Source organism: Equus asinus, chromosome 21, assembly GCF_041296235.1.
Source record: "Equus asinus isolate D_3611 breed Donkey chromosome 21, EquAss-T2T_v2, whole genome shotgun sequence".
Taxonomy (NCBI): domain Eukaryota; kingdom Metazoa; phylum Chordata; class Mammalia; order Perissodactyla; family Equidae; genus Equus; species Equus asinus.
In genome coordinates this window covers 87144021-87274477 of record NC_091810.1, presented here as the reverse complement: position 1 = coordinate 87274477, position 130457 = coordinate 87144021, and the positions used below count along the sequence as shown (strand labels likewise).

General features: G+C 45.1%; 1 protein-coding gene and 2 long non-coding RNA genes across 5 annotated transcripts in view; 1 reads left to right on the top strand and 2 right to left on the bottom strand.

The window, feature by feature from the left end:
• Positions 1–13129: 13129 nt before the first annotated feature.
• ZBTB38 (zinc finger and BTB domain containing 38) lies at positions 13130–89167 on the bottom strand. 2 transcript variants are annotated; one of them, XM_014852014.3, is made up of 5 exons: positions 88840–89167; positions 87677–87750; positions 71496–71561; positions 56652–56756; positions 13130–19691 (listed from the first exon to the last, which is right to left on the bottom strand). In XM_014852014.3, exon 5 carries the CDS (start codon positions 19689–19691, stop codon positions 16101–16103), a length of 3591 nt encoding a protein of 1196 aa, XP_014707500.3. In that variant the 5' UTR covers positions 56652–56756; positions 71496–71561; positions 87677–87750; positions 88840–89167; the 3' UTR covers positions 13130–16100. The 2 variants fall into 2 exon arrangements, with proteins under 2 accessions (XP_014707500.3, XP_044611322.2); XM_044755387.2 differs by lacking the exons at positions 71496–71561; positions 87677–87750; positions 88840–89167 and adding an exon at positions 58165–58376.
• On the top strand, positions 88230–118918 carry LOC139041446 (uncharacterized). Its single transcript, XR_011496618.1, has 4 exons — positions 88230–88388; positions 91249–91320; positions 118413–118494; positions 118864–118918. It is a non-coding gene; the product is annotated as an uncharacterized lncRNA (long non-coding RNA).
• Positions 118919–127968: 9050 nt separating this feature from the next.
• Positions 127969–130457, bottom strand: part of LOC139041445 (uncharacterized) — a 4938-nt gene continuing 2449 nt past the window's right edge. Inside the window, exons 3-4 of one of the 2 annotated variants that reach the window (XR_011496616.1) lie at positions 129055–129297; positions 127969–128187 (exon numbers count right to left, since the gene is read on the bottom strand). This is a non-coding gene — a long non-coding RNA (uncharacterized lncRNA). Of the gene's footprint in view, positions 128188–129054; positions 129298–129327 lie in introns of those variants that run through there. The other variant, XR_011496617.1, reaches the window with a different exon arrangement.

Here is a 130457-nt window from a genome sequence, read left to right as displayed (position 1 = left end):
AGGTTGGCTTTTCTGCGGATTGAAGTCCAAAGAATCTAACTGATAGACATACTTTTTCCCTAACTCATCTAACATGAGCAGGCACAAAGCAAACCCTTCAGCAAAGAATTGATAAACACTCTGGTTTTGTTATGGCTTAAAGCGAGATTCTGGACCCCGGAGGATTTCTGAGGAGTTTGACTGTGCAGTCACATGACAGAGGAACTGGAAACTAACTTGAACAAAAGGTAGCAGGCTGGACGGCCAAGGAATCTCCTTTTCTGTCAAGACAACAAGCTGCTTACCTCAGAATCAGCTGCTTCTTTGTTTAGTTCTTTTTCTCTTCCTGAAGGATTTGGAACTGAGATCCATCCCTCCATCCAGCAAATATCTATCACACCCCCTGTATGTGAGCATTCACCTATGTGGCGGTGATGGGGACCCTGGGTTCCCCTCAACCGGGTGCTGTGTGCACTGTAACAACTGTGGCAGTGCTGTGGGCCGTGGGCTGTGGGCTCTTTTGTCAACAGCCTCCTGCTCCCAAAGCTGGGCCCTTCTAAAGATGGTGTCAGAGATAGCCCTTGAGGAACTCAGCCTAGCAAAGAGTTATCCAGTGACAACCAAGCAGAGCCACTGCGTCGGGTGTGAAAAGACATGCTGCCAGCGTACTATGGGTGCTATCGCACTGAAACGTGCAGAATGGGTGTCACGGCATGGAAGAAAGTCTCTGAGCAGAGACTTAAGAAATGCAGCCTCACCAACAGTCACTTGACAGATGAGGACACAGACCCAGAGAGGACAAGTCGCTCATCTTACATGTGTTAACCCATCAAGCTGTACACTTAAGACTTACACACTTTACTCTTGGGTATGTTTTATTTCAGTTAAAAAAAGCAAACAGGAACAAAAGAAAAAATGACCCTTGATATTTTTTGCCATCACTGAGAAAAAGGAATAAAGGCAGAACTTTGAATAAAGAGAAAATCAATGATACTTTACATGTTTTAAATTAGTCATTATGAGAATGGTCTAATTAATTTATCATCCCTCTCCTGCTAGAAGCTCTTCTAAATCTTACGTTGAAGTTTCAACTTCGGTTTCAATGAGATGCTTCTAAACTTGTGATGATGTGTAATAGGGGTGCCGGGATCTTCGTGTTGATCTTAGAGTTCAGAGTCATGTCCTGAAGTTGTTGGTTCCCACTCTGGGGTCAGGAGTGGTCACAAAGATTCTGAAGAGTCTAGATGTTTGTAAGATGACAAGCTCTCGGTGACCTTTTGAGCCTCAGCAGTTTGCCTTGGCCAGTTAGGTTTATCTCAGATCAACCTCGATATAAGGAACCCTGAGGGTATCAGATGTCAGCACTTGCTCAGAGAACCAACGCCTACCTCATCTCTCCCACCCCCGGAGGGACAGGAGTGCATTCTAATCTGCACAAGGGGAGTTTGTAGGCTCACTGAAGGCCCGGGGTGGAATGAACTTCCAGTATGTCTGGGTTCAGGGCTCAAACAATGTCATCAGGATTCAATTTCCCTCTACCTTGAGGTTCTTCCACCGTGTTAGTCACAATCTCCAGAGCTCCAATGTTGCTCCGCTCAGCTCCGGGTGTTCCCTCATGCTGACAAGAAGGAGGCAGTGTCTTCAACCTCTGGATCTCCTCAGCTCTAAGTCCAGTTGGGAGAGAAACACACTTTCCCTCTTACAGCATTCTCAGGAATCATTAGGTCTCATTGGCTCTGAGTGGGTCACATGTGCTGTGCTGAGCTAATCACTGTGACTGTGGAAATGCAATGTATTGATTGGCTTAGGCCTAGGTCACATGCTTCTTCCTCAGAGCTCTTCCCAGATAACCGGACAGCTTCTGTCCCTTCTCATGAGGTTTCCTCCTGCCACTGCCTCTCTGCCTTCTTCTGGTTTCATAGGACCATCACACATCTGTTGCCCAGTGGCTGTGAGGTGCAATTACCTGGCTACCTGGGGGGAGAACAGGCCACACATCCTAATGGCTTGTGAAGTTAGTATTCTCACCTGCCTCTGGGGTTGGCAGCACCTCAGCCCTGGCCAGTATATGAGATGGGTGCCGTCATGAGGCAATCCAATGGTTTTCAGGTGCCCTACCACTCCCTCCCCCATCCTACAAACGCACTTTCTTCCCCTCCACCCTTGATGGATAGAGGACCCCTGGTCACATCTCTTTGCTGTGTTGGTGCCCACTTGAGAATGCTGGCAAGTTGGTCCATTGTATGCAGCTTTTCTCCATGGCTAGATCTTGTCCATGGGTCCACTGGGCCACAGGTGGCTCACAACCTGTCACAGGTTGCAGACAGTCAACAGGCACCTTCTCTTTTCACCCCCTCACTGAGTTGTACCACTCCAGGCCTGACCATGGCAGCCATGCTTACTCTGTAGAGGTCTATGCGTGTTACCTCAGGCCTGTGTGTGTGTGTGTGTGTGCACGCACCCACGCACAGCAGGGTCACCTCCCAATAATCCAGGCAAGAAGCAAGTGTAACTAGTTTATGGGATGGAATATACCTGGTCAGGTACAATCCAAGGCTGAAGCAAAACCTGACGTTCCATGTCTCAAATTATTGCCTGTCTTATTCTGAGTGTTAACGTGAAACTAAAAACCTTAGGTTTGGGATCTCAAAGGGTCGGTACTACTGATAAAAATTGCTGATTGCATGCATACACTTGGTTAGTGCAACATTGACATGCATTTCCTTCGATAAGCTACGCTGGGAGCAGGTTAATGGAAAGGGGCTGGCACAACCTTCTTGGGATGGGCTGTCTGGCCGGCTGCCACTAAGTCCCAGCTGGAGCATCAGTGACCTCTGCTGGCGAGATTTTTCTCTCTGGTCTGCACAACAGTTGGCATCTCCTCCAGGTCTATGTGTCCGGTACAGCGTTCTTCAGAGAGAAGCCGCAAGACTGACGCCCAGCGAAGGTAGGGAAGACTGAGATTTTATGCTAAAACATTTACAGGGGTTAGAGGTCACAGCAGGCAGGAGTTTAAGCATTGATCGCATCCCTGCCTTCATCAGCTGTTTCTCAAATGCGGACATTACTCACTCTCCACATATAAACGTGTTTTCTTTCTTTTTTAAAATACTTTTCTCAAGAAGAACATATGCAAAAACAAGTTTCACATAAACAAATTTATGAGATTTCTTAAGAATAACATGTTTGCAAGTTGAGGAAATGAGGTGAAAACACTCTGTCAAAATGAGTTCACTTTTTTACGTGTGTGTCAGGGGATGAGGCATCCTTTACAGATACCTACCCAAATCACACGCTCCACGTTGGCACGTCCTCTCACCCACAGACACATGGGAAATGCTGTTGCAGGACAAGCCCTGAGCGCACCTCTAAGCCAGGCAGACCTTTTGTAACTGGCCGGGTACGTCTATAATGGGAGACTCTGGACAGCAAAGTCGAAGCCATCATGGCAGGTCTTGAGAGTCATGCTGATGCAGAGTTACTGACTTAGCAGCTCTTGTCCCCGTGGGACCATGTGGTGGGCACTTGAGGGCCTCGCCCAGCCTGCCTGCCTTCTCTGATTATTGCGTTTGCCTTCAGGGAGGGGCCTCTGCAGCCATATTCTCACAGGACTCGGTCCCTTTAACCAGAGCTAACAGACCAAGGGGAACCAATCCCTTCAATGGGGCTTGAGGGAGGGTGGGAACCAGATATCCTTTTCCAGAAACTGGCAGTCAGGACACAGGGGCGACAGTCAGGCTCTGGTGGACACTTAGCCTGTGAGGTCCTATCGGGCTGGCCTGCATCTTCCACTGCAGACAGAGAGAGGCAGAGAAGGCCGGTCAGCACAGAGAGAAGTGAGCAAAGGTGACAAGAGGGGGACGCAGAGACGATGAGGTGATGTGGAGAGAGAGAAGGTCTCTGCTCCCTGGTTCCAGTTTCCATCCATCCTCCCCTACGTTCTCTCTTACGCTCCTATTTCCTTCCCTCGTCCCATTTTGTTTCAACAAAAAAGACCTGGAAGACAGATGCCCTTCTGCCTAGTTTGCATTTAATACAGAGCAAAATAATTCCGAACACTTTTGCTTGAGAGCTCAGAATTTGAATTATATTTATCCAAACTGTCAGGAATCTTCAGGATGGAGTGAGATGTCTGTTAACTGGATTTTCTGGAGAAATGAGAGTTAAGCAGAAAACTGTTTTTCTGTTTGTTACCACCTTTGTAATAGAAATCTGTCTAAAATGCATGAATAAAGAAAAGATTGGAACAACTTAAATGTCTACCATAGGACGCTGGTTAGAGATTCATACAATGGAGTACTATGCAGGCATTAAAACAATAAGACAGAGCCATATGCCCCACCATAGAAGGTTCTCCATGACGTATTTTAAAATAAACTAAAGTATTGAATGCTATGTGTAGTGTGCTCTCATTTGTGTAAAAAAAATTAAGAAGGAAATAAAAATATAAAAGTTCATAGATACACATGCATATATGCTTGGATATGCATAGGATATCTGTGGGGTTACCCAAGATCTGCAACAGTGCATGCCACTAAGGAGAAGCCTGGGGGCAGAACGAGATGGAAACTTATTTTTCTCTGTGTACCCTTTTGTACTATTGGAAAAAACTTTTTTTTAATTACCATGTACATGTATTAGTTCTTTACATACATAATATATTAGCACATTCAAATGCATTAGCCTGCATTCCACTTTTATTGAGTACAGAGCATTCATCTCCCTTAACCATGAGAGTTCCTGGAAATTGGAGCAGAAAGATCTTCAGAAATGTCCACATTGCTGGGGTCACCTACTCTCATGTCTTTGCTTTCGTCTATAGAAGTTGTTGAATCGTCAGATAAAGGTGGTGAGAAGCGCAGGCTGCGCATTGCTTGAACAGCCCAAGTGTGAGGAGAAGGGAAGCAGGAAGGGGTGTGGGCTGAGCACCTGCGATCCATATCCTGGGTGGAAGAACTGCCAGCACACTGGGTTCTCGTTTCCTGTGCGGATTCTCACCACTCAGAATGGAGAAGTCCTTGGACTTGGGCCTTTCTGCATCCATTCATCGGTGAAAACAATACCTTCTTTCCAGGTTCTTCTGAGGAATAAATATTAAGGCATCTGGCACGGTGCCTCACTCAGTAAGTTTTAGCTGAATGCTGTGTGTTTGTGGTCATTCTGACTGACTCCCTCAACATGTCCTAGAAGGAGGTACATAACCTATATTAGCAGAGAATTATTCTGTGTTGACAATGATTTTTGGGTTTGAATTCAGACTCTGATGTTTAGAATAAGTTATTACTAGAAGTTTCTCTGCTCTCTTGGAAGACGTTTTTTGAGGGATGGAAACTTTATTCCATTCATCATGGCCATCTTTGCCATCAGGGAGAGAACCAGCCTGAGAGGGAAGCCAACATAGAGGAAACAGAGCAGAGAGAAAAGGGAGGGATAGAAGAGGGGAGAGAGAGAGAGAATATAATTTTGCTAGAGTCCTTGGATCCAGCTTTGCTTAGAGCCAACTATTCTGTCCATGGCCACTGAGAAGATGCTGACTCAGTCTTTGCTCTTGTGTTGAGATGTAGAAATACAGTGCACTAGAATTAGGAATTCCCAGTTTCTTTGGTTTTCCGGGCTGGAGTGAGAAAGCATGAGAAGTGCCGGGCCCAGGTCTTCCTCCCATCCCTTCCTACCCCACTCCTTCTCACACTGCTGGGGACCTTGTGCACACCCATGGGGCCCCTGAAACTGCATCACATGCAAACAGATGCCCCTTGCCTGTCCCTGGGACCAAGGGAAGGGATACTGGCAGAGAAGAGGCCTACGCAGACCCTAGAAGTGGGCAGGGAATTCTCAGGTCCTGGTTACTCAGAGTGTGGCCTAGGGGATGGCAGAGACTCTGGGTTGGCACATCCCTGTTGGCCCTGCAGACTCTTTGCCCAATGGAGTGGGGGATCTCTGGACGAGGGCAGTGCGGGGCCTTCTTGCCTGGGTCTGAGAATGATACTGAGTGGGGAGGAGTTACTAGTGGCCGTCGTCATATTCAGTATAAGCAATAGCAGAGGAGGCTGGTTCTCATCAAGATGAGACATGACAAGAATAGTGGCCTAGAGTTCTTGCCTTTCGTCCTTAGGATGAGAAACCTCAGAAATTATGGGGTCTGACTTGGAAAGACCTGGGGAATGGCCTGCCACTCCTCCCACGCACCACATTACACAGAAGGTGTTACACGTGTGGCACCTGGCCTTTTGGTCCAGTAAAACTGAGAAGCTGGACATGAACAGAACCTAAGCTACACACTATCTCAGGTTGTCAGAGTTCAGGAGAGAAACCGGCCACTTGGAAGTGAGTCAGCTTTTCTCTGGCAGTATCACATTGCTCACGTGAAGTGAATTAACCTTTCTGAAGTAGAGATGTCATTTCCTAGCCCTTCCATTTAGCGGGCCGGATGCATATAAAGCAGGCGATGACCCAGACTTTCCGGGCTATGACATTATACAGCAGGGGGCACTGAAGGAGCTTGAAGATCCCTTCTGAGGCTGGTCTACACCTCACATTCTAAATTCCTAGTCCCAGCCACAGGTCCCCCATATCTGACCCTTTTGAGTAACTGACTAAAAGTTCAGATTTCAATTACTTATAAGGAAAAACAACACACACACACACATACACACATTTCCATTCTTTCCTGATTAGATAGAGACAAGCAAAAGTATGAAGTCTTCCATTTGTCGTGGGCCACACAAGACCATATTTTCACCCCAACATAAAAGGCCCCTTGTTTAGATAGTCTTTGAAATTTCACCCAATTTGTACCCTCCTCATTTCTTTCCATTCATAGCATTTTTAGGATTTCTTCCTCTCTCCCAAATCTCTGATAGATAGCTCCAGGAGCTCTCTGGTTCCACTGTGAATAATGCTGTGGTTTTCACCACCACGGCTTTGCTGTGAGGAGCTGGGCTCCCGTCCCTTTGCCTTTCCCAGCAAGCTCTGGAACTCAGCTGTTTGGGATTAACCATTTCTCCGCATACAGCTGTATGACCTTGGGTAAGTTTTTTAGCTTCTCTGTTCCTTGGTTTTCTCACTGGGAATTATCCCTTGTTCCAGCTTGTCTCTAAAGATGCCTGCCGTCAATCCTCCCCTCCCTGTACGTGCCTGCCACACCCCGACTGAGATGTAGGGCCCATCCCTCCACCTCTTGAATCTGGGCTGGGTTGTGCCTGCTTTCATGCCCAGAGTGGTCAGGCCTTTCGACAACTCTGGCCCCAGTGCTGTCTGACTGCAAATGCATGAGAGGCCTGCTCGGCTGATCCTAGTCAAACCACAGACCCGTGCTAAATAATAATAAATGGTTGTTTTAAGCCACTAACTTCTGTGGCCCTGTGCGGCAAAAGTAACCACATTAAACTTTGATGGAGAAGACAATAATCATGTCTCCCTCACAGAATTGATACGAGGATTAAATGAGTTAGTATTCATTAGATGCTCAGAGCAGTGCCTTGGAATATTAACTGCCATAGAAGAACATGTTGAACAAAAAAATTGAGTGACCTAGGACTCTGAGAGTATTAGAGTCTCAAGCTAATAAACACTCATGTTGGGGAGAGCACAGTAGTTGTCACTGTCCAGGGCCCAGTCCTCCAAAAAATAACTCAGTCAATGTGGAGTCAGTTGGTGATGGTGAAAACAGTGTCCTGCAAACAAAAAGGTGTTGGTCCCATCTCTCTGAGCCTGGGCAAGCCTCCTGACTTCTCCACGCCTCCATGTGCACAGCTTTCAAATGAAGACGATAATCACTGCCACCACAACAGAAGTGTTGTGAGGGACAAATATGAAAACAGCTGTGAAAGAGCTTTGAAGAACAGATTCTTTAGCCTTTGCTGAGACACTTCATTTCCGACCCCTCCACGTGTGTCAGTCTATCAGACACTGAGGTCTGGACTTCCTTAAATTAAACCCAGGCTCCACACTTCTTGGCTACAACCAGTCTCTCGCCAATACCCCCAGCTCCCCTGCCTCCTCATCCTTTGTTCCACTCTGCATGGTGGAATGCTGGTCTCCAAACTTTAGGTTACACTTCTTGCTACCTTTCTCCATCTTTCTTCTCCCCTTTGTACTCAGCTTCTTGAAACAAGAGTCTTCACTCACTGTCTCCACCTCTACTCTTGCATCCGCCCCTCAGCTTCTACCTGCACCGCCACCTAAAACCACTCTGCGAAGCTCACCAGCTGGATCACTAGAGCAGGCTGGTACCAGCTCTCTTGAGTCGACTGGGTGCCTCTCTTCCAAACTCCACATCCAGTGACATCATGTTGGTAGCTGAAAATCATCCATGGGGGGAGTATATGCACCACAGAAATCAGCAAACACTATAAATCAGGCTGGTTGTTAGCCTTTCCCAGCACACCACTGGCAGTGACCTTCTAGTTACTGAGAGCAAAAGGGCACTTTCCAGACTTTCCTTACTTGGCTTTATCTTCGCTTGACAGTATTGACCAGTCTCTCCTTTCTGAGATATTCTCCATCTCTGACTTCCTAGTTGCCACTTCTCCAACTTTCCTCCTGCTTCTCTGGCCCCCTCTCTGTCTCAGCCTCTTATATAGGCTTTTATTTAACTCCTCTTTCAAATACTGATGTTTTCTGGGATTCTGTCTTTCTCTAGCCAAGCTTCATAGGGGACATCTTGAATTCCCATAGTTTTAACAATTCTGAAACCAAAAGTTTATCTTTGACCCCTCCCTAGCCCTCACTTGCCGTGTTAATTCCATACCAAGTCCTGCTCCCAAACCTTCTCTCTTCTCTCCATCTTCACTGCCTCCGTGTAATCCAAGCCACTATCATCTCCAGCCTGGACCACTGCAATAGTTTCCTAAGTGCTCTACTCAGGGCTGCTACTGTCCTCCAAACCATTTTCTACATTTCTGCCACGGTGACTTTTTCACAAAATTGATTAAATCACCTCTCCTTGTCCCAACCTGCTGTAAACAATTCAAGGGCTTTCTGTTGCTCTCAGCATAAGATCCGAATCCTTAGCGCGACCTGGGAGGCCCTGCTCAGCTTGGCTCCTGCCCTCCACCTCACCGCAGATCCATCTCTCTTGCGCTCTGGCCACCATTTGCTTCCAGAGCACTGTGTTCCCTCCAGAAGCAGCCTTCTGTACCTGCCATTCCCTCTACCTGGAAACGCTCTCCCCTTGGACTCCTGTTCATCTTTCAGATCTCACCTCAAAAGTTCCTTCCTCAAGGGTGACTTCCCTTGAATTTCCAGACTAGGTTAGACCCCCCCTTAGATGTCCTCGCAGCCCCTCGTAGCTCTTCCTCACGGCACTCATCGCAGCTGTGATTATTCAGCTTTTTGCCTTCCCCGCTAGATCCCCGCTGAGCTCCAGGGACTATTTGTTTCGCCTGCCCTTGGATTCCCAGTGCCTAGCTCAAACAGGTTTTGAATTAACGAGACATGACTTTCAGATCTGCGGCTGGAGTCAGTGCCTCTTCTGAACTTCTGCTCAACATATCTAGTTGTCTGCTGGCGACTCCATCCTTCCAATTGCTCAGACCCAAACCTCAGAGTCATCCTTGACTCCTCTGTTTTCCCTCCCCCATGGGACCTAAACCACCCGCAAATCCTATCAGACCGATCTTCAAAGGGCATCCAGTATCTCAGCCCAAAAGGATGTGCCTCCTGAGAAAAGAACATAACCCAGCCTAGGAAGCTGTCCTGCTGCTTCCCACATGGTGAGAAACTCTTCAGGACACACCACCTCATTTCTTCACAAATAAATTGCAAAGGGGGGTAAAAGGAGATAGAGGGGGGAACCTATAGATTAAAAGACACCCAGCTACATCAACCAATTGTAGTGTGGGACCTTATGTGGGTTCAGATTCAAATTGTAAACAAAATTATGACAATTGTAAGATAATCAAATTTTAACTGATGGATTTAAGGAACTTTTTTTTTTTTTTAGTGAGGAAGATTGGCCCTGAGCTAACATATGTTGCCTATCTTCCTCTTTTTGCTTGAGGAAGATTGTTGCTGAGCTAACATCTGTGCCAACATTCTTCTATTTTTGTATGTGGGATGCTGCCACAGCATGGTTTGATGAGTGGTGTGTAGGTCCACGCCTGGGATCCAAACCCAGGAACCCTGGACTGCTGAAGTGGAGCAAACAAACTTAACCACTATGCCAATGGGCTGGCCCTAAAGAACTATTAATTTTTCAGGTGTGATAATGATATGGTTATATTAAAAATGCTTATTTTTTTAGAGACACGTTCTGAAATACTTACAGATGGAATGGTATGATGTCCGAGATCTACTTCAAAATAGTACAGTAGAGAAGTAGTGAGGGTATAGATAAAATTGGTGATGAATTGTTGACTGTTGAAGTTGGATGATAGGCACACTGGGGTTCACCATACTATTCTGCCTTTTCATGTGTTTGAAACTTTTCCTATTAAAAATATCTATCCAGGGGCCAGCTCCGTGGCCGAGTGGTTAAGTTCGCAACCTCTGCTGCGGCGGCCCAGAGTTCGGATCCTGGGCGCGGACATGGCACCGCTTGTCAGGCCACGTTGAGGCGGCATCCCACATCCCACAACTAGAAGGACCTGCAACTAAGATATACAACTATGTACGGGGGAGTTTGGGGAGATAAAGCAGAAAAAAAAAAAGGAAGATTGGCAACAGTTGTTAGCCGAGGTGCCAATCTTTAAAAAGAAAAAAAAAAAATCTATCCAGAATGTGATCTAGTCTTTGTATTTTTACTACTCCCACCCTTGTCCTAGCCACTGTCATCTGTCACCTAGGCTGCCACAGCCTCCTATCTATCTCCCCACCCCCACCCTTGCCCCATCCTGCCACCTATTCCCCACACTGCAGTGAGAGTGGTCGTTAACACGTCAGGTCGGGTCCTCTCTGCTGAAGCCCTGCAATGGCTTCTCATCTTGCTTGGACCTTGTGGTACCCCTCTCTGACCTCATCTCCTAGCACTCAGCCCCTCACCTGCTCCCCTAATGCCCTTCTGCTGCCAGGATAGAAATTCAAACCCTCTGGGAAGGCCCAGGAGGCCCTGGTGATGTGTCTTTAGCATGCCCCTCTGGCTCACCATGCCAAACCCCAGGCTTGGGGAATAATCTACACTCACCCGGGCTCCTTTGTTTTAATGACTCCTATCTGCACCTGACCCCACTGGGAAGCCCAGGCCCCATCAGCTCCAGCTCAGTGTTCTCTGTGTTGGTTCTGAGCCCCTAGGAGCACAGCGCTTTGTTTCTTAATCACCTATTGCCTTGTCAGTCTCCTTCCCCGGAGTGAAGTTCCTTGAAGGCATAGACTACTGCTTATATCTCTGTAGCCCTGGCCTTGACATAATGCCCAACACTCAAAGTTAAGCATATTTTGAATAAATGAACTAAATTCCTACATAAGTTAGCATTGTTACATCTTTTAAATCTCTGTGTACCAAAGTTTCTTATAACAGCAATAAAATCCCCCTAGAATTACATATAAGTCATAACTTTTAAAGTTATTGAGAAAAGTGCTCACTTCTCAGCCAGGCCTTCTAAACAAGTAGAATTACCTGATGTCTCAGATGTCAAGAAGGAGGTAATAAAAATGTAGTCACATTTCTGTTGTAACCAGTTCTTCCCTTAGTTGTCTAAATTTGGAGTGTTACGTTTTAAAAATTGCACACTAAGCCAACTGGCCCACTCACTGACCGTTTTCTTTGAAGAATCAGGGTCAGGGGTGCACACTGGGGAGAGACGGAGGGAGGGGCCAAAGGGAGCTGTTCTCTCCAGAAAGGGGACTAATAGATGCCAGGATTTAGGGAGGGGAAAGGGGAAGAGTCCTCAGATATGGAGGAAACTGAAGTGGAAGACCCATTGCCTCTGCCAAGAGGAGCTGATGGAGAGAAAGGGAGCAGAACCTAATCGATCAACAGGTGACGAGAAGAGCGGAAGGTGAGCAACAGGAACGAAAGGACCCGAAGTAATGAAAAGAATATTGCTCTGCAGACAGGATTGCTTTGCATAGTTTGTTTTCATGCTTTTAATCCAGCTACTTTCTCAATTGTTGCAAATTCTTTCAATATTAAATCTGTTGTTTTGCTAGACAATAAAGTTAGTTTTAGCGGAGAGCAGTTACCAAGTTTTTGGGAGAATTTGGTTTGGATTGTCCTTCAGATAAAAAATTACTACTACTGGCCAGTCATTTGGATGGAAATCTGAGTTTTTCCCCTGTGTTGGTGGTGGATTGTGCTGCCCGAGTCCCTGGCACTCCCTTTCCCATTAGCCATTGGGACTAATTGCATGCATCTGAAGATAGTTAGCTAAGGTTAGGAGTACAGTCTGTGATAGTTTTTTTTTTTTTTTTTGCTGAGAAAGATTTGCCATGAGCTAACATCTGTGCTAATCTTCCTCTGTTTTGTATGTGGGTCACTGCCACAGCATGGCTGCTGACAAGTGGTGTAGGTCTATGCCCGGGAACGGAAGCCAGGTTGCCGAAGTGGAGCACACAGAACTTATCCACTGGGTCCTGGGACTGGCCCCGGGAACAGATTTTTTTTTAAATGTCAAAAATTACTAGCTTATAATAGCATTAAATTATAATTTCACTCCATATTCCAAAAAAAAGTGTACAAACTCTTAAAACCTGATTTTTATAGGGCAATATCTGAAGATATGAGAAGCCAAAGGCTGCAGTACTGAAGCCTCAGTCAGTAGATTAGCAGCGAGTCCAGGGAAGCTGAGCCTCACACGGCCTCCCGGAAGCTGTCATCCTAACAACTACCATCCTGAAGCCGTATGACTGTGTTGGTCTCCTTTCCTCACTCTCTGTTCAGTTTACGTCAAGCATTTTTCTGTAAGGTGTTGAGAAGGAACAAAAACACGGGCTTCGGGGTCAGGCAGCCCTGGATGGAAATCCTGGCTCTGTCTGGCCGTGGGATCTTCTCAAAGTCACTATAAAATGTGGATAACGAGGTGTCCTCCCCAGGGTCATCAGGGAAGGACAGAATGAAACGGGCGACGTAAAGAGTGTTGCCAAATGCCTGGTTCTTGATAAGTGTAATTTGCTTCCTGTGGGTGAACAGAGCAGAATGCTTCCCATACTCTGAGATTTTCATGCTAAGATCAGGCCTATCCAAAGCACTAAATTACCAGAAGACTTCAATCTCTCTTATTCTACTTTTTTTTTAATGTCATATTCCATTTGAGTCCCAAGCATGGAAGTAGGTACTATGGAATGTAAACAAGGAAACAGAAATATATTGAATGAATAATACGTGAAACAATGCTCTGACTCACAGAGATGAAACAGCTGCTTGGCTGCACAGAAGAATTAACATTAAAACATTTAAAAAGAGACTTAACATAGGAATAAGCTATTTTAATCAAGCAAAGACAAATTTATATTCATTATTTCTAAAAATAAAATTAGACTTCTCCAACCCTTGACATCTGCATTTAATAATATCTTCTAACCAAAATACAGATGCTAAAACAGCAAATTACAGTATATCTTGTACAGCATACAGTATGCTCACTGTTTATACACTTACTTTAATTCTAGTTGGTCAGTATGTGGTCAATGCATACTTAAACATCACTCATAATAAAGTTTTCACAATTAACAAAAAATGTGACAAGGCTTAGTCTTAAAACGGCTCTGCTATAAATTGTATAGAATATACAGAATTACAAAGTCAAGTATTTTTTATCAAAATATACACCCCTCCCTGAAACTAACACAAGCTATCAACATTTTAAACGAATAATACAATTATAGAAAATATTTGCAAAATTATTTTTTCATGTATAAATATTCTGCCATATTTACTTTGGTCTAGAATTATCAGCATACAAGTCCACTTAAAAAATATCCACATGTAAGGGCTGGGAGACATCACTACATGTAATAATTTTATATTTGGAGTTACCTCAAATCAAAATGACTAAAATGCACAGTAATTCTCCTTGATTCATAATCCTAATCGAGATAAACAAATTAATAGATCACAGGATTGCTTATTCAATATTCTAATTATCAATTTGAAAAAGATTTTCATAAGCCCTTTGTGACCATCTCTTTAACGAAACCCAAATGAATAGTGCAGGTGTACATATATACAATGTATAAAATAAAGTTGAGTCCGCTTGCATTTTCCCATTTGCCTCTGTTACATAATACTGTATGTGAGTGAAAGTAGAACAGAGATAAATGCAGGTACAATATTGGGCTTACTTAACAGCAAAGTACTACAGTATAAAAAGGTCAGCTCTGATCACGTCCTTTTCCGGGTGTGAAATGCTTTCTTGCCCACCCAAATCCATATTAAGTCTTCTTCATGGAGACATCACAACACTTGGAGAGAGAAACTGGAGTCCTTCGAGCTACTTCTTCGTCATGGGAACCTTGGGTATCTTGGGTTTCCGTCTCCCAAATCCCGTGAACATGAATGGCTGCAGGTCACCCTGAAACCAGGCTCTGCATTCTGCCCACACTGGTGATCAAAGCGTAGGAATGTCTTCTCTCTCCCTCCTATTCTGGCAGTTTAAAAAGTAAGAATCACGAGATCACGAGTTCCAGCTTCCCAGGAACCTAGTCCACATGATGGAGTATCCTAGAGGGTAATTAGACTTTGAGGGCAATGCCGATGGTGTGGGCCAGCATAAAAGAACATTAAAAAACTTGAGCGGATTTTTAGGTAAGGGGGCTGGATATCTGCAAACATGAAGACAAGGCATTTGGCTTTGTGGATATATTTATAAGTCATGTAAGTAAGTGATGGAACCTTGTCATTCCACATTCTATCTCCCCATCCTCCCCAAAACAAAGCCACTGTTTGAGGCAAGGAAGATCATCAATTCCTCTTGCCCAATCAAATCATTAATGGTTTGGTGGGGGGGTTCTGTTGTCCTTTTGTTTTATACTAGTATACACTTGTAGGCTGCATAATCTCCAAGAGGGCTAATAATTGTAGGGACTAGGCTTTCTGTCACTTTCAAGTGCCTGGGAATTCATCACTGTATGCGTGCCTTGCGCTAAACTTCCTGGACACTCCTTCTGTGGAACGGGAGGTGTCAGGTTTTACTTGACCCCTGGGACTGGGTACGTCTATCTGGACTAGACCTCCACAGCCATGGCCTTGTGATAGATGGAAGACTGTAGGGCGTTTCAGAAGAATTTGACCCTTCTTCATTTTCTGAAGTGAGGCCACTGCAAAGTAATACACAGCACAGGTAATCACAGGTAAGTTCTGGGAAGGCTCTCCCCCATAGATAAGGCATGACCTATGTTTTCTGCGACTCGAGTAGACCAATTCTAACACAGCTCAGCCATAACTGCAAGAGAACAGCATTCCAGCTAAAAGCACACGCATGCTCTTAAGTCCTATTCAAAATGCTTTCTACTGCTTTTTACAGCAGTCCTCATTATTTGCAGATCTATTGCTCATCATTATAATTCTCTACAGGGGACATGGACAGTTAAAAGTTATAGTGATTTATATATGTATTTTACAAGGTTTGTGTGCAGAAAAGTAGTTCTAGGTAATGTATGAACGTCCTACTTAAGTTACTCATTTCACACGTATTTTCAGCTATATTATTACTTCATATGTATCCATTAATTTAAACAATTTTTAATAGTGCAGAAGCTGGATGGGAATAATGACTGTTGTAGCTTGTTCACCTTTTAACATATTTATGAAGATGACATTTTCATGATATCCGACCCTTATTTTCTCCAGTGACTAAAGACAGTTCAGCAGCCGGTTCCTATTAGCACTTACTAGAAAGTTTTAAGTTAGGCTAAAATTAAACTCTTTGTTTTCACTGGCAGAAATACCACAGCGAAGAACTTCATAAGCTTTCACAAGACACTCGGGATACTGGAGGATCAGCTATTTCGTTTTTGTGCACTTTGCATGAAGTTAATGCTAAAACCCAAAGTAGATATTAGGATCCTTTTTCTGGAATTTTCACAAATGAGATTTTCCTTTTTTACACTTCACTCCTTTATGACTATTATGTGAACAAAACTAAACTGAAAAACGAAAACAAAAAAGGAAACGGCTAACTAAAAAAACCCCAAAAAACACAAAGCCACCAACTTAGGTTTTTGAAGATTTTTCCAAGTATTGCCATTCAAAGGACATTTTCAACAATGGTCTGTACGTTATCCTTTTGGTCATTGTCTTCTGAATCAATGAAATGTGGATTTTCCAGGGGATCTGAGTTTTCGAGGCACACGTCTCCTTCTATTTTCTCCCGCTGACTTGGGCTTTTGAATAAGTGTTTCTTCTGGTGCATCCCAAGGGCAGCAGCTGTTTTGCAAATTTTGGGGCACTGGAAGCAGGCGTAGCCCTTCCCGTCATGCTCCCGAATATGCCTCTGCTCATGATTCCTTTTCGTGGACAGATACAAAAAACTCTGGAAGCAGAACTGACAGTGGTAACGCTTTTCACCAGTGTGGATTCTTTCGTGGATTTTGAGGGTCTCGTTCAACGTGAACGCCTTGTTGCAGTACTGACAGATGAACTCCTTCACGCCCAGGTGGATGCGTTCGTGTTTCTGTAAGTTTCCTTGCATGGAAAAGCGCCGCCCGCAGGTCTTGCACTGGTACGGCTTCTCTCCCGTGTGACACCGCATGTGCATCTTGAGCGTGGAAGGGCTCTGGAACTGCTTGGCGCAGAGCTCGCACGCATAAGGCCTGGCAGTGAGGTGCCGGTGGGGCCTTCCTTGGTTTCCAGCCCCTGAGGCCTTGTCTCCATCACAGAGTTCACACTGCAACTTAGGCATCTCTTTATTTTCTTCTTCCTCAAAGGCCTTCTCCTGAGGAGACTTCCCCACCACGCAGTCCAGTTCTGCTGGGTATTTACACTTATTGCTTGGGCTCCTGTTTCCATGCTCCTTCCTCCAGTTGACTTTCCTCATTTTTCTCAACTGTCTGGATTTCTTTTTGGGTTTGTAGTTGTAGTACGGGCGCCACGGTTTGTCAGTGGAATCCTGGTCACTTGCGTCATCGAACATTTCGCTCATCTCCACGCACTCGGATTGGCAAAGCCCCAGCGGGCTGTCTCTGTTGGTCTCCGGGTCGCTCTCTCGTGGCAGAGTCTCCTCCTGCATTTGATACTTGGGTCTTCTCCCTCTCTTATAGAACAGTTTCGATCCTAGGATATGCCTTTTCACGATGGCTTCATTCCCAATTTTCACTGTTATTTGGCAGAGGGGCGCGACGTTGCTATTTGTGGAGGTTCCAGGTAGAGCAGGCTTCGCAATGTAGGTTTCAATTTTACTGGTTTCTTTAACGATGTTTGTGGTTTTGCTCAACGACCCTCCAGGGTCAGCAGTGTATTTTGACTCCTCTGGTAGTTCTCCCCTGATACATGGTATAGTTTTCTTTTTCTCCTTAATGCTTTTGGGTCTGCTGGCGACTCTACTCCCTTTGTCTGGCTCAGGTTTGCCGTCATCTCTCAGGGACTGGCTGACAGCCGGTTCTGAAGGGGCTCTGTGGTTGCTGCTGGTCATGGCAGCAACAGTGTTGCTGTGCATTATCACCGAGGAAAACTGGCTACTGTGCACAATGACCGACGGTGCTGAGCCACTGTAGCTAATCACAGAGGCGGAGTTCTCACTGCCATTACTCACAGACAACACGGGAGCTTCTCCGGCAGGGACGGCAGAACTGAGAGCATTTTCGGTGGAAGAAACTGACACCTCAGTTGAATAAAAGTTATTGTCAACATCAACTTTCAGTGGCTCCTGTCCCCATTTGGTACCCTCTGCATTTTGCACACTGGCAGAAGTGGGTATGTTCTGACATGCAGGTGTTTCCAATGGGATGGGTGGACTCTTGGTCAAGGTGTTTACACTGTCTTGGAAATTCAGCGAAGGTAATTCAGAGCTGTGTGGATTCTGAATGACATAGGGACCAGGTGCAGACTCACTGATCTGACTGTTCTCTCGAGCATTTTCATAGGAAGAGTTCCGGTAGCTCTTATAAGGAGCCCTCTTGCATTTCATAGGCAGGAGTCTATAAAGTTTATATGGATAGACACTAGGCTTCAGGCCCCCATTGGCCGTCTTTTTACTAATGGACAGTCTATGATCTATGGCATGGAAAGACTTCTGATGGTTTTTGAGTATATAGTAGGTCATGAAGGTTTCAAGGCAGAAAATACACTGATAGCGCCTTTCTCCCGTGTGCCAAATTTCATGTCTTGTCCTGTACTCAGCCAACGCAAACACTTTGTTGCAGTAATGGCAAGGATATGTTCTTCTCCATGAGTGAACATTTGCATGTCTCCGGAGGCTGGATAAAGTCACGTAACTACGTTTGCATACAACACAACTGTAGAACATCTGCCCGTTAACAAATTTAACCATGTGGTCCGTTTCCGGCAAGGTACTTCCGGAACTGGAAAATTCACCAATCCTATTTTCAGATAATAAAGGTTCTGGACTTGTGAACGAACCTCCGTTTTGTCCAATGGTAGGATAGTTTTCTAAAAAGCGTTGATTTCCTCCCGGGACGGGCATGTGGCTTGCCCTCATGCAGATCTGCTCGTGCCGGTCCAACCTGTTCAGGGTGCTGAACTGCTTGTTGCAGTGCTTGCACACTAACGGCTCCTGTGTTGGCTTGTGCAGCTGCATGTGGGCACTGAGCAGAGTGCTGCTGTCAAAGGATTTGGAACAACAGCTACAATTGTAAACGAGGGGTGGAACCTCCGCTGTCGGCGGCCCGGGGACGTCCGAGGATTTATTTTCATCTTCCCTGGAAGGACGGACATCGCCTTCGTTGCGGGGAGATTTTGAATGAGAAAGAACTGCAGCTGGCTGTGGACTTCTTTCCTGGTTAACCTCTGAGTTGGTTACTACTGGAGGAGGCGGTATATTTTCTGCAGCTGGATCAGAATCCTGGGGCAGGGAGAGCGTCTTTGGCTTGCGGCATGTTTTCGGCTTTGCTGTCAGAGCTTCACAATTTTCTTTACCTGTTTTGCCAGGTGAGTTGCTATCACGTTCACGTACAGGCTGACTTCTGTAAGCCTCGGCCACGGAAGAAACAGCATATGAGTGCTCAGCCAGGGTCCGGACGGGCTCCGCCTCGTGGCAGACATCAGTCCTCTCCAGGCAAAGGCTAGAGGTCCTCATGGAGTCAGAGACCTTTTTGAAACTTGCCCTCAAGTCCAGTGGAGAAAACATGTTATTACTATTTTCCGTTTCAATGATGGAAAATGCATTTGTGATCCTCGGCCCATTAGTGATGGCTGGTTCTTCATGCCTTTTTTCATTTTTTTCCTCTTTAACCACTCCTTTCTCAGTAATGCAGAAGACGTAGGGACCTGGGGAATTTGAGAAGTTGCGATCGGTAAGATCTTCCAAGAAGGATATTCCCAGCTTTTTCCCTGCAGCTGCAAGGTCAGTGACTGTTTCCTGTCTCTTGACGACGACTGTGGAGCTGTAGATATAATTAAGGATTTCTGTAAACACTTCAGCTTTGAGATCATCCAGCTCCAGGACGTGGCTGGAAATACAGATTGTGTGGCTCCAAAAGATATTTTTGAAATAAAGGCTGGAAGCAGCCAGGACATTGCTGTGGGCTTTAAATTTGGTGTCTTCCACAATGATAGTGACATCACATAAAATGCCCCGAATGCGCTGCTCATTTAAGATGGAGAGCACTGTGTCACTGTGAAAGTCATCCTTGAGGTCCCTAGAAAGGGACATGACTGTCATCTGAAACGAGAGGAGAGAAATGGTCAGAGACTCTTCCACAAGTAGCTTCTATATTTCTAGACTATTTTCAACATCTTTGAAAAACTTTTGTTTTGTATGAAAATGCAGGTTTTTATTTCATTCTATTTTGCTTCCAAGACTTGGAGTCAACATTAGAAGCTAAATCTTTATCTCGCCCCAGCCTGTTTCTCATACCATTGCCAACAGTTGTTATAGTTGGAAATCCTCCCAGAACTCTTTCTCCTTCTTCCTTCAAAGTTGTAGCTATATATACATGTCCGAATTTGGGCGGAGGAGGTCCCCCCCAATGTTAAGGGTCTCATCATGACTCAAGGCCACCGCACTGAACCCCCCGAGTTGGGCAGAGCCACGGTTCTGCCACAAACCTCCGATCCATTTTCAAAGAAAGCCCTAATGACCTGACCCAAACATAATTCATGAAGCACGAAAGTGATTTTAAAAAAAGTTTTTCCTTAAGGAAGCAATACCTGTGTGTAAAGGTCCTGCCCGCTCAGAGAAGAAGCAAGAACTGGAGGAGCCATTCCTCTTTCGTGGCTCAGAGGCGTCTCTCTGTGGAAAGCCTCAGCCTGCATGACCGAGTCTGACCACCAGGGGCACCCTGCCTCTGTGCTACCAGCCCTTGGGGGCACCCATCCCATTCCTTTTCTGAGTTCTCTTCCACTACAGCCAAAGCAGACTAGGGTTTTCAAAAGAACCCTGTGAGGTACTGAAGGCAAACCAAAAGGAAACAAAACACGACACCAGGAAAGTATGTTTCTGAGTTTACAATACTGAGTCTAGCCACAGGTTCCTAAATTATCACAATTTAAAGGCACAGTGGTCCTTATTCTGGTCTGAGGATCTTATCTCTGTTCTTCCTGGAGCCTCGTTCTTGTTATTCTCTATCTATGTTCTATACCACGAGCCTGGGATGGCCAGAGCCTACCAACCAACATTCTAGTGAGTGACGGTCAAGAGCAGAAGCTTCCATACTTACCCAGAGTAAGAAACACACGGTACACATTGACCTAAGACAGCAGTGAAGTAAAACTTAACCTCACGATGTGTGTGCAATGCATTCTGTTCTGTTCCATTATCTTTCATTTAAAAAATGTTAACAGCAACTTACTAATTTCACTACACACTAATAGATCACTCCTGCAGTTAAAATAAAACAACCCTCTGCAGAAGGACCTACTAACCAGCTATTCATCCAGGCTCTATCCTTATCAGGTGACATCCAGAAAGCCATATAGCTGGATGCTCGCTCTTTAACTCCCGGAGGCAATGCCTTCCTAGCACATTTATTCATTTGGAAAGACCAGACGGCCACAGAAAGAATATCTTTGTACCTTTTCATAAAGCTTTTATAAGCTGTATCCACTATTTTATTTAGTGTTCACACAAGGATCCATTTGCTAAATTCTTTTATTTCATTCAGCCATTGGAAAAAGTGCATTTCCACTGACAAATTCTTCAGATAATGAGAACAATACGCTCACCCTGTTTCTCTTTTAGTTCTTGAGATAAGGAAGCTTAGAACTCACTTTTACCATCACCTGTCGCAGCCATTGTCAGCCTGGGTTTCTGGGGTGACTATTGTCTCACTTTCTTTATTTGACATTAGTTCTTCTACTCTTGTTTACCCTGCCTTTAATTATAATCTTCCATGAATCTTTTCTGGAAGTGTGGGGGATTAAATCTATAAATAAAAATGGAATTAAATGAAATGGGATCTTTACGGCTTCTGTGTGTCCCCGAAGGGAGAAAGGGTCACCCCTGAACACATCACAGCAGTCTGTCCCTCACTGGTTATAGATCAATGACAGACTTTGCTGATGTCCCCTTTGCCTTCCTTGAGGTCTCTCTGGTCTGGGCCCCTGTAGAATCTCCTTTCTCCCCTGACTCATATATGATTCTCTCGTTTGGCTTTGCTGAAGCCCATACATTATTTCAATTCTTTATCTGGCCTGACTGGATAGTCTCAGATTTGGCAAAATACATGCTGTATGATTAAAACAACGGCTTCCATCTTGGTTTAATTCTATGCTGACATCATCTATGTTGTCCTTCCACCTCAAAACCACTGCTTCTTCCAAAACACTCAGTTCACGGCTCACTGAACCTCCCACAGGCTCTGCTTGCGTTTGGGGAATACAGTACCTAACATCAAGCTAACAAGTACTCTAGGGTCTCAGGTTATGAGCCCCACTCTCTTCTGCAGGATTCTCTGAATCTTCTCTTAGATTATTCAGTCAGGACAGTGAGTAAAAGGCCAACTGTTAACATTTAATAATATCTTAGCCATACTTACAGTTAGAATAACATATATAATAGGAACTATCATTATATGTCATTAAAACATCCTCATAACTGTGGAAAATCCAAGTATGATATCTTTCAGGGGAAGAGCTACAATTGTGCGGCAGAAATCCTTTTAAAATGATAGTTACTAACCAGCACCTTGATTTGCCTTTTTGGCACACACAAAGAAACTTCATTCTTGTATCAATTTTATCCAGCAAATATGTTAATGCCTCCCAGGGTCAGAGACAGTGCTCGGAGCTGGAGATAGTGAGGAGACTAAGGCATCTCTGCCCTCAAGGAGCTCCAAGTCTAGGCGAACAGAGAGAACAGCCAACTAGTAACTGGAATCCATGACGGTAGGCCTGATATAAAGGTAGGCACAAAGAGGTAGAAGATGGCGCGAAAACTGCTTGTTTACAGGCGCCCTGCAAAGCTCGGCATCAATGAATAAATGGAACAGCGGTGTGGGAAGGGCATTCTAAGCAGAAGGAACACCATGGGCAAAACAAAAAACGGTCAGAGGGTCTCGTGTACTCAGGGACCAACAAGCCGGTCTGTGTGACGGTAGGAGAGGGCGTGCCCTGCCCTGTCCCCAGTGTCCTCCGCAGTGTGGCATACAGCAGGCCTCAGCACCTAACCATTGAATGACATGGGCTAGGAAAGGAAGGGCCAGACCAAAAGGTAAAGGTTCTAAAGGACTCTCCACAGTACATTTTTCTGCAGGTACGAGGGAACCACTGAAAGGCATGATCTGATTTGAGTTGAAAGAAAAATCGCTCATGCTGCAGTGCGCTGAGAGGATCAGAGGAGGGCTGCGGGCTGCGGGCTGTAGGAGAGCAGCTGGTTAGGCCATCCCTGCGGTCCGGGTGGGAAGTAGCCTACCCACCCAGACAGAGTGAGAGCCTGGAGGGGGCAGATGGCCCCACCCCCAGTTAAGAAAGTGGGAGGGCAGGATGGTATGTGAACTCAAAATTTACTTTAATTCCCTCGACCAATATGAACTGAACAACCGCTAAGGACGAGGCATCAGGCTAAACGTTATAGGAAGACAAGAGTCCACTCCCCCTCTGCACAGTGCTCACCGCACGCCTACTATATGCTTTGGGACAGTAGCTCCCAAACCTGGCTCTGCATCGAAGTCACTGGGGAAACAGTTTCGAGATCCTCCCTCCCCCTGTCCTGCAGAGAGTGCAGTTCAGAACAGCTAGGGCGAGATCCTGGAATCCATATGTATTCTACACTTCTATTTATTTAGTGAATAAAGAATACATTCATACGATACCAAATTCAAAAGATGTAACAAGTAAATATTGAAAAGTCTCCTTCCCACCTTGTTGCCTGCCTGGCAAGAAGGACTGGCGCCTAGTAGCTGTGTCCCCTCATCACAATTTCTTACACACACACACTGCCTGTCCTAGCACTTACCACCAAGTGGCTTCTCTCAGTAACGTGACCAGCCTGGCTCCTTTAACCAGTTTTATCTGTGTGACTGATATGAACACTAAGTAAAACAACATCGGATCCACAGATCTTATCAGACACACTTTAGGGGTATCCCCCAACTAAAATTAAGACATAAACGAGCTCATGTGTGGGGCCAGTCATTGTCACCAAAAATAGCATTTTTTGACTTAAAAAAGTTAAAGTGACCTCCTCGCTATTTTTCTTCATAGAGAGTAACTTGAAACAGAAGCCTTCGGAGCTCCTGCCGACGGAGAGCCCACAGGAGACTTCAGAAAAAGAAATATAAGTTGGAAGGAAGATGAGATTTAATTTACAAGTAACTTTCTAAAATGTTTTCTAAAAAGCATGTTTCATGAAATAAATTCGCTACTCTCAAAAGTATTACTAAGATGGAACAGATAAGCATGGAAAAGGCTAACAGAAATGTGATAGAGGCAAAAATTTTGGTGAGCCAATATTTTTTATAATTTCTAATTAGATAACTGTGGTCATCCGATTTATGTTACCATTTTCCTGAGTTTGTTTTTAGCTGTAATAGTTTTTAACAAATACCTTCTAAATACATAAATACATATATGTATATATCTACATGTATATACAAATAAATGTATGACTATATAAATATGTGAACATATGCTATATGTAAATATTTTTTATAAGCACATAAAAATAGAGTAAACATACAATGCAGCATTCAAAACAGGACCCTTGAGAAAGGGCGTGCAACTAATAACCGTGCTAGGGAGACAGGTATACATTGGGGCTGCACCCTGGGAAATGAGGATGGATGGTCATCCTGTATTTATATACATAAATATGTAAACAAAATATAAGCCTCTATGTAAATTAAATATAAAATTCTGTATTATAGTTACAAGGACATACGTGTATATTTAATAAAGTATACTTTATAAGCATGTAAAATGCTTTTAAGAATTTTATAAATATATGATAAACACACTTTATATTTATACTTTATATAAATGTCATTGGAAAATTCTAGTTAATTAGCATATTTAGAATCTTCCACTGCTTTTGTCTCCTGCCATACTCCAACCTTATATAATACATACACATACATATAATGCAAAGATGGGCATGTAAATAAGATACTTCTGGTGATTAAAATGACTTTTCTTCACTTGTTTTTATTTTTTTATTATTATTTTTTTTGTGTGAGGAAGATTGGCGCTGAGCTAACATCTATCGTCAATCTTCTTTTTGCTTGAGGAAGATTGGCCCTGAGCTAACATCTGTGCCAGTCTTCCTCTACTTTATGTGGGATGCCGCCACAGTGTGGCTTGACCAGTGGTGCTAGGTCCGCACCTGGGATCCGAACCTGTGAACCCCAGGCTGCCAAAGCACAATGTGCAAACTTAACCACTATGCCACCAGGCTGGCCCCAACTTCACTTGCTTTTAGGATTAACTAGCTTTAAAAAAAATAAAATAAATCTATGCTCCTGGTAAAATATTCAAACAGTACAGAAGGGCATTAAGGTACAAAGGAGAAGGCCCCTTTTCCATCTTAGCCTCCTCAACCCCACCATCAACCCACCCAGCACACACACACTTCCTACCCAGGGGTGCCTTTTCTCATAATTCGGAAGATTTCTACATTCTATCTGTATAAAGCTGTAGGAGAAAGACTGTATTTTCCTTCTTGAAGTTCTTCTGTCCCGGCCCCAGCCCCCCTGCCTGGCAGTTCCTTACACTTCCTCATCTCAGGTGACACCCTATGCGGGCAGCCTTCCTCCTCCGGAATTTTGAGTTTGGGGCTCCTGCCTTTATCATAACGTGTCGTGTTATGCATTTGTTCACATCTACCTTGCCTCATTTGCTTCTCGAGTGCAGGACAGTCTAATCTTTGTGCCCTCTGCACCTGCAGGTACAATGTATTGCTGATGATCCTGACAGGTAGCAGAGAGGAACTGGCTCCTTGGACCCCGAGTGGCAAATGGCTTAAATTATATATTGTGCTTAGAGAGGTTCCTGATTTAAAGCTTTAAAAATTAGACCTAGATGAACCCAAATTCTACTCTACGGAGAGCGAAATTACCAGGAAAATAAAATTGATTCCTGGGGCCGGCCCTGTGGCCAAGTGGTTAAGTTTGCATGCTCCACTTTGGCAGCCCAGGGTTTCGCTGGTTCTGATCCTGGGCATGGACATGGTACCACTCATCAGGCCATGCTGAGGTGGCATCCCACATGGCAGAACTAGAAGGACCTGCAACTAGAATATACAGCTATGTACTGGGGGGCTTTGGGAAGAAGAAGAAGAGGAAAAGAAAAAAAGGATTGGCAACATAGGCTCAGGTGCCAATCTTTAAAAAAAAAAATTGATTCCTGTCTACTTTTTTCCTAGTTTCCTTCCAATATGGCAGTTCTCAAAGTGTTTCATGGAACTCCGGGTCTCCCAAGACCCTTTCAGCAGGTTTGTGGGGTCAAAACTTTTTTCAAAATAATGCTAAGATGTCATTTGCCTTTTTGTTTTTGTTTTTTTTTTTACTATGCTGACATGTATTAACGGTGCAAAAAGCAATGACGGGTGAAACGGCTGGCACCTTAGCGGGCATCAAGCCAGTAACACTCAGATCAAGGAGTAAAAATGTTTAATTTTCTTAAATCTTGACTCTTGAATCTCTATCTTTCTATTCTTCTGTGTGATAAAATGGGAGGTAAACATAGAAGGATTCCAGCGCCTACTGAAAACCACGACTGGCTGCCTTGAGGAAGAGCACTTGGGTGGTTCTTTGAATCATGAGCTGAACTCACCAAATTGTTCATGGAACACCATTTTTACTTGAAAGAATGACTGATAGACAAACTATGGTTATTCAGGTGTGGGTATTTGGGTGAATGCTTTCTTACAAATGAACTAAGTGAGTTTGTCATTTCAAGAAAGTAGCCTTTTTGTTGCCAGTAATAATATTCAATTTTCAAGGGAAAATTAGAATTTTGGAAAATTTGTATCCACCACCATAAGCTCAACACTTCTCAATATGTACATAATGATTTTTCTAATGAGGTTGGTGGTGATACTAAGGAGTGTGATTTTTGGATACTGTGTAACAAATCTGAAAGATATACAAAGCTCAGTGAACCAATATTTTCCCAATGACCAATGCATATTATAAAAAAATCATGCATGGGCTAAAAGGTGTAAGAGAGACTAATGGATTTAAATGTAACAGAATACAGGGGCTGGCCCGGTGGAGTAGCAGTTAAGTTTGTGTGCTTCACTTTGGTGGCCCAGAGTTCGCCAGTTCGGATCCCAGGCGCGGACCTAGCACTGCTTATCAAGGCATGCTGTGGCAGGCGTCTCATATATAAAGTAGAGGAAGATGGGCACAGAGTAAGCTCAGGGCTAACGTTCCTCAGCAAAAAAGAGGATTAGTGGCAGATGTTAGCTCAGGGCTAATCTTCCTCAGATAAATAAATAAATAATAAGGAAAGCTCTTCCAGTAATATATATACAAAATGAATGTAACAGAGTATGGAAAGTTCATTGATACAGTTTTAGATTTCATGTTGCAACTAATCTTTAAGAAATAACCACTTGTCAAGTTTTGGTGTAGTATCAAAGAATATTGACAATTAATTGAAAAAGCTATTAAAAATATGTCTCCCTTTTCCAACTGCCTATTTGTGTGAGGCTGGATTTTTCTTTATACACTTCAGTTAAAACAACATATTGCAATTGAATGCAGAAGGAGATATGAAAATCCAGCTGTTAAGCCAGATATTAAAGATATTTGCAAAAACGTAAAACAATACCACTCTTCTCACTATATTTTCTACTTTAGAACATAATTTTTAAATAAAATGTTATTTTATTATACAACTGGGTTTATCAGTCATTTTTCATGAGTTAACAGTTTTTTAAATTCTCATTTTTAATTTTGAATATGGTAAATATCGACAGACATAACTCAGATAAACAAAAGCTCTTTGGGTCCAAAATGATTGACAAGAGATTAAGGGGGTGCTCTTTGGACCAAGAAGTTTGAGAACTGCTGCTCTAACCTATAAGAAAATATTCAAAATTATTTTTAAAGAAATTATTTTAAAATTATTCCACTCAATAAAATAAGTCATATATAGGCCTAAAAGAACTGAAGTCAGAGTGAATGAAAGCGTGGTAAAACGCAAAGCAGAAATCCCCAGGAGACATTAGGAGCGCAGGAGAGAGGGAAATACAGAGACACACCCAGTTAGAGACCTGTACTCTACAGCCGTCTTTAATTTTCCAAGCTAGAAGTGATTGCTGTCTCATGTTTGAGCATGGCTGAAAAACCAGGTGGGCCCACAGACCCTCCACGTTTGACTCAGGTGAAATTTGTTCCTTGATTTGCAGGGCTGCCGTCCACATCCTGTTGTATGTCTATCACTGCTTGCATCCTTGCCTTCCTCATCTCAAAGGTTAGCTTGGTCACGGTATTCTCTTTGCCCAGATAATTCTCTCCATTCATCTACTAAATTAGCCCCCTCCCCATCATATCCTGGAATCTGCTTTTAGGCACTGGTTCACTCATTCTGGGATGGAACTTGAAAAAAGGGAAACGATTCTTGGCAATGATCTGACCAACTAATTCCCAGTATTTCCAGCTTATTTAAATCTCCCCTCCTCTGATTAGTCAAGGCAACTTTACCTGAATACACAGAAGTCCAAAAATTTAAAATGATAGCTGCCATATAAACTTTTAACTCTCACAATGCAAAAAAATACTCTTGAAAAATCTCTTAAAGTTGTTAACCAACACACCTATTACGTAGAACTTTATAGGGCTTGTTAATAAAATTTGACGTACTTTTATTAGTAAATCTTTAAGACATGACAGAGTGAAGTAACCCTGCCCAGCCTACACTCTTACTGCGAACTAGAAGTCACTTACTCAAGACCACGCTCCAGGGCCAGAATGAACCCCACTGTCTAAAGCTTCTGCCCAGAGAAAAGGCCCCGAGCCCTCTACAGCACCTGGGCCACTCAATTCCTAGCATACATAGTGACAAAACTGAGCCGACAGAGCAACTTTCTCCTCCCTCCACCACAAGTCTTCTTCTATAAAAAGAAACTTAGAACCCAACTAAAAAAAGAACGCACTGTATTAGGAGACTGACCTGGAATCCTGCAAAAGTCAAACTCACAGTCCATTTCGGGCCAGTGGGGGGCCCATATCGATGTGGAATTTACTGCACGGGTCCACTCTTCGCTGTGGAAAGTGTTCCGACAAAGGAACTGCTTCAGGGACTCGGCCCCCCCATCCCACACACCTCTGCAGTACGTTTTCTCATAGTCGTGTTGGGTGACTACGTCAGACCGCCTCACGTGACGGGGTGTTAGAAACAGACGCATCAGATCTCGAAAACAGATTACAAAACAGAAGCCCTTTATAGAGTTCAGCTGTGTCTAGGAAAAGGCAAACCCTCTTGATTTGCCTTCTAAATGCAGCCGGAAAGGGGAGAGAGGAGCTGCCTTTATCAGACTTTAATGCATTTAAACGATCAGATTCAAGAAGGCGTAGCGTGGCGAGGGAAGTTTGCTTTTTCAACGGAAATTTGGGCCGTTTGCAAGGCTAACATCAGGACGCTGCCAGTGCCCTCAATACACAGAGGGTGGCTTCAACAACCTTACCTGAATGCATTATTTTGCAAAGGTAAACACTGGGTCTCTGGATTTGTAGCTGCGTGCACACAGATCGTGAGAATGAGTATTATCAGATTCACGGGTGAAGCAATGTGCCCAGTTAAAGACTTCAGGCTGCTTGTTTGGAAAGATGAAAGGAGGAAAAGGTCCGTGGTGTTTTTTTTTTTTTTTTCTTTTTGAAACACAATAGTATTTCAGGGTAGCCCAGGCCTCTTGGGTTCATCTCAAGATCAAGCTTGCCCAGACACCTGCTTGCTCAAGAAACCTGGCAAACAGGCTTAGAGAATTTCTCTCTGAAGCCCTGGAGTGCTGTGTCCATTTCTGTCTCAACCAAATTCCACTGACACTCAGAGCCTCTACTGAGCATCATTTTTAAATTGGAAGGCATTTTTAACTTGAATGCTATGGGGACCAAAATGCAAGTGACCAAAATGACCAGGACAGGATTCCTGTCCCCTGGAACTTCTCATTTGAGGGATGAGCTGATTTCAAAAGCCAACTACCATTTTCTTGTGAACCTAAAGGGCCAGCTGATTTCATGGCCCTGTTCCTCTCCTCTGACTGCTACCTCTCGGGGAAGGCAGAGGGTAGAACCGTTGTACATCCTGACTTCGGAACAAGAATGCAGCTAGCTAGTGGCAAGGCTGGGCTATCCTGCAATGGACAGAGCACCAACTGCTGCTTTGGTGTTAAACTGTCTAAATCCACCTCCCCATTGCACCCTCGCTCTCCACCCTCAGCTCCCTCTGCACCCTGGCTTTCTGGGGACAACTGCAAGACAATGAATCACAGTTTACATGGGTTCTTTCTGGATGGACCAGAAACTGCACAGAGAGGAGTGGACGAGCTAACTCACACGAAAACCACCAAGCACAGTGCCTAGCACACAGTAGGGGTTCAATGACTGTGGGCTGGAATCAGCTTGAGAACTGTGTCCTGCCCCCCTCGCGGCTATGGAGGGACCTGCTTATGCAATCCACTCTTCATGCAGCCCACAGGACGACCTTTTAAAGTCACAAATGAGATCAAGTCAAGGCCTCCTTAAAACCCTTCAGTGTCTTTCTCCTGGTGTTAGGATAAAATCCAGAGCCTTCCTTGTGACCTGCCAGGCCCTGCACTGTCCACGAGTCCTGTCCACTCTCCCCAGACTCACGGCTCCCTTCTGCCCAGCCCTCTGTGCTCACCACATGGGCCTCCTTTGGCTTACTCTGCCTGCCAAGCCTCTTCCAGCCTTGGAAGAGCCTTTAAACTCACTGGTCCTGACACCGCCCAGGGCTGACTTTCATGCTTCGGGCCCAGTCAACATCACTCAGAGGGACCACCGATCTCTCTATTTGCTCCTGCCTCTGCTTGCCCTCATGTAACCTGGTTCATTTCCTTCCCACTCCTTCTCTCAACATGCAACTCCCCCCCACCACCGTGTTTGCCTGCTTGTTCACTATCCACTCTGCCCACCAGAAAGTAAGCTCCGGAGGACAGGAGCTTACGCGTCCTGTTCACTGTGACAGCTCCAGGCCCCAGCATGCAGTGGGCACTCAGGAACTGTTTGTTGAGTGACTAAGTGAAGTGACTAGGCACATAATACACGAACGAGGCTCACCCTGATTAAAAAGCTCCTGGCCCCACAGCCCTGCACCCCGATCCCCTGTGCCCTGCTCTGCTTTTCCTTTTCCACGGCACTCAGAAAGTTCCACTATGCCACACAATTTACTCCTTAATCCTCACTGTCCATCTGCCTGCTGGAAGTTCAGCACTGCAAGGGCAGCAATCTTTGATTTTCTTCACAGATGCATCTTAAACACCTAGAACAGTGCCTGACACGTAGCAGGCCCTCAGTAAACATTCATTTATGAAGCGAACAATCCGTAAATAGATACATGTTCATAAATCACCATTATATACGGACAGGCACCATAAATATTGCCAATTACAATTTTCATCTGTTTGAACTTCCTCAATTTTGAATCAAATTGCTTTTATCTGATCCATTTCAGGTTGTGGAGCACTTCACTTACTAATTTATTTCACCTCCTTCCCAATCCTGCGAGGCGGGCAGGTAGATTGGTGATACCACTACGTACTCACAGGGTTAAACGAATTAACAGAGTCAGTGCTCAGGGTTTGGAAGCTGACATTACCATCCCACCGGAGAGCTGTGGAAACCGAGCCTGGAGAACGGGGCTGCTCATGGCAGAGCGGTGATGTCTGACAGGGCACCGTGCTCAGCCACCTCCCTCCCTGTGCGCACACAGCGCGAGGGGAGGCAGAGCAGCTGACCTGCCCCATCCAGCACAAAATGGCCCCGTACCGAGTCCGCACTGCACGCGTGTTGTACAGGATCACCACTGCAGAAGCCTGCAGCAGGAACAGATCCAGGCCGAGACTCAAGAGCCACGGCCGTCAGGGGCAGCCGGCCTGGGTCACATGCCAAGAAGTCCCCAAGAAACGCTGCCTGTCATGAAGCAGAATGCACCAGAAAGGTCCCCAAGAAGGGAAGCTGGGGATGGGAGCAAAGGCAAGCAGATCCCTGACCAGGGGCAGCAGTTACCAGGGCAACCCGAGCATCGTCAGACGATGGGCCTTGGGCCTGGGCCCTGCCCGTGCTGTACAGCAACACGGTACAGTAGGCATTTTCAAGGTGCCACTGGACCCAGTCAGTCACAGTGTCCGCCCCACAGCCCAGAACTTGCTAAATGCCTGACACCAGAGCCTTTACACACACCCACATGTCCCAAACTTAGAATTTTTAGTACTAAAAAAATTGATTTGTAAAAGGTTGCTGCCAATTCAGTCCAAACACTCAGGAGATAAAGCCAAGGATCTATTTGCACAGCCAGGATGTGCTAACTTGAAGTGAATGCTTGAGGAAGGGAGTTTTCATTTGTTCCCCCGCTCCGAGCACTGAGATTTACCCTCTCACTACAGCGTGGGATGATGCAGTCTCAGGGACCATGAGGCTCATGCTGCGACAGTGGGTATGAAGCCTCAAGGGAGCAGCAGGGGAACAGAATCTCCAGGGTGGGGCCAACTCTGGGTATGAGCCTCTCCATGACAGAGGGAAGGGTCTCCTGCCAACACTGAGCTGAGACGGGGCCAGTGAGGCTCATCCAAACCCCAAGTCCAAATTCCAGTATCTTTACCAAGGCTTATAAAGTCCTCTGTGATTCGTCCTCACTTCCTGCCACTCTAACCCACACCAGCCTTCTTTCTGTTTCTTGACTAGGCCTAGGATCTTCTCACCTCAGGGCCTTTGCACATGCTGCTTCTGCAGCCTAAAGTGCCCTTCTAGCCCAGGCAGCAACCTACCCTGGTCTCCATCCAACAATCCTCCCCCTCAACCAGGTTCATCTGTCATGTACTCTCAGCATACTTTCTTTCATAGTGCTTATTATGATTGTAATTAAGTATTATCTGACAAATGTGTGCCTTTACCACAGAGTATAAATTCTGTGAGGGCCGAGCCTATTTACCACAGTCTCCCTAGCTCCCAGCACTGCATTTGGCACAACATAACAGGTGCTAAAAAAAACCTTTATTAAATAAATGCAAAAACTAAAGCACCCAAACACCAAGTTTCTAGAGCCCACCATACTGGCACTGTTACCAAGCTTTCTGCATCTGGTGTTACGTCGACGCACACTGCCCTGCTAGTTGTCATCCATGCTAAAAGAGGGAAATACATTTGTGGAACACAAAAAAGCCAAGAAAGTTTTCTGACATGGTAAAAGGAAAAAAAAAGCACACAAAAAGCAAATCAACACTGGCCTAAAGCGGAGCTGGGAGGACAAGCCAGGGCCGTGCCCTGCCCAAAGTTGATACCGCTCCGACAAGTTAAAACACAGAAACACAGCTTCGAAACACCGAAAAATCGCTTACTACTACTGCTCTGGCTCTAAGGAAGGAAAAGAACAATATTTCAAGCTCCACTGACTTGCTTTGTTCTGTTAAACACAACAGGCCCAGAATGGAGCTGCTTATGCTAAGCCCCACGTCACAAAACCGAAACTTAACTTACTGACAGCTTTGGGTCTCCCAGAAATGGAATCTTAAACCAGTCACACTCATCCAGGAAGCAACTGATCAGCATCCGACAGGAAGTCTGCCTGACAGACCCCTGCCGTCCCCTGTGAGGAAAGTCACCTTGCAATAACCAACCTGCCTTTCTGCCCCATATAACTTCCTCCTTCTGCTCCCCCTGCCTCTCAAATCTCCTGGCTCCTATAGCTCTTTGGGGCTCCTTTCCGTCCTAAATGGGATGCTGCCCGATTTGGATCGCTGAACAAAGCTGATCAGATCTTTACATTGACCCAGTTGAATCTCCTTTGGCAGTTTAAACCCCAGGGATCCGGCCTTTGTCTCCCAGTGCTTGGACTAAACTGCAACAAACTTTTAAAACTTAACTTTCTTTTTAAATACCAAAAATTTAAGTTGTGGCCATGTGGGTGCAGCACAGGCCTCGGTGCTGGTGCTGGTGCTGGCGAAGGGCTTCGCCTCGGCACGCAGTCTCCCTTCCCCACTCCCAGGGGCTCCACTCTCCATAATCACTTTTCACTTCCTCCTGATGTCTTCTCCCCCGCTCAGCCTCCTCTCAGGAGAAGCCAATCTGGAGAAGGTTCTGGGCTGAGAAGCACGGCTGGGCCTGTGGCCTGCTTCTGAGTCACAGAACAGTGGCAGCTTGTGCTTCCCCGTGCTCCGACAAGTGACCCACGGCAAAGGCATACACAGCCCTTCTCCCCCATGAGTCAACCAAAAGGAAGAAAAAGGCACCGCAGGGCCTGCTCACAATGGTGGCCCTCAGCAGAGCTGCACGTCAGACTCACCTGCAGAGCCAAAAAGACTATGAACAGCGTGACACCAGGGACGCCGACTCGGCTTTGGGACCAGAGTCTGTGCAGGCATGCTTTTTGCACCCTGCTGAGCATCACTGAGTTCTGTTGTGCATGTGAGCTGCCCAGGACTTCTCGTCACCCCATGAACAGATCACTGTGTCTGCTGCTTGTGTCGGAGCCCCCGTGGGCAGTCTTCCTGAGGTTGCCTTAGAGTGACACTGACATCTCATCACAAACGAGTCAATGTCCCCAACGTGACTTATCCATTTGGCAGCAGGAAGTTCACCTAAATATGCCAGGCACGTGCTGTGTCCCTAACACCTAACAAGCCCATCCATGTGCCAAGGACCATTCCACACACTCCATAGACAGTATCCTGATTAAGCCTCACAGCAATCTTATTTTGCAAATGACAAAACAGAGACTCAGAGAGGCTCGCTGAGCCTGGCTAACTTGACCAAGGTCATTTAGCCAGTGAGCGGCAGAGCTGGGATTCAAACTCAGGGAGTACGACTCAAAAACCACACTCTCCATTTTAGGGTCAGGCGCACCAAGAAATAAAGAACTTAGCTTTTCCACATCTTTCTTGGTATCAAAGGCTCATATGCTCATGACTCTAGCCTACTCCCCAGTGTCTGTGGGTGCTTGGCAAACAGTAGCCCAGACCTAATCATGGCTGCCATGTGTGGGGGACAGGTCATTGCCCTGTGGGATGCTGTGGGGGTACAGGGAGGCTGACAGCCAGCCCATGCTCCACTTGGCCAGGTACATACCTAGTGAGCGCTGCATCCCCCTGCCAGAAGGGGGCCATTTCTCTGATATGCACAGCCGCCATATGGACCACCAGGCAGCCCTGGGGTGAACATTTAAGGGAAATTCAAAATTTTCCATAACATTGTACTTTTAAGTACTTTCTTTCTTTTTTTTTTTGAGGAAGATTAGCCCTGAGCTAACTACTGCCAGTCCTCCTCTTTTTTGCTGAGGAAGACTGGCCCTGAGCTAACATCGTGCCCATCTTCCTCTACTTTATATGTGGGACACCTGCCACAGCATGGCGTGCCAAGCGGTGCCATGTCCGCACCCGGGATCCGAACTGGCAAGCCCCAGGCCACTGAGAAGCAGAACGTGCGAACTTAACAGCTGCGCCACTGGGCCGGCCCCTTAAGTATTTTCTTTAAAAAAAAATGTAAACTTCAAAGTAATATATGGCACTCATAAATGTTATCATTTTGATTTTGATCCACTTCCATTTGAAGGTAATATTTATCAAATGCCTACCATCCACCAGTTATTGAGTGTAAAACAGGGGCTACCACAAAAAGGGGGCATAATGGGGAGATTAAAGCTACTGAGCACTGTATTAGTCCATTCCTGAAACAGGGCTCTTAGATAAGCAGACCATGTCCGGGCTGGCACAGTAGCTAAGAGCCCAAACTTTGGTGTGAGGTGGACCTGGCTCTGTCACATTCTGGCTGTGACCTTGGGCAAATTTCTTAAACTCTTTGCACCTCAGCTTCTTCATCTGCAAAATGGAGCTAATACTAGAATCTACCAGGGTTAACATGAAGATTAAATGATAACACCTATAAAGTGCTTGGTGTAGTTGTCTGGCACAAAATCAAGCTTAATAGACATGAGCTATTATCAGTATTACTATTATCGATTAACTATTATTAGTCGCAAATGTCAGTAGGAGCAAGTCTTGTCAAGCCTTGACCCCAGGCCCCAAATCTAGGGAATGTGGATTCGTCAACGGCAGAGACAGGTTTCAATGTTTCACTGTGTGCCCAGGGCTCCCCACGGGAGCTCACAGTGCTCACAGCCTGCAGGGCTCCTAAACTAACCTTCCTTTCCCATGGCAGAGGGCAGCTACTTCTGAGCCTTCGCTCACATGTGGGCATTTAGTTACAAGTATCATCTAAATGATTTTCTTTTCTTTCTTTAGTTGCACCTTCTTTTGTTAGAATTTCTTCTAAGCAAGCAGAAAAAGGCATTAAGAATTTAAATAAAAATCATTCAAGTTGGCTATTTGTTAGCAATTGTGGTAAAAAGCTTGACAGGAAGGAGACCAAAGTAAGCTGTTTAAGACAAATACTTAAATCATTTATACGTTTCCATCATGCATACTTGTCCTCTTAAGTCAGAAGGGCACTCCAATTTGGCTATATAAAACAGAGCAAGGGTATTGTCCGTTTATTGGGTGATGTGCCCGTTTTTGATCGTGACATTCTTAGACCTTCATAAAGAAGCCTCCCCATGTCCTGTTTCGTCACCTCTCCTGTCCGTTACAGCTCCTGGCCGACCACATGTGCTCCTTTTTCTCACACGGAGGGGAAGTTTGGACCTCCTCTCTCTTACTTTAAGCCAGGAACCTAATAACAGTCAATCTGGTTATAATTTATTTTAGAGAATACTTTCATGTTTTGGTTTTTTGATTTTAGAACTTTTTTTAGTTTATGTCTCAGTTTAACGAATTCATTAGGTTGTGCTTTGTTCAGTAAAAAAAAATATATTAAAAATCTGGGTTTAGGGGCGGCCTGGTGGCACAGCGGTTAAGTTCACACATTCTGCTTCGGTGGCCCGGGGTTTGCCAGTTGGGATCCCAGGTGCAGACATGGCACCGTTTGGCAAGCCATGCTGTGGCAGGCATCCCACATATAAAGTAGAGGAAGACAGGCACCCATGTTAGCTCAGGGCCAGTCTTCCTCAGCAAAAAGAGGAGGATTGGCAGTAGATGTTAGCTCAGGGCTAATCTTCCTCAAAAAAAAAAAAAAATTGGGGTTCAGTTTGGGGTTTAGCACATTTATGTGCTGATTTTGGATTTTGGCTCAAGCTTCCATTGAAGTCTTTGATTAACACTTTGACAGCTGTCAGAGGTGGTCAGTAGTTGCCAGCTTTCCTTGTCCAACCCTTCTCCTCCTGCACAGTCACCTTTATCCTCGGAGGGGAGGGCAGGCCTCTGCTCATACACTCCTGGGTCCAAATTCCACTTCTGTTACTTCCTAGCCATACGAACGTGGACAAGTTAATTAACATCTCTAGATCTTTCTTTTTTAATCTATAAAATGGATATAATAGTGCAACTTAGTTCTTAATAGGATTAGATGAGACGATACAGATAAAATGCAGTGTCTCATTCTATTGCTCTTTTTCATCCTAATTTTCCATGAAAATTCCAGAAAACAAAACAGTACCTACAACTCTTTAGCCCATCTCATTATGATAATAGCAACCAATTTAACGCTCACTGGTTGAAGGGGCATTGGAAGCAGGGGTCACGGTGTAAGCGGGGACTCCCCCGACGCTGACGTGGGGAGATGAGCGGCCTAGAGAATCTCTGCTTCGAGGGTTTCCAGGGAGCCCGGGCAAGGTCAGCTCTGACAGCTGGACGGTCAGCAGCCAGGCTGGACCCACAGCAAGGAAAGGAAGCTAAAAAACAGTCATGGAAGGTAAGTGCAAAATCAAATAGCAAAATCAGCGACTGTGGTAATACAGTAAGAGTTCCTATAGCAGGGTCTTGGGAGAATATGCTAATACAGTAATATATATATATATAGTAATATAGGTAGGGTAATGTGATTGAAAGAACATTTACTTTTAAAAAACAGGTACATGCATCACGATGTAATATTCTGATAAATAAAGCCAATAACTGTATATTAACGCACACAAAATTAACAACTCTCTCGTTTTGGGGAGCCCTGCATGCCCATTACAGATATGGTCCCCCCCGCAGCCCTACTGTGACGAGTAAGCAGAGAAGAGAATGGGGCTCTGAGCAACCGGAGAGAGCGTCGAAGCATTGAGTGGCTTCTCTAGGTCCACAGGTTGCTCTTTCCCGCCTGGGTAAACTGAGCACTGAGCAAGACTGCCCTCTGACCATCACCTGAGCCCCCGATGAGATTATTACCCAGTTTCTTCCCACACAGAAACAGCCAAAACATCGAGGCGGCCAGCCTCCCCAGTGTTAGGAGACAGGGGAGGGGAAGGCAGAGCATTTACAACCTGAGTGCTCTATTCCCTTCACACCTTCATTCTGTTCCATCCTCACCTCGCTGGGAAGGGGGCCTTTAAGCACAATAAGGCAAGTTATGCTCTGAGAGGCAATCAATAGCAGCAAGAAGGAGGGGAGGCAGGGCAGGGGGGTGTCCTGGACCAGGAGAGGTGGGGCCGGAGGCAGGATACAGGGGGAGGGCGGCCAGCGGGGAAGGGATTGGGGCTCCCTCCCTAGAAAACAGAACCCAGGGTGCTTTACTGTGACTCCTGGGAAGGGCTGCCTCTTACTGTGTCACTGAGCCTGCCCACTCTGCTCTTCCAGGTGTCACAGGCTTAACAAGAGGGTCGGAGTCGTAAAGGCGAATTCCCCAAGGCAATCCCTAGCTCTGGCAGCAGGCAGCCCCTCTTAAAAACGTGAGCCTGCAGGCAGAGCCTTTGTCTGCAGCAGCTTTTGCAGGGGTGTGTTTTCATTTTACGTTGGGTGACCACAGCCCACTCCCAGTCCATGGTGCCCTGTCCACAAGATGGTGCTGAGTCCACACACACAAGCGCTCTGGAGCAGCCGGGAATCCAGTCTCCCAAACCTTTCTCAAAATGGGCAGATGAGGAAGTGTCACTTCAGAATAAACAGACACTGGGCGTTTTGGATAACAAAAAGCAAAGAGAGCATGCACTCTGATTCATTGTTAACGTGCCACAAATGGATTCTAGAGCTTCTCCAGATCGGGTGGGGACCGCTCACGCCTCGCCGGTGCAGGGAATTTCCTCCTTAGCGGAGCCATGGAGGGCCTGGGCTGCAAGCCCGCCTCACAACGGTCCTCTGCAGGTTTACTCTGCAAATCCTGTCCTGGGCTAAACCTCTCCAGCTCCGCCAGCTATTCCCCTGCAAAAAGAGTTTTATAGACAAAGGGAACTTTATTTACTCTGACCCTCTCATTTTAGATATGGGAAAATTGAGGGGCTGGCCCCGTGGCCGAGTGGTTAAGTTCGCACGTTCCGCTTTGGCGGCCCAGGGTTTCGCCGGTTCAGATCCTGGGAACGGACATGGCACTGCTTGTCAAGCCATGCTGAGGCGGCATCCCACATGCCACAACTAGAAGGACCCACAACTAAAATACACAACTATGTACCGGGGGGCTTTGGGGAGAGAAAGGAAAAATAAAATCTTTAAAAAACAAAAAAAGTTGCGTTTAGATATGAGGAAATTGAGGCTCAGAGAAGTCAAATGACTTGCCTAAGATCTCGTGATGTGATCTAATTTGGTGTCTGGACCTCTGGTTCCACACGCCTTACAATATACCATTCTCTTCAAAAGGCAGATGCTGGGACCCACTTACTAACAGCATGACCTTAGAGGGTACTTACCTCCCTGAGCCTCAGTCTTCTCATCTGCAAAATGAAGCAAATAATACCCAGCCCAGGACACGCTAGGACTAAATGAGGATATGAGCACTTAGCAAGCACACAGCAAACAGTACGTGCTCGAGAACTGACTTTATTTATAATACACAGACTTTTTTGGAAATGGAGTTCTCCTTTCTTCCCTTGTTTTCTTCTTCCTCCTTGGCTTCCAAACTTCCAGGGCTGAATTTTTTAACTGAAACTCAAAATTTCACTTATTTATTCTGGTTAAATTTGATTGTGTTCATTTGGTCCGTGACCTCCAGTCTGTTGGAATATTTTAGACCGTCAATTCTATCTCAAAATATATCTACTGATTCTTTAAACATATTACACTGATTCCTGCTCCAGAAACTTTCAGCCAAGTTTAGGACGGTGATGTCTGTGACAAAAGGGCATGAGTGTTTTCCACGCTCACCTCCAGAGACGGCAGAGTGGGACCATTCTTCTTACCCACTCAGATCATATTTTGAGGTCAGGACTGTTATACTGACGACGACTTGGAAAATATTTTTCAATCTATTAGAATAAAAAAGATAAAGCCTCATCTCCTCTTTGCAGAGGAAGGAAGCTGAATCCACACTAGCAGCAGGCGGCCCTGTGGGGAGCAGCTCTGGCTTGCTAAGACATTAACGTGTTGGAAATCAGGGCACTGAAACCTGAGGGTCAACAAGCCCTTGCACTGAGATCGAGAAAACTCCAGGGCTGCTGGGAATGAAATAGCCTAAGAGTAACAGAAAAAGATGTCAAGCTCCCTGGAGCTGCTCTGTGGTCCCAGGGCTGGTCCTCGGTTATGAGTGACGAGTGCAAAACCCTGACCAGTTACATTTTCTCAGCTTATCGTTTCAATTTGCTGTGCTTATTATTATTATTATTATTACCCATTCTTCTTACTCCCTCCTCCTCCCTAACTAGCTCATGCCATTTGCTTTTCTAACGCTCAGATCCCAGCATCCTCGTGCCCTGCCCCGCCAGGGAATTCAGACAGCCTGCAACTGGCTCAGCGCCCATATCCACTTACCCAGCAGCACCACCTTCCCCATCCGGACTCTTCCCAAAGGCCAACTTTCTGGACCCAAACACACAACAAAGACAAGAACCTCCAGCCTGTTGCTATTTTGCCCTGTACCATTTACAAATCTCTTTCATACACGCCATCTATTTTCTTTCTCCCAACACCCCTGTGGGCTGAGAAATAATATTTCCATTTCAAAGATTAAAACACTGAGGCCCAGATTAATTAAGCCAAACTCCCAATACCACATAGCTTGTAATTGGCAAGGTTAGGTTTTTAACCCTGATCTTGCGACTTTGGGTTTAAAACTCCTTCTACCATACTTAAAAGGGAGACTATGTGTACATGATTCCCAGTGTTAGTAAATATAAATCACCATCTCATCTTTTGATTGATATATTTTATGGTTGTGTTTGTTTTATGCCAAATTCAGTGTCAAATGTGTATATGCCATTCAAAAAACTACATATCATTAGCCATTTTTACCAATAAAACTAATTTTTCTTGGTCAGCCTACACACCATTAGCACACTGCAGAGCAGGTGACCATCGAGGCATTTTACTCAGTATTCTCTGCCATCTTGCATTACCTGATCGCACAGCTTTCTGTTTAATTCACTCTGTAAAATGGGAACGACACCTGAGACAATGACTGCGACAGTTCAATGAGGCAAGGACCAGAGAGATGTTAGCTGGCGAGTGTTCAGTTAAGGGATTACATAGCATTCCTACTAAAACCTCATTACATTCATTAAAACCAAGTTGAGTTTTGTTTTCTTAACAAGTGTCTGATGAGATGTAAGGCAGGACGGGTCTAATAATTCAGAGAAGCAGAAGGCCTATTTCATCCCCTTGGCCTTTCCCTCATTCAGCAACCTCCTGGAGCCCACCGTCCAATGGAGGAGACAGACATGCAGACCAACAGCTCCTCCACGATGACCAAAGGGCCAAGGAATGTGCCCAGGGCTCTTGGGAGGCAGCCTCAAATTGAGTCTGAGGAAGGAGGGTCAGGGGAAGAGAGGTGGAGCTGAAACTGGGGAGCATTTCTTCGGAATCTAAGAGGGGAAAAAGGCATTCTATTCTAGGCAGGGGTCTCAGCAAAGGCAAGGAGGCATGAACTAGAATGACACATTTGAGGACAGGCAAAGAGGTGAGGACGGTGCTGCACACAGCGTGGGCAGGGCTTGCTGGGAGAGGGAGAGACTGGCAGGGACCCAGGTGTGAATAGTTTCAAATGTCACAATGAGTTTGAACTTTATCCTTTAGTCCAGTAATTCTCAACCCTTAACTGCATATTGGAATCATCGGTGGGAATTGAAAAACACCTACACTCAGGCTCCAACTCCAGATTCTGATTTATTTGGTCTTGGATGGACACTGGGTATGGGGATTTTTAAAGCTCTCCAGGTGATTCTAATGGGCAGCCTGGACAATGGTGAGTCACTTAAAATATTTTAAGCACAAACCATTTGACAAATTTGCCGACAGATCACTCTGGGTGCAGTTTAAGTAGGAATCATTCAACAATTTGCAGATAGGTCATTCTGGGAAGTTTGGTGAGGAGGATGTCTGGAAGGGGTCTGGAAAGAAACCAAGGAGACAGGTGGGGATGAAAGGGGGAGAAAGATTCGAAAGCTATTTGGATGGAAGAATCACCTAATAGGAAATTAGAGGAGAGAGGGAAGAAAGAAGGTTGACACACCAGTTCCATTGCCTAGATGTGCCATTAACAGGTAGGGAACCAGATCAAAGAGCTGGTTTGGGAGGAGGATAATGAAGTCTGTGCTCCCTCTGAGGAGCCTGTGGAAAACGCAGGTGGCACTCTGAGTCAACAGGCATCCAAAATGGACTTCGCCGCTGAAAGGAAGCTGGGCTGAAGATTCAGATGTGCAGTGGGCTGACACACAGGAGGTGACTGCAAACATGAGCATGGATATTGCCTGAGGAAAGCAAACTGGATGAAGGCAAAATAAAGCCAAAGAAGGAGCTTGAGGAAATAATGAAGGGGGAAGGAGCCTGAGGAAAACCAATACTGAGGGGGAAGGAACCTGAGGAAAACCAATACTGAGGGGGAAGGAACCTGAGGAAAACCAATACTGAGGGGGAAGGAACCTGAGGAAAACCAATACTGAGGGGGAAGGAACCTGAGGAAAACCAATAGTGAGGGGGGAAGGAACCTGAGGAAAACCAATACTGAGGGGGAAGGAGTCTGAGGAAAACCAATACTGAGGGGGAAAGAGCCTGAGGAAAACCAATATTGAGGGGGAAGGAGTTGGAGGAAAACCAATAGTGAGGGAGTAATGGGATGTGTCAGAATCACCTGGAGGCCCCTCTTAAAAATTTAGTTTCAGGGCAGCGCCAGGGCCAATTGGTTAAGTTTGTGCACTCCACTTCAGCATCCTGAGCTCACAGGTTCAGATCCTGGGCGCGGATCTTGCACTGCTCGCCCAGCCACATTGTGGTGGCATCTCACATAAAATAGAGGCAGACTGGCACAGACGTTAGCTCGGGGCCAATCTTCTTTACAAAAAAAAAAAGAAAGAAAACATTTTACTTTCTTGGTCCTACCCTAGACTGACTGAATCAGAATAGCTAGGGTTAAGGTCGCAGCAATGGATTTTTAACGAGTTCCAGGTGTTTCTCAATAAAGGCTAGGTTTGACACTGTCGGTTTCCTAATGCTGCTGGAACATTTTACAGGTTTTCCCCACTATCTGAAAGTTTGCTTTTATGAAAGACCTACATTAGCATCGGTTTTTACTAACCGAGTGAAGTGTGAAGAGGATTTTCGCTTTTACAAAAAAGGGGGAAAAGTGACAGTAGCGTGCAGCATTTGGGTTGCAGCAAGCCATTTCAGAGGCTAAGCAGCCAGACACGTCCCTGTATTTCAAGTTTTCCACGTCAGCCACAGCAGATGATGAACCTCGACCTTCACCATCGAGGCAGGTAGACAGAGAAGAGGGTTCGACATTAGTGACCGGCCTGCCCTGGTGGATTCAGACGAGGAGGAGAGGTTAATAGACGGTCCTCTTCCTCTCTCTCCTGTACCTCCCACCACCCCAAAATCGCACAACTCAGCCTAACACACCACATCACCCCGCCTTCCGCGGTGCTCGCTGTCTTCCCGACTCAGGAAAGTGAAACCACACTGTACACACGTTATTTCTACGTGATGTAGGCTGTGTATTTAGCATATCATTCCTGCTTTTGCTGTACGTTAGGGTTATTTTAGGTTTTACGTGTTATTTGGTATAATTTGGTAGGTTATTTTTTGGGTCTGGGAATGCTCAAAAATTTTTCCCACATAAATTAACGGTAATTGTTTCTTTGTTTTATGCCATTTCAGCTTATGAAAGTTTTCATAGGAACACTCTACTTTCGGATAGCAGGGGGAACCTGTACGACAAACTTGGTGGTTTAAATCAACAGAAATGTATTCTGTCACAGTTCTGGAGGCCAGAAGTCCAAAATCAAGGCGTCAGCAGGGCCGTGCTCCCTCTGAAGGCTCCAGGGGGAGAATCCTTCCTTGCCTCTTCCAGCTTCTGGGGGTTCCAGGCATTCCTTGGCTTGTGGCTGCGTAACCCCAATCTCTGCCTTAATTTTCACATGGCCTTCCCCTCTTTATATGTCTGTCCTCTGTGTGTCTCTTAAAAGGACACGTCATTGGATTTAGGGGCCACCTGATAATCCAGGATGAACTCAATGCAAGATCCTTAAAAAACTTACATCCGCAAAGACCCTTTTTCCAAATAAGGTCACACTCGCAGCTTCAGGGATGTGGACAGAGCTTTTGGGGAGCCACCGCTCAACCCACTACATACCCTATGGCAATAAGTCACCTGGATGAATGGGAGAAGGGACTGTGGTTCCAGAACGCCAGGCTAAGTTCCCCAACAGAGGCAGGAAGAAGACAAAGAAAAGAGGGAGAGAGAGAGAATGGTTTCAGGGACGACTAAGATCTACAGCTGCACTTCCCAGTCTTGCGCTGCCCAAGGGACGCAGGCCACTACGTCTCCAGGCAACAAGGCCATCTGAAAGTACTACACAGAATGGAAGAAATCACCACAATCATAAATTAACAAAATGCTAGGCCGTGTTACCCTCAAAATATAGGCAAGAGCTTTGAAGGGCTGAAAAGACTTCCAGTTAATTCACTCTCTACACTAAATTAATTTAATATGAAGCTAGGATTTCAGCTCTAAGATACTGTGGCCTTTTCCTCCTCACCAGCCTCGTAGCTTCCAGTTCAGCCAACAGGTCATGAAGGTGGCATGGGACTGGTTATTTCTGTCTTTTGAAATGTTTCCTTAGGAGCAGACCATACTCTCAGTCGCCAACCCTAAAGTAGGTTCAGCTATACCTCCCTTCTCATCGCCAACCAGGGTTCCAAAATCTTCACTGAGAGTGGATTGCCCCTCATTTTTACATTGATACACGTTCCACCATTAAAGTCCTACATTATAATTGTGTCAGTTCCCTGACACCCAGTTTTCTGTCCTCTAACATAGGAATTTCTCTTCTTGGCAACAGAGTTTGCAAGGCCAGAAGGTCAGTGGTGGGTGGGGAGGGTGGAAAGGAACCAGGTGCTGCTTTGAGGTTCAAGTTGCAGCCAGGGAACAACAGTCTTCAGAATCTGATTCTTAGTGTGGTCAAAACTACCTCACTGCACATGCCCACGGTATAATGTAGAAGGCACACCCTCCAGACCCACCCCCTAAGACTGTCCCAAAGCACCTCCTAGCTAGCAAGTTCACAAGGACTAGTCTCTATGCAAATCTATCTCTGTGCTTTGCCTCAGCTTCTGGAACAATGCTCCCCAAACATTAACGTGCACGAGTCAGCTGGGGGGCTTGATCAGCGCATTTTCTGACACAGTGGGTCATGTATGTGTGGTCCATCTTCATTTATGTCAGGGTGGAGATGGCTGGGGTACACAACCAGCTTTAAGGTTTAAACAAACAAAGCTTCCTTACCTGCTGGAGAAATGATAACAGTTATAATGGTGATGGTGAGGTTGCCAATGAGAACAAAAGCTAAGATTTACTGAGCACTTTCTACGTGCCAGGCCCTGTGCTAAGTGCTTTACAGACAGTATGACTCACTCAGCACGAAGAGAGCTGCGGAAAACGGGAGTGGTTAAAAGATGTTTAGAAAACAGGGAAGGTATTATAAATTCCAGGATATGCAGAAGGTCAATCAAGCGTCAACAGAGAGAGAAGACAGTTTTCACATTGTCCCAGTCTAGGACTAGTTAGGAAGTTAGTAACTGCTTGATATTTCAGAAAGCATCCTTGGGCCATGCAGGTCAATAACACAGACCAGGTATATCAAGATATGCCTGCTGTCCTTTGCTGTTGTCCATGGCCTGATGCCATCCAGATTAGCCAAGGAAGGCTGGCTCCATTTGGCTGCCTTGGGAGTGACATGCCTGGATAAGGAGAGGCTTCCTTTGGTGGGTTCTTCCTATTCCGTCCTGAGATGGGCACACTGAGCACTGGGCAGCTTAATCAAGGCTGCCATGTCTGGTGCCTTTCCAGCTGTCCTCAGATATACATGCTGTATGCTGGGGCTAACCTGACAAGTCACTTTGCCTATATGAGATGGACACAGTTTATATCCCAAGTGGCTCTTTTATTTGCTGTGACATGGAGAAGGTTCAACAGCCATGACTTTTCCTTGGGCTGGGTCTCAACGAGCTTCAGGACCAACGTTCTGCAGGAAAAGACTGGGCAGGCTGCCACTGAGGAAATCTAGATTGGGGGATTGAGTCAGATGTTGTAGCCCTATAACTGGCATGCAAAGTAGCAGTCCAGAGGCTGACCTGCAGAGCTGTTTCATTTGGCCTCACAGTATTTAAAAAAATTTTAATGCTCTCCAGTGTGCAACAATCTAACCACTCTATCTTCTTCTTTTTTTTTCCTGAGGAAGATTCGCCCTGAGCTAACATCTGTGCCAGTCTTCCTCTATTTTGTATGTGGGTTGCTGCGAGAGCATGGCTGATGAGTAGGTCTGTGTCTGAGATCTGAACCCACGAACCTGGGCCACTGAAGCAGAGTTGCCAGACTTAACCACTATGCCATGGGGCTGGCCCTGACTCTACCTTCTTGTACCCAGCCCACAGTGAAGACTCACATGACCTTCCTGCCTCTGTGTCTGAATTTTAGACTCTAATCTATAATAACATAAGTATAATCACTTAAAAGTTTTATTCTGCCTGCAACATTTCCATCTCTGTACAGTGGTTCACTGTCCTCCTAAAATTTAAATGGTGAGCTATCACTATTCAGGCTTTCAAAACTACTGAAGTAGTCTATCTCAATGAAGGACAGGTGCTGAGAAGCCTTAACACGGAATATATTTGGGTCACATAATATTTCTTCAGGATCCTTCCAGTTTGTTCATTCCCACATGGAAAATTTCTAAATATATAAATCCTGGGGGGCAGATAGCAAATTCTTCACTTTACCTCAAAAATCACTTTAATCATAGGGTCTGTTCAAGTTTCGAGAAGGAGGTGATAATCAACTCCTAGTCAGCACTCCACAAAACCAGACTCACACTCTCAGAGGCAGCCAGCTCGCCCTTTTAGAAGAGGGTTCCATATTCACCATTAGCAGGTGACGTACTGAGGGAAGCAGTAACTGCTGAGAACGCACAGGCCTTTAATGGTAGCTCCTGACTGGGTCAGAGCATTCTGAATCGATATCATGCTCCATCAACGTGTCACACAAATAATTCCAAAAATCAGATGGCAGAAATGGAGCCTGGACTACCTGGCAGTCAGGGCTTCAAACAACGGGGTCAACACAATAAAGCATATCCACTGAGATCACAAGTGTCCTCTGGGAAACTTCGAGAACTACTCAATGGAATAATGGCAGTCAACCCAAGACTATACTCTAGAGAAAATTCTGCTCTAGAGACATGGGGTGGGGAGGGGTGGGGGGTGCAGAGCTGATCCCTTTGGTCTGGAGAGCAGTCTAGATGTCTCTGGTGCTGGTGGGGACCTCCTGGAGGAACGCTGCTGGTGCTCTTGCCTTGTTCGGCCATGCCTCCTCCCCACCGTCAGCAGACAGCCCCACATTCCCAGGGGTTTCCCACCTGATTTCAGATACAAAACGCCCATGTACAGAGATCACTTTTACGGACCGGGGCTCTCAGAGATTTATGTGAGTCCAAGTACATGCTTTCCTTATGTCTTTCCTTCTCCCCTGTTTTCCATCATTTCTCTTCCACCTCCCATTTTTCCAGTTTGAAGCCTCTGCTGGCAATACTGCAATCTCTGGATGGAGGCCAGGCATGGCAGCACGGACCTCGGCGGCAGCACGGGACCGTGAAACAGTCACCTCTTCCCAGGTTCAGGAGATGCCAGTGACCGGCAGAGCTATCAGGCAAGCCCGTCGGTAGGTCTGACCCACAATTAGAGGCACAAGAGCTCGTCCACTGTGAAAATGCCACAAAAACTCTGGCTGGTCACACAAGTGAATGCACAATGGTTTAGACAAAAGAAATCAACTGGGGAAAATTGTTGGGCGGGAGGAAGGAAGAATGTTAAGGGAACTAAGTTCCGTTAGCTTTTGCCAGTTTCACCCCCCCCCTCAAAAATTTAATGAAAACTGAATGAAGGTTTCTGGCAGGAGTCAGGTATCCAAATAGTTCCCCTGCTCACCTGTTTTCGAGTGAAATTATCTGGGGACACGGCAAACAGGGAGCAATTACATTAATAAATAAGTTGTCTACATTAAAAAAAGTAAAATTCCCAAAACAAACCCAAACCCACTGCAAATAAAAACCCACAATAGGCTGTTTAGAAAAATTATGCTTTAAATATACTGATCTAAAAAAAATCTAAAGAACAGGCTGTTCTGAAGCACAGCTCGAGTTTCTGCTTGTGCTTTCATTTTAGAAAACAAATGCTCAGAGACTCCACAGTGGGAGGGGTTTCACACAGGGATGCAAGCTCGCAGAAAATGGCCACGGGCTTGGAAACCTCAACACAACAAACAGGACCCTCAGGGGCCTGCTGGGAAGACGGCGGCCTACCTTTCACAAGAGGAATTGTCTGGAGACAGACAGAACCTTTTTTTCCGATCAGTAACATAAATCATGGCCTCCAAAGCACTCGTTTGCTGAACTTCACAGTGACTAATCACCCAACGTTTACTATCCTCCCTGAGCAAGGGGACCTCATGGGGGGAAAAATGGGTCATTTTTAATGGAAGGAAGCTGCTAGGCTTAGAGGTAAGACTCCCATTTAAACTTCATAAAGAAAAAAACAAAAGACCTCAAAAAGTATTTGCTAAAAGAGAGAGAAGTGCAAATCGTCTTATCAGAAACTCCTATCATTAAATAGAAAAGAAAGTCTTAAAATAGATCCTTCAGACGTGGCAAAAAGCTCTTGAGTGATTTCCTAAAATGTCAAAAAATAAAAATTAAGAATATTAAATATAGAACAGAACAGGGTAAGAAACTCACTTTGCAACGTATATTCATTTAGGAAAGAATGTTCTCCCAGGTAATTTATGGTTCTGCTGTGCGAAAACTCAACTTACAGCGCACAGTGGCTAAAGAAACTCCAGAATTGCTAGACCTTGACAGGAAAAATTTTAAAGGTCAAGTTTTTTTTTTCACCCTATTTAGCACAGCACTCGGGGTAGGCCCGTTCTCTAACATCTGAGTAAAACCCCACTCGGGGCTTCATTTCACTGCCACGTCATCGCTTTTTCCGTCTATCCTAGTGCCTTCTGCTTCCTCAAAGTGGTCCTCCCACCCCCTCCCGTTGTAGAGCGAAGGTGGAACCCGCATTAGCCCAAGGGAAGGGCAGACACGCAGCAGAAGGCACGGTTCCGCAGGAGGCACCAGGAAGCAGGCGCCACCCTGGCTGCTGTAAGACAGTAAACTGCTTCCCCCAGGAGCCTCAAAGGCAGCACCGCGACCTTGGGAAATCTTGCCCTTTGAGTCCATGTCAGGGACGGAGAATAAATCGGTTTAAGCAGGGGCAGACCAGAATGCTGAGTGGGTTTTTAAAAAAGGAAATCCTCACTTTCGTCTACAATCGAATCAACATTCTATTAAGGCTCATCAAAAATCTCCATTCTCACATGAAAATGCAAAGAAAATGCACAGAATGGGGAGAGCGCGATTCTGAACGCAGGTCTCTCTTGCCTGGCAAGATCATAAATTCGGTTTTGTTTTTACTGCATCGGTTGTCGTATTATCTAATTATAATCTAAAAATAATCAAAAGTTGTTCTAACAAATGAACAGGAAAAATAATACAAACAAAATGGGGCCTAGAAACAACATCCAACTCACAAAGCAGGAAGCAAAAGCTGCTGTCTCCTTCACCTGGCATAAAGTCGGCCTTCACGGGCGCTGAGCTAACCCCAGGATGCCCCTCTAGCACGTCAACAGCCACCGGATCGCTCGTGGAAATGCACCCTGGGCTGAACACACGCGTGGCAGTGGCCAGCAAAATGGGCTGTGCGAGCTGGGTGCTCTTCTTGGTACTCCCTGAGAAAATGTTTAATTCCCCTCAAAATTAAATTGTTGTACATATAGCTCAGTAATTTTTATTTTAAAAAGAGAGAAAAAATACCTTAAAAAATAGGAAACAGCCCTCTGCATCTCCCAGTTTAAAAAGAAATTTTCTTGACTACCTTAATTGACAAGAATCCAAGTGCATCAGCAGGGCCCGGAAGTCTGCATCATGCGGTGGGTCTGCTAGAAGCCCGGCAGGCACCATGGTCCTCTCTCCCCAAGAGAAGAGTTCCAGCCCCTCCTTAGGTTCTGCTTGCTGACTGCCATCTCCTGCTCTCCTGAAAACCCTCCTTAGGACAAGACCACCTGTTTCTGCAGAGAGTGTACTAGATGGGGCATAGCACACTGGGTTCTGTTCCCAGCTTGCCACTAGCTGGGTGACCTTGAGCAAGTCCTAGGATTTCCCTCGACTCCTGTTTCCTTATCTGGAATGTGAAGAGGTTGGGCTACTTTATTTCTAAGGTTCTTTCCAGCCATAGAATTTGAAAAACATAATTCTCTACCTTCCATTTTGATTGATTCCCAGTCAGCAAGAATCCTCACTTCCTCCAAAGCAGACACTCTCTCCTACCTTTTTTTTTTTCGAGGAAGATTAGCCCTGAGCTAACATCTGCCAATCCTCCTCTTTTTGCTGAGGAAGACTGGCCCTGAGCAAACATCCGTGCCCATCTTCCTCTACTTTTTATATGTGGGACGCCTACCACAGCAACGGCTTGCCACACGGTGCCATGTCCACACCCGGGATCTGAACTGGTGAACCCCAGGCCGCCGAAGCGGAACGTGCGCACTTAACTGCTGCGCCACTGGGCTGGCCCTCTCCTACCCTTAAATTCATGCACTTTCCTCAAAAGCATTGTGGGGTAATGGCAGGACCCCAAGTCTGGCTAGTACCAGGGTCTCTATGAGGACAGTCGGAGGGACCCCTGGAAGACCCCAGACATGGAGTTTACCATCTGCTTATCTCAGCACCTCTGCTTTTCTGCTGGAGAGGAGGTGGCATGACCATACATTAGAGCTGGAAGGAACCTTAGCCATCACTGAGCCAAACCTTCTCTGGTCACAGGTGAAGAAACCAAGCCAGCAAAGCTACCCAAGTTGCTTTCCCAAGGTTGCACAGTGGGTCACGGGGAACAAGTCGCAGGCCTCCCGCCTGGCCTCGCACGCCGTGATCTTTTACCTCCCCCCAGCCCCCTCTGCAGGGCTCTGGGCTCTTTCCCTCACCCCCTGTAGACTTCCTCCGGGCTCCACACACTTACAGAGCACCTCTGGACAACCCCCCAAGGAACTGTTTTAAACTTTCAAACTGGCATAGCAACCCTGTGAACATTTAGCCTGGCACAGGGACAGTGACAGCTACAGCAAAACACAGAACGATTGATCTTATCAGAGCAGAAATCCATCAGTGTTTTCACTCTGAAAGCAAAGCCTGCAGCAGCACATGGCTGGTAGATAAGGGCAGGTGAGGGAGAGAGGGAGGCCCCACGAGGGTGGGGTCCTGATCTGATACCTGGCACAAAGCTGGTATTCGTTGAACAAATTCAAGTTTGCACATTACCTCTGCTCCATTTGCTTCTCGACAGAAATTCTGAGGTTACAGTAATATTAGGGACGAAGATCTCTAAGTCTCTAAGCTAAAATCAGGAACAACGATCTATTTCCTACTCTTACTATGTGGCTGGGGAAACAACTGACTTTGGAGTCAGGTAAGACCCAGGGTATGAAAATCTCATCTCATGGGCCACATTACTGAGCCTCTTTGCCTCAATTTCTACCATACCAGGTTATTTTGAGGTTCTGATAAGATGGCTAAGATAATGCACATAAGGTATAGAATGGACTCCATGAAAGTCAGCTCTGTCTTCTCCCCTGAGGGCTATGGGTATAGACAGGAAACCCTGTTTTTAGGCAAGACTCCAGGCCTTTGGCATCCTCCTCCAAAAGAAGCAAACCATCCACGGAATGCCAACAACATTATAAAATGACTCAGTATAGTTTTAATAAATATATTCCCGTTAAGTCATCTGATTTTTAAATTATGTACAAGGAACGTAGAGCGCAATTCAAGCTACACAAGTCAAATATGTTTTATATTCTCCAGACATTGCTTACACCAAACACATATAAATGTCTCAATTCTTTCTTGTGAATAAGGAAAGAAGCTAGGACTAGGAAGAAAAAAAGGATAAAGTATTTTCTCATCTATAAAATGAGGTTAGGATAGATGAACAATGTGAATTAGCCTAAAAATTATATGATTCCAACATGCAGAGAAAGAGGGAAATAAATAATGACACAGATGTTTATCAACCAGAAGACACAGAGTCAGATAGATAAATGCATCAAAATATTTTAACGGCATGACTGCAACGTTGCTGCCATTAAATATATTATTGGTAACAACAATTAAAGTTACATTGGTTTTGCAAATTCTGGGCATAGGGACAGGGTGTCACCACTTACTCCACAGGAAAAGAAGCTGATCTGGGGGCTGCGTGTTGCCCCATACTGCTGTGGATATACTGCACACGGCAATGGTGGGGTGTGACAACAGCACCATTCCTTGACTATCTGGGATCCATTTGTTGTTTTTTTTTTTTAAGATTTTATTTTTTCCTTTTTCTCCCCAAAGCCCCCCGGTACATAGTTGTGTATTCTTCGTTGTGGGTCCTTCTAGTTGTGGCATGTGGGACGCTGCCTCAGCGTGGTCTGACGAGCAGTGCCATGTCCACGCCCAGGATTCGAACCAACGAAACACTGGGCCGCCTGCAGCGGAGCGCGCGAACTTAACCACTCGGCCACGGGGCCAGCCCCTGGGATCCATTTGTTTTTATCTTACTACAAATATAATCTATAAACATTGTTAACGATACAGATATAAAACTTTTGAGCACAGACATGTCTCTCATAGAAACTGGATTTGAATTCAGCATATCGAGTTCCAGGTTTACCCCTTCCTCTGCTTCCTAGAAATTGGCATTTGTCAATCTTCATCGCAGCAGTCATTGCTTGTTTAAAATGAAGATTCTCAGGGGCCCTACCCCAAATTTACTGAATGAAAATCTCTGTGCCAGGGACCTGGCAACCCTCAATTTAATAAATTCCCCAGATGGATTCTTATGTATACTAAATTGCAGGTCACTTGAACTGTCACATAGATTAGCAATAGTGGGAGGTATGCTCTTTCCGTGATAAAATTAACATATTAGAATGAGTCATAAAGATAAGGCTTTGTGTACAGATGCACCTTATGTAGAAATTTACATTTCTATAGAAGGTAGTAAGTTGAAGAGAATCAACATTTATTAATTGCCTACTATGGTATAGATCCTGACCAAATTACATATTACTCAATCTTCAAAATAATCCTATTTGAGTTATGGATGGAAAAAGTTAGGCTGAGGGAGAGAGTAACTTTTCTGAAGTCACAAGCCTGGAAAATGGCCCAGCTAGGTTGTGAAACTAGATTTATCTGACCCCAGTCTTCTCATTCCATTGTACTAAGCTCATATGCCCATGAAAACACACACACACACACACATACACACTCTCTCTTTCTCTCTCTCTCTCTCTCTCTCTCTCCCTCTCACATCATACAACAGCCATATGGTAAAATGCAAAGTAAAATTAAATTACTTTTAGAAAACTTTGCATCAACAGAAATGTAGTTTTTAAAGAGCTTCCTATCAACAGATATACTTTGGTCAGTCTGCTGACAGGAGAATAAAGTGTATGACTATCGAAACCACATTTAATAGTCTGAATTTTAGTAATGAGAAGTGTATTTTGGGGCTTGCTAGGGTCAAACTTAACAGTGACTCTTGATTTGTGCAAGATACAAATTTTTGCAAATAAAACCGCTTAATATTCATCCTGTAAGTCACAGTACCTTAGAAAGGAAAACGCCAACAAACATGTGATCTAGCCCTTGTCAATCCAATGGTCTTCCTGGGCCTCACCCCTCCCCCTCCAGCGTCTCAGACTCTAGGCTCTTTCCACTGGGAAACCTCCTTCTCCTGGCTTCTGGAGTCACGTTCTCTTGTGGTTCTTCCTTGTTTTATTGCCAGACTTCTCTCTAGGTCCTTCTTTCTTTTCTCCTAAGGCTCCATCTTCAACCTTTGCCTCTCTAAATTTCCTCTCTGGAAAATCTCTTCCCCTACCTCTTGATTTTTTCTTATATCCCAATGACTCCCAAGCCAGCCTTGGCCTTCCTCTGGAGTGCAAAGCCCCAGTCTGTCTGGGGGACGTCACACTTTAACACCTCAAACTCAGCACCTCTAAAATGCAGCCTCTCATACCGTTTTCCAAGTTTCCTTCATGGGTACCACTGCTTTGGAAATGTCAGCGTCAGCTTTAGCTGTTCCTTCTCTACTGAGATGTCAGATTGTGTCAATTCTTTCCTTTGCATCTGCTCCTTTCCCATTTCACTGCTACCACCTCAGGCCTTCCCGCCCCACTTCTCCTTGGTGGACCGTGGTAGCCTTCTAACAGTCTCGCTGGCTCTGGTGTCTGCCCTGCCTTTCCTCTCCATCTCCCCTTGAGCTACCCACAAGAGCATGCTCCTAATGCACAGCCATGACACTCCCCTGTTCAAATATCCTCAGTGACTCCTACTGGCTAATACATTCAAATTTCCCAGCTTGACATTCCACACCATTATCATTCGGCACTGAATGTTCTCCAGCTTCATTTCCCACTCGAAGCCTACAGAGAACAGTTCTAACTCAACTGGACTCGGCGTCTTTCCCTGAATATGGTCCATGCCGCCTTGTTCTCCTGCTATTCCTCCTTTCTCAAATGCCTCCTCCCCATCTCTTTGATGGAAACTCCACATCCTTCAAGGACTTGCTTAAATGCTTTTTCTCAAGAGCCCCTTGACTCCTAAAGGTAAAAGGGACTTCTTCCTTCTCAAATTACCAAAATATCTTTTTCTGATGTTTACCACACAGTTATTTCTGCATATTTTATTTCCTCACCTACAAAACAGGGTCTGAGAGGGAAAGGAGCAGATCTTTTCGCTGCAGAGCCCTTCACTGTCCCCAGCACAGTGTCATACTCAGAGGAGGCACACAACATTTGGTGTGTAACATTTACAGAGCAACTACAAGTTTGCAAAGCGCATTCACATTCACCAGCTCATTTGTTCTATTTGGAGCTTAAGTTTACTACAAGTAGCCTTCAAGACTTACAATCTGATTTCTGTTATTTAACACAATTATTGGAGCTGTCTCTAACTTTGCCCCAAGTAAATTAAAGCATCTTTTCAATTGCTTTATTTTTGTACACTCAGAGTCCTGTGGGGCCTACAAAGCTAAAAGAGAAGAGCATTTTGAGTCAAAGAAGGCCCCTTGCCGAACTGCTTTTTTCTCTGCCTAGAGGTAGAGTGTACACATAAAAGGCCTCTGTGAGCAGGTAACAGGAATGGCAAAATCAAAATTTAACAAAGAAGTAAGAAATTCGTTTCTGAAGATTTCAAAAAAGATTTTCCTATATCTCCAATTGGAATCTTATTTATGGGTCAATCTCCAACATCCCTGGAGTTGATATTCTAGCATGTTAACAACAGAAATCTCTAACAGTTGAACAATAATTTCTTGCTAAGAGACTGGGCATGACTACTACGATTGTGAAAACATAGGAATCTGTTTGGTCTTGAATACCCAAGTGCCCAAAGGAGCTCAATCACCATCTACTGAATGAACAAATAAATGAACAAACTCAGAGAAGGTCTTACTATTGTTTATAAAGTGAAAGTATAACTTTTAATGGATGGATGCAAGCATATATTAAATTTGAAAAAAGTGGAAAATTGCATTGAGGGGCCAGAAATGTGAGATGTCAGCCACTCGGGTCTCTTGCTGTGACGGCTCCCAGTCTGACCGCTGGAGAAGCAGGTGAAGGGGGGGGAACGGCAGGCCTCAGCCATCTGACTATGCCTCTTTGGAGTTTAGGCTGTAAGCTCCTTGAACTTCGCAGTCCTGGCATTGTACTTGGCATACAGAGTGTGCACTATAAACGTTGTCCGAGATGCAAAGCCCTCCACAACCTGCCTGCGTTTTCACATTTCAATCCTTCACATCTATTCTTCCTTACCTCATAAAAGTACTGTGAGGAGTAAATAAAAACACAGCACTCAGAGCCTTTAACGTATTGCCTTGCACACACACACACACACACAAGTGCTCGCTAAGTGGCAGCTGTTACTCTCACCATCTGGGGCTTTGCATATGCCTCAAAGGTCGAGTTGGGTGTGCTAGGCTGTCAGTATGTCTGCACAAACTGCAAGTGACCTGGGGCGGCTCTTCACGCCTGCATTCCCAGCGCCCAGCACGGTGCTCACCCTGAGCAGGCCCTGAAGCTGGCTGCATGACTGAGCACCCGAGATCCAGGTTCCAGGCCTGCCTCCACCCCAGCCCACTGGTCACCCGGAAGAGCCGTTGAACCTCTCCGGGCCTCCGTGGTGTCTGTGGGTCCTTTGGGCCTGGAGAAGCTAGAGATCTAGAGGGGACTTAGAGAAGCTTCCATGACAGCCACCGGCAGAAGTGCAATGAGAAGCCAGTTGTCCTGAAGACCGTTCACTTAGCTCCCCCTTCATCACAGGCGCTGACACATCATGTCTCCTTAATAGCAGTTCCCTTAAATGTCATCGTCACTTTGTAATCCCCAAACCTGGTAGATCGCTGGCACAAATCATATGACCCTTTCAGCCCCTCAGGAAAACCATTTCCTATTTCAAGTAGACTAAAGAGAGACGCAAATCCCGTTACCTCAGTTAGAACAGACCAGCCTTAACAGAGTTAGTTTCTCGTGCTTTGGAAGAAATCACTTGGAAATCCTTGGTTCTGAGTCCTCCATCTCCTCCACATCGAGATCTAAAAAAAGGAAAAAGAAAAAGCACAGTGTCCCATGACGAGCTGCCAGGATTTGCCGTTTCAGCAACAATAGCAAGCGCAATTAGCGTGTGCATTGAACACCTACTACCAGTGAAGCACTGAGCAAGGAGATCGACGCACGTGAGCTTGCTCACACAAGAACACCTCCTCGGATGCAGGAGACATTCCCCCATTTTACAGCTACACAAAAAGAGGCTCTGAGAGGTCATGGAATTTGTTCAAGGTCACACAGCTGGTTCATGTCAGACCTGTGACTTAAACCCAGGTTGAACTGATTGCAAAGCCTGGGTTATTAACCTGTAAGCCAGGGTTTTAAAAACTTCTTGACAGTGACCCACCATTCTCAAAAATTACATTATATAAACTGAAACCCCAAAGTCTCAAAACAATGCTTACTCTTACTACATGCAACGCACTCTGATATTTTCTATTCTATTCTTTTCTAAATTGCATCATATAGACTATATCTGTTTAAAAACTTCCAGGAGTGACCCTCTAAACTGATTGTACAATCTTCTAATGGGTCCCTACTCTTGTTGGAAAAACACTACACTTAGATACAGTACCTCATTAGAAGTTTCTCTGAAACCACGGACTAAATCCCCTTATGTTTTTTAACCGTAAGAACTGACCAAGTAGTTGAGCTTCATAATTAGGAGAAAAGTTTTTAACTTTTAAAATATGTATAAGGCACCATAACACAGATCATCTATAATGGATCCTTGGACGGGATATTCAATTAGGGCCAAAGTCCAGACTGGAATTAGTCACTTACCTACAGCAGAACAGGAGCTATAAAGTGGAACGGCGGACAGCCTACAATCTCAGGTGATTTACTAGACACCCCGCAAAGCAGCGGCTACCAGCGGGCGGTGTGTTGGACAACAGAGCAGACCTAACTACTGCACAAGTAGGAGGCTGAGATTGCAAGCCCCTGGGGGCAGGGCTCTGCCTTTGCGTGTCCCATTCAAGTCCAGGGGCTTCGTGCGGAACCAGGGAAATCCTCCGGGTCCCCTAGGCTCAGGACTGGGGTCCGAGTCGCAGTCGGGGAGGGGAGGAACGACTGTCAGCGCAGTTCCGGAGCCCGTTGGACCGGAGCCACCGCGTCCCCGGCCCTCGGCTGCGCATTTCTCCGCGGCCCCCGCCCTCCGGCACAGCCGCGCCGCGGGGCCACCGGACGCGGGGCCACCAGCCGCGCCGCAGCGCCGCCGTCCCCGCGGGCCGGGCCGGGCACCTGCGGGCGCGGGGTCCCCGCGGCGCCCGGCGTCTGCGAGCCGACAGCCTGCGCCAGGGTGTCGCGGCCGGGCTGCGGGGCCCCTCCCGGGCAGGGGGTCAGGCGGCCGCGCCTCGCCCCCGGCCCGCGCGCCGCCCCGCGAAGGGCACTTACAGGCTCGGCTCCTCCGCCGCCGGCGCGCCTCCCCGGGGGTCCATGGCACTTCCGGACCCGCGAGTCCGGCCGCCGCGCCGCACAGCACCGCCCAGAAAATGGACGCCGGCGGCTGGGCTCTGCCGGCCCGCCCCCGGCGCGGGGAGAGGCCGCGGCCCGCCCGGGAAGAGGTCGGCCCGACCCTCAGCCGCGGGACCGGGCCGCGGGAGCGCAGCGGCGGCCCGGGCGGGGGACCCACGACGGCCTCCCGGCCCGCGCCAGACCTCGGTGCGCCCGGGACCCACGACGGCCTGCGGGCCCCAGGCCGGTCCTGGGCGCGCCGGGCACCCACGACGGCCCGCCAGGCCCCAGGCGCCCTCAAAGGGCAGCGGCCTCCGCCGCCTCCTCCTTGGGGGAGAACACGATTCAGAACCCGAGGGAGGACAACCCAGTGAGGGTCTACGGCCACAGAGGCTCGTCACCACCAGAACAAGGCCTGGCTCCGCGCACCGGGCCCTGGGTTCCGGATCCAGGTCCCTGACAGCCTCCAAACCCTGCACGTTTGAGAGGCAGGATTTGGAGAAAGTCAAGTGCAGTTTTAATGCAATCAAATTCTCAGGAATAGGGTGTCACCTGCGCCTTCCCATGGCTGTCAGGAGAAGCCTAGGCTGATTTTCCCAAAGTGTTACAAAAGCTAGTTCCGCCAAAGACCCAGTCCCCTTCCTTAAACAAAGGGCACTGCCTGCTTGCTAAAGCTTTTTCCAAGATTCACTACTGCTCATTGAGAAAGTATTCGCTGAGGCCTGCCACAGACTCGCCTTGTGGAGCTCACAGCCTAGCGCACTGACGCACAGGTTTTGTTTGCTCGTTTCTTAAAAAAATATCCACGTTTCCTGTGTTTTGGTAGTCTGAGTCTTACTTTAAATTTTCTTTAGGAAAGATTCACTCCTAGGTTAGAGCTTAAAAGGACAAAAAAAAAATCTGTTCTTTGCTAGACTTACATCCTGTTTTTAGCTTGGAATACGCTGTTTGCAATTCTGCACCCCAGTGCCTGACCATGTTTTAAGAATGTGGTCGTTTTGATGAGTAAAGTAGATTCCGATATTAAATACAAAGCCAGTAAAACATTTTAAATAATCAAGGAAAACGATATAGACTCAAAGTCCAGTTAAAGACTCCTGTAATTTAAAAATAAAGGCAGTGTTCTGAAGGCTGGCAGGTTGGGCAACGTGCAAACACACGTGCACACAACTAGCAGCTCCCCCGACCTGAAGGCCAAGCACCCTTTCTTCTCTCTCCATGGGCCACATGTTAAGAAAGATCTATTCCACAAAACTGCATTTATTAACTAACGATTCATCTTCCCACTTAAAAAAACACCCAGCCTGCCGTGTTTTTGTATATGTAACCACCAGCCAGAGCGCCTATAAAGCCTGAGCTAACCCGCTGTTAATCACGGATTCCAACCTAAAGAAACCTGTGGTCTGATTGCAACCTTGTGGGTTTCCACTGAGGCTTTTGGAAACTGTGAAAATCATTTGGGGACCTCCAAGAAACCCGAGGCACACGAATTAGGAACCCCAGGCTGGGAAGTGCCCTTGTGAGGCACTGCTCTCTGTGTTTCCCCAGGACTAGAAGGCGAGAAGGGAGAGAGCAAGGCAATTTGCCCTTTGGATTCTGCCTGCCTGGGTTGGAAGCCTAGCTTTGTCCCTTGCAAGGCCACTCACTGTGTAACTTTAGGCAAGCTCCTTAAGCTCCCTGAGCCTCATCTTCCTCCTCTGTAAAATGGGGCTAATTTTAATATTATGCTTACCTCATAGGACTTTTTGATAATTAAATGGAATAATACACGTGAAGCATCTACAGTACTGCCTGGCACATACACAGTAAGCACTCTGTAAGTGTGAGCTTTTGTGGCTGTTAGTGCCGGAAGTCAAGTATGCAGAGCTCTGGGTTCCTACCATCCAAGTGGTGAGAATCGGTGTGTAGAAGCAACGTTTACACCCTAGAAATTTTCCATGGGTAAGCTGCCAGGGTCTCATGGTGAGTGACATAAAGGGATTTAAACACAGGTCTGACTCCACAGTCCACTTTCTGTGCTGCTAACGTGTTCCAGGTGGTACCTTGATCAGACGCTGTCAACAGCTTGTTAAGGGTGAAATCGGCTCTGGCGTTCCTAAGAGGCTTAGCAAGTGAATGGCTCCTTACATCCACTTGGGAATTCACAAACAGTGGCATTTCTTTCTCATTAGAGCCAAATGTTTCTCCAGAAGCGAGTAGATTTCCCCAAATTGTTATTAATAACTAAAATATCATGGCAACAGTTTTAAACTCCACAGCCTAAAACTTACATAATCAGCCCGTCCTTCAAAATTTTCCACCCTTCCTCATAACCAGTGGCAGATTCTCTCTCTTAATCATTTTTCTGAGTATGGGGAACTATCTGGAAATTTCCAGGAACATCCCAACTTGTCATAATTTTATTCTTTTCTATAAAGGTTTACTCTTTTCAAAACAACTAACTGTTATATATTTTTTATATCTTTGTAATACTTTTCACTTCAATACGTTTACAAATAAGAAAAAACAGCCTAAGACTTTCAAGATTCTCTCCTCTCTTAAATTTCTACCGTTCCTTCAACATCTCTGCAGCACGGCCCTGAGCCTTTTTCAGTGGCCTTTTCTAGGAGCCTTTCCTCGTTTTCTACCTCATTTCATTCAGTCCCCACATGATTTCTGCTATGCTCCAACAGCCTGCTTTTGCTTTCTGATTTAGGACTACCGGCAAGTTAACGTTTACTGCCCCCCTTCTCTTTCTTTTTAAAGGTTTCAGTATTATCATAAAGTTTCAATATTATCTTCTTTGACTTATGATGGGGTTACATCCTGATAAGCCCATCGTAAGTTGAAAATATTGTAAACTGAAAATGCATTCCATACACCGAACCTACTGAACACCATAGCTCTGCCCAGTCTACCCTAAACGTGCTCAGAACACTCACAGGAGCCCACAGTTGGGCAAAGTCATCCCATACAGAGCCTGTTTTATCATACAGTGTTGAGTATCTCATGTAATTTACTCAACACTGTACTGAAAGTGACAAACAGCAGGGGTGGACGTGTCTCTGTTGTTCACCCTTCAGATCATGGGGCGCTGCCGCTGCCCAGCATCTCGACAGAGTGTCGTACGGAATATCACTAGCCCAGGAAAAGATCAAAATTCAGAATTCGAAGTTCGGTTGCTACTCAACGGATATTGCTTTCACACCATCGTAAAGTCGAAACATGGTAAGTTGAACCACTGTTAAGTCGGGGACCATGTGTAGATAAAGAGACTAAAGTGTTGTCTCTTTTCAACCCACCAGCTTCCTTTGTTTCCCATCAGGGGTTAGGAATCTAGAACTCACCCTGCCTCCCATATTTGCAGCGCTCTCTTAATTTAATTTATTGTTTGACTTTTCTTCTCTCTTTCCCTCATCCTGGGCACTCTCCAAATTCTATCACTTGGCCTCCCCTCAGATGGCTGCTTGTCTCTTTCCTTTCAAGCATTTTAAGAAAGTCATTGTCCAAATCATTTTCTCTAATCTCTACCACATTCCTGAAAGGGCTTAGATGGTGTTGTGTTGAGAAGTCTGCCAAAGCCCCAGAAAAGGCAGTGTTTAGAACAGGGGTGTTGCCGCCCCATGCCCTGGGAGCCAGGCAGGAAGGAGTGTGAACTGGGGCCTCTGCGATAATTCACGTCCCACGTAAATGGGGAGTGGCAGTGCCAGCCCCACACCACTTCTTGCCAGGTGGGAATTCCAGGTGGGCAGAATTTTCCAATGAAGCCAAAATCAGGATTTTTATATAAAATCTATGAACTGTTGACTACTAAAAAGAGTCTGAAACTGATCAAGTCTCTAGCTGTAACTACCATTTTACAGGAAATCTTTGAGACAGAAGAACACGTAACACAGCACCAAGGAATGCAAACATCAAATTTCAGATTATGGGAAACTCCGCGGGTCAAACAAACTGTTTCTTCAACAAATTTTTTATAGCAATAGGAGAGACAAAAGAAAGAGACAGGAGGGGAAACCTATAGATTAAAGGAAATTTAAGGGAATATTAGTTGCACTGTAAGGACCTTATTTGGAATTGTGCTTTGAACAACTAGTTTTTTTAAGAATGACTTAATTTACCCACCACTAAAATATACAACTATGTACTGGGGGGATTTGGGGAGAAAAAGCAGAAAAAAAAAGATTGGCAACAGTTAGCTCAGGTGCCAATCTTTAAAACAAAAAGAGTGACTTAATTGGACAAATTAGGTCAAATTAAGACAAATGCTATGATATTTGATGTTATTAAAGAATTATTGTTATCTTTTGATATAATAATGATACTGTGGTTATGTTCCTTAGTAATCCACATTTTTAAAATGTATTTTTTTTAGTAATTCACAGTTTTAAAACTTCTTATTTAGAATATTTTAAATTTCTGAAAAGTTACAGAATAGAACCAAGAAAAACTCCTGAATACATTCTGCCCATACTATCTATCTATTATTTTTTTCCTGAACCAATTGTAAGTTGCAGGCATCATTCTCTTTTACCCCTAAATACTTCAGCATTTATTTACTTAGAAAAAGGGCTTTCTCTTAATATCTTTATCTTTTAGAGAATCATAGTAAAATATTTAGAGATAAAATGATATGATGTCTGGGATTTGCTTCAAAATAATACAGGAGTGACGTCCTTGAAACAAGACTGACAAGCTGCTGAGAACTGTTGAAGCCGGGCCATGGCTACATGGGGGTTCATTCATTCAACCAGTCTCTCCGTATTCTACATGTGTCTAAGAGTTTCACAGTAAAATTTTAAAAGATTATGTTACTGAAGGCTTTAAAAGGATATATTAACTGAAGAAGATACAAAATGTCTACAAAGTGTTATCTCAACTATTAAAAAAGTCACCATGCATAGACACAGGCTGAAAGAATACATGTGGAGACGTTAACATTCCAAATTATTTCACAGTAGGTATATATTACTTTTGTAATTAGAAAAAAAGGTAATGCAATTAAAAAATTAGAAAACAAAAGCATTGGGCCACTGATTCAAGTAAAACAGTTGTTAAAAATCAAACAAAACGCATACGTGACCTGGACTGGCCAATGGGCCCCAGTTTGCAGATTTTGACTTAGAAAATGGGTTCGAAGACTCTGGCCTATGGGCCAAATTCCACCTGCCAGCTGTTTTTGTAAAGCCTGCAAGTTGAGAATGGTTCTTACAATTTTAAATGATTGAAAAAAAATCTAATGGAGAATAATACATGATGTGAAAATTACATGAAATTCAAGTTTCAGTGTCCATAAGTGAAGTTTTATCGGGACACAGCCACAGTCACTCATTTCTGTATCTATGGTTGTATATATATTATTATTGTTATACTTAATATTATATATTATTATATTTTGAGTTTCGTCAATAAGAAGTTTGTGGAAAGTTGTTTTCTCCATTGTTATAAAAATACCTACATGAAATCCTCAATTTTGCCTCGATCCACAAAGCCTAAGATATTTACTATCAGACCCTTTACAGAAAAAATTTGTAAACTCCTGGTTTAGAACTGGACTTCTCTTGTGAGCTAAAAGCAGCATGTTTCAGTAGAAAGAGCACTGGACTAGGAGTCAAGCATGGCCACTTAACTCTCCGAGTGGCCCGGAGAAGTCACAACCTCTCTCGACCACGCTTCCCTCCATGATAGAATAAAGTGGTTCTCATGGAGACCTAGGAATTCAAACCATCAGAATATCTGCTGGGGATGACTTAACAGGCACTCAGACCAGGGGCTGGAGATGCTGGTGAAGAGCAAGGAAGGACAGGCTTTGAGGGCTCCAACTCTGGGAAAAAGAGTTTCCAGAATCTGCAGCTTAATACAGGTATTTTGGGTCCATCTTCAGTCTGAGATCTGCAGAAGACCCAGAGGACCCAGTTACAGCATGTGTAAAAAGTCTGCTCATTAAAGTTTAATCCAGATCTAGTAGAACAATGGCAGGATGGGGGGCTCTCCGGCATCCTCAGCAGGTAGAAGAGGAGCCTGAGGATGGAGAGTTCATAAGACTCTGGGATAAATCATTTTAAAGGACATCAATCTGTAGGTTGTTCATAATAGCCAATGTGGGACAATGAAGCAGCCAGGCCAACATTAGGACTGAAGCCGACAGAACATCACAGCACCAGTCCCTACGCAGCAGGCCTGCAGCCTGCATTTTAGGGGCTCTCCCAAGACTTCTTTTTCTAGTTGCAGCCCCTCCCCACACTTTCTCCCTTGTACGCTGAACCCTCAGCCTCAGGGTGCAGCCGCAGCATCTCCTTTTGTTCACCTCCCTGCCTCCTGCCTGCCCCCTTTGTTCCCTCTTTTTTCTGCACCCCCCCCTTACTGTCCTCTCAACCTGCAGTTGTTTCCGTCTCCCCATTCTGCCGCCCAGCTGACCACCTCATTCTCTTCCACATTGTTTCCCCAATAGCTGCATTTTCTAGAGAATTTTTCAGTGACGTAGTCCCTCTCGTTACCTACTAAAGGTTCCCCTCTTCCACAACTCAAGAAACAAGAGAAAAGGGAAAAACATTACAAGGGCACTGCCCTTCTGGGATTTAACCACATTCTCAGCTGGTGGCTTTTGTTTTCTCGACTCACTGGCTTGTAAGGCCCTCGGGGCAGGGACTCCACGTCTGGCTCGGCACTGGGGAAGATGGGCAGGAATGTGAGGCCTTAATTAGAGCAAGGCCTCAGACAGGGGAGAAGATTTCAGCAGGCAAAAGGAAAAGGAATTTCAAAATATCCATTTGGCAGCAATGACCACAGGGTGAGGGAAAGGTTTATTTTATTATATAAAGAAAATCATGAAAGCTGCTTTTCACAAACACAAAAAGAATATTTACACTGGCATTTCCAAAACAAAACAGAACTAGGAAATAAACCCCCTCAGCAGGCCAAATATAGCGAGTGTAGAAAGCAGGTGCTAGTCTCGAACCCTAAGCGGGAATAGCTGCAGAAGCAAGAAAGCCATGAAGGGAAAACATGCAAAATGAGTTACAAGATCAAAAGAGGAATTTTCTGGTCTGTGAGACGTTTAGGCCACAGCAGAGCCATGCTGGGATCACCCGACAAAGACAAGTGTTTTGGCAACTGGTCTTCGATTTACCTGCTGCACACAAAGCCTTCTACAGAACAGCCAGCAGGGAGACCCCCTTTATCAGCCAGGAAAGGTGAAAAAGCAGAAGCATCTCGCCTGCGTCACGAATTCAAATTTTTGCATTCAAGGGCTTCTCAACTTAACATGTGCTCATGAATGCGGAAGAGTGGCAGCCGTTATCGAGGTCATCTGGCAATGCAGGCAGACCAGCTTGGAGCAGGGCAGCCAGACATATGGTGGCCTATTAGGAGCCAACACATCTTGGGAAGGTGATGAGGACAAGATAGCATCTCAGAGAAGAACCATCCTTGCCATTGGCTGAGATGCCCTGAAACTGAAGGCTAGCCTTCAGGGAACAGTATAAAAGGCCATTACGAGACCAGCACACCATTTATTTCTTTCAGGAACAGAGAAGACACACAACTGCCCCTGTCCATACAACATTTTAGCCTTGTATAGGAACCCGGACTGGAGTTCCACATCATATTCCATTCTGCCTGGGTTGTAGTGTGTCTGTCACACAGTAGATGCTCAATAAATGCTCGAAGACGAGAACTGAATTTTTGAAGCTCCCTACCCCACTAATGGGTGACACTATACTACAAAGGACTAGAACATTCTTCATGTAGTGGAATGTTTCATGGCTAGTGAAAACCAAACGAAGCGTGAGGAGTCACTCAGGCCTCCTCTAATTTGTGATAAGCAAACTCCACTAAATTATGAATCAATTTTAGAAGATGCTTCTGAAACATTCAAAGGGCCTTATAGTTTCTAACTTGTATATATAATAAACCTATCCCTTTGTTCTCCGACTTTCATCAGCAGACTAACCTAAGAGGCATAAAATAGTTCTGGTTCTTAAGAAGGATTTTCTTAGTGTTATTTGCTCAGATAGAGAAATATCAGCCCAAGTAGTAAGGTCTTTTGAAAGCCACCAAAAGTCAAAAAGATCTACAGAACTGAAGAGTTTTAGGCATTAGAGGACGATGACAATTTATTGGCAAGATGGGACAGATCCTTCCACTATTTGCCTTCAAAAAAAATGAAAGGAAATGGCTATCTCAATGTTTTGCCATGAGTTTAAATACTGGAGTTCTTATGAAAAATAAGGCAAGAGGCTACCCAGAAATTTCCTTGCTCTGAGAGGTCTTTCTTCTGTGGATTTCGTGGGTTAGCACCAAATCTGTGCCAGAATTTAACCACCACCTGGGATTGCAATATCCAGAGCTTCAACGCACCTTCTTAGGCAGCTTTGGGGTAACTGGGTCAAAGGCAGTGACTTCACTGGCTTCGAGTCCTGGGAATTTAACTAAAACCAGCCATGGGGGCCTGGCCCACCTTCTCACTCTGCGGGAAAATTACCTAACTAAGGCTCGACCCACAAAGTCATCGGACCTGGCTCTAATGTAGCAGCAGTTACACTAAGAAAGGAAAGTCTGCAGTGTGAGCACGAGCACACCTCTGCCTGGTCATGCTCTCCCTCAGATCTCCATCTGGCTGGATCTTTCTTACCATGTAGGTCTCCACTTAAATGCCACCTCCTCAGGAAGACGTTCTCTGCCAACCATTCTAAAGTGACTCTCTTCCTCCCAACGTGTCCCCTTTGCTTTTTTAAATTTAATTTTCTTTTTCATCTTTGCACTTGTCTTCTTTAATTAGTTGTTTACATATTTATTTCCCCTTCCCACCCCACACTCCCCCCGCCCCATACTAGACGCAGGTCCGTGAGAAGCACGCCCTGGTCTCGCTTGTTCATTACTATATTTCCAGCCTCTGAAGTATGCCTGACATACAGTAGGTGGTCACTAAGTGTGTCAAATGGTTAATTACCAAGAAAGCTGTCAAGAACAGCATTTCCCTTGGGAGGGAGCTGTTAGCATGAACCGTATGGTTCCAGGAACTCAAAGGTATAGCATCATCTAGTACTAAAGAGAAAGGTACTAGACCTTTTTCTAGGTTCTTCTCCCCGTATGGACCAGCTCTAAGACATGGTCTGGCTACCAATCCATCTATGAGGGAATCTATGGAAATGTTTGAGGTTCATCAACACCACTGTAGTAGCAAGAGATGTAACCTCTTTTAATTAGAAGATAGTGACGCAACAGACAGCAACTTGCATGAAGACATTCTAGGTGAGTGAATGTAATGCTTCCCATTCTCCCAACTAAACAGATCGCTATTGTGGATAAGTTAAAAAAAGGAAAAAGAAAAAGAAAAGCCTGAATTAAGGCTTGGAAAAATATTTCCTATTTTCCAAAGGAAAAAAGAGTTGAGAATTTTATACTATAAATTATTCAGGCAGAAAACCACAGATTTGCCCATTTCGTTTTGGTGAGAACAAAGCAGTTGTTTGCACGTTCTTCCTGTCGCACCTGCTCTGGCCTGCCCAGTATAAACACCTTAGCCAAAAAGCACAAATGCGTTAAGCAGAGTGTTAAAAAGAGACAACAGGCCCCAAATGGAGTCACTTATGTTAAACCTCGTCTCACCAAACTGAGACTTTATACCTAACTTAATTACGGTTCCAGCTTCTCCCAGGGATAGACTCTTAGACCCGTCAGTCTGGAATCACCTGGTCAGCACTGGCGAAGTCATCTGCCTGACAGAGCCTGGCTGTCCCCTGAAGGAAAGTGACCTTGCCACAGCCAATCTGCTTTCTGCTCGTGTAACTTCCTCGTCCCGCTCCCTGCTGCCTAGAGAAGTCTTCCATTTTGTACAGCTCCTTGAGCTCCTTTCTGTCTGCTGGATGAGATGCTGCCAAATTCATGAAGCACTGAATAAAGCCACTAAGATCTTTAAAATTTACTCAGTTAAATTTTGTTTTTTAACAATAGCCTTTTAAGCAATGAGAAGGGGTGAGTGCCATCCTCTACAATCGGCAGGAAGTGTTTTTGGCTAATCTAGGAAATCCAATAATAATTGTAAATGGGTAAGTTTAGAAAAGCTTTGTGCCTTGTAAACATTTCTGTGAAATATGAAGGCAAAGCATTAAGGCGAAACACAACAAAGTAATAAATAATAATTATTCTTCCATTCACTGGTCTATTTATTAGAATGACAATGGTACAATATACTTCCCAACAGTCTTATTTGATTTTCAAGCCCCTTGAATTGTGTTTAAAATTCTTTTAGGCGAGACCAAGGGCACCATAAATGAACAATGCCCCCAAAAATCATTAGGTATGAAAATCTACAAGATGATGCAATCGTGCTTGAGTTAAAAACAAAAGGATCGACATTTTTAAAGAAAAAATACACTGCTGAATCTATCAGGCACTCATTTTTATGGTAAAACAATTCCATTACATCCATCTAATCTTGTGATTACGATTCAAATGGGTTCAAAATGATTAATTTGTATCAGCCTATCAAAATAGAAGACATTGCAGTTGTAATCTTTCTGAATAGCAATGGTGTTTTAATTACAAATGCCTGGCTCATTATTTGCTCAAGAGCGAATGACAATTAGCATGATCCTACTGCAACTGTTCATGCTACTGGTCCTAAAAGAAATAGGCAGTACTGAATCAGGTTTCTGACATTTCCCTTCAGTTTACGATCTTCTGGCTGATGCCATATTCAAAACGTACTTAGTCATTTTAAGTCACAGGCAAGAAGGAAAATGGCTCCCGAACAGTCAAGAAAAAAAAAAAAAAAAAAAGAGTGTTGCAGAAAGGATATTTCACGGCAAGCCTGAAGAACGAAATCACTATGAGATGAATCATGTTCTAATATAATTGAGCTAGAGAAAGACTGCAAGCAAAATATTTAAGTTGGCCTCAAAGCAACACAACAATAACAACAAACCTTTAGCCCATAAGAGGTTTGATTTTACAGACAGTGATTTGGAAAAGTAGACAAACTGCTAGAATACAGCAACTATTTACACAGACGGTTCTGAATCTCCACGTTCTTCACATCGGGGCAAACCTCAGGGATGTTTGGTTTTGGCAGCATCTTCCTCCTAACACACCTACGAAGCCGTGCCCACAAAGGCTCATTGGGGGGTGCGCCTGGGTTGGGTCCTGCTCTACCCAGAGGTCTGAGGTTACCAACGGAGGGCTCAGGGAAAACAAGAACATCATCATTTTCTGGTTCTTAGAATTTCTGAGATACCTTTTGTTTCAGTGGCGCCAGTGAACTCGTGATAGTGAAACTACACCTTTGTACACAAACCTTGACCAGCATTCTGGAGCACAGTACAAAGAAAACCTTAATTTTGAAAGTACTGAGCACAAAGGAGGAAGAAAAAGCTCTCCCTGTGCAAGCTCTCTCTGGATGTGTAGAAATATGGCTTAATTTTAAGGCTTGAAGACCGCATTTAAAAACGTCTAAAACCAGTTTAGGCTCCATATGAGAGGAAAAAGAGCTGTAAAATTTTCATTAAACATTTGCTTCTTTTTTTTTAAGACAATCTTTTGCATATCTGTTATTGCATTTTTAAATAAGATTTGGTTACCAAGGAAACAGGTTCTGGCCCAGTGTTAATCTGAAACTAAAATATATTTGAGAAGTTAAACTCAAAGGAAAGAGCCCATGAAATTATTTTGAAAAGTGCCGGAATTTGGTGCTTACAGAACCACAGCTGTATGGTCTGCAATGAACCATCCTAGGGGCTCTCTTTCATTCAGTAAAGCTCTTTTTTTTCCTAACAGGGCCATCTATATTTAATATTTCTCCCTTTAAAAACTGTAACTCCTCATCTCCCCAAATAATAGATATACAAATAATGTATTTATTCTTATACATTATCTAAAATTGATTTTGAAGGCATATAAATTTTTATTTTCATCTTTCATATAACACGTTTAAAGACCGCTTCTTAAAATTTAAATATTTTAAATGCTTCTTATTAAGCTTGTTTGCGCTCTTTGAAATTATCTCCAGAAACCCATTTATTTTTAGTTTCAAGCTAAAGTGGAGCTGAATCAACAGACTTTTCAAAAAATTCTTTTGTTGTCTAATGGCGCCACACCTATCATATATATGATTTTTTAAAAAATAAATCATCTCATTTTTATAGCAGAATCATTTTATAAGTTTATAAAAGCTATATATTTATATAGTATCTGAATAGGAAAGGCTATCCAATTTAATACCTCTCCCCCCCAATACAACTGTCTTATTTAATTTTTGTTTTTTTTAAGAAAAGTCATACTTTAATTCATCTAATCTTCTTGCTGCATGGTTCCAAAAAAAAATCTATAAAACATGCAAATTTCAACCTACCTGTGTGTGTCACTTAATGCAGTGCTAGCATGACAAGACACTCAGCCATTTTTATGTAAAGCGATGGAGACCAACTGATTTCTCCGTCTTCTTGCTCACAAGTTTTAGATGCAATTGTCACACACACACAAAATCTTACGCAGAACAGCTTCAATGTACTGTGATCACGAGAACTGAATTTATCAACAGGAAAACAGGACTGAAAAAAGAAGTTTCTCATCCAAGGTTTCTCTGAGGCTGCAACCAAGGAGGTGGTGTGTTGAATTTTTTTCCCTTCCTCCTCTGAGAGTTCAAAGCCCGGAGCTGACCACTGCAAAGGCCACTGTCACATTTGCTGAAAATCAAACCACTGATACCAGCACTGAAAATACCAATTTGAGAACCAAGTTGTTTGCGCACCATGGAGTGCATAAGAGTTAAAAATAGATTCCACCTTGTCTCCTACCTGCATAATAAATATGTAAGTTTCAAGTGTTTAATTTGATATTCACATTAATTAACAATACAACATACATTATTTAAAAGACAGCAAAAGCAAGAAGAAAGGGGAGACACCATCTGGTAGCAGAGTTTTGTTGTTGTTGTTTTTGTTTTTAGGGGTTTTTTTTTTTTGGCTTTGTTAAAAAAAAAAAAAAATCCTATTTTGAATGTGATGAAAAGCAAACACCCAGAAGCAAATGAATCAGAACTGAAAGGTGATGTTGAAATATCTAAGGCTGTAATGAGGCAAAAACAAGTCTTCGCTACCAGATGATATGGCATACCGAGCATTTACATACTCACATCTGAAATACTAGGCAACGTGTAATGAATTCTATACACAGCATGCACACACAGCACAAGCACGGCTAATCCTGCCTGCCATCTTAGGCTCGCAGAAGCAAGATACGCACTGCATGCAGCACACGAGCACTGGGGAAGGAGGAGGCAAGGGACAGCTCACCTTAAATGCAGTATCTGATTAATGTTGTAAGTGACATTGCATATCAGCCTCAGAGTCTTGGTTCAACTGGGTAGGAGGGAACAAAGAAAAATGTCATCAACTGGTGATGCAAGATGAGCCCAATCACTAAACACTGTTTAGCAAACTCCAAATTCTGCAACCAGACAGTAGAAGGCATTTCATACATTTAAGCAGAGCTGCTGCACAATGAAAGTGTCCTTCTGCTTCTGAGAATCACACAGTCCTTTTGCAAAGGAAGAAAATAAGCTGGAATGAACACTGTCATATCTTCTTCTTGAAGAAAGCTTTCAATACAGTATGTATCTGGTTGGGGATGCATTTTAGAGACTGTTAATTTCATAGAATTGCTAACAACAATAAAAAACAAAACTGCTAAGCTCTTGCAAAGTAAAGGATAATATTATAAAGGGTGTAGCATTTCTAGATTATTTTTCAGAATCCTAAATGGTGCCGGCAGGCTTGTGGAAGAATGCATGCTCAGCTGTCTGTATCCGTGCTATAACCTCTAACCACAAGCCGTGTAAATGTATCCTGCTAAGTGTATCTGCAGTACAGAGCGGCAGACACCTCCTCAGTCGGAATTGCAGTAAAATGTGGATGAATTTGCTTAAACTTAGAAGCAGAATAAAATCAGCACAGAAAAGAAATTGCTACTGAGTTCCTTTGGATGTATAGCTGACCATCATGAACGACAAAGGCTATTTGTTTAAAAAGGATAAAAGTATCCTCAGGATACTGACCTAAATACTGTTGACTTGCAGCAGCACCGTACTTGCTCAGAACGTAGGAAATGCAACATGATTTTTCTCCTCCCTCCCCCTCCTGAAGCTACACTGTAAAATAAGAAGCCATGAGCAGGAATACGGAAAGGCTATATATACACACATGGTACATACTGTAGGCGAAGCGATGGCGCTGTGCTGAGATGCAGTGTTTCTTTGTTTTTACTTTGAGGCTAATCTGAGCTACGCTTGCACGATGACATTGACTTCATGGAGGTCAGCGCTGACACTGGGGTGCTATCCGTTTTATGAGTGAAATGTTTTCTGAAAATTAAATCTCATCTACTCAAACACCAAATTTCATGTCTTCTTCAACACCACCTCCCTACCCCCGCTGCTCAAGATTGATGGGGTCTAGTTTGGCTGTATGTAATAAATTGGAATCACCTTCTGTACAGACTCCAATACATAATTGTAGGAATTAATTTTTTTTAAACAAAAAACCTTCAAGGATTCTTACGCATCCCCTTTCAATCTTCCCTATCAAGACACACACACACACACACACACACACACACACACACAATTGAAGCTCAAATTGCAATGAAATGTTTAACATGTGGAACAAAAAATGTGGAAAGAGCTGCTTATTCAGGATTTTGAAGAAATGCCTAATAAGCAAATACTGTTTTGCTACAAAACCAGCGTCACCATGTCCCCAAAGAGAGGAAAACAGCATAGCCTACTAGAAAAATGTCTTCCAGATTCTGCCGGCAGGTAAAAAACAGAAAAGCATTTCATTTAGCACGCTGTATAAAACTAGAAGTCTTTTATTTTTAAGGAAATAGAACAGATTCTTTTCCACTCTTTCTTCAGCTACAAAGAAACCATACCCACCCCCACCCTTGGATTCTGGACAGAAGCCAACATTTTTATAAAATGCTATGAGACTGATTTTGAGTATGTAATATTTACCTTTTTCTTCTTTTTATCACTCCAAAAGTCTTTCATTGCCTATTACATCACCGAATATGCTAATGTTAATTAATTTTAACACGTGAAAAAGTCAATCAATATTTTCTTGGGTTGCTGGTTTTCCAGCACCACTATCTTCTATAAGAAAAGGCTAAAATAGAGGCTAAAAATGCCTAAAAATAACCAGGTTAGCAAAACGTTCAAGTTCCCCAGAATTTTTTTAAAGGAGAAAATGTATTCGAACATCTTAACTTAGGTACTAGGTTTCACAACTGGATCTTTTGTTTCTAGCTCTAATCCTATCTCCTTCCCCAGAACCCAAGTGATTTTTAGCTCAATGTGAGGGAAGTACCCAGCCCACCTCTATCCCATACACTGTCAAGTCTCTGCGTTGGGTCGTCCAGATGGTCAGTCATACCTGAACAACACTGAGTCCTCTTCTCTTTGGAGCACAGCTCTCCCCTACAACTACTCCAGAAATAAACACGGCTCTAACGGAAACACTAGCTCCTAGTTTAACACCAATGGTGGAACCATCTTCCCCACCCCCACGTCATTGCTCTATGAGCTCTGGTTAGCATTGACAGTGACAGAAAATTAGAATGGAGTGTCCTTAGGCCAATTCCTCCTTTACCTTGGGGGTCGAGAATTAGAGAGACTACCAGGCTGAGTTACAAGGCACCAATTTAATACACGGTCGCCTATAAAGCAGGGTCCTCAGAGCGAGGTCAGAGGAAGTTGAAGCGAACACCTAGCGATTTGATGCTATTAGTGTCTGTGCAGATACTTCTCATCAAAAACATCTGAAAGCTAGACATTCATGTTAAAATACTCACAAGTTATTAGCATGTTGGCTAAATAAACACCATATGGAATCAACCCTAACCACATAGAACTAAGGCGCTGCCTCCCCTGCCTGGGATAATAAATGGCAGTGACAATGACAGTCATCCATATCAGGCTCCCACGAGATGAGTGAATGGTGTTACGTCCTCTTTGCAGGGGCAGGGTGGTGAATGTGGTCAGGTCCCCTACTGGTACTCGTAAACCGGATGCCAGGGCAAGCCGTTTCCAAACCTCCCTGTGGGGTTCTCTGTCCACCCTCTGTCAAAACGAGCCTAAAAGCCACATACTGGTTTATTTTGTGATGTTCCAAAACACTCAATGAGCAAACATGGCCCATTTACCAAACTGGCTTGCGTTAAACAAATTTGAACTGTAGTTGAAAGCATTCAGAGGATGAGCTTGTTTAGGCAGACATTCTCGACTAGTAAATCCTGTTTTGCACTCTTAAAAAACTACGCTCATGTCTGAATTGCTTAAGCTTTGTCATGATTACAAGTGGCTAGGGCATGCATTCCCTTATGATTTTTAAAAATCGTGTGATCCTCATCAACCTTCCCAGGGCATATGCACAAACATTAATTTAAAAGATACATCTCTTGGCCACGATGAAAAATTTAACCTGTTTTTGCCACTTTGACGAGTCAAGCATGAGGAACCCAAACAATCTGGCGGAAGCGGGCTGGAGAAGGACAGAGCTGGCAGTGAGGGTCGTCTTTCACTCTGATTAGTGCTCTCACTGCTCACAGCCTCGTTCTGCAGTCTGAGCTCACTTTATTTTCAGTCCTGCGGGTTAAAGTTAAATTGCATGGCTTATGCAAAGTTCGTAATTCAAGCATGAACAAAGCTTGACTCTCTATGTTTAAAAAAATGTAAAGTCAGGGCACTGAGTCCCAGAGGAATCCTTGGTTTATAAACATTGGTACCGGTTTGCACATTTCTCTACTCCATCCACTGCATTAAAAATTACAGCTGGTTTCCATTTACACCTAATATAGACATTCAACACTTGTGGGTAAATTTGCTATCAGGTTAGGCTATTCTAATCTAAATTTTTAAAAATGAAATGTTCAACAAAGATAACATTTTTGTTTAAATTCTTATAACTTAAAAAATTTAAAAATTTTTATGAGGTTGGTTATTACATCTGTCTATAGTGTATTCAGCCCTGGAAACAACGTGGTGACCTAATTTATCAATGACTAAAATGCCTTTGGATGATATTTTAGCCTAAATTTTTGGGAAAGTCCAATGCTACTCTGAACATCTACATCTCACCTAGAGATCTAGGCAGGAACTTCTGCTTTCTATCTTGATCAGAGCTAAGTCTATCACAGCTACCATTTATGGAGAACCTACTACATACTCAATATTTTAGTTATATCATTTGATTCTAGCCCAATAATCCCGCAAGGTGGGTATTGGTTATCATCAACCTTAGGTGAGGAACTAATTGAAATTAGTAGTCACCCAGTAAACAGCAGAGTTAGGATTCAAACCCAAGTCCAACCAATTCCAAAGTCTGGGTCTTTCCACCAGTCCTAAGAGGATAAAGCCTCCTCCATCCACATTCCGCCCTGATGGAGGAATCTTCTTATTGTGCAGACTCCTGGCAGGAGGGGACTCCTGCTCCCTGGGGCCAGGACCACTCCTGTTTATATGAACCAGCCTCAACCCCCAGGCCCTGGGAGTTATGGGTACCTAGGATGCCACCAACTGGAGACAGGCTGGGCCAGCAAGGTAGAAAAGACTAAATGAAAAAGGAGGAATCCACTAGACCACGTTGGAAAGTTAAGGGTAGAAAGCAGCATAACAATTTTCATCAGAGATTTGTCCTAATTTGGAAATGTTTTATGAGGCAAAATAAGTGGAAAAGCTTACACTTCCATCTGAACAAACTACTTCACCTGGTGACGTCCAGTCTTACCATGTTACAGATGAGGAAACTGAGGCTGAGAGAGATCTGGTCATTCGCCCAAGATCACACACTGAATAAGTGAGCTCACCCATTCGCTGCAGTATTTAAAAGCACACCTTGTTTCCTTTTATACCTAATATAGTCGGCATTGGTGAGGAAATTTGTCATCAGGCTGTTAGACTGTTCCACTCTAAATTATCAATTAAAGAAAAATCAGTCTAACAATCAAGACCGACCTGGCTGCTACACACAAACAGTGTTTTCGTCCTGAACAGATAACCTAAATTGGTATTATGAGTTGCTTCCCAATATATTTTACAAAAGGTCTTTTAAAAAGCCTAACTTTTGAGTAAGAGATTTTTCTCAACCAAGTTTAGTGCTTCAAATGTATCATTTTAATGATTGACCCCCCCATGTTAACATTGGTACATCTTGGTCCCCTCTAAGATCCCTTCCAGCTCTGAAAGTTCATGATTCTAAAAAACCCAGCCCAGCTTGCTTTCGAGGTTGGTTAGGCCAAGAGCTGGACTCCAAGACTCCTGCCACCTGGTTATGTGGCCAGCCGACTATCTCGCTCACTGGCAGTAATTTTATATGCCAACCAGATGGCTCTCAAAGGGGGCTTTCTGATCAGCTCTATCAGCCCGCCCCAGGTGGAGGATTATCTTGCTCAGTGCTTAGGAGGCGGTAGGACAAAGGGTTGGGTGAATGGACATGCCTGAGGAGTCTGAACTCCAGGAAGCCTCCTCCAATTCTTAGACATATGCATTCTCACTGCCATCCATTAGCATCTGTGTGAGATGTGGGAAAGGGGACACACTTGATGGCAAGGACTGGGAAGCAAGCCTTGGGGACCAAATTGAGGTTTTCCTCCAGGAAAGAGCTGGAGGGAGAAGGGAAATGTGAACCACATGGTTTTCAACAGAGAAAAGGTAGGAAGTGACTTAGGGCTGCAAGGGAGACTGTGGTGGACAACGTTCCACGCCACTCCAATCTAACTCAGACTCTCCTGTGAGCAATCCTCAACACGTCTCACCATGGTTTCCAATATCACTATCTCAGCTTCAGCAGCAGAATAGTCCCTGCTTTCATGTCTCAGTGCATTTGAAACATGGCATTAATAAAGACCTGTGTCCAAGTGGAGATCAAGAGCATCCATGAATCCTTAATCACACGTTCATTTGTGACCATGACTGCTTGCCACCCCCCAAATGTAGGGCAAGTAGAACAACAGGGTCTTCTAGATCCTGGATTGACAAAACACATATTCAGCAAGTAGGCTGAGTTTCTTCTTTCTAGAAAGATTGGCAACTAGGTTGAAGAGGAAGGATGGGGATGTAACTGAAGATAGAGAAGGAAGAATTCTTACACATTGGTAAAATGTACCCCATGAGAGAGCATAATCCTCTCCTCAGATTTTTCTTCATCCTGGGCAGCAAATATTCCAAGACTCAACCTGGGAACAAACTCATTTGCTTTCTCTTCTCTCAGATAAATGACTTTGTAGCTTGGAAGGGCCACAACCATGCACTTCTCACCAGAGCAGCTTGGCTAACCTCAGTGACTCTTCACTTCCTTTGGACTGAAGATAAAAGCACAATAAGTTTTGGTTGTTGTATTGAACTATCTACCTTTACTCATATCTCTGGCTTGCCTCCTGCAAGATCTGTTTATCTCCCACGGCTCCTAGAACATTGCCTGGTGCAATGGAGGGGCTCATATGGGTGTGCTCTTGACTGACCAACACCACATTGGGGGTCCTTTCTCTACTTCCACTACTACCAGTGGCTTTGTCTCATGAAGCCACTTTCTAAAATTGGAGAACTTGCTCCATGAGTTAAGGAAGGGCCTGGGGACTGAAAATACCTATGCAAGTCTTTCAAGTACTTAATCATTTGTTTACCAAGGGGAGCCACAAGTTGTCTGGCAAGCAGACCACTGGCTTTGTTCAAATCTGCCCCTCCTAGAATGGGGAAAGGGGAGACAGAAATCAGAGTGGCCTGACAACACCACCACTGCTTCCAAAAAGGGCCTCGACATTTCCTCCGGCCCTCAGTGGCAGAGTGGGTTTCACAGAATTACAGAATAGGCAAGTCACTTTAGAGGATGTCATCTAAACCCGTTCTTTGAGGGAGAAGAAAATCAGGCCCAAAGAGCGTGTTATGTCTGAAGACCTCAGCAGCCAGGATAAAAGCCATAGTCCTTAATTTCTAGTATTCTGCTCTTTGTAATTCAACACACTGGCTCAATTTTTTTTTTTTTAATTTAAGCTTTCACTTAAAGAGGTACTTAATAAATGGTTATATAATAAATGAGTTAATGAATAGATTCCAGTATAGAGGGTTTATAATTTGTTCCCCAATTCCTCACGGAAGAAAATGTTATAGTACACTTGTTTACTTTGTTTAAAAGCTCAACTAAAGATAATTTTAAGCAAAATAGTAAATACTGGCCAAAATATCACCTGGGACCAAGCGTCACTTGAGAAGTAGGCTTAATTGTTATATTAAGTCAATCAGATCAAGTTCAGCCAGTTGAAGTAGCCTTTCTCCTATTTAGTTTGCAAAGAAAAAATCTCATGAGTTAGCATGAGCAGCTAAAAATAAGATGCAGGTTTCATTTTCCATTGTTCAGTATGGTTTTGAAACCAAAAGGTGCAAAACTGGGAGATTCACCAACGCCTACTGAAGACCGACAGTTCACATTGTCACCTTTCTAGCACTCTGTCCTGATCGACAACTCACAGCCAGGCCTAAGAAATGTACACCCATGTCCCTCTCACCACGGTCCCTTGAGATGAGTCCTCCTAATAAATAAGGCATGGCAGGAAACTAGGGGCTGCGGCCAGTCCTGGGGGACAGCGGCTTGCATGTGTTTTGTCATATCCGGACAGGATGCCACACAGACATCAGCCCCATATGCTCAGCCTCAATCTTAGCTGATGCTGGGGACCCCTCCGCAAAGCTAGGGAGTAAAGAATGCTAGAAGTTCATGAAGGCGAGGCCCTGAAGGTAGCAGGCACGGTAAATACCCCTTGACCTAGATGCTCATGGCCTTGTGAAATTCCAGACTGCAAACCCAGGTGGCCCATGATCAGTTTTATTTCAAAACCGTCTTTCCAGGGCCAAGTCTGGCAAAAAGGTGTTTGACAGAGATGTCAGTGCTTCAAAAGGAAGACAGCCATCTCACGCTGTAGCATCCGGCGGTGGCACGGGGCCCGGAGAGAGCGGTGTGGTTGAAGAAAGCCCTCCACTGAGCGAGACTGAGAGGGGGCAGAGAAGGGTTAATCTCCCTCCATTAGAAGAGGGGCCATTTGGGGAAGGTGAAGAGAATAATCTGTATGAAGAGCAGAGAAGACAAAGAGCCATTCCAGAAAAGAAATTACTGGGCGGGGGCGAAAGGATGATTCATCCTAGATTTTCACCGTGAGACCATTTCTTAGATCTTTGGGTCTTTACCTGGCTTTGAAGTTACAGTCTCAGGGAGGGGAAAGGGGGCCCATTCACGCTCAGCGCTGGAACACTTGAGCTTTGCTTCCGTCTGAGGTGGGCTGTCTCTGAGAAGCAGAGGGCGAGGCCAAAGCCACCGGTAAGCCTAACCATAAATTAGAAAGCAGCCAAATCAACAATAAGAGTTGCTCATAAAAGAGAAGCCAGCGGCTGAATCCCCCTCTCCTGGGGCGGGGAACACCCTTTTTTTTAAAAAAAAAAAACTTTTTAAAAGTTGCTTTTAATAGCTCTTTTGGAAATAGTTTAAGATTCACAAGGAGTTGCAAAAATAGAACAGTAATTGTATAGCTTCATCCAGCTTCCCATGATGATAATCTCCTCTACCACCGCAGAACACTGTCTAAAGCAAGAAACTGACATTGCACACTACCGTGAACTCAGGTACAGACCTTATTCGTTTTTCACCAGTTTTTACATGCACTGTGTGTGTATGTGTGCATCTAGAGTTCTATGAAATTTTCTCACATGTGTAGACTGGAGTAGCCATCATCCAAATCCAGACACAGAACTAGTCCATCACCACAAAGAAACTCCCTGGGCCGCCCCTCTATAGTCACACCTTCCCCCAACCCTCCCCTCTGGCACTGATCTGTTCTCTGTCCCCGTAATTCTGCCACTTTGAGAACATTATACAAACAGAATCACACAGTATGTGGCCCTTTGAGACTGGCTTTCTTTCAGCCAGCATAATGCCCTTACGATCCATGCAAGTTGTATGTAAAGACTGTGTGCCTTTTACTGCAGAAGAGTGTTCCCGGCATGGATGTGCCACAGTTTGTTGTCCATTCTCCCACTGAAGGATGTTTGGCTGGTTTCCAGTTTTAAGCTATTACAAATAAAACTGCTGTGAATATGTATTCCGGTACAGGTTTTTTGATGAACATAAGTTTTCCTTCCTCTTGTGTAAATACCCAGGAGTGGGATTGTATGCTAAGTGTATGTTTAACTTTATAAGAAACCGTCAAACTGTTTTCCAGAGTGGCTGCACCATTTACACCCCACCAGCAGTGTATGAGCAATCCAGTTTCTCCACATCCTTGTAGCATTTGGTGACATCAGTGTTTTTTATTGTAACCATTCTGATAGGTGTGTAGGGGCTCCTTTTGATGGTCCCAGGATGGCAGTAAAGCGTGGCAGAGCTTGGCTGGAGTGGCTTCAGGTATCTCTCCTGTTCCAGCCTTCCTAATACTTGTCTACACAGCAGTTTGGGCTGTCTGGCATGTCGATGATGGAAAATGAGGCTCTTGACACGGGGTGAGCCTTCAGGCTGTCTGGCTGCTCCTGACAGCAGCAGTGAGACCTCGCCGTCCGGGGCTGCTGGGCTTCTTTGAGGCAGGTGCTCTTGGCCAAGCCGGCTGACCTGATGCCAATAACACCTGCTCCAGGGGGTGACATGCAAGCCATGCTGTGACAGCCACGGGCAGGGGCAGACTTTGCCTGGGCCAGGGCCCTCTTGCAGCTTTGGCCAGAGACTGTGTGAATGCTTCTTGTTCCTAAAGTTATTACCTATTAGCAGGGTGTGAGGGGCTGTGGGCCATGGAGTGAGCACAGACAGGTAAGGATGGGACCACCAGTGGCTCTGGTCAGATCACAGGCCCCGCTGAACACTTTTTGCCCTTGGACTTCCTACCCTGTTGGCCACCCAATACTCTCCAGCAGCATGTGGACACCTTGTCTGGACGTTACAGCACTCCAATTTCTACTTCCCGGGGGTTAGATCTGGAGGCACATGTCACCACCACAGGGACCTTCCTGGCCTAGGGATCCAGGTCCTGTCAGCAATTAGAATTCTACGTAGGTATCAGCAGGTGCCTCAGCCAAGGAAGTAGTTCAGGATGCCGGGACACGGACTTTGCACAGGGCCAACATCATAGTGATGACTTGAACTGCCCCAGCCACATCTGGAAAGTCATCCTCCATCTGCTGGACCCCTGATTGATTCAAGGGAGGTTGTAGATCTTCCCAGAATCTATACTCATCACGACCCTGGCTCCACAACTCTGGACCAGGAGGCCAAGAATCAGGAGAGCAGTGCTCCTGCACAAGGACAGCCAAGAGATAAGGGAGGCCGTGCACAGGAACAGTGAAGCTTGGCGATCACAGGCAAGTTCCCGGAGCCTAAGCGTGTAGGATGGGTGCCGCAGAGGTGTTCCTTTGGATCCTGGCTCTTGAGCCTCACCTGGTGCAGACCCAGGAGATGGATGTGGACTTGGGCGTGGAGGAAACTAGACGATGACTTACAGAACCTGAACGTGAACCGGGGGCTGGAGAGCTGAGCACTCTGCGAGGCTGACTTGAAAGTCAAAGATAGGATGGTGGCTCTGCAGAAGGTGAGGTGGTAGGAAGAGAGGAAGGGCAGCCAGATGCTATCAGGTGACCAGGGGGTGTGGTCCGACGGGTCTGAGCAGAGTTTCGCAGACAGGATGGAGAGTCACACTTCCTCTCAGAAGGTGGTGAGAATTTTTAAATTTGGTGGTTGTTTGCTCGCTATGTTCTCTGCTGTAACAGAGAATGTTCCAAATTTCCATTTTCAGGTGCCTCTTCTCTGACCCATTGCCCCTCCGCCAGCCGGTGCTCCTACTTCCCTGCTGTCAGAAGGCAGCCCAGCACAGAGCAACCTTTCAGATTTAAAGAGGCAGGCACTTACCCTGACCGCGAAGTTCTGTCATGGGACTCCATCCTTGAGGCTGAATCCACCGCAGCTCCTCTCCAGCCCTGGCTTTCTCTTTGCAACTCATGCCTGCCCACAGTGTGACTCTTGTGCTTGCCCTGCCTCTGCTCTGCTCTCTGGGCTTCTGACTCTGGACCCCACCTCCTACTCTGCTCTCCTGGCATGGATCTGCATGGCTGTCCTATGTCCTCCTCGGTCTAGCTTCCATTGTTACTACGTCAGGGCTTGGGGCTCATTAGGTGACCAAGGTGGGCACCTGGGCCACTTGCAAGGCCTGGGCTGCCCACACGTGTCCTATCAGAAGGCAGACAAAAGTTCCCTGGCTGAGGCAGGGGCTCACTTCAGGAGTCAGACTTCTCGCTGGTGCCTTGTCTCTGCTACCCAGAGGGTGGGTGGATCCGGGTCCTTTGTCTACTCAAGTTCGAGTGCTATGTCTGCCACGAAATCTCACAAAGAGTAAAGGAGGCATTCTGGGTCTCAGTTAGCTCATGTTTACAATGAGGTTTCCTGACTCCCTAGCTGATCATCTTTCAACTACACGGTACCACGATTAAGGGAAAATCTAAAATTCAGAAGCCAAGAAAGAGCCTTTAAGTTAAATTCAGGTTTCGATATACTAGCTCAGGCTTCCCTAACTTTTTTCTGTGTAATAAGTGTTTGTTGAAATGAGTGTTTGTTGAACTGAATGCAGCATTTCAATAGTTCTTAGGCTCTAATGTGCATCCGATTGGAAGGGTATATTAACATGCAGCCCCCTAGGCCCCTGCCTCAGACCTTCTGAGGCCACTGGGGGCCAGGAGCGTACAATTTAACCTGAGAAACTGAAGGGGACCTAGGGAGTGAAATAGACACTGTAACTTTGTGGAGGCTAACTTACGATATGCATTAGGAACTTTAAAAATAGGTCATTTGACCTCCTGATTCAATTCTAGGAATTTTCTCTAAGATGTCACCAAGGATTTATCTACAAGAATGTTTACATATTTATCATAGCAGAACACTAAAGGCAATCAAAATGTCCAGAAAAATAGAATGGATAAATTAAGACATATCATTGCAATGGAAGCACAGCCATTAAAAATCAAATTTTCAAAGACTATTTAGTGACTTGGAAAAATGTTTACAACATAATATTAAGTGGGGTAAGAAAAAGCATATAAAATACCATTTCAATAATTTTTAAAAGAACATATATATATGAAAAATTGGAAATAAATACACCAAAATGTTAATATTTAATTGTTGCTTGGTTGTTGGATTACTGGCAACTGTTGTTTGATTCTTGATATTTTTCCGTATTTCCCAGATTTCGTATAGTGCCTAGTTATGGCTCTTGTTATTTGAAAAACAGTGATAAATATTTTAAAAGAAAAGAAGAGGAATTCGCCTCACATAGAGTGAACACGGAAGTAAGAGAGGCTCTTAGGAGTCCAGCCTAGCCCCGGCCAGGCTGCTGCAGGAGGCCTCAGACGACAGACAGACAGACTGCATCCGGTGCCTGGGGTGAATCTTAAGCTACATTCTCTTCTGTGAAGGACCTTAATATATTCAATGCCAAGGAATTTGGGTCAATAAGAAGGTCCTTTTCACTAGATTCTACTTTCCTGCTACATTCAAAGATGAGTGGCTACAGGATCCGGGACTGGGGGGGAGTTCACGGTTAAACGATAGCGTCTTTACGGCTCTAGGGTTGAACTCACGCTCGCCGCCTCTGTGTATGATCCCCCTCCCCCGCCCCCATCGCACCAAGCAGACATGTTGTCCTCCTGCATAGGGGCTTTGGACAGACGATGGGCTCCATTCTGGCTTTAGGGGACAGCACCTTAGGTCAAGGCTTCCGTTAAGTAGTTTTAAAACCTACTTTGGCCGATACACTGGAAGCCCCGTAGAAAACCAGGAAGCCTCTTTTTTGGCAGAAAGATGGCTCAAATCCATCCTCCCTCACAGGTTTCAGTGAATCCTGGATCAAACCTCTCTCTGAATAAGATCAGAAGCCTCACAGTTAGGCCTCTGGCCTAGAATCAAATCTTTCCAAATGTCCTTGAAATTTTTACACCACATGCTTTGGCTAGTTGGGGCATAGTACTAAGGATCTCAGATGAAAGTCAATTTAGAGAGGCAAAAGAAAACTGAAAATAATGATAATTATAACGTTAATAGCAATATCAAAAGCCAAAACACCAATGCTGACCATAATTATGGTAATTGTTTCCATCAACACCTTGACTTGCTGTGCATTTTTCTAAGTTGCCCAAACCATTTCACATGCATTACCTTAGACCGATTCTGACAGAATTTCAGTTTTACGTTTTTTAAAAATACCATTTCGGAGGCGGGAGGAAGCTTTAAAGTTCTGATGAAAACCAGAGGCTTCTTGAGTTAAAAACAAAACCCTGAAGTCTTCAGCGTGGTGTTTTCCAACTTCGTTCTTGACAAGAAGTCAGGGGATTTCAGCATGAGAAATTACAAAGCCCCATTACCATGAATTCTTAGCTTTGGTGAAAATGACGTGTCCTTATTGCAAAATGTTCTGAAGGGAGTGATAGAACATTTGCAACGCTGACCCAGGGCAAGAAGAGGGCTTGGACTTCTGTGCTATGAAAACTAGAAAACCTTTGGGGTTAAAAATAACCAGCTGGTGCAGGCGCTACCTCTGTCGGCCTGCTGCGTGCAGCTCGTGTCTGCTCATCACGGATCAACAGGCCCAGGCTAAGCTGTTTAGCTGGCCTAAGCTCTGAAAAGACCGTGGTGCCCCAAATTTGAATTGTACCCCTCATGTGGAATTAAAAATTTAAAAAATAACAAAATATAAAATTGAAGCTAAGGCAGCTCACCTTTTCCCGTGATGACTACATTTTGATCGTTTTTTGAAAATGTCGAAGATCTAAATAGTCGCAAGCTGTATATTCGTTCCCCTTGCCTTGTTGGCGTGGCTGTGAGGTCACTGAGCACGCTGTATCAACACTGTGGAGGTGGGGTGTTGACAGCAGTGAAATTCTGACTTGGCGCTCCCACACCTCGCCCTGCCATGCTGCGCAGCTAGACATTAGAAGACAGGAGTCTGACCCCACCCCAGCCCCTCCACATACATACTCAGACGTCAACTCCTGCACACCCAGCGCTTTGAGGAGCCGTCATCACATGACAGTTGAGACTAACAAGCTGTGACGACCGAGTCTCCCAAGCGAAAGGACCTCCACACCTTTCCTCCTCAACTGTGGCCTTTGGCCCTGCCCTTCCTGGTGGACTCTGTTAGCCTGGGACTTGCAGCAAGAGATCGGCCTCACTCGGCTCCAGCTTTTGAAACCTGGTACTTGCCCTCAATTTACTCCTTTGGCTGCACTCTTCTAGCAGGCACTGCATACCCTGTTCAACCTGGTCTTATCTTTAGCTTACTCCACCACCCCAGCCAGCTCTCGGCTCAGCAGACACTTTCTGGATGCACTAACCCAAGAAAACGAACTTTCAAAGGTTGAAGCATTTTTGCAACAAATCAACTCGTTATTCTATTCCACTCCTCTTTAGCCCACGCCTGACACGAGGGGACTGGGCAGAGGCAAGGCAGCAGTCATAGGAGACCAGTCCAGGTATCAGGCTCCGTGTGTGAGAGCCCGAGAGGCTGTGTCAGATCGGCCAGTAGCTGGCCTTGCCACACAATGGACAATGTGTATTCTTCAGGGCGTGGGTGTGGGTGCCAGAAATGTCAAGTCCAGGGGCAAAATTTAATCAGAAACCAGAGTGTCTAGCCAGATATTGACAACAAAACCAGAGAACTAGACACCAGGCAGCTCAGGCAAAGACTATAGCCCATTTTTAGTACATGTGCTGCTGAAGCCAGCACATGTAGTCCATTTTTATTAGAGGTCTTTATGATGCCTTGGGGGCATCATAAGGCACCCACCATATGGTTTCTGATATTTCCCAGCGAGGAGAATACTGCACTAAGAACAACAATGGTGAAAAGGCTACATAAAATATAAAATTAGTTCAGAGTTCTCCAAACAGGGCTTATAACCTTACCACTCATTATTTCAGGAAATGTTTTGAAACTTTTCCTGAAAAGGAAAAGTTAGAATTATATATCAATCCTTAAGGTACCACTAATCTCCTTAGCCTGAGCCTTTTAGTCTACTTTTGTTTTTTCACTAATTTTTGCTGAGGAAGATGGGCCCTGAGCTAACATCTGTTGCCAATCTTCCTCCTTTTTCTTGAGGAAGAGTCCCAGTAAGCTAACCTCTGTTCCAATCTTTCTCCACTTTATATGTGGGTCGCTGCCACAGCATGGCCGATGAGTGGGGTAGGTCCATGCATGGTATGCAAACCCATGCACCTGGGCCGTGAAAGCAGAGTGTGCCGAACTTAATCACTAGGTCACAAGGCCAGCCCCTTTAGTCTACTTTAAAATGTTTCTCTCATAACTTGGTTTGAAGATCCTATCTTAGTCAGGGACTCTCTCCCCCTCCTCCCAGGATTAAAAAATGTGCTAAGATCTGGAGCAGATCAGACAGGGGAGTTTCCCAAAGCCCCCAGGAACAGACAGGACCATGAGCTGAAGAAAACATGAGCCTTCCTATACACCACTGGGGCTCAAAGTTCGGGGAACAGAATTCTGTTGGACAATTCCAACTACATGACTAGACCAAGGACCAGGAGACAAAGCCAGAATGGTCCCAGACCAAGAGGATGCCAGAGGGAAAAATGAGGTGAAGAACATCCTTCCTGGTCCACCAGCCACTGGCGGCATGGTGGTGCTCATGGAAAGGCTCTGTGTTGGACTGGACAGAGGCATCTCAAAAAAATCTAATCATGTGTGTTCCTTGCTCACATGGCCAGACAGTACCTAAAAATGTCAGTTAGGGAACTCTAAATAGATGATAATTTTTTACTTCTCCCACTGCTTCATTCTGCTACCTTTTCCTTGAGCATCTCTAAGTTACTTAATATGCTATACCAGAGAGGACTACGTCTTCTCCAGAAACTCTCCAGAGCTGTCACTGGGAAGTCGCTGCCTTCCTCCCCGCCCCAGACTGCCTTTCCCAGATAGCTTTGCAGTTAGATGTGGTCATGTGATTGAGTTTTAGTCAACCAAATACGAGCAGAAGTGTTGTGCACCATTTCTAGGCACGGCCCATGAAAACTTTCCATGTGCACTTGTCCGTGCTCTTTTCCTCTTCTCCCGGCGAGTGGAGGCAATCCCAGGCGACCGTGAAAACCACACACTGCAGAAGGTGGAGCATCTCTGAGTCTGTGTCTCTGCATGAATGTGTGAAAGAGGGTTGCCCACTAACCTGTACTGTTACGTGAGCAAGAAATAAACTATTGTGTTTGAGTCATGATACATTTTTCCGTCTGCTATAGCAATTCACCTGTCCTAACTATTATTTATCCTCTTTGATACAGCAGTTATCATTGCGTGCAGAGGTCCGTGTGCCTTCTCCCCTTTCCTTAAATCTTACTACAAACCAAAAGAACAAAATGGTAAACTTAAATTTAAGCAGCCATTAGGGACGGGTGACACTCACCAAATTACGGGGACAGCATTTAGATCTCGCAGCCAGAAGGACAGCGGTTCAGCAGAGCCTCACTTCAAGACAACCTGATATATAAAAATAAAACAAAAAGTGAAATGTAAGACCTGCCAAACAGATATTTGAGAGTGTAATGGTTAATTTCCAAAGGGTGCTGTCAGTTACGAAGGAATTTGCCACTGTTACCCGGTAAATGTCAAGCCTCCCCATTGCCTTTAAAATAAGATTCATTTTGTAAAATGTGCCCCTCCCCATCAAAAAACAGAATTTATAAAGAACAGTTCTGCTCTAAGTAGGCTGTACAAAGATGAGGAGCTGACTTGGGATGACCGGAAGCCGGGAAAAAGGTATGATTTCTGCATCTACGTGCTCTGCAGTTCTCATGTGCAGGGTCACACTTTTCTCTCCGGGACTTAACTTTCTTGAGGAGGAAGTTTCAGAGCTTGTAAAATTATAGGCTATGCAAAGACTTAAGATTTTTTAGGTGAAGTTAAAACAGACACGAGAGATACGTTATAATCTGTCTTTGTGCTTAATATCATCCCAGATGCGACGGCGCAAATAGGAATGAAAATAAACTGTCTGCAAACAGGGCGAGGAGACAACAGGGGTGCGCGCACAGAACAACCAGAGACACCCAGAGAAGCGCTCCGCAAAGGCGGCAGGCATGCGTGTCCTCTTCCCAGAGCTGCCATCTTTCACTAGGGTAAGCGCGAACACACCGTTTGACGGTAAAGGGCACATATTTGCCTAGAATAGGGTTTATTTTTGTGTCTGATTACCCGGTATACGATTCAGGAAGCAAACAGTTCATAACTCTGAACAAACATTCTGGCAGTCCAAAACAGAGCACGAGGGCGGAAGGAGGAGGAAGAGGAGACAAAACAAGAGGGTTGATGGAGGAAGGCACAGCTTGGGCCATTTTCTTTCTTTCTTTCTTTCTTTTTTTTTTTTTTTTTTTGGAGAGGAAATGCCTTCTTGTCTGCTCCTGTGGCGAAGAGAGAGATCCCTTTGGTAGTGTTTTTGGAGGGTCTCCCCAGCGCAGTCCCCACTCCCTCCCTCTGGCTGGGGCCTGCCCAGCCGCAGGTGTCAGGGAGCAAGATGGCGCCCCACAGTGAAGGGCACTGAGCGAGGGGGCCAGGTGGGCCGTGACTTACTCGGAGGCGCCGGCTCCTCTGAAACCCAGATGCTGCCAGCTCCCTGGGTTCAGGAGTTATAACCGCTTTCTCGCTCTGAGTTCTTCACTTGTTGAGAGCAGCTCCACATATTTTTCTGATGATGTCACCCATTCTGACTTCCTACATTTTGAAAGTTGATCTACGAGTAAAACCTTCCATGAGGCTTAAAAAAAAAAAAAGCAGCAGAGAAGAAAGGTGTGCTGTGGGAGATGGAGAGGAGGAGAGAGGCAGTTGCCTCCTTATTTTGAGATTTGTTGCAGCTGCGAGTGCTCCTCCCCAGCCAGTTTCCTGGCTGCAGAGGGAGGCCAGTGGCCAGGCGTGGGTGACGTCAGGGCCAGGCCTGAGTCATCGCCAGCGGCCGGGCTGCCCTGCCACTCGGAAGGGGACAAAAGGAACCTTTGATGTCCAGAGGCCCTCCTCTCTGCACACTCGCCTGTACTGAGCAGCAGGCCAGGAGAACATTCCAGCCTCCTCCCCACCCCCGGCCGCCCTTCCTCCTTCCGGAACAGTCCCAGGCACATTCAGCAAGGCCTCCCCAAGGGACAACACCCTCCTGCATGGCAGAGGCATGGCCGCTCTCTGTCAAAGAGAGAAAGAGGCAGGGGAGGGGTTTTCTCTGGGGATTTCTCACCTCCCCCTCTGGCCTCTCCCTTCTGCCTTGTGGCGCCGCTTCACCCAGGGAGTCACAGTGGTCTCCAGAGAGATGTGGAAAGGTGGAAGACACTCTTGTCACGCTCCCTGGGCAAACCACTGGTCAGCGTCTGTTCTCCTCTGCCTTTGTGCGATGGCCCTGGGCCTCAGCTCCCTGCTCTCAGTGCCAGTGTGAGCTCGCGCCTCCTGGATTTAAGAGGGCACCAATCTTTAAGAGGGGTATTTATATCCCAGTGCCTGGCAGCAGGCTCAGTAAATACGATGAATGAATAAACAGCAATTTTAAAATAAAATACTAGAGAACACATCTTGAATACTTATAGAGCATGTCTGAGCCTCTGTGCTAAGTGCTTTACCAAGATTATTTCATTTATTGTTATTAGCATGACAAAACTATGAGGCAGGCACTGTTATTATTCCCAGTTCTATAGGTGAGGACATGGATGCTCAGAGAGACCAAGACACTTCTCTAAAGTCTCACAGCTAGTTAGCGGCAGAGCCTGGATCATCAATCTCAAATCTGAGTGGCTGGAGCGATGAATGAACATTGAAGGCAGCCTGCTGAGGTGAAGGGAGATAAGGGTAATGATGGGGCTTGAAACCGAATCCTCCCAGGAAGTAGTGGGACAATGAGGGACGCTCTGTCTAGGGTAGTAGGCCTCATGTCCTCTTGATGGGTCGACACCAGATCTGAGGTTTGGTGGGATACGCAGAGTAGCTAGAAGGGCGTCTGTTGTCAGGTCTAAATCAGGATGAGAAGCTAGAACCGGAAGACAAAGCCCGGGAGGTCTGGCGGCGTGGGGTGGATTCAGGGTCCGAGAGCTCAGTGGACGGCGTCCCAGAGGAGCTGAGGCCCAGACTTGTCTTTATTGCCCCCTGGCCTCACAGGCATAGGTGGGAGGGTCAGTGCAGCAAAAGACACAAGTCTGGGGCAGGCAAGAAGGCCCCAGGAAAGAAAGACGTCTCAGCCTCTCGAAGACGCCAAGACCTAGAGAAGGAGCTGGAACCACAGTGTGGTTTCAAAGTACGAGGAGGGGCTGGAAGAGACAGGGAACAGCGCTGGACCTGACAACGGTAGTCACTGCCCGACCAGGAGTCAGCTGCCTTTCCGGGACTGAGCGAGAGTCCTGTCAGTGGCTGTGTTCAAGCCAAGGCGAGGAGGAGACCATCTGCTTATGGGGGTGCCCGGGCCCAGGATAAGGATGATCTCGGAGGCAACTCCTCCCTCTGTGGTTTATGATTCTGTGGTTTGTACTTTTCCATGATTCCCCTAGGGCAAATATCTCATTCCAAGAGGAAGACAAAAGCCAGGAATTTCCAGCCCCTTGCGGAAGAGGGAAGGGAGGTGTTGGTGGCCTCCTCAATAATGCCACTCCACAGCTTTCCTTCCCACTGTGGGGCAGGGTGTCTTGTCATGGGACCCCTCTCCTTGGCTCAGGACATCGATGCCTCTGATAGCTGGGGACTTTGTGAACTTACCTGTTCTGGGAGCTCTGCCAGTTGCCACTCTGAGGAATTACACTTTTGCTGTGGGGTCTGACTCCCCAGGCAGGTGGAATTAGCAGAGGTGAATTTCAGAAGAGAGAAGCCAGAGGCTTTTAATCAAGGGAGCAGCAACAAGTGATCAGGGTCACTGTCAATGTCCACACAGAGCCTGACCTTGGGCTGAGGAAAGCGCCTTAAGTTCCAGGCATTTTTGGCAGAAGCCTTGTTTATTTTTTTCTTCTCTCCCTGCAGAAAATGCCTCTGGGCACCTCCCCACTCCGTTTCCCCAATGGCTCAGTGACCTTGCTTGCTTCACATACACAGGTATTTATTTCTCTAATAAGATGAACAGAGGCTGATTATTTTTTTCAATCTACCTTGTGGGATCAGGTAGAGGAGAAGAGAAAAAGGAAGGAAAGAAGGAGAAATGATGAGTGAGCTTGAGTGAGATGCAGATCCTCCAGTGTATGCTCTGGGGTTGACTCCAACAGGATAAAATCAGAGAACTGGGCAGAACGTCTATGTGGGGACACAGAGAAGTAACTACAGTGACACCCCCCAACCCCCCAACCCCTACACCATCTGGAGAACCCTCCTCCTTTGTTACAACAAATGCAGTTGTATACTGGTAATTAAAAAAAATAAAACCTTTATGGGATCAAGGAATTCACTGGAACACTTGTGTACACTTGCTGCCTCCAATGGCATCTCATTCACTTTAGAAAAAAACAATTTAAGATACACTTTACATACCGTAAAATTAAGCCACTGAAAGAATAAAATTCAATGGATTTTAGTGTATTCACAGAATTGTGTGACCTGTAATCTAATTTTAGAATATTTAATCACCCCAAAAAGAAAGGTTGTACCCATTGGCAGTCACTCCTCATTTGCCCCCCCCCCAGCCCTAGGCAAATACTAATCTTTCTGTTTCTATGAATTTCCTTCTTCTGGAGATTTCATATAAATGGAATCATACAACGTGTGGTCTTTTGTGTCTGGCTTCTTTCACTCAGCATAATATTTTCAAGGTTCACAGATGATATAGAATATAACAGTACTTCATTCCTTTTTGTGCCCAAATAATATTTCATAGTGTGGACGTACCACATTATGTTTATCCATATGTCAGCTGATGAACATTTGAGTTGTTTTCATTTTTGGCTGTTATAAATAATGTTGCCACGAACAATCGAGTACAAGTTTTTGTGTAGACATATGTTTTCATGTCTCTTGGGTATATACCAAGGAGTGGCATTGCTAGGTCATGAGGTAACTCTATGTTTAACATTTTGAGGAGCTGCCAAGTTGTTTTCCAAAATGCTGTACCATTTTACATTCCCAATGATAATGTGTGAGAGTTCGGATTTCTCCCCATCCTCACCAACACTCCTATTGTCTGTCTTTTTGATTCTAGCCATCCTTGAGGGTGTGCCGTGGTATCACATTTTGATTTTCATTTCTCTAATGACTAATGATGTTGAGCATCTTTTCATGAACTTATCGCCCATTTTTATATCTTCTTTGGAGAATTGTCTATTCAAATCCTTTGTCCATTTTTAAATTGGATTATTTGTCTTTTTATTTTTGAGTTGTAGAGGTTCTTTATTCTGGATACAAATTCCTTATCAGATATATGTTTTACAAAACATATTCATTCTTTTCATGTGGATATCCAGTTGTCCCAGAACAATTTGTTGAAAAGGCTGTTCTCACAAGAATTCTGTACATCTAAAACTGTTCTAAAATGAAAAGTTTATTTAAAAAATAGTCTGTTCTTTCCCGCATTGAATTGTCTTGGCCCCTTTGTCAAACATCAACTGGCCATAAATATTAGTTTATTTCTGGACTCTTAATTCTCTTGATCTAGATGTCTGTCCTTATGTGAGCACCACACCATTTTGATTATTGTAGCTTCAGAATAAGTTTGGAAATTGGGAAGTATGAGTCCACCAACTTTGTTCTTTTTCACAATTGTCTTGGCTATTCTGGACCCCTTGCATTTCCATATGATTTTTAGGATTATCATCTCAATTTCTGGAAAAAAACAATCGAGCTGGGATTTTGATAGAGGTTGTATTCTACCTGTAGATGCGTTTGTGGAGTATTCTATCTTACCAATGTTAAGTCTCCTGATCCGTGAACCCGGGGAGCCTTTCCATTTATTCAGATCTTTAATTTCTCTCAACAATGCTGTGTTATTTTCAGTGTACAAGTCTTCCACGCCTTTTGTTAAATCTCATCCTAAGTATTTTATTCTTAATTGATATTACTTATATTGGGAACAATCTTTGCTCATGGACTTGTGAAGAGCCTGACTTTGGAGGTTGAAAGACCTAAGTTTCAGCCCTGGCGCCACCATTTATTAGCCGTGTGACTTTAAGGTTACTTACTGTGTATCCACCACCTTTTTTTAATCTGAAAAGAGGAACTAATGATACCATCCCGTGGGTCTGTTGCGCAGATTAAATAAGATCATGCTTATGTAACCTTACTGAGACAATGACCCACATGGGCCAGTCACGGGGTGGCGTTGTCGTCTAAGAAACCCAGTCCAGTCACCAAAAAGTAGTTTCAAGTTAATGCATATTCAATACTTGCATTTCTCAAACACCATGTAGAGCCCCTGCGATCCTTCTAAACATCCTTTCTTCCCTCCTATCCAACCCCCTTTTGCCCCACAGCTCTGGCCTCCCCTTCTTTCTCCCAAGCTGCCTACAAGGCTTTTTCCCCAGCCCTAACCAATGTTCTTCTAGTCCTTCTACTTCTGTCCAGTTCTCCTTCTGATGGGGCAGGGGAAGAAACTGGACGGGAAAGCCAGAACTCTCTTCAGTGGGCAGGAAGACAAGAAGGTCAGGGAGCACGCACACCTAATTTATGTCCCATCCCTCAGAGAAGGTGCTTAGTGACATGCCTGACGGATGACAAGGGCTCCGTAAACACTGGGTTTCTCTTTTGCTGTGGTGGTGCTCAGAGCGTGCCCGGCTGTACTTGATGTTAACGGTGTGGGGTTTAGATCATGACTCTGAGAGTCCAGCTTGGGGGCTTCTGCTCAGGGGCCCATCCTCACTTATTCAGGGCGATTTGGAGTTGTTGCTTGCCTTTCTTCCTCCTGAATCATTTCTCAAAGAATGAGCCCCTAGAAATTTATTAAAAGTTCATCTTGGGGCTCCCTGAGTGCTGTTTGGGGCCATCCGTCTCCCCACCCAGCACCAGGACCCTGTGTTCTCTCCTCCCACAAAGCTTCTGGAACAGCGCTTTTAAGACTGCAGGTCAGGACCCACTGTTTATTGGGTCTGAACTAGCACTGGTTTCAAGCGACAGAATAAAAGGAAACAGAACAGAAAATATCAAAGTGCCTTACAAGTGAGACTCTGTTTCAGTTTTATAATATGTGTGTGAGCTGGGTCTCTCTGTGAAACATATTTCTTATTGTGGTTCAGGGTTTAAAAAAAGTTCAGGAAACAGTGTTGGAGTTGATCTTTCACTTTCATTAGGGTGTTTAAACCACTCATAGGAGCGTAAAGTAACACCTGTCCGATTGGTCTGTCCATGTGGATGGGGATGGAAACCAAAAGTCCTTGGGATGAAGCTCCATCAGGAGTAAAGGATTTGGGCATGGAGGCCTTTTCCTTAATTTATAACATCTGGTGGAGGCATACCTTCTGTCACCTGTGTGGCCCTACCCCTGCCCTGTTCCCCCTGCCCCCCGCCATGCTACCGCTCAGCCATCTCCTCCTCTCCCTGCCACAATATCTGCAGATCCACACCCTGAACTCGTGTGGGGTTTTCTATTTATCAAAACTCTTTTGCATACTCCATATCATTTGATTCTCACAACTATCCCATGACGTCCACGGGTCAGATCCAGATCCTTGCTTGACCATTTAACTCAGTGTGTGACGTTAAGCAAGTGACCTAACTTCTCAGCCTGTCTCCTCAGCTCTATTATATATAACCAGAAAGGTTAAGAGACTTGGCCAACATCGCACAGCCTGGAAGTGGCAGGACAGGGACGAGAACTAAATCTTGCACCTCCCAGCCTGGTCACTTCAGGAGCTCTCCTCATGGAGACGCATAACTTCTTAGTGATATAATTCATCTGACTGCCTTATGAAGAATGTTTAAAAAACAAAGAACATTTTGCTCTCTTCCAGTGTGTCTAAAAACACTGACTTTTATGGCACAAAGCACAAGACAAATGGCTCTTCCTGCCTCGTGGTTAAGGGTTATTACCCTTAACATCAAAGGCCATTTATTAAAGGCTGGGGCGTCAGAAGCAGAGACAACAAAGTCTACAAGGAGAGGAAAACAAAGTTCCCCAAGCTCTGTTCTGTCCCTTGTGTTGCAGAGTGTCCCCTCTAGTGGCTCTGGAGGGAAACAGCTTCTGGAAAACACACAGATTCAGTACTGATGCGATCAGAGAAGGTTGGTGCTTCCAGGGAGCAGAGAGAACACTTGGTTCAAGGTCTCCCGTCTTGATGGGGAATTGAGGACAAGAGCTGTGGGTCTCAACTGGAGGGTGGGGGGCAGTCCTGCCCCCAGCAGACATTTGGCAACGTCTGTAGACATTTTTGGCTGTCATTTGTCCAGGGGTGGGGGATGCCACTATCATCAGTAGGTAGAAGCCAGGGATGCTGCTAAAGATCCTACAATACACAGGGCATACCCCACAACAAAGAATTATCAGGCCCCAAAATGTCAATCGTGCTGAAATGAATTAGAGAAACGGTGTGATCTACCCATGGACTGGCAGCTTTTTTTTTTTTTTCCAGTTTATTGAAATATAATTGACATATAACCAAAGACTTGCAGCTTATTCACAGCTTTTGACAGCTCAGGCTAAGTGCTCCCTTTCTTTTTATTTCTTTTAAAATGTTTTTATTAGAATTTGGAAAAATTGAAAAGTAATACATGCTTAGAATTAAAAGCAATATAATAAAAGACTTAAAAGCCCTTCCCTCACTCCTTCCCATGATCACTGTTAACATCCTTCAGGGCTTATTAGGTGGAACTATATTTTTGACTTACAAAAATGACAATTTCTTATGGTTATACTTAAGATGTTCACCCACTTCTCCGTGAGCACACCGAGACAAGCATCAGTCCACATACAAAAGATTCTTTTGACTTTGCTCGTTGCTTTTTGGATTAATAACACACATTACTTTACAACTTGCTTTTTTATTGAATCAATTATGAATATCTCTTCAGATCAAAAATAAGGCTCTCCTGCATGTTTCCAGAAGTTTGGGATGCTCTGTACTATGGGCTCCAAGGAGCTAAGTTGGCCAATGACAGGGCACTAAATGACCCTGAATCCTGTGGTGTGTGCCTTTAATCCCTCTCTGACACTTGAGATTTCACTCTTTTGTAGAAAGCTTGGTTCAGAATTAGAATATTCTGTAGGCCATGCTATCTAACTAGAAATGAATAACACCCTTTTGTTGTCTTTGTATTTATTATTACAGATACCTTCTAGTTATAGCAAGAAATATGAGTTTTCTATTGACTGTGGTGCTCTAAACCTTCGTTTTATAACAAATTTACATGGACTGGTTAATTTTATGTGTCAACTTGACTGGATCGCAGGGTGCCCAAATATTTGGCTAACCATTATTTCTGGGTGTGTCTGTGAGAGTGTTTCTGGATGAGATTCGCACTGAACTGGTAGACTGGGGAAGGCAGATGGGCCTCCCGGTGCGGGTGAGCAGCAGACAGTCTGTTGAGGGCCTGAAGAGAACAACACGGTGGAGGCGGGGAGAATGTGGCCTCTCTCTGCCTGACTGCTGAGCTGGGTCGTCTGTGTTCTCCTGCCCTCAGACTGAGACACCAGTGGCTCTCCTGGTTCCCAGGACTACACCACTGGCTCTCCTGGGTCTACAGCTTGCAGGTGGTAGGACATGGGAATTGGTGTGAGCCAATTCCTCATAATATATTCTCTCCCTCTCTCTCTCTGTATCTGTATTCTATTAGTTCTGTTTCTCCTGGGAACCTTGGAGCTAACGCAAATAAAAATATTTTAATGGTATAAGATTGATTTAAGTTTGGGTAGGAATGACCTAACTCATTCTTGGTATGGCCCATCATATGTTGTTCAGTCATTCCCTTCTGATGGACAAAGAGTTTTTTCCCAGGAATTTTTTGTTTGTTGTTTTGCCATTAGAGAAAAGCTGCAATAAATATCCTTATTCTTATCCTTTCATACTTTTATTTCTATGGGATAGATTGTCCAAAGTGAGATTGTTGACTCAAAATTTTTGGTGTATTTTTAATTTTAATAGATATTTCCAGATCATTTTTTTTAAAAGCTGAAGCAAGTCATACTCCAACCAGCGATATATGGACTGAACATTCTCCCACACCTTTGCCATCGATGGATATTATCACCGTTTTTAAGTTTTACCAGCCTGATGGGTAAAAATTGATATCTCACTTTTGCTTTAATTTGCATTTCCCTGACTCTTAAGTATAGTGGTTGAGAGCCTGGAGGCTAAAGTCAAAATGCTTGGATTTGAATCTGAGGCTGCCACTTAATGGCTGTATTTCCTTGGTCAGGATTCTTAGGATACTTTTCCTGTCTGTAAAATGGAGATAATCAAAGTACCCCCTCACAGGGTTGCTGTGAGGATTAAATGAGTTTATATACGTAAAGCGCAATGAAAAGTGCCTGGATTATAGTGAGCACTATGTAGGTGTTAGTATTATGGGTGGGTTGGAATAACTTTTAGTAAGTTTATCAACCATTTGCATGTCTCTCTTGTGAATCCTTGGCCTATTTTTCTCTTGACTAGTTTGTCTTTTTCTTATCAATTTGTAGGTGTTCTTTGTATATCAGGTATGTTTAGGCAGATATGATATACACGTTGCAAACAGACACTTTTCTCTACTTTGTCATTGGTCTTTTGACTTTATGTACAGTGTATATCTAAATTTCCAAACATTTAAATTTGTATGTATCCACTTTTCTTTATGGCTTCCGGGTTTCCTGTCTTGCTTAAGATCTCTTTTGCTTTTAATGTTAAACAAATGCACTCCCTAATTTTGAAATATATTTTTATTATTTTACTCTACTATTTAAATCTCCATGATTATGACCTATAGTGGTAGAACAAAACCCACAAATTATTGTCTTAGTAAGTTATCTTGTTACCACAAGAGTCCTCCCATTTTGAAAAACACCTTTCATTTGGCCCTGTTACCCAATTTCTCTCCTGCTTTCTGTTTTAAAAGGTCCTGTACTTTTCTGCCAACCATTTCTTCTCTTCTCAAAGCTCTGTAATCTGCTATCTTCTTCCCTGGTACTGGAAGGGAGCAATTGAAGATTACCAGTAACCATACCAGTAACCAGCTAAGAATCAATTCCATCACCTTTGTCTTGGCCTTCATCCTTCTTGTGCTCGCTGTGCCATCTCACCCTACTGGCCACTCCCATTTTCAGGAAAGACTGTCCTTTGTTAGACTAAGGATGCTGTTCTATCCTGACTCTTCTTTGGCCCTTGTAGCAAACACTGTTGTTTGCCAACCCAAGAGCACCTCCCTCTCCCTTCCTTCTTGCTGGCAGAGCCCACCACCCATCACAGAGGCTGAAAATGGCAGACATGCACATTCTCAGCCCATCTTGCAGCTAAGGCATGCATACATGCTGAGGTCCTGACCAACAGCCCATGAGGGGAAGTTGGGTGGGCTACTGGCAAAATTTTACTCTCTTAAAAAACAAAGATAAATGTTACTATGAGCAATTCTATGAAGAGGTGATACTTTGAAGAGCAGCAGCATCTTGCAACAATGAGAAGAAAAGTCAAAGCATAAAAGCCACTACACTAAGAGAGTGGAGAGAAAGATGGAGGAGCATGGTCTTTGGCAACATTGGTAAGCTGTGAACCAACTCTAGAACCACCTATCTCCAGATTTCCTGTAAGATAATGTGTTCCTGTTATTTAAGCCATTTATAGTTCATTGTTTTCTTCCTTGCAGCCACAAGCTTCCTTACTGAGCACTCATATGACCCAATAATAGCAACTTACTGTTATGGCCTCCTAATGGCTCTCCTTGGCCTCCCAGCCCCCTCCCACCATCCTGCTTCCAGAACATTCTTTCTAAACAGCCACTTTGATTAGAGAATCTTGTTGCTCAAGCCATTAGTGGTAACATTATGCCAAACGCAAGAAGCTAGTCACAAAAAACCACATATTATATGATTCCATTCATATGAAATGTCTAGAACAGGGAAATATATAGGGACAGAAAATAGATTAGTGGTTTCTTAGGCCTGGGATGAGGATGGAAGGTTAGGGGGTGACAGATAAAGGGTATAAGATTTCTTTTTGAGGTGATAAAAATGTTCTAAAATTGACTGTGGTGATGGCTGCACATATCGGTGAATATACCATTGAGTTGGATACTTTAAATGGGCAAATTGTATGGTATATGAATTATATCTGAATAAAGCTATTAAAAAAATAAAGCCACTACCCAGAAAATAAAGCACAAATTCATTATCTTGGCATTCAAGGCTTTCTACCCTCCAGCCTCAAAGTACCATCTACCTTACTTCCTCACTACTTCCCCACATGGCAGACAACTGGACAGCTCATGAGTGGTTCCAGAAACACAATTTGTGCTTCTCTGCCTTTGTTCTTGTGTTCCCTTGGGCTGGAATGACTTCTCCCACCATCTTGGTCTCAAAATTTAACTTGCCTTCAAGGTCCTGTTCAAATTTTCTCCCTAATCTTCCCAGGCCAAAATGCCCCTTGCTCCTCTGAATTCATAGAATGCAAGGTTCTTCCTGTGGTGTTTACCCTTCCCTTTTACAGGCTTATGTGCACACAACCTCATTGACTGCATTAGCTCCACAGTTTCCACTTCAAAAGTTGGTGGTAAGTACGTGTAAGAAAGGACATTGCAAAGCAGGCCGATTTTTAGAAAGTTTGTATTATGTGGTTGCCGTTATAGTCTTGCCACTAGAGCGGATGATCTCTGTTGGACACAGGCTGGCGTCACCATCCTTTAATCCCTCATAGAGCCCTCACCACTGCCTCTCAGGTGGATGAAAGAACTCAGCTGCCCTTTTTCTCCAGGATGCATGGAAAATGTGGTTGGGTGGTTTTAACAAATGGTCTTAGCCCTATATTATATGCTAAATAAATAAAAGCTGGATTGATGATACAAACATTTTTAAAGAAGATAAAGTACCAGGAAAAATAAAAGAGACTATTTTTATAATCTTATGATAGAGGACACCTTCCTAAATAAATCACAAAATCTCAGATGCGATGAAGAAAGTCAAGGATGGATTTCTCTCTACAAAAACCCAAGCCTCTGTACAGCAAAAGACACCAGAAATAAAGTTGAAGGACAAATGCCAGACCTTGAGAAGATATTTTCAAGAGCTATAACAGCTAAAAGATGAATATCAATACTAACGGAACAAATAACACATTAAAAAAAAGGGCAAAGAGGATAAACAAGTAATTCATAGAAAAAAGTAGACGTGACAAACAGCACGTGAAGATGTTCAGCACCCTCAGCACCAGGGAAATGAGGAACAACACAGAGAAGGTCTTTGCGTATCCGCTGGGCAAACGGAAAAGACTGAGACTGTCCGTCATTGTCAAGTGTATGGAGAAGAGACCAGAGATAACTAGGAGTGTCGCATATATATTATAATACGTGTAATTTTTAAAAGAGCAATTAGGTAGGACCTAATTATTTTCTGCAATGAACACGTATTACATGCATAATCCCCAAGTGAACTTTCAAAAAGCCATTCTCGATGATTAATGAAGGAAATCTCAAATCCTTTCTTTCCCGTCTCCTCCTTCTAAGAGGCTTATATAGAATGCACTTTGAAAGATAATTTTTGGGTTGCTTAAAATACTGCATAAGGAAGCCTGGCAGTGATAACCATCTTTACGAGCCCTACCCCGTCTCTTTAAGTGAGAATTTATTTTAAAAATTCTCCATATTTGCCTGGACAGATATTAGCCATGTCACTCTGCTATTTCCTAACATGGTATGTGACCGACTGACTGACTCTCAGGGGAGAGGAGATGGTGGGGTTTGAGAGTGAGGAGTGGGGAGGGAAGGATGGGGGAAGCTACTGTGTCCTGATTCCCCCCTCCCTGGCTTCTCTTGATGAACGTTCAGTTGTACAAATGCTTTTCATTTCCCTGCTGTTCGGTTGAGCTTTAATATAAAACCTTGGGTCTTGATAGAGAGTTGTATCAATCTTTACAGTCAACTAAATACCCAGACTTTTCCTGAGCCTGCCATATTCCCGTATCCTACTGTCCTTCCTAAACAGGGCCATATCAGTCCTATAACACCTGTGTATCAGTTAGAAAGAGGTGTCCCCTCGGGCACAGCCAGGCTGCCTGGCTCTGGGAACGGATGCAGGCGGTCTTGAGGCCCTCATGCCCCCCGGGCCATGACGCTAGCAATCCTGCTCCTCCCACCAGCCCTAGGCCAACTCCTGCCCAGGAAATCTTCGCAAACTGCCATTTCCTCATTTCAAATGCTCACAGGACACAGTGGCACCTGCCACAGGTAATGCTGCAGACACACGGCTCAGGTTTCTCTCCATGGCTTCTCCTTCTCAGCTGCCCTTTGAGATTTCATCAGGCGTCCAAATCTCCTTTGTTAATGCTTTTAGCCACCCCACCCCCACCTCCACCACACATGCACAGACACCCCACAGGCTCAGTGTTCACCCGTGAACGGAGGATGACAGAGAAGGTGATTGGTGTCCTCTCCTTTTTACCACTGTGGCCTTATCAGCAAATAAAGAATGATAAGCTAATTTTCTCCTTGGCCTTGAGTTTTGAGCTCTGGACTTCCCTTCCTCAGGGGAAAAGAAATAGCCTTGTGTACTTCAGAGTCTTAAACAGAGACGTTTCTAGGCCCCAGGATAAAGTCCCTCCACTCAGATCTTTGTTTGGAAGCCAGACTTATTGAGAAGAATTATTCAGGATGGCAGAGACAGGGGCTGGGCTCAAAGGAGGGACGCGTAGTGTGGCAGGGGTCTGCGTCCCACCACCCCTGCAGGGACTCAGGTGGCAGCTGCTTGAAGGCCTATGGAGGCTGGACACTACACACTCCTGCTCTAAGGGCCTGTGTGGGGGTCTCTGTGGATGACCTGTGGGCAGTGGAGGGAGGAGCAGAGCACCAAGAAGCCTCTCCATGGGCCTCCCAGGTCCTCCCTGACTGGTAGAAAAAGCTAGCACATGCGGTGCAGAAGGAGCAGTAGGAACGAATCAAGACACCCCCACTTTCCTGGGCCTAGAAAGCCTAGGGGACAGCGACAGGGAGACCCAGGAATCACAGTATTGGACTCTTCACCAATCTTGGAGAGGGAGGAATTTGAAGCCAAGTTTAGTTTGATTTCAGAGAAATCTAGAAAGGTGGCATTCTTTGCACCTGGGTGTTGTGGAACAACATTTACCTGCTAGCCACATTTCTCTCTATAATGTGATCTACAGAACTGCCCCTTGGAACGAGAGGGACGTTTTGAGCAGAGCTTCCTTAACTCCTTCTCTTCCTAATCTTCCCCTCTTAGAAATTCTCTCTCATCTAAACAGCATGTATACTTTAGTATATAATATGCGTATATTAATTTAGCGGAAGCCCGAGTCTTAGGAGATTCGCAAGTGCTCTCCTCCCTTTTAAAAAAAGACAGAAACAGGATCTTCAAGAAGAATCGTGAAAAGAAGCCTGGAGTTGGGGACCACCGGCCTAGACCTAGACCCAAACGACAGCAGTAATTCTCCCAGGCCCAGTCAGAACCTGGGGAACAACCAGTGAACTGCAAGTCCCTGGACAAATGGATTTAGTTCCCCTGACTCAGAGCTTTAAAGTAACACCCACTGTGCAAAAAGGCAAGGTGTCAGGCACTCTGGAGACACAGAGAAGGGAAAGGAAGGCACCAGCTCACTGCAGATGAAGTCTATGGGCCATGAAGTACACAATGGGGCTGATGGTAGGATCCGGGGAGCCCAGAGGGCCACAAAAACTGGACAAGTCAGGGAAGTCTCCCGGGAGGAGGGGTTCTGGAAGGAAACCCTTGCCCCATCCAATTTTCTGTTTTCAGTCAGCTGGCAGAGAGAGATGGAAGGGAAGGAGAAGAAGGTTCCAGGGACCTGGGAAAGGGACAGGGGTGAGAATGCTCACCACCTGGTTGTGAGGTAAATGATATATGTTGGGAATAATGGGGAAACATGGAGTTTGATTTGGAGGGAGGGACCTTGCTTGTGGATGGCTTTCGATGCTGGGCAGAGGAGTTCAGACACAAGGCAGATGAGTTTCCAGCATGAGAATTACATGATGAGAGCAGGGTTTAAGGAGAATTAGCAGGCAGCTCCCATGGGAGCTGCCAAGTATTACAGGTTCTCTGAGTCGGTAATGATTTCTTTGTAATAATACTTATGGTATTAAAAAAATACCATGCTTGAGATGCAAGCATTGTGTGTTTTGTGCATAGAACTTCTAAAGAGGTTTATGCCTTGATACAACTTAATCTGCACTATTAGTAAAAGACAGTGAAGGGATTAGTGACTTATGAAATCAACAAGTCCAATCAGGAGGGTTGAAGAAATTTGGGAGCTAGCATAAGACCAGATGCCCAAGTGTTGACTTCATAAGGTGGTTATGAGAAACTGCAGGAGTTGGCTGACGGCCATGTGGTTCTGTAAGACCTCACCTGCGAGAGGAACAACCGGGGTGTCCCTGGAGACAAGTGCTGGAGTCCAGGACAGCTTCCGAGAAACCATCCCAGACAATGTGACACCTGGGAGAAACCTCACTGCACTCAATATCTGATTTTGTCATGTTAACTTGTTCATTCACTCAAATTCATTCATTCATTTAAGTACTTATATCTGCTGAGGCGCTATGGAAGGCACAGACTTCAACACTGAGTGACAAGGTCTCTATAATCCAGTGGGAGAGACAGACATGCACATGCATGACGGCAGTTCAGAGCTCTTGTTGTTTCTTTCCTTCTCCCCCACCACTTCCCTCCTCACTACCCTCACCCTCTGGAAAACGGAAATATCTGTTATATTTGGTAGGTGATTAGTTCTCGATTTTCATCCATGAGTTCCAATGTCAACTGTTGCCTTTTGTTTAGTAACATGAGTGAAGACATTCAACAATAAGTTTCTAGAAGTCCTTCCTTTTCCTTTCCTTCTAAGGGGTGTGGGTTGGAGGAAGGTTCTTTGGCTTGTGTGAACTGGGGTATAGGATGCAAAATGGAACTGGCTGGAGAAGGAAGATCACCCTTAGGGCAAAGGAGTCAGAGCTCCCTGAAAGAAGAAAGGATTGGGGTTGGGCTAGCGGGTGGAGATTGGCTTGGACATAATGAAGGACGGGGAGACAGGAGGGAGGAGGAGAAAGAGTGAAGGTGATGGAGACAGAGAGCTCAGGGGAGAGGAAGAAGGAGTGGTCTGAGCAGCCCTGGTTTCAGAGGGATTTGCAGGAAAGGGGCCGTTGTCTGTTTGGAGGAAGCTCTGCAGTGCATTGCCCTGGGAACCTCTCACCATGGCCTGCACGAGGCTACTTTTCACAGCTTTGGGTGGGAGTGTGGGGAGGGTTATCGGATTTTTTATTTTTTTGGAGTGAAAATCAGTACTAAGACTGAAGGCAGCTTAGTCTTGGAGGTATTGATGGTGCCTTCAATTTTGCAGTCAAGTTTCCTCCGACTTCTCTGTCTGTGCATGTTGGATATCTGAGCTCACTGGCCTGTGAGCCTGTAATGATTACAGATACGACTTTTATGGCTGCAACATGGAGTAGCCATCTGGGAAAGCACAGACCTTCCTCAGCTTATGTTGGGGCTACATCCTGAGAAACCCATAATAAGTTGAAAATATCATAAGTTGAAAATGCGTTCAATACACCTAACCCACCAAACACCATAGCTTGGCCCAGCCTACCCTACACGTACTCAGAACACTCACATAAGCCCACAGTTGGGCAAAGTCATCTCACACAAAGCTTGTTTTATAATACGGTGTTGAGTATCTCATGTAATTTACTGAATACTGTACTGGAAGAGACAAACAGAAGGGGTGCCTGTGTCTTGGTTGTTTACCCTCGTGATCACGGGCTGACTGGGAGCTGCAGGGGTTCTGCTGCCCAGCATCACGACAGAGTGTCATACGGATTATCACTAACCCCGGAAAAGATCAAAATTCAAAGTACTAAAGGTTTCTACTGAATGTGTATCACTTTGGCCCCATCATAAAGTCAAAAAATCATAAGTTGAATAAGTGAGGTGGGGACCATCTCTACAAGAAGGCTACACCCTCTACTCTGCTTAGAGACCTGGTAGGGGTAAAGATTGTCCCTCTTGTCCACCCTCTGATCTACCCCATTTTTTCATTTCCCCATCACCTTTGTATCATGCCTGGAATTCATTGCGGCTTTGAGTGCTTCCGCAGTCCCCCTCTCCCATGGATACTGTTGCTTCCGCCATTTTCTTAGCCATTCTCTCCGCCCAGTCCAACCACCCCCGCCTTGATGAATGCTTCTCTCACTCTTGCCTTCTTCCACATCTTCCTTTAAACTTGAAGCTCTTCCATTGACCTTCTCTTCATCTATTTATCTTCACTGTAAACATACTCTGAATCCTAGGATTCTACAAAATGTTGATTCTGAGAGTTCAAATTATCACCTGGTTCTTTCATAGTCTGTACGCTCCTTGAGGACAGAGACATATATGTTTGTCTCCCCAGGAGGAGGCAGGGCGCTGGGATTACACTGCCCGAGATAACCACACGGGTCCCGCCCACACTGCGCTCAGCTCTTGCATGGAATAGCAACCACCCTCCCGCCTTAGTTCCTTCTCCTGCTTTATGTTTCTTTACCACCTGATACGTTACATATAGTTATGAAACTACTGAATGTCTGTCCTCCCTGCTCCCCGAGAATGCAAGCTCTATGAGGACAAGGACCTTGTCCATACCTTAGGCCTAGAACTGTGCCTGGCACAAATACTGGGTAAACGGATTCCTGGTAGACGTCAGGTACTCAGTCAATGCGGAACTGAGTTAAAGAATCAGAAGTGCACTTCTAGAAACTTAACCTCACAAAACAAGGATTTAACTTTGTTTGTACTGAAGTCTTGAGCACCCTGAGGTTCAGATAGTATCTTCTCTTTCTCTTCCACTGGGATTTAAAGAAAACAAACCTAAAATATAAGCTTAACTCAGATATAAATAATAAATTGTTAGATGAAGATTACACTTAACACTTAGTATTTTTAATTTGTAATATTGAATCTGAGAGAAGCAAAAAGGGAAAATTGATGATATACAGTTTTCTTTTCCTAATGAGAAGTATTTATAATTTTTTCTTTGTGAGACAGTTTTTGTTTTGCTATACCGGATGGACTTGGACTACATATTTAAACTGGCATTTGGAATGCATGTGTGTCATAGGCCTTTTAAAAAAAATTGTGAGGGGCCGGCCCCAAGGCTTGCTGGCTGAGTTTAGCGTGCTCCGCTTCGGCAGCCTGGGTTTGTGGGTACAGATCCCAGGCACAGACCTACACTGCTGGTCAGCCATGCGATGGCCCATTCCACATACAAAATAGAGAAAGATTGGCACAGATTTTAACTCAGGGTGACTCTTCCTCAGGAAAAGAAAAAATTTTGAATCACATATCTGAAAAATTCATGAAACAAAAAACAGAGATTTTATATTTATAAAGGGTAAGGACAAAGCAAGCAACTGGTTAATCGCCTCCCAAGTCATCACACTGAGGCCAGCTCTCCAGGAGCCTCCAGCATCCCCTCCCTGAGTCCTGAGCACAGCCGCCTCCCCCACCCAGAGGTAGCACAACCCTGGCTCGTGTGATCATCTTTCATCTGCTTTGCTTTACAGTTTCGCAATCCATGTTTTATAATTTTTAAAGCTTTGTCAAAATAATCATACACATTGTTAAGAAAAAAATCAAAGCAATGGTTTCCTGTCTTCCTCGGTCCCACTCTGGAGAGGCAACCATTTCTCACCTGTCAAGACACTTCTGCTGGTGGCTATCTCCATACCTTTAAACAATATGCCTACATTGCCATTGCATGATGTATCCATTTTAAGAGCGTGGGAGTAGAGGAGAGAAACGAGCTTACCAACAGAACAAAAGCTTGAATTGTGTCTGACCTGTCATTAGCAACACTGGATGCCAAAAGGCATTGGAGCAATTTTTCAACATTCCAAGAAAAAGTGATTTTCAATGTAAAAATCTACTCCTAGCCAAGATATCAATTAAATGTGACAGCTGCATACAAAGTTGAAGAAAATTTATCATCCACACACCCTTTCTAAAGAAGTTGCCTGAGGATCTGTTTCAGGAAACCAAGGGAGTAAGACCCTAAAGAACAACATGTGGGATCCAGGAAGCAATCTAGTCCAGTGAAGACACTAGGTGATTCCCGCGCAGGAGCCGAGAGAGAAAGCTGTCCAGACAGGAGCTGGGGAGGCCTCAGGGCAAAGGAGGGGATTTGAGAGAACGCCTGATTAGATGAGAAGATGAAATGGACTCGAGGATAAAATAAAGGCAAAGATTCTCAGAAAGGCAAATACAAACTTCAGGAAAAAAACCAAAAAGCTATACAGGAAAAGAAATGTAATCAGAGTGATTACTAGCCCTACCGCAAACAATATTTTCACAGTCACAATAATGTAAACCCTGGTACTCATTTTCAACTCTTACACTAAACCTATAGAGAGAGCACGAAAGACTTAGTTTTGGTCACAGAACAGATTATAAACGTCATAGAGGACCTTTTCTATGTCCTCGATGTATAAATTTAATGATTATGTATTTAGGAGACTCATGTCCTTCCCTTCTGGGAAAAGTCATATTCCCGTTATCCATCTTTTCTTTCTGTAACTTCTTTTAGCCGGGTGTGGGACATCCTGGATTAGCCCTCGACACGCCTTTCTTTTTTGTTATGATTTCTATCTCTTTGTCATTTCTCTGGGAGATTTCTTTGAATTTATATTGCAATGCTTCTGTTGAGTTTTTTATTTTTTTACGAACGTGTATGTAAGTTCCCAAGGCTATTCACACTTCTCTGACTCTTCTGTTTTCATTGCATCCTGTTCTCACGCTGCAGGTATTTTCTCAGATATCTCTGAGAACACAAATTGGAGATTTCTTTCTGGCCTTCTGTTTGCTATCTTTCCTCTTTCCTCTAGGTCATTCTTTTGTTTATTTTTATGTCTTCCTTCCAATACCTGGTCATCCTCAGCGTTCTTTACTTCAGAATGAGGCCATAAGATGCTATTGGTACTTCTTGGTTTTTGCACCTGGATGGGGGGCCTTTACCTTGTAGTGACCCAGCTCCACCAGTTACTTGCTGTGTGATCTTAGGTAAGATATCTTACCACTCTGTGCTTCAGTTTCTTCCTACAGTTGTTGTGAGCATTAAATGAATTAATAGATGATGTATTCATTACGGTGCTATATAACTATTTGCTGCTTCTATTACTTTGACTATGATTACTTGGCAGAAGCCCAGTTATTCAGCTAGGGAGCTCCTGAATGCCAGCATGACAGGGGTCTTGTTGTTGGGGTCATTCCATTTGTAGAGAGGAGAACAGGGTTGTTGGGTTTTATTGGGAGTGGGAGATGTAGCAGGGAGAACCCATGCCTGCCAAGTGGGTGGGAGGCCAGCTGCTCCGTGGTGCCCTTTTATCAGTCACCAGAGTTTCAGCCCCATCACTCATGCAGCTGATGTTTATGAATCCCCAGTGTCCCCAGTTTTGCTTTGCAAAAGATTTCCTTCTCCGTTCCAGCCTCCGCCAACCTCCCACTCATGTAAAGTAAGTGTAGCTTCCTCTCTTCTTTTCTTCTGCCACCACTCCTCCATCCACTGCTTACCCTCCAGAAATTCTTTGAAATCTCTTACCTCCTGAGAGTCCCTCTGCCATTACTGGGTATTTATCACTTTTTAAATGATCATTTTAGTGGGTCTTGGCGAGGATAAAATCAAGCGTGCCTGATTTGCCATCTCTAATCAGACATTCACATGCTTTCTTGATGGATACAGTGCAAGGTTCTAGGTCAGAAGTCTTGGCTTTTTTATGTGCTTTTCTTACACTTGTAGGTTCCTTTAAGCTTGGGCAAGATGAAGAAGGGAAGGAAGAAAGAAAACGGTAGCCAAAGTGACTTGCTTTAGCTGAGGGCTCTTAAAAGATGGTCTCCTAGGCATTTCCCTTCTGGAAAGCTGCTGCTGAGCTGAACTTGCACGCAGCGGGAGAGGGGGTTTTAGGCAAAGGTTCAGCAAAGATACTGCAAGTAACGCTAAAAATAAATCACTTAAAGAGGGAGATGTAAATTACTTCCACGTTCCAAAGTTATTATGAGCATTTCTTTTACTGCAACTACTACCAGATCGTTCCTCCATGACGCTATTGCTGGAAGTCAGTACAGTATGTACATTAGTTCATACTGGGCTATTTCTGCAAAATACACTAGTCGTTCTATTATGAATAACATACTAATAACTGATGATTCACTCTTTCCATTGCATTTATCTTATGAACACATCGAGTCAAACTAGGCCACGGCTTTGAAGCTCAAGATGGTGGAACTCACAAGCATTTATGAAATTTAAGCATTTTAAAATTTTACTGGCAAGCAAAAATAACTTCAATAGAGTGCAAACTACCCTTCAAACAAATAATTACAGATAATAATAGATTGGTAACCACAACCTAGTTAAGGAATTTGCTAATAGCTAATCCATGTTAAAGGAAAACGTGTTTTAACCGAGATGTACGTTACCAGTCAGAGCCTAACCAGAACAACAGAAATCACGACATATTTATAACAGGAGGAATTTAAGGCAGGGAATTGGTTACACAGCTGATGGATGATCTGAGAGGTTTAGATCAGTGACAGTGGGAAGTCACTCCCAATCCTGGGCAGGAGGGACAAGCGGAGGAGATGTGTTACCAGAGCCCAGAGGCTGGGGCAATGATGGCAGCTGGAACCAGAACAGGCCTTTTTGGAGGGGCTGGAGCCTTGCTACAGCTACTATCGGAGGTATCATCCAAGGGCAGGAGGCTAAGGGAGAACAGCCTGGCCTTTCCCTTCCTCCCACTCCGGTGCTTCTCACGGGCCGAGCTCAGGTGGAACCCAAGTGACCTGTCTGCAGTGGCCAGCCCCCTTGAGACACAGAGCAGAGCAGGTGAAGGGTGAGGAATGGATCTGAGAGCAATGGGCCCACGACCTCTACAACGTACACATCAGATTGCTCACTCTACGGACATTCTTTGGTTAGATACATGACACGTGTCTACATATAATAGAAATGCATGGACGAATAGTCCTGCACTCTGTATGTTATCAGAGCCATAGTCTTGGCCAGTTGAGCCAGGACTATCTCAATGGATTAAGATCAGGCTCAAATGAGCCATAAACTATTGCTAATATAGCTATCCATTAAATGACATTTTAATCTTTTATATCAGGAAACACATCAACGAGCATGTCAGGCACCACCATGGGCACTTGACAGAGGTGTGAGCTCCCACCCTCCCACTTCTCCACCCGACACACCCCCACACATGCTCATCCATGCTCTGTGCCCTTCCAGCTTTTCTGAGCTTAAGGAGAAGAAATGTGCCCGTGCAGGGAAGCCAAGAGATGGAACCGAGGGAAAAGATGGGAGAAGACTCTCCCTGCATAACAAGGCCAGGATAATTAGTTCACATGAAATAGAGTCAAAGTTGAATTAACAGAAGCACTATGAATCTCAAAGCAGACAGATGGCGTTGGGAAAGGGAAAATCTACCCTTGCAGCATGAGGTCTGCTCTGCTTTAGATGCTGGAGGACAGAATGAGCCGCAGCCTGAGCGGAACCCTTCCATTCTTTAATGCTCACATCCCTGCAGCCCCCTGGGGCAGCCTCACCTTTTCCCAGCACTGGTAGTGCGGTATCAGCTGTCCAGTGCCATGCATTCAACCACAAGGGCAGCCCTGTGGTCACTATACCTGTGTCCCTAGGACCAATCCTGACCAACTCTCCCATCCCAGGACACTGCATCTCCCTTTCCCACAGAAACCACCAGAGCTTCTCCCAGGCCAGATATCTATCCAGAGGGGTGCCTCATCTTTTCAATCCATCCTAACACAAAGTCTTATCCAGCTTCTTTCTTTTGCAAGGGTTCTTGATAGCACATCTAGCGGAGGCTGCTAACTCTTGGCGATATACAGTGAAGTCTAGATCCCTTAATGACAAGAACTGCTTAGAAATACGTTAGGCCTGCTTGCCCTCTTGGGAAGATGGGTTTATTTCTTTCCTAGGATTGACACAAGGGCGTCTTGCCGGAGAAGCTGTGGGATAATGGTTCCCCAAACATGTCCATGTCCTGATCCCAAGAACATTTGACTGTGTCACTTTACGTGGCAGAATAGGTCACAAAAGGGTGTGAGGAAGGTCACGAACCTTGAGATGGGGAGATTATCCGGGATTATCTGGGCGAGCGCAATGTAATCACGAGTCCTTAAAAGCCCAGAATCTTTCCCAGCTGTAATCCGTGAGAGGGAAATGTGACTACGGAGAAGGGCCACAGGGACACAACTTGCTGGCTTTGAAGATGAAGGAGGAAAGCCAAGAGCCAAGGAATGGGGACAGCTTCTAGAAGCTGGGTAGGGCAGGGAAACAGATTTTCCCTTACAGCCCCCAGAAAGAAACACAGCCCTGCAGACACGTTGACTTCAGCCCAGGGGAACCCATGTCAGGCTTCTGACCTATAGAACTGTAAGATAATAAATGTGTACTTTACGCCACCAAGTTGATGGTGATTTATTGCAGCAGCAACGGAAAACTAATAAGGAGTTGATTAAAACATAGCCAAAGGTGACGACAGTTTGAGGTCTCTTGTCCTCCTATTACTAGAATACAAAGTACACTTGGGTTCCTAACGTCACCGGGACACAACCTGGGAGCAGATTTTGTGCTTTGTACGCACTATTAGAGCGACGGCCCCCAGGGTTCCCAGGATCCAAGTTTCCCTCCGCTACCATTTAGAGGTCCTTGGGTAGAAAGTTTTGAGAATCGCTGACAAGAGAATGGTGGCCTCATTTGTGGAACTGACATAATGGAACATGTCACAGTGGCATAAAGACAAAGGAGACAACTAACGTGGATCTGAGCCATGAGCCTTCTCAAGATTATACCATGTTTAAGGTAGAGATTTTCTGGATAGTCCTGACTCAGAAGGAGGCTTAGACTTCCATCTCTGCGTGGTCCTGGCTCCATTGTGATTGCTCAAGATGTTGGTCCACTTCTCTGTGCTGGCCCCAGCCTGCCCTGGAAACTTCAACCAACAGAGGGCCGAGGATACAACTGCCTGCCTGTACAGACCAGAAGACAAAGCGTGAACAAGAAGCTGAAGCACGTGGTGGTGGTCTTAGGTGCCATCTTTCAGAAACAGTGGCTAGCAAGGGAGAAACATATTTGGTCCCCTTTGCTCAGAGACCTTCTCTCCCCATCTCCTACCTGCCCCCAGCTCCTACCTTGCCCCCTCCTGGGAGGAGTCCAGCCTGTGGCCTAACCATCTAAAGGGGACTCAGGTTTTGGCCCCATGTCATCATCTCATCTCCTAGGGCCCTGTGTCTGCTCCTTGATGCTGCCCACCACACTGACTTTATGATTTAACACCAAGCCCAGAATTCCCCAAATGATGCTGCTATCCGGTCCCCTGGGGAGGAATGCTCCTGGCATTCTGAGGAAGGTCATGAGATGAAACTGGAGTTTGGCCCCACTCCTGGGGTCTTGGTTGCTGTGAATTGCCCATCTGTTCCCGGAACGGGGAAGCAGTACCACTTTGACCTCCAATGGTTCCGGCCCTAAACTTCCTCCAACGCAGCAAGCTCCATAGCTGGTGTTCTCACAGACCAACCCTGCCAAGATGGTATGCTATTCCCAAAATGCAAGAAGCTGAAGGGAAATACTTGGCAGCTTTGTTTCTGATGTTATAGTCAATATTATAAACATAAATCCTCACGTACGTTTTGTTCTTCATAGAGATGGAAAACAGCTCCATATACTGACATTGCAGGTTGGTTCACTTTCAGTAAATTTTCTTCACACCAGATACTTCCCTCCCACCTTGGCTGAAAGGACTAGCCCTCTCCTCTTCCTGAGCTGAGCACCTGGCCTGAGCTCTCACTCACGTTCTTTCTTCTCTGCCTCCAGGATTACTGTCTCTCTCACCAACACCTTCAGTCTTTAGCTTCTCACTGGCCTTTCCCCACTGCCTGTACACAAACTCAGATGGTTCTATTTAAAAAAAAGAGTTTCATTTGACCTTGTTGCCCTCTCTAGCTTTCCTTCTTTCAAAACTAAACTTGTCGTGTGAGTGTTTATGCCCACTCCCCAGCCTGGCCTTGAACCTCCTGCAATCTGGGTTTCACACCCTCTGCTCAGCCACAGCTGTCTTCTCTGGGGTCATAGGTGCTCTTCTAACTGCCTAATCCAGGGGCTTCTTCTCAGGTTTTGTTTGTTTGTTTGATAACTTTAGATTTTCTGCAGTTTTCAAATGGACAGAAAAGTAGAAAGAATAGTATAACAAACACGTGCACCCATTACTTAGATTTAACCATTATTAACACTTTGCCATAACTGTTTCATCCATTTTCTGGCTGAATTATTATACAATAAATTACAGACATTCAGACATTTCACCCTGAAATAATTCGGCCTGCGTTTCTAAAAAATAAGAACATTTTCTTACACACTCATAGAATCATATCACCCTTAACAAAATTAACAATAATTCTGTAATATCATCTTATACACACGCCACATTCCGATCTCCTCAGTTGTTCTAGCAATGTCTTTACAGGTGGTGTGTTCAGACCAGGCTGCAATCACAGGTGTCTACTGTTCGGCGGTTGTGCCTGGTTTTCACCAATGACCTCACTGTAGCATTGGCCTCTGTTGAGCGGTTCTTCCTTGGAAGGCCTCCCTTGGTTTTCATATCAACTCTCTCTTCATTTTCTACTCTCGACCATGGGTTTTCTTCATAGACTCTTCCTTTGCTTCTTGTTTTTTCGGTATTGGTGCTTCACAGAATTCTGTCCTGGGCTCTCATTCTCACCTTAAACTCACTTGCCAAGCAATTCTACTGAGTAATATTCCACTGTGTGGCTATACCACATCTTGTTTATCCATTTCTCAGTTTATGGACATTTGGGTTGTTTCCTCTATTTGGCTGTTGTGCATAATGCTGCTATAAATAGCATCCGTATATAACATTATATTTGTATACAGTTTTTGCATGGACAAATGTTTTCATTTCTCTTGGGTATGCACCTAGGAGTAGAATTGCTGGGTCATATGATAGTCTTGTGTTTAACATTTTGGGGAACTGCCAAAATGTTTTCCAATGTGGTTTTACTGTTTTACAATCCCACCAGAAATACATGAGGTTCTGATTTCTCCACGTCCTCATCAACACTTGTTATTGTCTGCTTTTTTATTATAGCCATACTAGAGGGGGTGAAGTGGGTTTGATTTGCACTTCCCTGCTGGTTAGTGATTTGGGCATCTTTTCATGTGCTTATTAGCCACTCTTACATTTTCTTTGGAGAAATGTCTATTCTGATCCTTTGCCAATTTTTTTAATTGGGTTATTTGTCTTTTTATTATTGAGTTGTAAGAGCTCTTTATATATTCTAGATACAAGTCCCTTATCAGAAATATGACTTGCAAATATTTTCTCCCATTCTGTGGGCTGTCTAAGGATGCTTCTTAAGCATGTTTATATCCATAGTCTCTAGCACAGTAGGTATTCATTAAATATTTATTGAAGTCAATTTAATTCCTCATTGGTATTTTAGGCAAAGTCTGTAACCATCTTTTTTACTCTCCACTCAACTTCAACTTTCTTTCTTAGAGTATAAGAAAATACAAATAAAAATGAAAAATATGAACAATTTGGACTGGACATATATGTTTTTTTAAAAATGTAAAAGGTAAGTGGATTTTAAACAATAGGTTTTAACAAGCCACTTGACCTCTCCAGGCCTCAGTTGGCTCAGCTGTCCATTGGAGAGAGATTTTGGAGTTTGTACTTATCATTGCTAAGCTTGCTTCTACGCTAACATTTAATAAATTTAATAATTAAAAAAGTTCCAGACTGCTCCTGGTGGCACGCTGGGCACTTCCATCCACAGGTCTAATAGGCATCATGATGGCAGTGTGTCAAAAATAGAACTCTTGATGCTTCACACCTCCTCAGACTCCTCCCCACACCCCACCCTGGACCAGGCTTTCTAATTTCAGTAAATGGTACCACCTCCAATGAGATGCTCAGGCAAAAAGCTAGGAGTCATTCTTAACGCTCTTCTTCCTCCTAAAAGGTTACAATTCTTCAAAAAGTCTTATCAGTTCTAACTTCAAAACAAACCCCAAATCCAACCGCTTCTTACCCTCTCCACAGCTTACCACTGCAGCCTGAGCCACTATCTTCTCTTCCCTGGATTTCTACCAAGGCCTTCTAATCACTGTCCCTGAATCTACTCTGCCCCACCTCCAGTGTTTCCTTCACACAGGAACCAGGATGATTCCCTAAAAACTTAAGACAGATCATACCGCTCCCCTGTTCAAAACTCTCCAAAGACTTCCCATCACGATCAGAATCAATCCGAAGTCCAGCCATGGCCTAGAAAACTCAAGGGATCAGGGCCTGCCTTCCTCTCTGATCTGACCTCCATCTCTCTCTGCCTCACTGACTCCAGTCTGGCCTTGCTGGTCTCCTTATGTTCGTTGAACATGCCCAACATGCTCCACCTCAGGGCCTTTGCACCTACTGATGTCTCCCTGTAATACTGGCTCACCTGAGATTTCAGCACAGCTCATTATCTCGCTTTATTCAGGTCTCTGCTTGAATGTCACCACCCCAGGGAGGTCTTATCCAACTCCCTTTCTAAAGAAGCCCCTTCTGCAGCTCTCCATCCACTTATTCTGTCTTATGTTCATTCTTGGTGCTTAACCTTCCCTAAATTACAGTCTGTATTTGTTTGTTTACTTCTGAATTGTCTCCCCCACTAGAACGTAAGCTCTGTGAGGGCAGAGACGCATCTTTGTTTATTACTTTGTTTACTGCTGTATTCTTAGTGCTGGGTACCATTTCCAGGACATTATAGACATTCAATAAATATTGTTGCATGAATAAATCAACTGAAGGTATCACAATTAACCATCTGAGAGCAGGCCCCAGGTTAGTGCCTGGCTCTCCGCTTACCAACTGCACAGCCTTGGGCAGGTCATCCAATCTCTCTAGGTCTCAGTTTTCTCATCTATAAAAAGGAGCTCGTATCACCTACTGTGAAGAGCTGTTGTGAGGGTTAGAGATAAGGGATGAAAGTGCCTGATACTAGGCGCTCACTTCATAGGCCTATAATCACCCACAGAAGTAAACATTCTTCTTTATGCATTACTTACTTAAGGGACAAAGGCACTCATCAAACCTGCTCTCTTATACTTTACGATGGAAAATGGCACACTGGAGGCTAAGGAAGGAAATGAATCCATTCAGTGCAGGAGACTCAGAGAGCTGGGTTTACACACCAGCCAGAGCAGTCGGGCGTAGAGACACTGCTTCCAAATGCAAGTCAAGGCACCGCTTTGTTCTGTGGGCAGCAGCAGGGTTCGAGGCGATGATTCAGAATGACCTCAGCTTTTGTTTAATCTGGTCCTGTGACCAGACCACAGGCGACACCTCATCCAGGGTAGTAATTTCCTTTGCAGCTCTCTACTCAGAGGCCCAGCGACACGGTAAAACACTGCACAGATGCTATAAAGGACGGGGCTTCTCCGTGTGTCCTGACATGCCCAGATCCTCCACACGCACTGCCGAGTGAACATCCCCGGCTGCAGATGAAAAGCGCAGTACAGCACACAGTGGCAACGCTCCGCTGTACGTGCATACCGGCCTGTGTGTGTGTGTAAACACAGAGAGAAGGGCCTGGAAGGCTAGAAACCGTATCAGCTGTACTCGTTTCCTCAGAGAAATGGGGGAGGTGACTAAAACTGGAAGTGGGCGTCAAAGGAGAAGAGAATGTGTTACTTATGTAACTAAAAATTAACTTTTAAAACTCTCCAAACAAGGTGATGCTGAAACACCACATGTAGGGTAAAAGGAAGCACCTTCCTTTCCCCTAACTAGCAGCTCTCAAACAGGGCAGTCTCAACCTCAGGGGCAGGTTGGAAATGCTTGGTGGCATTTTTTTGGTTGTCACAGACTCTCGGGCTACTGGCATTAAGTTCCCCTGGGAAGAGGACTGTTAAATGTCCAAGTGTGTGAGACAATCCCACACACAAAGTAACATCTCAACCCCAATGCCCACAGGGCTCCTGGGGAGAAACACAACACAACAGCTGGGCTGGGTTGTACCTATAAATTCATCTGTGACTCCCAATTAAGAATTTTCTGTCTTTGATTTGAGCTACTGAGATGCCCAGCCCATGTTCTCTCTGGATATATAAAATAGTAAATTTCATAATTGACGGTCAAGAAAAGTCAGCTGAGAAGCATGCCAGTTGCTCTGGCGGGAAGCCCACGTGGCTTGGGATCTCTGCCTCCCACCTAGGGCATGTGAGTATTTCTGAGAATGAGGGTTGTCCAGGCACCAGCCAGCGCCCTTGCTCTTAGCTAAGACTTAGCTGCTCTGAGCTAAGCTAAGTATCCCCTGGCCAGCAGTCAGGCAAGGACTGAGAGCCTTCGAGGGAAAGTGGGGAGGGCCCTTCCCCCCGGGTGGGCGGCTCTCACACTGGGTGGTACATCTTAGATCCCCCGCCATTGGGAAGCGGCTCCCAGCTCCCGGTAACGAGAGGTAGAAAGGTGATGCTAGGCAAAACAGAAAGTGTGCTAGATTTTCCCCTTCAATTCCAAACTCTCTGACACTGTTGTACATGCATTCCACAGATACTCGCAGAGCACCTACTGTGTGCAAGCGCAGTGTGGGTGCTGGGGCGTTCAGAGAATGAGACAGATCCGCTTACATTCTGGTGGGGGAGACATAATAGACAGACAGATGTCAACCAGATCATTGTAAATAGTGAGAACTGTTATGATGAAAGAATACGAGTAACGTGACTGACAGAAGCTGGGGGTGGGGTCAACACGTGATAGAATTCAGCAGAGACCTCTGTGGGGAGGCAACCTGGTCTGAGGAGGTGAGCTGGGCCCTGCCGAGGAGAGTGAAAGTTGTGCTGGGGGTGTCCACCGTGGAAGGCTTCTGCCTGTGGGGGCCGTTCCTGTCTCCTGTGTGCCAGCCAGGGCACTGTGCCATCCGGGACAGTAGATGTGGTCCTGATGCTGTGGCTGGTCTGTGCTCCCAGGCGGGTAAAAGTACCTTGAGTAACATTCACGCTGCTTCTTATTTTGTTTCCCAGCTGTCTCAACCCAGGATTCCACCTGCATCTGAGGAAGCTGACGTCATTGTCTCAGAGGTATAGGAGTAGAATGCACTGGCAGGTGACTGGCATGGGATTTTAAAAATTCTTGTTACTTAAAAACACTTACATGGTACTTACTTTGTGTCAGGCGTTGCGCTAAACACTTCACAAATGTTAAGGCATTTCGTCCTCACAACAAACCTACCTAAGAGGCCCTGAGGAGTGTTACCATCCTCAGTTCATGCATGAGGGTGTGGGGCTGTTTCCCTTTCCCGTGACGTGCAGCGTGGTCCTGCCTGCTGGGCGGGGGGACGCGGCAGCTGCCAACGTGGTGCCAGAAATGCTGATTCTTGACCCATCCCCAGGCTACTGAATCAGAATCTGTTTTCTCTGGTGATTCTTATGGGCAGCCAAGTTTAAGGCCACTGATCTAGTCTATCATTTTTAGGGAGATGATCTGAAGGATGAGCCTTCCATCGTTAGTTAATTGTTCAAAATCAGGTAAGTGTTTTGTTGCAATACATTCTTGTCCCTCCTTAGTTAAGGTTCACTTCTCGGGTAGGGGAACCAAGCACAGCAAGGTCTGAATTAACCAGTTAACCGAGGAACATATAAGCAGGACGTAGTATGTGCAAAGGGCTGGGACCCGTGGGGCCTGGGGTTGGGGAAAGTACAGGAGAGATGCCGCAAACTACAAGACATAGTCCCTGCCTGAAGAGCACCTGACCCCCACGTGGAGAAAAGATGCACGAGTGCCAAATGGGCGGACAGCCAGAGGTACTGTGCTTTCACAGTGAAATCTCATCCCGCCAAGAACGAACTCAAGTCAATTTAACCACACATCCTTGGCAGAATGGAAGCTGGGTTGGGAGGGAGGGGCGGGAGCAGACTCAATGTTGAAGGGTACTCCTCCCACAGTCCTATGAGGAGATGCCTCAGAGGGAACCTGCATTTCCCTGGGTGCTCAGCTACCATGGGCTTCTTTAGCATGTGGCTCTCTCTAGCTGAGAATGGATCTAATGTTTAAAGAGTTTTCATAAAACACGGAATGCAAACCAACCACATCTCCTGGTCATCAGCCAGAAACCACAGTCTGCTCTGGTTCTATGCTAGCGGGAACGCTGCTGGGGCGGGCTTACTGAGAGATGTCATGTCCCATACTTCATGGGTGATTTAAAGGATTTTCAGATTAAATATATTTTCATCCTACGTGCTGACTTCAGACACCAACCTTTATGTAAGATGCAACTGCTGTGTGTATGAAGGCCTTATATTTTCTGACTTCCCCTCTTGCCAAAGCTGAGAAACTGGCCAATCAGCCCATCCTAGGCTGCAAAGTGCACGCCATGAGCAGGAGATGAGGCTGTGGCCTCTGGAGGGAGCAGAGCCTTCCCATCATTGACAGACTCTGACAGTGAAAACATCCGCTGCCCATCACTGTGCTTGTGCCATAGATACCTGAGCTCAAACCCCTGCAAACTACAGCGCTGGGTGTCTCTGTGTCGGTGAGGGGGCCAGGCACGGGGTCAGCACAACACGAGACACTCTTTCCCCACCCACACTTTGCTTGTCCTGCACAACCTGGCTCCCACACTTCCGCCTCCTGCAGCCAGCCTGCCCCGTTGGTGCTTCTTGACCCCACGGGGATCCCGCCTTCTCCACTAATTAGGCAGGAAGTGGACCACTCAGCAGGAGCTGTACCCAGGCAACCTCAGGGTGTCCCTCTTACAAATGTGCTCTGAGGGGCGGCCGGTCTGCGGCCAGATGGCAGCAGGCTCTAGAGCCAGGAGGACCAGTAGACTCTGGGTAGCCACTTTGAGCACACAGAGTGGGTGACAAGCAGAGACGGGCAGGGAGAAGCAGGGCTGAGGTGAGCCCGGAGTGAGAGCCAGGCAGGTGCACGGCTTTCCCAGTTGGGTGTCCTGCGCTGGGCTGCCCCTGCCTCGCTGTCCTCCGTCTCCCCTGCCCATGTCCTTGCACCACCCCTAGCTCCTTTTTATTGAGCTGGTGGCCTCGGAGCCTGTCTCCTGCATCCACACAAGGCTTTACTGTGCGAGGCCCCGGCTTTACACTGTCCCCTGGGGCCTCAACGACCTGTGAAGGCCGGTGCAGAGGAGACAGGTCCTCTAGCCACTTGGAGGCCTCAGTGCAGAGTTTCAGTCACTCGTGACCCAAAATGCAAAGTTCTAGAATTTAGCTGGTCTTGGCAAGTTCATTTGGCTAAGAAATCCCTTTCTCTAGGACAGATATTTTTTCTTGGTCCTCTGTAAAATGCCCACTCTGTGGCCACCTCCTTCCTTCGCCGATGGTTTCTTGGTGCTACAGGCACACTTTTCAACAGCACGCATTTCTCCTGCTGTTTATCACATTCGGCATGGAAATAAGAACAGGAAGGCCTGGTTTTCAAATTTTCAGCAGAGGATTTTTTCTTTTCAAATTAATGTTACTTGACACCTCGATAGAGAAGAGACAAAAGCTGAGCAGACCCCGGGGGTTTCTTCTCCCTGCCCCACCCCCAGCTGCAGGCTCCTTCAGAACCGAGGGCTCTGGGAACAAACGTTCGGTGTGCTGCCCAGCCGGCAGATCGTTTCATCCTTATCTCAGGCAAACATCCAGGAGCACCCGTTACCTATTACAGACATACTATAGCCCTTCCCAAGCTCTGGAAATGCTCTGGAAAGACAGTGAAGTGCAAGACACCTCCCCAACACAAAGGAGAGGCGGGGTGGATAAGATGCCAATAGCCGTGAGTCAGAGCCTGTGCCAAGTTCAAGGGGGTCACAAGGAGTTAGGGCTACAGGCTCAGGGAGGGGAGAGGTGGCCAGGGCTGGAGCAGGCGGGGCAGGCTCCCCAGAGAAGACGGGGTTTCCGAAGGGTTCCACAGACTTACACAAGAAGAGAAAGTAAAATCTGAGGGTGGGGGAGGTGGGCGCATCCAGCCAAGGGAAGCCTGAGCAACGGTGGAATGTCTGAGGGGTGCTCGGGGGAAGGTTATGGAGGACCTGGTCCGGTAACAGGGCATTCCACGTGGGACAATGGGCAGGGGCCAGCATTTGAATGACAGGCTAGGAAAATTCAACTCATTCGGGAGACCATCGAGAGCCCTGAATGATTTAACTTAGGAGAAAAAAACCATTAGGAAAAGGAAAAACAAGATAAGAGCAAAGATCAGACGTCAAGCAGCTCAGATGTGGCGTCTGACGTGGGTCTGCGGGAAAGGCAAAGGGTGAGCCAAGGGAAATGTTGATGACACATTTCCCCATTACTAACCCTCCCCCAAAAGGGTCACAAGGCTTTGAGACTGGTGAAGGCAAGCTGCATTATCTTCCACTTATTCATCAGGCATCAAGAAGCACGTGATTCATTTGAAGTCACCGAGCCGAGGACTCCAGGGGTCCTGACTCACAGGCCTTCCCAGAAGAATCCTCTCCAGCAAGAACACGTGATCACCAGAAAATCCGTTCAGCAACCGATGAGAGCACTGTCCAACCAGCTCAGTGCTTCCCAGACCTTTCTCCTTCTGCCCAAATCCAGGAAAGGCGAATGTTCACCCAACCTCTTTCCTAGCCTCAGCCTCGGCCTACACACTTGTAGCCAAAGGAATTCAGAGAAGAATGGCCTTACACTGAAACCTCTCCAAAATCGTTAGTGAAACACACCCACCAGCACGTGCACACAGTCATTCTTGAAGCAGGCGTGAGCATCAGTGCTGGACCGGGTAAAGGTGAGGGCTGCCCTCCATCCTGCTGGCCCTGCAGGAAGACCCCTATGCGACAAACTGCCTCGGTAAAGATGGTATGCGATGTTCCCTCACCACAGTTTGATGGTGACACATTTGGGCTGGCCAGCTTTCTCTCTCTCTGTCCCCTGCATAATCAAGAATCTAGAGCCATGAGGAGGGCATGTTTTTAGGGTCAGGGGAAACAGAGGCATAAAGAGTCTGAGTGTCCTGCACAAGGCGGTATGTGGTCACCCTCCCATCCTGGTCCTCCCGTTCCAGAGGCTGTGTTCTGTCCAACAGCTCCGCAGGACAGATGAGAACGACATCATCAGATAAGGGGACAGAGAGGAAGGACAGCCACCACACAGCCCGTCGGTGGGGGAAGGCTTTCCGGGAGGTTGTGCTGGACTTCCCAGCACCTCTCTGAATTCCTAGGAGTCTGTCCCCAGGCTCTGGCGGCGGAGGGGAGGGGGCACCCGTGGTGGCCTTACAGTCAGGAGAGCACGTCAGCCGCAGTTCAGCCAGTGACTCAGCACTGATGGGAAGGCCAGACCTCCCTGAGGTCACCGGCTGCAGTCAACACTGGACTCGCCACCTCCCAGCACGGTCCCCACTCTCGAGGAAGGAACTCAGACCAGTCTCCTGGTGACTGTGCTGCGCCTCCTCCACGACAAACAGGCCATCTCCCCTTCACTGGTTTTCTAGTCCAACTAGTTATCTAAAACTTACAAATACAATAATGTGTACCTGATTTTAAAAAATTCAAACAGTACCAAAGGGCATCCAAAGAAAAGAAAAGCAACAACGGTCTAAGTATAATTTTCTAGTTCTTGCCGCATCAGAGTAAGGCAGCTTCACGTGACTTCCAATTTTGTAGATGAGGAAATCACCTGCGTTGCACGTCCTTCCACTTCCGCTCTCCTCCACCCGGCCCGACCCTCGGGCCCCTTTATCATCATGCTTACATGGCACCAACGGTTATAACTTTTACCTTCTATTCTAGAAATATCATCGTGCTTCTTCTAGAGCTTGATTCTTAAAATTAAAAACAAACAACCTGCGTTTATAATATTCTGACTATGTAAGCACTGTTCCCTCCACAGGCAAGTGGAGACCCTCACAGAGGACACGCGGACATGTCATGAAACTCTCGCTGCTCAAACGGAAAAAAATGAACGAAGCTGGGGGGAGGACTTGGGGAGAGGACGGGGTGAGGCACTGTTTTTCCCCGGCACGTTGAAGGCATTTCTCTAATTCTGATCATTGGGTGACATGAAAGATGGGGGAAACGAAATCAAGGGGCTTCATTTACGTATTCATCTGTATTTTTTGAGCACCAACTATGCGCTAGGTACATTGCTAAGTGCTTAAGATGCAAATAAGAACATGCCATGCCTTCAGAGAACTCCCCCGGGGGAGACGGGAAAATCAAAGACTGTGCCAGGAGTGAAAACGCCAAGGCAGGGATTCACTGTTGTAGCTTGAGTATTTTGACTAGCCAATTACTGAATGAATGAATGAATGAACGAATGATGCCAGATGCAATGTCAGAGTTGTGGCTGGGAGTGGGGGTGGGGAAGGGGGCTAGGACAAGGGAGGGGGCAACTGTGAGAACACTGAGGAGGCGCCCTGGAGGGTGCCCACCTCAGGCTTGAAGGCTCAAAGAATGTTCCCAAGGAGGGTCTAGGTTGACCAAGGAGGAGGAGCACATGGGAAGAAACTGGGAAAGGGAATTCCCTGTAGTGTGGGAGAAGCAGAAGGTGAGTTTGGGAACATGGCAAGGAGATGAGGTGAGAATGACAACAGGGGGCAATTCATGAAGGGACTTGTGTGCCCAGCTGACAAGCCTGGCCTGTATTCCAGGGGTGACAGAGAATCTTGGAGGGTTGTCACCAGGGGAGTAGGGTGGTCAGGTGTGTCCGTGTTTTAGAGACACCCTGTGTGGGCAGCATGGGGGTAGATGGGCCGGAGGCGGGGGCCCAGGCAGAGGGCTAAGGCTGTTTCTAGGGTGAGACATGCTAAGAAGCTGAACTGAGTCCCAGAGGTTGGCGAGAAAGGCTCAGCTGAGAAACGTTTAGGAGGCAGAATCTGGAAAATTTGGTAGCTGACGGCTTTGTAGGAGAGCTCACCACCGGACGAGCTCCTAATCTGAGTGGCTAAGCGGGCGCAGCACCATTCATCAAAAGAGGGATTAGAAGAAGAGCAGTGGGCTCAGCAAGTTTTGAGGTGCTGCTAAGTACCACTGCATGTTGTGCACGTGGGACATCCAAGCGAGGACGTCTTTAGACAGACGGGTCTATTTATAGATCAGAGAATTATTGGCAAGTAAATGGTAGATGAAGGCATAGAAGGAAAAATGTAGGATACTGGGAATGTGAAAGTGTATGAGAAACGCCACCTTTAAGGATGGATAGACACAGAAGCCTCTGAAGGAGACTGGGAGAGCTGAACTGGGAGAGAAGGTGTTGCTGTTTCTGCATACGGGTGTGTGTGAATGAATGAACGAATGGAGATGTTAAATGATTTATCCCTGCCTTTTCTTCTGGCTTTTCCTTCTTACGTAATTTCAAGCACTGGACTGTACAACTAGAATCTGTCCCCATTAATCTTGGGGTAACCACCACCGCAGGCACAACCCAGTTCTGGATGTGGTTATACAGCTTCTCTAGGATTTTCAGGAAATATTGGAAGTCAGGAAGAGTCTCAGGAGTTTTCCAACCAGCGGTTTCTCTGCCAGTTAGCTTTTTTTTTTAAATAAACTTTTTTATTTTAGAATAGTTTTAGGTTTAGAGAAAAGTTGAGAAGATAGTACGGGGAATTCCCATATATCCAAGACTCAAGTCTCTCCTCTTGGGAACACCTTACATCAGTGTGGTACGTCTGTCATAACCCGTGAATCAATACTGATATGTTATTGTTAACTAAAAACCACACTTTACTCAGATCTCCTTAGTTTTTAAGTAACGCCCTTTTTCCGTTCTAGGAAGGGATCCAGGACATCACATTACACGTAGTTGTCCTGTCTCCTTAGGCTCCTCTGGGCTGTGACAGTTTCTCACACTTACTTTGTTTTTGATGAACTTGACAGTTTTGAGCAGCACTGGCCAAGTATTTATAGAATTTCCTTCCATTTGGGTTCAGGATTAGCCTGAGGTTCTAGGTTTCTGGGAGGAAGCCCATAGAGGACAGTGCCTTCCTCATCACATCATGTCACGGTGCACGCTATCAAGATGAATCATCACCACCAGTGTCGACCTCGCGACCTCGATGCCCTGGCTGAGGTGGCGGCTGTCAGTTTCTGCACCATACAGTTCCTCCCGCCCCCTTTCCATCCTGTCCCTCTGGAAGGAAGTCACCACGTGCAGCCCACACTTAAGAGGGGAGTTGCGTTTCGCCTCCTTGAGGAGGAGGCAGTTATCTTTCAAAATCTCACCCTGCCTTTTCATTCGAAGGAAACCTCTCTCCAGCTTCCCTTCCTGTCTTTCAGACACTCTTTTAAAAACACACAGACCTGTCAACTATGGAGCCTGACTTCAAAGGGACCTTTTATGGGACCTAACATTTCTAAAGGTATCCAAATACAGGCACCTCAAAATCCCACAGGAGAAGACCGTAGAACGCAGCTGGTGACTTCCCTCTAGGGAGGCCTCAGGCATGGGGGGCCCAGCAAAGCAGGCCTGGAAGGATGTCTTGTCCAGGGGCCCATCTGGCAAGGCCTCACCCCTGGATCATCTTGCTGGTGCCACATATGAGGTTGGCCTAACTTAAAAGTCAGGAATAAGTGAAAATCCCTCACAAGAGGGAGGAATCGAAAAGGACATACTTGAAAAGAATAATAATGTTTCATTGTAGTATACAGATAAACAACATCCTACTTTGTTACAATAATAGCACTCTCTTCTATAAACCAAGAGCATCACTGTAAAGGCACACAACCTGATCAGAGATTTAAAAAAATGTAGAGGCCGACCTGGTGGCATAGTGGTTACATTCGCATGCTCTGCTTTAGCGGCCTGGGGTTCACGGGTTCAAATCCCAGGAGGAGTCCTACACACCGCTCATCAAGCCATGCGGTGGTGGCATCCCACATACAAAACAGAGGAAGACTGGAACAGATGTTAACTCAGGGACAATCTTCCTCAAGCAAAAAGAGGAAGATTGGCAACAGATGTTAGCTCAGGGCCAATCTTCCTCACACACAAAAAAAGTAAAGAATTTCATACCAAGATTGTAGAAAAGATTATTATTTAAAGACATAATGAACTCCAACAAGAATAACTGCCATGTGAGATAGGAAACATAGCACTTGTATCTTAGCAGAATAAATTTCATAACCTCATGGAAAATTATTGCCCTCTGGTAAGATAAGACCCTACACCCCTGCTTTGGTTCCCTCGAGTGGCTGTGTCCTGCTGCCCCCCAGGGCCTCTCCACAGGGTAAGGAAGAGCAAGAAAGTGACATAAACTGTTTTTCTCTCTCTCTATTTTTCTCCTTATTGCCTGGACTTTGAAGTTCAATGTCACGTAAACATTAACTGGCTTCTTAAATAAAGCCACAAAGAGCTAACTGTAATTTGAGCACATGATTTACCCAAGCACTTTCCCATGAGCTCCAAGGAATCTGATTTCTTTTCTGCCAGTATGTCTTTGTCTCACAGAATTAGTTTTGAAACAGTCTTTTTTCGGTGAGGAAGATTTGCCCTGAGCTAACATCTGTTGCCAATCTTCCTCTTTTTGCTTGAGGAAGATTGGCCCTGAGCTAACATCTGTGCCCATCTTCCTCTATTTTGTATCTGGGACACCTGCCACTGCATGGCTTGATGAGTGGTGTGTAGGTTCGCGCCTGGGATCCAAATCCACAAATCGCAGGCCACTGAAGCAGGGCACGCGAACTTAACCACTATGCCACTGAGCCTGCCCCCTAGTTCCGAAATAGTCTTAACTTATCATTATTATTATCAGAGTCATGCATCACCTAATGACAGGGTTACGTACTGAGAAATGAGCAGTTAGATGATTTCGTCGTTGTGGGAACATCCTAGACTGTACTTACGCAACCCAGATGGTATGGCCCACTGCAGACCTGGGCTATATGGTACCAATCTCACGGGACCCCCATGGCATATGTGGTTCGTCGTTACACGGTGCATGACTGTATTTTGTTATTAAAGTGTTTTTTAAACAGTGCCTATCAGACATGCTTTTAGGTGGTAACATGCTCTGTTTCCTTTTAAATATATTTAAGTTAAAAAATTTTTTGATTGAATGCCACAACTAGAAGGACCCATGACTAAAATATACAACTATGTACTGGGGGGATTTGGGGACAAAAAGCAGAAGAAAAAAAAAAGATTGCCAACAGTTGAAAAAAAATTTTGATTGAAAGAAAAAAACGTTAAATAGCAGTATAAGTGGTAAAAGGTAGGGCAAAATGATCATTGCCTGAAGTTTGGGACCCACTAAACTCTCAGATTAATCAGCTTCACAGATGAAATTTATTGCACACGTAAAGCCTTAATCATCTTATAATAACTTTGGGAACAACCTACAGCAACTAAAATGGTGCACTTATCCTTTCGGCCAGTCCCCAGTCATCATCCAGCCACATTACCGACAGTTTTCTTTTATAATACAAGTGTGCTGATCGTGATCGCCTAAATGGCTCTGGCAAACCCTTCAAAACAAATTACATGCCTCGTCAACACAATCTTTGCCAGACTGGCATCAAAAGGGAGGTTTCTCTGAATTTGTTTTGGAGATGCTTTTAGATTTTCTCCTAGCTTACCTTTTATTTTCCCCAAACTAAAACAATATAAAATTATAGTGATTTTTCCCACCTTTGAGAACTTTAATACACATTGCTGTCTGAATTGCTGAAGAAACAATCCCTTAGTTTTGAGATCTTGATTTTATAAGTTATATGTCTCAATTATTCCTCTTCCACCTCCATCATGGTGGGGTGTTCTTTGCCAGGTGTGTGTCCTTTAGAGTTGGCTTGCTGGACCTGAACGGTGTAGCCCAAATGATCTCAAATAAATGAAAGACTGATACCTAAAAAAAAAAAGAAAAGCTAATTTCCTTAATTTTTTTTTTTTCCCTGCACTGAGATGTTTTTCCTTGACACATAATCAAATGTTTTTGAGCGTTTGCTGAATGACTGTGTGGTTAATCCCTCTCAATGGCAGGAAGCCTAGATATTTATAAATTTCCTCGGAGCACCATTTCTGATTAGCTGACCTTTTCTAAATACCAGACCAACCAGTTGCAGTCAATTCTATCACCTCCCAGATCAGCTTGCATTTATCCATAAATAAAGTTCTTGGTTGTTTTAATTTGCTTTTGAGAATTAGCATAGATGAAACAAATGGCTGTTACATTACAGAGTTTTGAATTTATCTTAAACTATGACCATTGTTGTTTATCTTTATGATTCAGTTTCAAGGAGTAAATTCGTTGTTATTCTGGCTGTCTACTACTATTTGATCTTTATAAATACATCCTTCATTTTGCAAAGTGACTTAGTTTGTTTAATTGATTCTCGGAATCAGTGATAATGCATCTAATTAACTTTGAAAACAGGACTATGCTTTCATCACATTAGTTCTGAATAATACATTAACATTCTTCCCATTCATGCCCATCCTCCAATCCCTTCCTCATCCTCCTCCCCTTCTATCTTTCTTTCCTCCCTTCATCAAACATTTATCGAGCATCTACATGTCAGGCTCTATGCTAGACGATGGGAAATCGATGATGGATAAACTCTCGGTCCTCCATGAAGCTTATTCTATTGATTTAAAATCTTTCTTTCTTGTTTATTCCAAAGGTCATTTGGAGAAAATACACTAATGAAATTCAGAGGAAAGAAAGCAAACATGGACAGCTTTCATTGAGTTGGAGAAAAAGTACGTCACCAACCTTTAGCTGTTGCAGAGTAATCGTTCTTCTTTTTGGACTCTGGCTATATCAACAATTCTTCTTTTCCCCAAGAACTGGCTCTAGGGAAGGCATTCTTCCTCCTCTAGCATAAATAACCTTGGGTGGGAATATTTGGGTGGACACCAGCTGGATGAGACCCAGTGCAGCCGGAGAGCCCCGCTAGAAAACTTAGGTGCCTACACTCATTTGGTGTGGCTGCCTGAGGCCTCTGGTAGAGAGCTCCTGTAGAAAACCACAAATGCACAGGAAATTGGGGAAAATCAGATAAAGGCAAAACATTTAATGACACATGTACAGAAAGGAAACAGTTAAGAATTAACCCAAATTAATTTAAGGCTATAAGAGCAAGTGGTGCAACGGTTTAGTTAATAAGTAGCTAGTCTCCAAAGCTCAGGCATTTGAGCCAAATGACTCAGGGCTTTCAGAGCCATCAGGGAGCAGGTGGATGGAGAAAGGGACCTATTACAGAGAGAATCACAAATCGCCGTGGGAAGAAGGAGCAGGCACTGGGCAGATAGATTCGTTCATACATCCATCTACACATGCATACAACTATCGATCCGTTCAGCAAATACTTGTCGAGGACCAGCACTCTGGATGAGGGTGTTGAGGATGAGCAGTGAGCACGCCCTCACGGACCTTAAAATTCAGCAGCATGCAGGAGGCACGTTAAACAATCAACTGTCATTTAGGAAGGGATTACACAAAGAAAAAGGCAATGTTGAAAATTGAGTCTGCTGAATTTGGCTAGTTTCTTTAGAATACCGGGGCCCAAAGAACCTTCCAATGGAACAAGCTGTCACTTACTGGCTCATCCTTTACCTAGTCTTGGGTTACCTCTCCTTTTATTTCTCTCAGCTTAGCAAGACCATGTCACATCCATGCCTTCATGCTCAGGCTCATCCATACCCAGGCCTCCAGTCCTGCCCTCCAGGGAACATGAGACTCTTGCCTGTTCTGCAATTGGCTAAGAATCAGCTTCTTGAGTTTCTGATTTTTTTCACTTTTTTTGACCTCTCAAAACTGAGTTCAAGGGCTGGCCCCGTGGCCGAGTGGTTAAGTTCACGTGCTCTGCTGCAGGCGGCCCAGTGTTTCGTTGGTTCAGATCCTGGGTGCGGACATAGCACTGCTCATCAAGCCATTCTGAGGCAGCGTCCCACATGCCACAACTAGAAGGACCCACAATGAAGAATATACAACTATGTACCGGGGGGCTTTGGGGAGAAAACAGAAAAAATAAAATCTTTAAAAAAAAACCTGAGTTCAAGTTTCTGGATTTCCTAGCCTCAGTGTTTATCCAATGTCCTTTGCTTAACTGATACCCATCAATCTACACGATCCCATTCAAATTCCTAACCCAGCCCTGAAGAATTGGAGTGTGG

What these genes read in the sequence shown, in the direction of transcription:
- ZBTB38 (XM_014852014.3), bottom strand. Translation starts at nt 19,691, where the DNA reads ATGACAGTCATGTCCCTTTCTAGGGACCTCAAGGATGACTTTCACAGT.